Source organism: Crocodylus siamensis, chromosome 10, assembly GCF_052110815.1.
Source record: "Crocodylus siamensis isolate JL-2025a chromosome 10, ASM5211081v1, whole genome shotgun sequence".
NCBI classification, from domain to species: Eukaryota; Metazoa; Chordata; order Crocodylia; family Crocodylidae; genus Crocodylus; species Crocodylus siamensis.
In genome coordinates this window covers 50,123,631-50,226,204 of record NC_143404.1, presented here as the reverse complement: position 1 = coordinate 50,226,204, position 102,574 = coordinate 50,123,631, and the positions used below count along the sequence as shown (strand labels likewise).

The window sequence follows — 102,574 nt, the reverse complement described above, 5'->3', positions numbered from 1 at the left end:
CATCATGCTCCTCTGCCCCCACTCCCAACCTAGTTGTCTCCTTTCCTTAGATGAGGAGTCCCAGCATTTTCAGTCTTTCACAGATTCATAGACTTTTAGGGCTGGAAGGGACCTTGGAAGATCGAGTCCAGCCCCTTACCCCAGGGGTAGAAAGTCAGTTGGGGTCACAGTATCCCAGCAAGATGAATGTCTAATTGACTCTTAAACGAGTCCAGAGTAGGTGCATGCACCACCTCTGGCGGCAGTTTGTTTCAGGCCTTGGGGGCTCAGACTGTAAAGAAGCTCTTCCTTATGTCCAGCCTGAAATGGTCTTGGAGAAGTTTGTGATTGTTTGACCTTGTCATCATCCCATGGGAGCTATGGTGAACAGGTGTTCCCCCAGATCCTGATGTACACCTCTTATATACTTACAGGCAACCACCAGGTCCCCCCATAGCCTGTACTTTTCCTGGCTGAAGAGTCCCATAGTTCTTAGCCTCTCATCATAAGGCCTGTTTTCTTGCCCTCTGATCATGCACATAGCTCTCCTCTGGACTCTTTCCTTACCTAGAAGGCATTCCATACCCCCTGATCATCTTTGTCTGCAGTTTTTCTAGTTGCAGTATGTCCTTGAGATGGGGTGAATCACATACAGTATTCAAGATACCTAGGTTTCATATAATGGCAGAAAGTTTTCAGTTCCTTTCCTAATGATTCCTAAAACATTGCTGGTCTTTTTAACTAGGACAGCGTGCTGAACTAACCTTTGTTTTTAAGAATGCTTTGCAATGACTCCAAGATCACTTTCTTGAGTGGTGACAGTTAATACAGAGCCTATCACTGGCTGTGTTTAGTTTAGAGAGAATTTTTCCTCATGTGCTTAACTTTGCACTCACCTGTGTTAAATTTCAGTTGCCACTTTATTGCCTATTTGCATAGCTTTGAGAGATCAGTTTTGGGTTTTACTACCTGGAATAAATTTGTATCGTCTGCAAACTTTGTTACTTTATTAATATTATTATTTTTTCTCCTCTTTTCCCTTATCATTTATGAACATGTTGAACAACACAGGCCCAAACGCAGATCCCTGAGGCATCCCACTATTTAATTTCTTCCATTGTGCAAAATTACCATTTAGCCTTACCCTTTGTTTTGTACCTTTTTAATCAGTTTTCAGTCTCTGAGTGTACCTTTTTGTCTGATCTCGTAACACCTTTGGGTGCATTCTGACAAGCATGCATGTGTGGTTTGTGGCACCTCAAACCTGTTTGAGGCACTGTAAACTGCATGTGCTACATGTGCACCTGTTTGCTGCACTGTTAATTTGCAGTGCATTTTTGACACCAGGAGATCCCAGTGTCAAAAAATACACCACTAAACAAAGTGGTGTGGTGCATGTGGCAGTAGTGTGCACCACCAGAAATAAGTCTGGCTGGCCAGGCTCTAAGTGGTTGGCTTAACACCACTGCTGTCCTAGGAGGCAGGACCCTAGGTAAGGCTATTAGGGCCAGCACAAGTGCTGACCCCAGCCTCCCCTACCCCACACAGGTTGCATGCTGGAGCGTGTGTGCAGGGGTGTGCTAGGGGACAAATGGCTGTGGCACAAATACTCCTGGTTTTCCCCAAGGGTGCCCTGGTGAACAGTTGTTGATGAAGCCCTTGGTGTATACTCCTGACATAACGGTTAGGCTACTACCAAGACCCCTCTCAGCCTTCTCTTTTTCAGGCTGAAGAGGCCCAAGTCCCTCACCCTTTCCTCATATGGCTTGCCTTGCAAATCTCTTATCATATGGGTGGCCCTCCTCTGGACTCTTATCAAGCTTTTCCATGTCCTTGTTGAACTGTGGCACCCAGAACTGGACTCAGTACTCCAGCTGTGGTCTCACCAATGCTGAGTAAGGTGGAAGAATCACTTCCTTGGTTTTGCTTGAGATGCATTAGTTGATGCATGTCGGAATATTGTTTGCCCGGCTGGCTACAGCATCGCTCTGATGGCTCATGTGCATACTATGGCCTATTATTACCCCTAGGTCTCTTTTAGTTGTGGTGCTAGCAGTCAGTTTGATACCATTCAACCTGTAAGTATGTTGGGGATTGTTTGTCCCCAGATGGAGAACTTTACACTTCTCAATGTTGAACTTCATCTGGTTCCAATCCGCCCAACTTGCCAGCCTGTCTAGGTCTGCTTGTATCTGCAGCCTATTTTCAAGTGTGACCATGCTGTCCCATAACTTGGTGTCATCTGTGAACTTGGCCAGTGAGCTCTTTACCTCCACATCCAAATAATTGATAAAGATGTTTAAAAGCATTGGACCAAGCATGGACCCCTGAGGGACACCACTGGCCACCTCTCGCCAGGATGACACAGATCCGTTCATTAGGACTCTCTGGGTCCTATCCTGCATCCAGCTTTGTACTCACCTAACTGTCGAGCAGTTAAGCCTGCAATCCTCCAATTTTCCTGTGAGAACATCATGGGATACCAGATCAAAGACCTTTTGGAAGTTTAGGTATACAATGCCGACCTCCTCTCTCTGATCCAGGTGGCGAGTTACCTGGCCATAGAAGAAACTGAGATTGGTAAAACAAGACCTGCTCATGATGAAGCCATGTTGGCTGTTGTTCAGAATCCTACCTTCTGCAAGTGTATTGCACATAGACTCCTTGATTAATTTTTCCAGGATTTTCCCTGGCATAGAAGTTAGGCTAATTGGCCTATAGTTGCCCGGGTCCTTTCTCCTCCCCTTCTTGAAGATGAGCACAACATTGGTCCTCTTCCAGTCTTCAAGGACCTCCCCCGAGCACCATGAGTTTGGAAGAGTTTTGCCAGAAGTCCTGCGATGACTTTAGCCAGCTCCATCAGCACTTTTGGATGAAGTTCATCCAGTCCTGCTGACTTATAAATGTCTACCTTTTCTAACTGATCACACACCAGCTCAACATCAACAGTAGGAAGGTGGTCATTCCCACCATGCCCTTCTGAATCTTATCTAGCATGATTTTTCCCTTATCTGTTAAAATACTGAAGCAAAGTAGTCATCCAGGAGTTCAGTTTTCTCCTGAGTGTTGGTAACCAACTATCCTGAGCTGTTAAGTTAAGCAATGTCTCCATGCTTCCATTTGTTTTCCTCCTGTCCCCTACATACCTAAAGAAGGACTTCTGATTGTCCTTGATTTCTATTGCTAGTTTAAATTCCATCACTGCCTTAGCCTTTCTAATCTGCTCCTTACAAGTGTGGGCCGTTGTTGTATAGTCCTCCTTGGGGACTGTCTCAAGCTTCTATTGTTTGTATGCCTCTTTCTTCTTTTTCAAGAGGACCATGATATCCCTATTAAGCCAAGAGGGCTTACCAGTCCTTCTGCTACCTTTCCTCCACTTGGGAATAAACTTCTTTTGTGCTTTGAGGATCATGTGCTTGAGGAAGGACCACTCTTCTTGCACTCATTTCACCTTTGGTCCCTGGTCCCTCATCACTTCCCCTACTATTGCCCTGAGCCTGTTGATATTTACTTTTTTTAAAGTCTAAAACTTCAACCCAACTAGCTGATTTGCCTGCCTTGTGATGGACGGTGAATGTGATGGTTCCCCCATGCGGGGTCTGCTCCCTACTGGGGTCTCTGGCGCGTCAGCTGGAGGAGCTCCAGGCCACAGTCCAGAGACTGCGTGCCATCAGGGACTGCGAGCAGGAGATAGACTCCTACTGCCAGGCCCTTCTCTCCCAGGAGCCGCAGGGTAGAGCACCGTCTCCCTCCAGGACTAAGGAGGACTCTGGGACCTCCCGCTCTGCCCAGTCAGGAGCATGGACCAAGGTGGTCAAGGGCCCTAAGGCCCACCGCACCAAGGCCCCTGCCCCGCCGGAGCTTAGCAACAGCTTCGCACCTCTTGCAGCCCCGGCAGAGCCTGCTCAGTTGCCGGCTCCCGCAGGCAACCCAGGCTCAACCACAGCTACTGCCCCCGCTCTCCCCAAGACAAAGCGAAAGGTGTTTGTTGTGGGAGACTCCATCCTGCAGGGGACCGAGGGGGCAATCTGCCACCCCGACCCCTTAGCCCGGGAAGTCTGCTGCTTCCCCGGGGCCCGCATCTGAGACATTGCGGAGAGGATCCCGCAGCTCCTCTGGCCCACAGACCACTACCCCATGCTCCTTATTCACGTGGGCACCAATGACACGGCTTGGAGCACCCCCAGCCAGGTCATGAGGCGCTACAGGGATTTGGGAGTGGGGCTTAGGGGTCTGGGAGCTCAGGTGGTGTTTTCGTCGATCCTCCCAGTCTCGAGCTATGGGCTGAGGAGGCAGAGGAGGATCCACGCAGTCAACCAAAGACTGCGGCGCTGGTGTCATCGGGAAGGCTTTGGCTTCCATGACCACAGCCCGCTTTGGTGAGAGAGGCAGCGAGCTGCTGCGAAGAGATGGCCTCCACCTCTCTCCCCTGGGGAGGAGGCTCTTCTCAGCCAGGCTGGCTGACCTGCTCCACCAGGCTTTAAACTAAGCCCGCTGGGGGATGGAGGGACTACTGCCACCCCTGGCCCGCTAAGCGACCCTTGCAAAGCCAGCAGAGCAAGGCACTTAAGGGAGCCCAACCCTGCCCCAGCTCTGGCACAATCTGTGGGCAAGGCAAGAGCCCCCAAGGGGACATTTGCCTGCCTGTACACTAATGCCAGGAGCCTGGGCAACAAGCAGGACGAGCTCGTCCTCCTGCTCAGTGCAAAGAAATATGATGTCATTGGGATAACGGAGACCTGGTGGGACTCCACCCATGACTGGACCACGGGTATAGAGGGCTATACCCTGTACAGGAGGGATCGTGTTGACAAAAAGGGGCGGGGGTGTAGCTCTCTATGTGAAGGAAAGCTACATGTCCCTGCAAGCTGACGTTGGCGACCAGCATGGACAGCTAGAGACCCTCTGGGTAAAAATTCATGGGGAATATGGCACAGGGGACACAACGGTGGGAGTCTACTACAGACCTCCCACTCAAAGTCCTGAGCTTGACCAGGAGTTCGCCCAGGAACTGACTGAAGCCGCTTGCTCCAGGACCTTGGTTGTCATGGGTGACTTCAATTACCCGGACATCTCCTGGGAAGATCACTCAGCTAAATCTGAGCGGGCGCAAAGCTTTCTCTCGTGTGTGGATGACCTCTACCTGACTCAAGAAGTCTATGGGCCAACGAGAGGCAAATCGCTGCTCGACCTGGTACTGGCTACGGGGGACGACCTAATTGGTGACCTAGTGATCGATGGGAAGCTGGGTGACAGCGACCATGAGCTGATCACCTTCACCATCCGCCATAAAGCTGGCAAGTCAGTCAGCAACACAGAAGTCCTTGACTTCAGAAAAGCCGACTTTGACAAGCTCAAGAGGCTTGTCAGTCAGGCCCTCAGGGACCATGACCCCAGGGAGATGGGAGTTCAAGAAGAGTGGTTGCTTCTCAAGGGAGCAATCCTCAATGCACAAGCTAAATCTATTCCAACACGGAAGAAAGGCAGCAAGAAGGCACAGCAGCCCTCCTGGCTCTCTAGGGACCTAGCGGACCTCCTGCGGCTAAAAAGGAAAGCCTACAAAGGATGGAGGATGGGATTCACCTCCAAGGAGGATTATTCTGCGCTGGTCCGGTCCTACAGGGAGCAAACCAGGAAAGCCAAGGCTGCAACTAAACTCCAACTAGCTTCCAGCATCAAGGACAACAAAAAGTCCTTTTTCAGATATGTGGGGAGCCGGAGGAAAAGCAAGGGCAATGTTGGACCCCTGCTAAACCAGATGGGGCAACTGACAACTGACGCCCAGGAAAAAGCCAACCTATTAAATAGGTACTTTGCGTCAGTCTTTCATCAGTCCCATGGGACGCCCATGCCTGCTATGGGACAGGGAAATCTGGGTGAGGGGGATCCCCTACCCTCCATCAATGCTGACCTCGTGAAGTAACACCTTGAGAAGCTGGATACCTTCAAGTCAGCCGCCCCTGACAATCTGCACCCCAGGGTACTCAAGGAGCTGGCGAGCGTCGTAGCCCAGCCCCTGGCACGGATCTTTGAAAACTCCTGGCGCTCTGGTGTAGTGCCCGAAGACTGGAAGAAGGCCAATGTGGTGCCGATCTTCAAGAAAGGGAGGAGAGTGGATCCGGCTAACTACAGGCCCATTAGCCTGACTTCTATCCTGGGGAAGATCTTAGAAAAGTTTATTAAGGAGGCCATCCTTGATGGACTGGCCCAGGCTAACATTCTAAGGGACAGCCAGCATGGGTTTGTTGCGGGTAGGTCTTGTTTGACCAATCTCATTTCCTTCTATGACCAGGTGACCTATCACCTAGACAAGGGAGAAGAGATTGATGTCATATATCTTGACTTCAAAAAAGCTTTTGATCTGGTATCCCATGATCACCTCTTGGCCAAACTGCCCAGTTGTGGCCTTGGCTCCACCACGATCCACTGGCTGGGATATTGGCTCTGTGGTCGGACCCAGAGGGTTGTGATTGATGGCAGTCACTCATCGTGGTGCCCTGTGACCAGTGGGGTCCCTCAAGGCTCTGTCCTGGGACCCATCCTGTTCAACATCTTCATTAACGATGTGGACATTGGAGTCAGGAGTGGACTGGCCAAGTTCGCCGATGACACCAAACTGTGGGGCAAAGTGTCCACGCCAAAAGACAGGCGGGTGATCTAGGCTGACCTGGACAAGCTCAGCAAATGGGAAGACGAGAACCTGATGGTGTTTAACACCGAAAAATGCAAGGTTCTCCACTTTGGGAGGAAAAACCTGCAGCTTCCTTATAGACTCGGCAGTGCTACGTTGGATAGCACTACAGAAGAAAGAGACTTGGGGGTCTTCATTGACCACAAGATGAACATGAGCCTGCAATGCGATGCTGTGGCTAGTAAAGCGACCAAAACGCTGGCTTGCATCCATACATGCTTCTCGAGCAAATCCCGGGACGTCATTCTCCCCTTGTACTCGGCCTTGGTGAGGCCGCTGCTGGAGTACTGCGTCCAGTTTTGGGCTCCACAATTCAAAAAGGATGTGAAGAAGCTTGAGAGAGTCCAGAGGAGGGCCACGCACATGATCAGAGGTCAGGAAAACAGATCTTATGATGACAGGCTGAGAGCCATGGGACTCTTTAGCCTAGAAAAGAGCAGGCTCAGGGGTGATCTGATGGCCACCTATAGGTTTATCAGGGGTGACCACCAGGATCTGGGGGAACGTCTGTTCACCAGAGTGCCCCAAGGGATGATGAGGTCGAACGGTCACAAACTCCTGCAAGACCGTTTCAGGCTGGACATAAGGAAGAATTTCTTTACTGTCCGAGTCCCCAAGGTCTGGAACAGTCTGCCAGTGGAGGTGGTTCAAGCACCTACATTGAACACCTTCAAGAGTAAATTGGATGCTTATCTTGCTGGGATCCTATGACCCCAGCTGACTTCCTGCCCTTTGGGCAGGGGGCTGGACTCGATGATCTCCCGAGGTCCCTTCCAGCCCTAATGTCTATGAAATCTATGAAATCACCCAGGCTACCCTCAATATTCAAGTCATTCACCGGATCGTCTCCTTTGGCCAAGACCTCTGGTTGGCCTGTACACTTTCTGAGTCAGGTAGAGCACTTCGATACAGGTCAGAAGGCAATGCAACTTATCTGACTTAGCAGAGTCTTCCTCCCAAGAGATGTCTGGGTGATTGAAGTCACCCATGACGCCCATGTCTTGTGCGCGCATGGCCTCTGCCAGTTCTCAAGAAATGGGTCCCTCGGTGCCCTGCAGGAAGGAGCGTCCCCCTTTGTCTCATCTTGGAGGTGGCAGTTCACTGACTACCCACCTCCTCTGGTGTCTCCATTGGAGCCTCCTCATGCACGGTGCACATTGCGGCAAGGGGTGCAGCCTCCACTGGGCTGCTTGTGTCGCTGGCGCTCCTTGCCACTCATGTGCAGCCCCCACACTCACACAGCATGGGAGGGAAGCCCCATGTGCTGGAGCCTGCTGCCTTCCCTGTTGGGGCTGCACTTCAGGGTGGGGGAAGCCCTAGATGCCTTCCCATGGGGGTGGGGGAGGCAGCTAACTCCGGCGTGTGGGTCTTCTCTCTGGTGCTGCACAGGTGGCCCAGTGGAGGCTGTGGCCCTTACACAATGTGGAGCGCTGGCCGGAGTTGTGTCCTGCTTGCTGCTTCTGCCACTGCCTGCTGGGGCTGTGTGGTATGGGGAGTGTGGAGGGGTCCCCACATCTCCCACCCTCCCTCACACCCACTCTGCCCAGCCAGCCTCCGTGCTGCCACCGCCCCCCTGGACATGGACTCCATGCTGCTACCAGCCTCAGCCCCAGCCCCAAGCTCTGCGCTCTGGCCCAGCTGCAGCCCCCCCCGCCGCTTCCCTCCCTGTTGCCCAGAGCCAACAGGAGAACAGGGAAGCGGAGCAGGTCCTTGGAGGCTTAGCAGCTGCAGCAGCAGCCCGGTGGGGAAGCTGCACTCTGGCTGGGCAGGCCCGTCTGTCCACGAGGGTGGGAGCGAGGCAATAGGGTATGTTTGGTGAGGGTGGGTGTCCATGTGGGTGCCTCGCTCCCACCCTTGCTGGCAGAAGAGCTGGGTGGGGCACAATTTGTTGGTGGACTCCATGGGCCAGATAAAAGTGCTTGGCAGGCCAGCTCTGGCCCACAGGCTGTACTTTGCCTGCTCCTGCCTTAGGAAGATGTTAACTTAGGTAAGTGTGTTAGCAAAGGAAGAAAATGGAAGGGGTTGTTTAATATGATGGAGGAAGTTTGGGATCAACCTGGCTCTGTGAGTCAAAATGCAGGAGGGGGAACAAAAAAGCATGGCTTGTGGATTGTGGCAGCAGAAAGGGCTATGGAGGAGAAGAGAATAATGCTCTACCTGTGTTTGGCTGGAAGAAGAGATGTGACTGACTTGGAACTTGGAGCAGAGAGGGAAATGGAGAGGTTGGAACTGAGATAATGGAGACTGAGGATAAGTCATTTTTGTTCAGTGTGGATGCCTGATACTTGAAGAATCACCCCAATCTGTTACTAAACATCTGCTGAGCCCACAAATTCCAGTGCTCAGCCCCTGTGAAGGTTCTGGTATCTTAAGCATGTGCTCACCTTGGTACATCCACATTTTTTATAATGTTGGCCTTGCCCTTTGCTTGCAGCTCACAGCAGGAACATTAGATCCATTTCTGTAATGCTGCAAGATCCTCCAGTGAAAGGTGTACTAGCAAGGGCAGTACAGTTTGTTGTGGTAGCACAAGCTGGAGCATGGACCTATGTGAGTCTGAGATTACTTTTCACTGCTCTAAAGCAGTGGTGCTTAACCTTTTGGCCTCATAAGGCAACTGAGTAGCATGGGGCCAATCTGGGGGCTGGATAGTACCTGCAAACCTGGATCCAAACCACACCACCTCTACCAGGCTCTGTGAGCTGGGCTTGGGGCCAAGCATGCAGGACAATGGCCCAGAGGGCTCCCCAGGTGATATGCAGACCCCGCCATGCAGGCCAGGTAACAAGGTGTCAGGGCCTGGATTTGGCGCACAGGCTGGGGACTGAGCATCCTTGCTCTAAAGCAAACAAGAAAAGTGGAACAGTCTCTATTTTTCTCTTGTACTGTAATACCAGATTGAGAGGCAGTATAAATACAAAAGGCAGTTAATATGGAATCCAGCATTCATGCTCTGTATAGCATTCAGTTAGTGCTTGAGTATTGCAAACAAGAAGACACTGACAAAGCTGAACCAATGCAAAGCAGAGTTAAAGCGAGAATAAAGGCCTTTTCAGGTCCTGAGAACCAAGTTGTGGGCAGCATGAATTGATGCTGAGGCTTATTTCCATGATGTCCCCAGCCCTGATTGGCTCTCTGTTCCATCTCCCAGCCCTCCCACCCTTGCAAATGGGAGTGAGGCTGAGACTGTGGGCCAATCAAGCAAACGTTCTTCAAACTAAGTCAACTTGGGACATGACCTATAGCTTTGTCTCTGCAAAGCAGCAGATGGCTGGATGGAAGGGGAGCAAGCATGATTATTTTTCCCATCCAACTTGGCAGTCATCACAAGAAAAGAATAAATGTTTTCCTGGCCCCACCCCACAGCCCTTCACTAAGCATCAAGGTTGGTATGTGGAAGTTGGCAGAGATACGACTTTTAGCCCTGCTGGAAAGTCAAGTGTAAAATCAATTAACCCTTCCACGGTGGCACTTTCCAGGAAGCATTAAAGGGAACAGCAAAGGCCTATCTGCAAATGCATAGTAATGAGCTGTTTGGAAGAGCAACTTTGCCAGACATGTTTTAATGAAGAATAATAATACCAAGTGGACCTCAGCTAGAGATGTTGTTCTCAAGCATGGTGAAGCTCTGTCTAAAGCAGTGGTTCCCAACTTTGTTAGACTGGGGTCACCCCTTGACAAATGCCAGCTCTTAGCCCCATCCCGCCCCCTTTTTTGACTATGTACAGATAATAGAGTAGTTCTTCTATTGCAAAGAACTTGGAAAGATTACAAGGCATAACAGTTTTAAAACTATTAATTCCTCTTTGAATTTATCTTGTGAATCATGTTGGTGTACCTACTAGCACCATGTTGTACCCTGTGGCACCCATGAAAGGATCTTAAGACACCCGAGGGTGCTACAGAACCCTGGTTGAGAATCACTGGTTTCAAGCAATTAAATGATTGTAAAGAGTTCACTTAGTATAAGACTACTGAAGTGAATGTTTCTTCAGCAGGGGTGAATTTGGCCAGTGTCTGTTTATCCTTGTCTACATTTATGGGGCCAATAAAGCAAACTGCCTTGGTTCAGGTTGGAAGGTAGCTGGGAGCAGGGAGCCTTGTCAATGTGTAAATTCTCCATTCTTCCCACTTGGAGTCCAGAGCTGGCACCTCTGCTGGGTAAGTTCCAAGGCTTTCCCCTTCTGTCCTTGCACAGCCTCCAAGCTCACTTTACTGGCGAAGTGTGCAAAGGCTCTAATGCTTAGCTTTGGTGCTTCTGTTTGTCTGTATTCATGTAGTGCAGTAATATTGAAACAATGCACCTAGTCCATTTCAGAATGCTAGGGAATGTCTGAGGCACCCATGGGCCACACCATGGTGATTTGGAGATCAGTGGATAACCCAAAAGGACGGAAACTGGAGAAATGGAGCCCACACTGTTACTTGCTTTGAGTACCTCTGCAGTTGTTTAAAGATCAAACCACTTGTTCATGGCACCCAGGGACATCTACCAGCTTTTTCTCATCCTTCTGGTAGAGTTTAACCTGCTTATACTCTGAATCTCCCAGGCAAAGTATAATTTGGGTGAAGCAGTTAAGAGGCAAGAAGTTATGATGTGAAGGCAGCCCTTGGCTAGAGGGGAGGAAGGAAGGTGGGCATGGCGTCTGTGCCTCTGGGAAGATTGGGGGAATTTGTGTGGATTCCTTGAAATAATATAGGAGGGTTTCACAGAGAGATCTGAAGGCAATGAAAGACTGCAAATAACCCTGGTGTGCTGTGAGCTTGGTCAGCAGAAGCTGTGAGGTGAGAGATCCTCTAATTAGCAATTTAGTTCTTACTGTCTGGAATGCCTATTGCAACCTCTGGTTGCTGAACAGTATGAACTAAACTCTGAAACTAGTTGAACAGCAGGAGATTTGCGTCATAAACAATACTGAGTTTGCTGTCTTAGTGTCTCATTGGAGCATCTTGCAGCAACATACAAACAAGGCAAGCAGCATTAGCTACCCCATATTAGGATGGGAAAATTTAGGCATGGGTTGCTTATATGATCTCAGTCATACAGTTGAGAATCTGACTCAGTGTGTGTCCAAAAGTGAATGGAGCGGGACAAATGCTGGAGAGAAGAGGGCAAATAATGTTTGGCGGGGGGGTTGTTTTGTTTTTTTAACGAGCAAAATATTGACAAGGAAAATTGTTTGACTTAAACCAAAGCGCAACTTTAGCTTTTCGCCCTTCCCTGCACTGCCCCAGGAGAAAGAGAGGTCCAAAACAGTCCACCTTTTTTAAAGGTTTTGTTCAACCTAAAGCAAAATTATTTTCTATTTTGGGGTTATTTAACCTTTTTTCTCTTACTTGAGGTAAAATTTTAAACGGAGTATCATCTCAAAACTAGACATTGAAAAGTTTCATTTTGATTGAATTCTGGAAAATGTAAAAAAAAAATACTTTGTCATTTGAAAATGTTTTCTTCTTCCATGCACACTCTTTTCACCCCACCTTCCCTCTTCCCAGCTCAACCTGTTCACCAAATTCTGTCTGAATTTGTCAACAGTTTGTGTTGTCCTAAAATTCCTTTTTTTACTATTTGTTGAAATTTTTGCTCAGGTTTAATCTTGGATTAAACATGTTACTGTAATATAAAATAAACATGTTACTGTATTTAAAATCACCCCCATGTGGCAGGTAGTCATATTATGTAAGTTAACTTATTTTGGAGGCAGGGGACTAGAGTATATAGAATACAGGCCAGTGGCTCAAGACTCATATTAAGAAGTTATCTCACAGGGTCCCAGAGCCCGCGAGAGACAGGCCCTATGTAGGAGATAGCACTAGCTGCCTTCCCATTTCATACTCTGCTTATACCTGCTTCTGCTTCCCGTCAGCTAGCACCTATTCAAAAGCTGCCCTGAGCTCAGTGCTGGCAGGAGTACATTTTGCACCACGCTTAACGGAAGCTAAACCTGGTTGTGCTAGGGATGGTTGGCTTGTTGTCACACTCCAAAAACAGAGTACTAAAATTGTTCTTTCTACAGAAAGTGCCACTCTTGCCAACTCCATCTCCTTTTCAGTGGATGTGAACAAGCTGTCCTAGCACCAAGTGACTGAAGGAAGACAGCCCCCAACTTTGGAAGGAAAGGAAATTGAACAGTTCATTTGTGCTGGTGGTGCAGCATTCCCTTGATAGATGGCTTTCCAATTTGCAACTGGTGTGGGAAAGTAAACCCATTGCACAAATGGTTGGTGCTAAAGCCAAGAACCAAAGAAGAAGAGTTGCCTCCTGAATGCAGAAAGCGCTTCTAGTTGTGACGTTTCTCTGGTTTATAGCATTATCTTTGTGACCGAGGAATCTTAATAGGTTACTAGGGCTACAGTACTGCTAATATGTGGGTGGATCTCTTTCATGCATTTTTAAGTGAATTGCTGGCTCTATGGAACTTTATTTGCTTCATGCTCTCCTATTCCATATTTTGTTCTATCTCCTGCAGACTGTATCCAAGTGATTTTATCCTCTGGAAACTAAGTCTAGTAGGGAAGACAGTGAGGTCTTTGATTTCTGGATACCTATTTAAATAAGCAGGCTTATAGTTTCATAGTTTCTAGGGTCGGAAGGGACCCTAGCAGATCATTGGGTCTGACCCCCTGCCATGGCAGGAAAGAGTACTAGGGTCAAACGACCCCAGCAAGGTGTACATCTAGCCTCCTCTTAAAGACCCCCAGGGTAGGAGCCTGCACCACTTCTCTTGGAAGTTGGTTCCAGATCCTAGCCGCCCTGACCATGAAGAAGGGCCTCCTGATATCTAGCCTAAATCTACCCTCTGCCAGCTTGTGACCGTTATTCCTGGATACTCCTGGTAGTGCTTGGGGGAACAGGGACTTCCCCTGTGCCTGCTCGTCCCCTCTGACTAGTTTGTAACAGGCCACTAGATGCCCCCTCAGCCTTCTCTTGTGGAGGCTGAACAGGTTCAGGTCCTGTAGCCTCTCCTCATAAAGCCTGCCCTGCTGTCCCCTGATCATGCGAGTGGCCCTCCTCTGGATCCTCTCCATGTTGTCCACATCCCTCTTGAAGTGTGGCACCCAGAACTGGATGCAGTACTCCAGCTGTGGCCTGACCAGTGCTGCACAGAGGGGGAGTATCACCTCCTTGGACCTGGTTGAGATGCATCTATGGATGCATGACAAGGTACGGTTGGCCTTCCTGACTGCATCCCCACACTGCCGGCCCATGTTCATCTTGGCATCAATGATGACGCCAAGATCCTTTTCTGCCTCTGTACTGACAAGAAGGGAGTTCCCCAGCCTGTAGGTATCGTGCTGGTTGTTCCTCCCCAGGTGCATCACTTTGCACTTGTTGGTGTTGAATCCCATCCTATTCTCATCTGCCCACCCCTGTAACCTGTCTAGGTCCAATTGCAGCCTATTCCTCCCTTCTAGCCTGCCCACATCCTCCCACATCTTAGTGTCATCAGCAGATTTGAACAGGGTGCTTTTTACCCCCTCGTCCAAGTCACTGATGAAGATGTTGAACAGTGCGGGCCTGAGGACCGAGCCCTGCAGGATCCCACTGCCCATATCCCTCCAGGTCAAAAATGACCCATCCACTACCACTCTCTGGGTGCAGCCCTCCAGCCAGTTGGCGACCCAGTTGACTGTGTAGGTGTCGACACCACAGTCCCCCATCTGGTCCATCTGCCCTGCACCTCGTGGATATTGGGGGCCAGCAGGGGAGATCATGCTTAGGGGCAACCAGCACGGGTTCATTAGTGGCAGGTCCTGTCAGACCAACCTGGTGGACTTCTATGATCAGATCACCAAATCATTAGATGCAGGGGTAGCAGTGGACATAGTCTTCCTGGACTTGGTGGTACCTGTGTATGTTACAGAATATCACCTTGAAAATTTGCCCATTGGCCTGAGATTTATAACAGCTAATGCTTCCAGAGTAGAGGCCAGGTCAACAGCTAATCTGAGGAGAGGCCTGTACTATGGAACATTGCTTCCTTCCCCATCCCTTAAAGAGACACAAGAGACAGTTAGCAGAAATCTGTTTCTGTAGAGGTAGCCTCAGTCAGTTAAAAATGTGTTCTAAGTGTTGCCAAATCTATTTTGTATTTAGCTTTGCTGTTTTCTCCTGAGTGGAGGTGAGTGCAGGAGGGGAATGGATGCTTTAATGCATCGAAGGCATGCAAAGATTGAGAAGATGACAGCCATTATGACAGCCAGTGCATGGTGCTCTGGAACATAAAGCACAGGTCGCAGGCTCTGTAGGTCTGTAGGTCTTAAAGGCCTTGGCTCCCTTACTCCTAAAGACCTTGGCACTGTCAGGGTGGGCAATTATTTGGGCTGAAGGGCCACTTAGAGAGCTTTGGTAAGGTGTCATCACCATCTCCCATCCTCCACCCTCACAACAGCTCACCAAAACTCTCTAAGTGGTACATTACTAGACAGATCCAGGGGCGCCAGATGGAGAAGGTGGTGTCTCCATGGAGACTGGCTCAGCAACCCCCGGGGCAGGGCATGCTTCACTGGGAGAATGGGATGGGGTCATGCATGAGTGGGGAGCAACATCCAGGAACAAGACAGGTGGCCAGGGCCAGGATCCTGGGGTGGTGAGAGTGCAGGGCTGGGGCCCAGGACAGAGCCATGGTCTGCTCCCTGCATGGCCCTGCACTGTCACCACTTCATGACCCTGATCCCAGTGCTGGGCCTGCCTGCCCATCCTGCTGCCCACCTGCCTGCAGCCCCATTCCATCTGCCTGGCCGAGCACACCCTGCCTTCAGGGGTCCCAGGCTGGTGTCCATGGAGACCTTGCCACCTGTCTGCTCTGTCCAGTGGGTGACAGTGGCTGGTGCAGGGCAGATGGACCAGAATGCTTGGGCATCTGGGCTTGGTTCAGCAGCAGTGGCAACACTGTTAGTGGCAGACAGAAGGAGGAGCTAAGAAGTTGAGTTTGGCTGCTGTGCCGTATGGCCTCAGCCCTGATGGGAGCCCAGAGGTGGCAGGACTACCCACATGCATTGCAGCCCAGGCTGCCCCCCATGCCTGGGCAGGGTGGGGCTGAGGGACACATCACAGGCTAGATGGAATTCCTTGGTGGGCTGGACCCGGCCGGTGGGCTGTATTTTTCCCACCCCGCACTATGTGATGAAAATGGCTTCCTCCTGCATCTCTGTGTCCCTGCTCGTAACAGTGCCATTGACAACAGCCTGTTTAATATGGAATCAAAGTTTCATAGATTTCATAGACATTAAGGCTGGAAGGGACCTCGGGAGATCATCGAGTCCAGCCCCCTGCCCAAAGGGCAGGAAGTCAGCTGGGGTCATAGGATCCCAGCAAGATAAGCATCCAATTTACTTTTAAATGTGTTCAATGTAGGTACTTGAACCACCTCCGCTGGCAGACTGTTCCAGACCTTGGGGACTCGGACAGTAAAGAATTTCTTCCTTATGTCCAGCCTGAAACGGTCTTGCAGGAGTTTGTGACCGTTTGACCTCATCATCCCTTGGGGCGCTCTGGTGAACAAACGTTCCCCCAGATCCTGGTGGTCACCCTTGATAAATTTATAGGTGGCCATCAGATCACCCCTGAGCCTACGTTTTTCTAGGCTAAAGAGTCCCATGGCTCTCAGCCTGTCATCATAAGATCTGTTTTCCTGACCTCTGATCATGTGCGTGGCTCTCCTCTGGACTCTCTCAAGCTTCTCCACATCCTTTTTGAATTGTGGAGCCCAAAACTGGACGCAGTACTCCAGCAGCGGCCTCACCAAGGCCGAGTACAAGGGGAGAATGACGTCCCGGGATTTGCTCGAGAAGCATCTGTGGATGCAAGCCAGCGTTTTGGTCACTTTACTAGCCGCAGCATCACATTGCAGGCTCATGTTCATCTTGTGGTCAATGATGACCCCCAAGTCTCTTTCTTCTGTAGTGCTAAACAACACTGCCGAGCCTATAAGGGTGCTGCTGGTTTTTCCTCCCAAGGTGGAGAACCTGGCATTTTTTGGTGTTAAACACCACGAGGTTCTCATCTGCCCATTTGCTGAGCTTGTCCAGGTCAGCCTGGATCACCCGCCTGTCCTCTGGTGTGGATGCTTTGCCCCAAAGTTTGGTGTCATCGGTGAACTTGGCCAGTCCACTCCTGACTCCAATGTCCACATCGTTAATGAAGATGTTGAACAGGATGGGTCCCAGGACAGAGCCTTGAGGGACCCCACTGGTCACAGGGCACCACAATGAGTGACTGCCATCAATCACAACCCTCTGGGTCCGACCACGGAGCCAATTTCCCAGCCAGCGGATCATGGTGGAGCCAAAGCCACAACTGGGCAGTTTGGCCAAGAGGTGATCATGGGATACCAGATCAAAAGCTTTTTTGAAGTCAAGATATCTGACATCAACCTCTTCTCCCTTGTCCAGGTGATAGGTCACCTGGTCATAGAAGGAAATGAGATTGGTCAAACAAGACCTACCCGCAACAAACCCATGCTGGCTGTCCCTTAGAATGTTAGCCTGGGCCAGTCCATCAAGGATGGCCTCGTTAATAAATTTTCTAGGATCTTCCCCAGGATAGAAGTCAGCTAATGGGCCTGTAGTTAGCCGGATCCACTCTCCTCCCTTTCTTGAAGATCGGCACCACATTGGCCTTCTTCCAGTCTTCGGGCACTACACCAGAACGCCAGGAGTTTTCAAAGATCCGTGCCAGGGGCTGGGCTATGACGCTTGCCAGCTCCTTGAGTACCCTGGGGTGAAGGTTGTCAGGGCCAGATGACTTGAAGGTATCCAGCTTCTCAAGGTGTTACTTCACGAGGTCAGCATTGATGGAGGGTAGGGGATCCCCAACACCCGGATCTCCGTGTCCCATAGCAGGCATGGGCGTCCCGTGTGACTGACGAAAGACTGACGCAAAGTACCTATTTAATAGGTTGGCTTTTTCCTGGGCGTCAGTTGTCAGTTGTCCCATCTGGTTTAGCAGGGGTCCAACATTGCCCTTGCTTTTCCTCCAGCTCCCCACATATCTGAAAAAAGGACTTTTTGTTGTCCTTGATGCTTGAAGCTAGTTGGAGTTCAGTTGCAGCCTTGGCTTTCCTGGTTTGCTCCCTGCAGGACCGGACCAGCGCGGAGTAATCCTCCTTGGAGGTGAATCCCATCCTCCATCCTTTGTAGGCTTTCCTTTTTAGCCGCAGGAGGTCTGCTAGGTCCCTAGAGAGCTAGGAGGGCTGCTGTGCCTTCTTGCTGCCTTTCCTCCGTGTTGGGATAGATTTAGCTTGTGCATTGAGGATCGCTTCCTTGAGAAGCAACCACTCTTCTTGAACTCCCATCTCCCTGGGGTCATGGTCCCTGAAGGCCTGACTGACAAGCCTCTTGAGCTTGTCAAAGTCGGCTTTTCTGAAGTCAAGGACTTCTGTGTTGCTGACTGACTTGCCAGCTTTACGGCGGATGGTGAAGGTGACCAGCTCATGGTCACTGTCACCCAGCTTCCCATCGATCACTAGGTCACCAATTAGGTCATCCCCAGTAGCCAGTACCAGGTCGAGCAGCGATTTGCCTCTCGTTGGCCCATAGACTTCTTGAGTCAGGTAGAGGTCATCCACGCACGAGAGAAAGCTTTGCGACCGCTCGGATTTTGCTGAGTGATCTTCCCAGGAGATGTCCGGGTAATTGAAGTCACCCATGACAACCAAGGTCCTGGAGCAAGCGGCTTCAGTCAGTTCCTGGGCGAACTCCTGGTCAAGCTCAGGACTTTGAGTGGGAAGTCTGTAGTAGACTCCCACCGTTGTGTCCCCTGTGTTGTATTCCCCACGAATTTTTACCCAGAGGGTCTCTAGCTGTCCATGCCGGTCACCAACATCAGCTTGCAGGGACATGTAGCTTTCCTTCACATAGAGAGCTACACCCCCGCCCCTTTTGTCAACACGATCCCTCCTGTATAGGGTATAGCCCTCTATACCCGTGGTCCAGTCATGGGTGGAGTCCCACCAGGTCTCCGTTATCCCAATGACATCATATTTCTTTGCACTGAGCAGGAGGACGAGCTCGTCCTGCTTGTTGCTCAGGCTCCTGGCATTAGTGTACAGGCAGGCAAGTGTGCCCTTGGGGGCTCTTGCCTTGCCCACAGATTGTGCCAGAGCTGGGGCAGGGTTGGGCTCCCTTAAGTGCCTTGGTCCGCTGGCTTTGCAAGGGTCGCTTAGCGGGCCAGCAGTGGCAGGAGTCCCTCCATCGCCCAGCGGGCTTAGTTTAAAGCCCGGTGGAGCAGGTCAGCCAGCCTGGCTGAGAAGAGCCTCCTCCCCAGGGGAGAAAGGTGGAGGCCATCTCTTCCCCGCAGCTCGCTGCCTCTCTCGCCGAAGAGCGGGCTGTGGTCATGGAAGCCAAAGCCTTCCCGATGACACCAGCACCGCAGTCTTTGGTTGACTGTGTGGATCCTCCTCTCCCTCCTCAGCCCATAGCCCGAGACTGGGAGGATGGATGAAAACACCACCTATGTTCCCAGACCCCTAAGCCCCGCTCCCAACTCCCTGTAGCACCTCATGACCTGGCTGGGGGTGCTCCGAGCCATGTCATTGGTGCCCACGTGAATGAGGAGCATGGGGTAGTGGTCTGTGGGCCGGAGGAGCTGCAGGATCCTCTCCACAATGTCTCGGATGCGGGCCCCCGGGAAGCAGCAGACTTCCCGGGCTAAGGGGTCGGGGTGGCAGATTGCCCCCTCGGTCCCCTGCAGGATGGAGTCTCCCACAACAAACACCTTTCGCTTTGTCTTGGGGAGAGCGGGGGCAGTAGCTGTGGTTGAGCCTGGGTTGCCTGCGGGAGCCGGCAACTGAGCAGGCTCTGCCGGGGCTGCAAGAGGTGCGAAGCTGTTGCTAAGCTCCGGCGGGGCAGGGGCCTTGGTGTGGTGGGCCTTAGGGCCCTTGACCACCTTGGTCCATGCCCCTGACTGGGCAGAGCGGGAGGTCCCAGAGTCCTCCTTAGTCCTGGAGGGAGACGGTGCTCTACCCTGCGGCTCCCAGGGGAGAAGGGCCTGGCAGTAGGAGTCTATCTCCTGCTCGCAGTCCCTGATGGCACGCAGTCTCTGGACTGTGGCCTGGAGCTCCTCCAGCTGGTGCACCAGAGACCCCAGTGGGGAGCAGACCCCGCAAGAGTAGGTGGCCATGCTCCCGGGCCCCAGAGCCTGAAAAAGGGACAGGCAGCCCCCACAGCCAAGAGCCAGGGGCTCTGTCTGCATGGAGCCTGGAACCATGGGCTCCGTCTGGGTGGCTGTCTCTGAGGTGCCCAATGTGGGGGCCGCAGATCCTGAGGGGACCCTCGGGGTGTGGTGCATGCCCATCCGTGTCATGCCTCTGGTAGGCTGGCTACGGCAGGGGCTGGCTATGGCTGGGGGGGGTCGCAGGCAGGGTCTCGTGCTCTCCCGCGCCCTCTCCCACGCGAACTCCGTGCTAACTCGGGCGCCTGTTTGCGCAGCTCCGGTCGCGCGGCTCCCTGGGGGGCTGGGCCAAGTAGGGTCCTTGGCAGGGGCCTGACTGGGCTGAGCGGGAGGTCCCAGAGTCCTCCTTAGTCCTGGAGGGAGACGGTGGGAGGGGAGTGGGGGGGCCTTGGTGCAGTGGGCCTTAGGGCCCTTGACCACCTTGGTCCATGCCCCTGACTGCAGGTTCTGGAGGAGGTAGAAGGGTTGCAACCTGGTGCACTCAACTTAGGTATGTTGCCAGGGTCTCCCTCTGTTGGAAAAAAAGTTCAAGTGTTTGCATGACACAGGACTTTTAACATGTCAAAGGGAATTGTGGGCCTAGGTTCACCAAGTAAACAATAAGCCCCTTTGGTAATGATGGCCACTAATGACATGTTACTGATTCCTTGGGACAAATAATAATGAAAAAGGGGACAGGAGTGATGGTCAAATATTAAGCACTAGTGCACCAGGGGGGACACCAAGTAGAGCACACTGGACAGTACCCACTGGCACTCAAACAAGTCCAAGGAGCCAGTAGATGCTGGCCAGTGATACACTGCCTAGTGATACACTGGTTGAAGACAGGATTGAACCAGGGACAGGAAAGATGTCCTGAAGTCCCTGGGGGGCCTCCTGGCCAGAGTCTCCTTTCTGGTGAGATATTCCTTTCCAAGGCCAGGAGAAGGTTGACCAGGAGGGTCCTGGGACTTGGTGCAACCTCTGATGGGGAGTGCATAAATAAACAGGTGAGGGAAATAGAGCAACCAGAACCTCAGCAGAAGGTTCTGGAGGAGGTGGAAGAGGGGTTGCAACCTGGTGCACTCGAGGTAGGCGTGTGCCACGGTCTCCCTGTACCAGCAAAAGGGGCAGGTGTCTGTATGATACAAGCCTATTTGTTGCCTAGAGACCCTGGGTCAGCGCCCACAAGGAAACACTATAAGCTTCCCTTAGAAAGGGAGGCCATTAGGTAGGCAATAACTGATTGCTTGGGACAAATAAAGACAACAGGGATGGGAGTGATAGAGGCTTAAAATTAGTGTGCGGGGGGGGAGGGGGTTGGGAGGGAGGCACTGAGCGGAGCATACTGGACAGCACCTACTGGTCCTCAAATGAGTCAATGACCAATGATACTCTGCCAGGAGATGGGATTGAACCAGGGAAAGAAAAGTGGCCCTGCATTCCCCAGGGGTCCTCTTGGCCAGAGCCTCCTCCCTGGTAAGATATATAGCCAGCTCAGCCAGGGCCAGGAGGAGATCCTGGGACTCGGTGCGGCCACAGACAGGGAGTGCATAAATAAACAGGTGAGGGGAGAAGTGCAGCCAGAACCTCAAGAAGAGGTTCTGGAGGAGGCGGAAGAGGAGTTGCAACCGGGTGCACTCCAGATACGTGCGCGCCAGGGTCCCCCTCTGTTGGCAAAAGGAGCAGGTGTCCACATGACACAGGGCTAGACCCACTACATAAACTAAGGGAGGCTACTAAAAAAGCAACATCTGGTTACTGGGACAAATGATAAGGAAACAGGGATGGGAGTGAAGGTCAAAAATTAATAAGTAGTGTGCCGGGAGGGGGGAGGGGCACCGAGCTGAGCACCTTGGACAGCGCCCACTGCCCCTCAAGCCAATCCAAGGACCAGTGGACACTGCCCAGTGATGCTCTGCCCGGACACGGGAAAGAAAAGGGGCTCTGCAGTCTGTGGGGGCCCTTGCAGCCCGAGCCTCCTTTCTTAGCCAGGGCCAGAAGGAGGTTGACCAGGAGGTCCTGGGACTCGGTGGGGCCACGGACAAGAAGTGCATGAATGAAGAGGTGAGGGGAATAGAGCCAGGTTCCCGAGGAGGTGGTGCAGGGGCTCCAGCCTGGCCCACACCAGGTACACCCGCTCCACGGAGGGGGCTCGGCTGGCAACAAGGACAGGCGTCTGCATGACAGGATGCTGGGCAAGACGGACCTAAGGTCTGAACGAGTAAGTGGCAGCTCTTATATTCGGGGGCTTCACCGAGTGACAGAAGTCCTGCGAGGAAACAGACGCTTCGTTTCGGCTGGCGGCTCCCGGCCGGCGCAGCGGCGCTCCCCGCCCCGGCGGCAGGTGCCCAGGGCCCGGTGCCGGCTCCCCCCGGCCGCTCGAGGCGGCCGAGTCACGGGCCCTGGCCGCGCGGGGCCGCAGCGGGGCGGCTCCGGCCCCCTGGAGCGTCAGCGCCCGCGCGGCCGCCCCGCGCGCCGGGACCCCTGCCGCATCCGCGCCTCACGGAGCCGCCCCCGGGCCGGAGCTCGGCGGAGGGGAGGGCGGGGAGGACGACCCCGGGCGGGGCACGGCGGGCTCTGCCGGCAAAGCCCCGGGGCTCCGGGGGGGCGCAGAGGCGGGTCCCGGCACCTGCCGTCCCGGGGGTGGGCCCCGCTCGCCCCCCCGCCGGCGCCGGCTCAGTCACTTCCGGAGCGGAGCGGAGCGGAGCCGGGCCGAGCCGGGCCGGGCCGGCAGCAGCAGCGCGATGGCGGCGGCGGCGGCGGCCGAGAAGGAGGCGAGCCAGCAGAGCACGCTGGGCGCCTACTCGCCCGTGGACTACATGAGCATCACCAGCTTCCCGCGCCTGCCCGAGGAGGAGCCGGGCGGCGCCGCGGCCGAGAGCTGCCTGCGCGCCAGGAAGGAGGAGGACGCGTTCCTGGGCGAGCAGGACACCGGTGAGCGGAGCGGGGCGCCCGGCCCCGGCCCCGGCCCCGTTCCCGCACCGCCGCGCCCAGCCGGCCCCGGCCCCGGCCCCGGCCCCGGCCCTGCTGCCCCCGTGGCTCTTCCCCCCTCTCGCCCGTGCGCCTCCCTCCTCCCGGTCCTCGCCCCGTCTGTCCCCGCTGGCAGCCTCCAGCCAGGGGTCTCTGCCCTGCACCCGCTCACTGCTGCCCCCCTCGGGCCCTTTCTCGGCTCCCTTCATGCCCTCTGGTTGCTGCCTCCATGCATCCGTCCTCCCTGCCCCATTTCTTTCCACCCCCCAGACACTGTGTTGCTGCCTCCTCTGCCCCCGGGCTCGGCTCCTGTCACAACGAATCCAAATTCCCCAGTCACTGTGAACCGGCTTCCCTGCTCCATCCTGGCCCATCACAGCTCTCCCTTGAGGAGGACTTGGTGCTCCTCCTGATGCTGGGGTAGCCGGGCACCATCACTGATCTTCAGAGGCTGCCAGGGGACTTCTGCCTCCTTCCCCACAACCCACACAAGGCTTAAAAGCCTTGGGGCACCTTTCATGCCTGATCAATTCATGGGGCAGGGCCTATCTGGCATCCTGCCCTGTCTGGGCAGGGCCTGTGTGGGTCCCACCCTCTCAGGGGTGGCATTTCTATGGGCACTGGGGATTTCATTCATCAGGAGAAGGAACCACTCAGAGCACAGGCAAACCGTATCTACTGGGGGCAGAGCTTCTACAGCCCTTGCCTATAAAAGGCAGGTCCCCTCTAACTTGTGCGGGGCCAACCTGGAGCCTGTTTGCCACAACTGGCATGGGTAGCCTCCGTGTGTGGCAAGGAGCAGACCAAGGGGAGGGGAAACAGCACAGTGGCAGATAGGGCAGGGACCAGAAAACAGAGAAGCAGACTGGGCAGGGAGCACAGGGCAGGAAACATCAGAGCAGCCAATCGGGCAGGGGAAGAGGATCAGAGTGGCACTTGGGGAGGATGCAGAGATTTTTGGCACATCTTCCAAAAAGGTTGCCTCCCATTGCTCTATCCCCAACCTGTGTTTGAAAGAACTTGGCTAGATACAGCCCAGACACACCCACCCCAGTGATCCCTCCCTTGGTGTAAGGGTGACTCCCTAGGAAAGGTAAGGGATGGCTGGGACTTCTTGTGTAGACAAGGCTTAGCCCTACCTTGAATTGGGCCAAATCCTGGGGAATGATTTGGAGTCAGTCAAGATACAGTTATGTTCTATTTGTTTTCCAAAAGTATCCTAGACCAGATCTAGCTGAGTCTACTTTCCTTTCTCATTATCTTCTAAACCAAGGCTGCACAACTTTTAAGCAATCTAGGGCCACATGTCATGGGGCTGCACCTGTGTGGGACATGGGTCCTGGGTGCACCCCATATGGATGCCCCTACCCTGCTGTACTATGCCTGTGTAGGCACTCCCTATACACCCCTGCCTTTGCAGTTACCCCTCTCCCCCACTGCTATGCTGCACACTTGCATGGCCTCAGCTTCACCCTCAACTCCCAGCACTGCACTGCACCACCTCGTCCCTTGGGGGAGATGCAGAAGGTAGAAGCTGGAGGTGGAAAATGGAGATTCTGGTTCCTGTTACAGCTTGATCAATGGGGGGGAGCAGCAGCTGGACTGGAGCCGAGGGGCCTCAGCAAAACACTTCCTGGGCTGCATGTGGCCCATGGGTCACTAGTTGGACTGCTTGGTTTTGAATATATATAAGACAGTGAACCTGGGATCTAAGCGGCTGTCAGGAAATGTCCTTTCTCAATTTGGTACTGTCCCTCTTTTTCTCCCATGACTCTCCACAGCCTCCTAGGTTTCCCCTCCATTATTCATCAATCCATGTGGCCTCCCATCTCTCCTTGTCCCTTGCACTGATTGACTGGAATGCTACATTTTTTTTTTAATTCATAGTTATCTCTGGTGTTTTGTAAGGCTGAAATCTCATGTCCTCATCTTGATTGTCCTCTGCCTAGTTTCTCATTTCAATTTGTCAGACTCTCCCTGTAATCACAAACAGTAAATCGGTTCTGGAAATGCAGTACCAGCTGCAAAGGCAGATAGATATTTGCAGAAAGCTGTGGATTGTTCCTATCAAATGCTTGGTTTTAATGAAATTATCTGCTGTTCTTTTTATTTTTGACAAAGCCCTTTACAGCTTTTTAAATGACTAGTTTCTTCCTGGACAATCAAAGTTGTATATTTTTCCTGCAATCCCAAACTAAATTTCTCCATCCTAACTGAGCCCTCTCAACAGCTAAAGAAGAAAAAAGAAAAAATTCCTAGCAGCAAATCCCTACCTGCAACCTAGTGGTATAGAGACAAGGACCACAGGGCAGGCTCTTCCGTAGTGAATTGCTATTGACTTCAGTGGACTTACGTCAGGAATTAGTTTGGCTCAGTACAGTGGTTCATGTGACCAGCTCTCATTCCCAACAAATGAAGTAGTGAGATGTTCAATTTGGTGTATCAGGCAGGCTTTCTCAAAGCACGGACTGTTATTTAATATTCCTAGTCAGGTCTACTGACTCTGAAGGCTGAAAGCCAGCTTGCAATTGCAGTTTACATTTTTTCATCCCTTTGATTATATTCTAACAAGTAAATAAGCTTTCATGACCTATTTTCTTTTAATTCTATTCTAGTTCCCCTTTACTTTCAGGTTTAAGAGAGCAATGCCTCCTTAATTACTTCACTTTGAAATCTATGGGTAAGATGAAGGGGAAAGAATTCCACACAGTTAGCCATAACTTTGTGTGCGCAAAATGCAAGTGCAATTTCATGCCTCATTTATGTGTTCAGTTATCCTGATTGTGCATGCCAATTTCCAGTTCTGGTTATTTGCATACACAATTACTGGACTACTCTGCAATGCTGCTGTAATTTCATGTAGACCTATGTTATGCAATTGCATATGTAACATATTATAATGTTTTTTGTATTCTCACATCTATGCCATTGTATTAATTAAAGATCAAGATATTTTAATAGCTTGTAAAAATCCACTTGTGCACCAAGTGCTAGCATTGTTTGTCAAAATGAGTGGGATGGGAACCTACATTTCAATTTTTGCCAAATCTGTGCTTCTGTTCCAAAAAAGTATAGTCCTAGGGTTTTGAAGAAAATTTTCCAGTGAGACTCCAGTGCCATTTTTCTGAGTCTTTCACCAGGCAACTCCCATGCTCCTTTTGCTTTCTCTTCTCACCAGCCCCTACAAGTTCGGTGTAGGTGGCCCTGGAATCTTGAAGTGCAGGTTCACGAAAGAAACCAATGTATGTCTGGCTACTAAATGGTGTTTGGTAGCTTGTCTTTCCAGAGAAAGGAATGTTCTCATGGGGAAGACAAAGAGCAGGATGGTGCTCTTGGAGATTTCTGCCTCATTATCCTCTTCGGATCTAATGGTCTATAATATTTTTATTCTTACCAGGGCTCTGAGAAGTTGATTGGGAAAAATGAGGCATACGAATGAGAAATGACTTGCTCCAAGTCACATAAGTTGAACCCAGGTTTCTCAAACAGTAAACTAATACTCCAACCCCCTGGACCATCTTTCTTCTCAGGAGTCTCTTTTTGGCTCTGCCATGGATTCCTATGTGACCTTGGGAAAGTCACATGTCCTCTCCATGCCTTTGTTTCCCCATTTATGAAATGGAAATATTAACACATCTTTGGGACTTTGTGAGGCTGAATTTATTTCCTGTTTTGAAGGCACTGTAGATATGCTATCATGCTTTCATTGCTTTCATGTTGAGCTTGTACTGTATGGTGATTAAGGTCACTGGGTAATACACATGGTTTAAAGCTCTCAGTAGTACAGGAAGAGCCGAATACAGTGTGTGCTACAGGGACATGTGCATAAAGGCCTATCCTTTGGTGTACTGTTTTATTACCAGTTTCTCTCTACAAATACCTCTAACCTCCCTTAAAGGCTGCCTTGCTGTGAACCTTTCATAGAAACTTGCCAGTCCTGCTTTTTCATACTGACTGATGAGAGCTGCCAGTGCCCCCACCAGCTTCTGAAATAGCCCTCTACTTCTCCCTTCCTGACAATGTTTAGATCCCTCCAACTGCAAGGCTATCCTGTCAGATGCTTCTAGCTGCCTGATCCTTTGCCCTGTTCCAGCATGTCTACTACCTGGTGGTCAGAGTTTGCCTGGGACCCCAAGAACCATCTGTCCCATCCTGATGAAACTGCTGTGAGAGCCAATATAGGAGTAGTTCTTGCAGGGATGGTAGGGAGTGTGTGAGTGGGCAGAGAAGAAGAACTGAGGCAGATGTGCTGGGATTTTGCTTGCAAAGGAATTGGGCATATGATGGAAGAATGGGCAGGTCAGCAAGGACATATACCAGGAAATAGTCAGAACCTGCAGGGACAAAATCAGGAAGGCAAAGATAAAGAATGAGTTGCACCTGGCAAAGGAAATTAAAAACAACAAGAAGAGGTTCTATAAGTATGTTGGCCAGAAAAGTAGGACCAAGAAAACTGTGGGTCCTGTTAACAAGGCAGGGGCAACTCTTAAGAGAAGATGCAAAGAAGGCAGAGTTACTCAGTAGCTACTTTGCCTCAGATTTCACAAAAAAATTAAGCTGCAGCCAGATACCTAATATGGATTATTTGGATACAGAAGGGGGCAGGCTGAGGGATGAGATAACAAAATTCATGGTCAGAGAGCTTTTGATGGGTCTGAATGGATTTAAGTCAGCAAGGCCAGATGAACTTCATGTCTTGAAGGAACTGGCAGAGGAGATCTCAGAGCCCTTGGCAACGATCTTCAAGAAGTTGTGGGAGACAGGCCAGGTACCGAAGGACTAGAAAAGGGCCAACATAGTGTCCCTCTTTAAAAAAAGGAGAAATAGGGGAACTACAGATTCGTTAGCCTTACCTCAATACCTGGGAAGTTATTAGTGCATATCCTAAGGAAAGCTCTTTGCAAGCATCTGGAGGAGAAAAAGCTGATTGCAAGCAGCCAGCATGGATTTATGAAAAACAGATAATGTCAAACATCCCTTCCAGCCACTAACATCTATGAACTATGAAACCTGAACTCCTATTTTGACAAAGTAACTACTTGGGTGGATGACGGGAATGCTGTGGATATATATCTGGACTTCAGCCAGGCTTTTGACAAGGTCCCACATGACCTTCTCATAAACAAATTGAAGAAACGTGGACTGGACAAAACTACTGTAGGTGAATAGGTAACTAGCTCAAGAGCTACAAGCAAAGGGTAATTATTAATGGATCCACATAAGAATTGCAGAAGGTTTTGTGTGGAGTCCCACAGGGGTCTGTCCTGGGCCCTGTGCTGTTCCATATGTTTGTTAATGATTCGGATGCTGGCATAGAAAGCTTCTTGAGCAGGTTTGTGGCTGGCACAAAACTGGGAAGGATTGTGAACACACTGAAGTGCAATTCAGAAGGATCTTGACAGATTGGAAAGCTGGGCTAGAGCTAATAGGATGAAGTTCAATGTGGGCAAATGCAAGGTGCTACACCTTGGGAGGAATAATCAAAAGCACAAATATAAAATGGCGGAAACCTGGTTGGATGGCAGCACTATAAAAAAGGATCTGGGAGTCTTGAAAGATCGCAGATTCAATATGAGTCTGCAGTGTGATGCAGCCTCACACAAGATGAATACAATTTTGGGATGCATCAATAGAAGCATTAGGTGCGAGACATGGGAGTTATAGTATTATTGTGGACAAATTGGAGAGAGTTCAGCGGAGGGCAACAAAAATGGTTTGGGGGCTGGAGCACGTGACTTCTGAGGAGAGGTTGAGGGAACTGGACTAGTTTAGTTTAGAGAAGAAAAGACTGAGAGGGGATTTAATAGCAGCCTTCAACTACCTGAAAGGTGATTCCAAAGAGGATAGAGCTGGACTGTTCTCAGTGGTGGCAGATGACAGAACAAGGAGCAATGGTCTCAAGTTGTATCAAGGGAATTTTAGGTTGGATATTAGGAAGAACTTTCTCACTAGGAGGGTAGTAAAACACTGTAACATGTTACCCAGAGAGGTTGTGGAATCTCCATTCTTGGAGGTTTTAAGACCCAACTCAACAAAGGCTTGGCTGGGATGATCTAGTTGGGGATGGTCCTGCTTTGAGCAGAGGGTTGGACTAGATGACCTCCTGAGGTCCCTAATTTTCTATGATTCTATGATAGTACCTCTCTACTTGGAGCTGGTTAGGCCTCATTTGGAGTATTGTGTGCAGTTCTGAGCTCCACATTTTAAGAAGCATGTGAAGTTAGAGAGGGTCCAGAGGCAGGCAGTAAAGATGATAAAGGGCTTGGAAAGTAAGTCATACAAGGAGAGGCTGAAGGAGCAAGGCACGTTCAGCTTGCGGAAAAGGCACTTAAGAGTGGACATGATAGCAGTCTGCAAATATTTTAAGCACTCCAATAAATAAGAGGAAAAGCACCTTTTCTTTATTGCTGCAGAGAGTTGGATGTGAACCAACAGCTTGAATTTGCAGCAAGGTACATTTAGATTGCATATCAGGAAAGACTTCTTCACTGTTAGAATAGCAAGGCAGTGGAATAGACTGCCTAGGGAAGTTGTGGACTCTCCATCACTGGAGGTGTTCAAGAAGAGGTTGGATAGCATTGATCAAGGATAACCTAAGGATAGCTATGCTAAGGTATTTCCCATGCTCTGGGCTTTGCTGGTTGCCTATGTTACATGCCAGGGTGTTTTTAAGCCTCCCTCGGAGGCATTAGGTGATGGCTACAGCCAAGGCTGGGGACTTTGCCGTCCTCTGTGGTAGAGGGTGCAGCCCTCTACCTGAGATTTCTTGAACATATATTGACAGCCTGTTATAGAAGCAGGACATTGGCTGCAATGGTTCCCCTGCTTTACCTGTGGAGGGTTAGGGTGTTAGTTCTGTGTTATGTCAGGTTTGATGGCAGTCTTATGTAGTGTTTAGATTATGGTTTATATGGACTGGTTAGGACAGACAGGCAGGGCATTGGTCTAGATGACCTCTGGAGGTCCCTTTCAGTCCTATTTCTCTGTGATTCTATGAGTTATTTATTTCCCCATCTTGACATGGCCGATCTTTGATTTCTAGTTCTTCAGCCTCTGTTTTGTGAGCTCTTAAGTAGCACAGGGAGTGAGTATATGAGCATTTAGCTCTGGGTTTCTCAGGTTTTTATACAGAGGTTCCTGCTGCTTTACTTTTCTAAGTAGGAAAGTATCAGTATTTGTCATTTGTTTTTTCCTGCTGTAGGCAAACATGTTGCTCGTGGAATGAAGAGGGTGCATGCTGGATGGAGGAAGGGACTGTGCCCCTCCTAGCTCTACAACAAAAGTCAAGATCAAAGGTCCACCCAAGCCTGGTAGCCCACACGGGGGGGCATGACTAAGGTATGCCCATTTCTGTAGTCAGCAGCACACAAGGGAGTAACGTGGCTAGCGTCACCTTTGGCCACCCTTGTGTCTTCAGCCTAAATGATTAGATACCCATTCACAGCTGGATACACTGGGACATGAGACCACAGTAAGTCTCTGGAGCTATAATAAGAAGTCTTAACCATTTTACCCCCATACCCTAACTCTGGGAGACACTTCAGTATTGAACTCCCTCCTAGTCCAGTTGTAGATCTTTGTATACAGTTTAGTTTATGTAGGTCACTCTTACTTTTGTAGCTCTGGGCCTATATATTGTTCTGCCAGAGTGTTCCAATCTTGATCTGCACTACCCTTGCTAGTCTAGTTTTGGGGCTTCTTCCATAGCCTGAACCCAAGACTATGCACAGTCCTGCCAGGGTTTCTCAGCCATGACCTGTAGTTTCTGGCCTGATGTTCTTTTAAGAAGAGGGACCCAACGGTGCACTGGTGACTAGGATGAGAACATCAAGCATGATTCCATTTGTGACCTGATGTAGGATTTCCATCCTAAGATCTTGAAGTGAAAAGCAGGAGGGTGCTGAAAGAGCTACTTCCTCAACTTAATGCTCTGCACAAGTAGTTTCTTGTTTTAAGATTGTACGTATGCTTAGAGCTCAGGTAATAAAGTCCCAGGGGATTTACTCCTGATTTTATGCAGCATAACAACTAAAGTTAGAACTACCTGCAGTTCCAGGGGAGTTGCACCTGCTTACACTAGGTCTGAATTTGGTTCATTGTCTTTAAAGTGTAATGAATGAGACAGGGCCTAGATACTGAGTGGTTATTCAATATCCAGGTTACTGAGTGGTTGCCAGTGCAATTGGAAAGAGGCTTGTAGAGGCATTAAGAGGGTTAATTAGAACTGAGATCTTTCACTTCCATTTGTTCAGCTTCATTTTTAGTGAGTAAGCCAAGCTATCAGCAGGGACAGCTGCATGAGATTTTGCAACAGGATGAGCCCTCAACTGAACAAAGAGGAACTAGCACCTCTTGTGGTCTGGAGGTGCTGGCCTTCCAGGTAGAGGTGAATGTAGGCTAGGGACCAGGCTAGAGATGTAAAATTTCCAGAAATTTTGAAGTCATGGGAAAAAAAAACATTTTCCCCTCCATTTTGGGGGGGGAGGGGGGAATGGAAATTTTGGGAAAATTTGAAATATATGCAATACTTATTTTCTTAGCACCCTTTACAGATCTAAATTCACTTTGCTACTTTAAGAACATAAAATGAATTATGTATAACTTGGCTTGCTCATAAAATTATCATGTTTAGTACATTTATTAAATTTAAAAGTATAGTTTATTCAGACAATAATCACCAATTTACTAATTTAATTTACTTTAAAATGTTTTTTGCTACAAATGGAGCTACAAGCTGCTGAACTCTAAGGAACCTAGCATCTCTTAGTTTTTTCCAGTTTATGAGAAGCAGGCAAAAATTAAAGTTGAAAATAGAAGAAACGATCAACATTATAGTAAAACAAAGGAAGTTATATATTCTGGACTTATATATTTTAGTTATATATTCTAGTTATATATTCTAGTCTCCTACACAGTGTCAAGCAGATACAGAAAACACTTGTTTTTAGAAAAAGAGCTGAGAAAAAAAGGAACCCCACCTAAGACTCATTGATTTTGCTTCATGAAATTTTGTCTAATAAGTCTCATTTTCTGAACTGGCACTATCAGCAGTTAGTGCTTTTCTGATCCTTCATTTTTATCATCTTCATGGGCTTCTGAAAACTGAAAGTTTGCCTGGATTGAGACACATTTCTCTACTCTTTCACATGTTAACTTATTTCTTGATTTGGTGTGAGTATTTCCAAACGTAGACCAGTTTCTTTCACATGCCACAGAAGAGGGAGGAATCTGAAGCAGGTGAAAAGCAAGAAGAATCAAAGTCTGTGTTGTGTGAAGGCCTTGCACCCATATTGCAGGACGCATATGCTTGCCAGAGTCCCAGACTGCATTCCTGGACCAAATACCTGAAGATGTTCTGTACTCTGCAACATTTGAAAGTACCTTTCCAACATCCAGTCCAAAGTGTGTTGCTTGTTTTGTAGTCCAGTCAAATGCAGTAACGGTGCTATCATCACTAACATTTCTGCCTTTGAATCTTGGATCCAAGAGATTTGCAGCAGCATGAATTGATTGGCAACAGAATTCTTCCCATCTGTTAATAAAGTCTTTCATTTTTCTTTCTTCTGTACTTGTAAGTGGAGATACACTTAGATTCTCAAAAACAGTTGATTTAATCTGGGCCATTTGCTAAGGAATGTCTGACAAAAGCACATTGTCTGATTTAGATGCAGTGATTGCTGAAGAAATTGGCTTTAGAATCTTCAGGGAGTTCTGCAGCTGAACCCGGAAGACATCCTCATCAAGTACAGTGTCATTTACACTTCTGGGTACTTTAAGTTCCTCAATTATTACTGTTTGTTGAAGAGCTTCTTTGTTTTTTAGTAAACTTTCAAATGAGATCATCACTCCACCCCATCTAGTTTTACTACAGAGTTTGAGTGTCTCTATTTTATTCTTTGCATTCTTTTCTTCCTGCTTCTTCTTAAAGACTGCAGCTACAATATGAATAACTTTTACATGTTTTATAACTTCTTTTGCTCTTCTATAGATCTTTTGCAAAGTGTCCAACTGATTGATATAATTAAAAAGCAAGCTGAGCCCATGGGATGCATATCCTATTGCAGTAATATGTGGATATTTATCCATTATGATCTCCTATGCTGCTTTCATGTTACTTGCATTCTCAGTCAGCAAAGCGAATACTTTACCACTCCCAAACTTCTGTAGGACCTCACATATTTTACTACTGATATACTCTACAGTATGTCTGTGCTCTCCTGTTTCAATGCTTCTGTAAAAATCTGGTTGAAGTGTTGTTATCACAAAGTTTACGATTCCTTCTCCCTGCACATTTGTCCATCCATCTGTAAGTGCTGCAAGACACAGTGCTTTGTTGATTTTTTCCTTGCACAGATTGCATTACACATTCATATTCTGACTCTAAAAGAGGCTTGCTCAAAGAATGTCTGCAGGGCAAACGGTATGATAGTCTTAGTAATTTAAAGGCTTTCTGCCAGTATGCATTTTCAGTTATTGACAATGGTGTCCCAGAAGAATCTACTGCACTTGCAAGATCTTGGTCAATTTTTTCCTGCTCTTCTGGTGTCATCTTGTCTACAAATGAAGCTATTGAGAGTCTTTTGCATACAGTTGGTTGCAATATTTGGTTACTTAAGGATGTTGATTGGGCAACCCTTTGTGATGGTGATGTTATAAAAAAAGAAGCAGCAGCAGCAGTAGGAGGACTTCTGGATCAAGAACGTTGGAAAGAGCTATTTGCATTTTCTTCATTGTCAAAGGACAGGGTCCTGTGGGATGGTCCTGATCTTCCGAAGGCCCCCTTACCATGCCAAGTTGGCCCAATGGGCACCCTCGATTCTTGCCCGCCACATCTTTGATGGTAAATATATAATAGGGAGGCTGCCTTTATGTCATCCTGGACATGGTTTTGCTGTACTCTCTGACCCCATGGGCTCCTGGACCCCTTGTGGGTCCTGTTCTGCAATGGGTGTTTTGGGGCACCCTAGTCTTATGCACTATGCGTGGCTCCAACCATCCCTTTACCACGCCCCAAGCCTTGCAGCCGGAATTTACATTGTTCGGTCTGGACCTTGTTATAATTTGGCCCCCAGGTCCTCCCTGGGCTCCCCAGAGCCCTGTCGCGCCCCACACCCTCCTGGTGCTCGGGCTCCCTGCTGCCCTGTCTCGCACTGTGCCTCCACAGCCCTGCAAAGTGCTGTGCCCTTTCTGGTGCTGGGGTCAGTGCACCCCCAAATGCTGCACCCTCTGTGGTGCCAGGGTCCCTATGAGGCCTCCTCCATCCCCTAATAGCCTCACCCAAACCACCAGTGTCAAACAGCAAACAAAACACAAGCCCCTGGGCTATAACATAAATTCAAGCCGCCTGGCTATAACATCATTCAAGCCACACGAGGGGTGCTCCATCCCTCACCACCATCAGAGGCTGTACCTGCAGGCAGGCCTCTCCCCTTTTGCTTGCTCTGGGAGACCTCCTTCCCCCTTGGCTGCTGGCAGGGAACTGCCATCCTGGCCTCAGTCCTGGGGTTTATATGTGATCCAGGTCCTGCCCCTTCCAGTCAGCTGACCGGTTGCCCTCGTAACCAGCTGCTGGGGCTCCCCACTCACTGCTAGGGCTCTTCCCCTAGCAGTTTCCACTCTTCAAAGGAGCAGGGCACCTAAGTGCTCTGTAAGAATCATCATGATCTACCTTCTCCTCACTTATACCTATGAAGGATTTTTTAATGTCTGCAGGACACTTCTTAAATAGAAGGATGTGTTTGGTCAATCTAGTAGCATTTGGAAATGCATATTTCATTTGACAGTATTTGCAAATCACGTTTTTTTTTCAGAATAACTAGCAGTGTGGAAATGCTTCCATATGCTAGAAGTTGGTTTCACCATTTTGCTGCAGGAGAAAAAAGAAAAATGTAATTTAGTGGCTAGCTTGCATATATAAACACTAAGTTACAGCATATACCCATTTAGTAATGGATGGAGGAGAGGCCCCTCAAAGTTAACTGTGAACAACTTCCCTGCGCTGCAGGCCTCACCTCACTACCAGGGTTGGGTGATTTGTCACAAAACGTCAGATAAGTAGGAATTCAATTATGAATTACATAGGTTATGAAAATATACTAATGCAGCTAAAACAGCTTAATATACTGAATTCAGAAAAATGTAAACTCTTACCTTTCAATAAAGAAATATACTTTCTTTCAGTTCCTTTGTGCTGCTTTTGTACTGCTGTGGATCTCAAGGGCCAGAAGGAGGCAGGTTCCTTCCAACTCCAAAATCTTTAGACTTGCTCTGTAGGGCTGTGCGAAGCTTGGGGTGCTGATTCGATTTGGATGAGATTCAGCCCGATTCGATGGCCAAATCTCTGAATCTGAATTGAATCAGGAGACCAATTAAAAGGTTTGAATCGATTTGAAGCTCTCCGAATTGATTCAGAGAGCTTTGGTGATTCAGGCAGTCCCTGCCTGCTGTAGCATGGAGCTAGACCCGGACTCTGAGCTGGTAAGTAGGGGCCGGGGATGGGAGGAGGGAACCATGGGAGGATCTCTGCCAGGCCCCTGCCTATTCTCCCAGCCTCTCCCAACCTCCGCCCACTGCCCCAGCACCACCCCCCATGGCTACCTGGCCCAGCCCCAGCTCCCAGCCCTTTAAAAAAAAGCCTCTACTCACCAGGTCCTGTCTAGTGGGAGGGTGTTCTGTGCTGCCCCCCATTGCCCCATGCCACATGGGGGGCTCTGCGATGAGCTCCTCGACCCCCCACCTGCTCCCCCAGCCCCTCCCAGGAATGCCCCACCAGCCCCAGCTCCCAGCCCTTTAAGAAACAAACTAACTCCTCCACCCCAGACTCACTGGCTTCTGCAGCCTCGGGGCTTCGGGGGTCTTGTCCAGAGGCCTGCCCCTCCCCCAATGTGGCAGTAGCCGGTGAGCCAGGACTTTTTTCTTCCAAAGAGCCAGAAGCTGGGGCAGGCGGGGCAGCCATTGAGAGCAGGTGGAGGATGGGGCCTGTGTGATTTGGAGATTCGGCTGACTTGGCAGCAGCCAAATCTCCAAATCAGATTCAGCCAAATCAATTCGGGACAGTGATTTGAATCACCAGATTGAATCACTGTCCCCCAAATCGGCCAAATCTCAATCCAAGGTGAATACTAGCTGCTTCGCACAGGCCTATTGCTCTTGTCTCCTCTCCTGAGGCTTTTGAGCAAGCAGGGCAATAAGCTCCTTGTTTCTAATCACTACAGGAACAAATGGATGCTGCTGCCAGTGTCCACTCCCAGTCCTGTGAGGCCTAGTCAGGAGGACAGGGGCAGCTCTACCAACCTCTAGATCAAAAGTCGACAATAGAGGAAGTCCACAAGCAAAGAAGGCACTGAATCCTTCTTCCTTCTCTTGTGAAAATGGCAGTGCCCCCTGGGGGCAAAAATGCATCTTCCTCTTGCATTTGAGAGATGTCCTGTACTGCTTGTCCTTGGTGTATGGGAATTGTAATGATTTCACAGATTTCATAGACATTAGGGCTGGAAGAGACCTTGGAAGATCATCGAGTCCAGCCCCCTCCCCAGGGGCAGGAAGTAAGCAGGGGTCATAAGATCCCAGCAAGATAAACATGCAAATGTTTCTTGAAGGAATTCAAAGTAGGTGCTTGAACCACCTCCAGAGGCAGTCTATTCCAGACCTTGGGGGCTTGGACAGTAAAGAAGTTCTTCCTTATGTCCAGCCTGAAACGGTCATGGAGGAGTTTGTGACTGTTTGATTTTGTCATCCCTTGGGGCGCTCTGGTGATCAAACGTTCCCCCAGATCCTGATGTATACCCCGATAAACTTATAGGCGGCAACCAGATCACCCCTGAGCCTGCGCTTTTCCACGCTGAAGAGTCCCATAGCTCTCAGTCTCTCATCATAAGGTCTGTTGTCCTGACCTCTGATCACGCACGTGGCTCTCCTCTGCACCCTCTCAAGCTTCTCCACATCCTTTTTGAATTGTGGAGCCCAAAACTGGACGCAGTACTCCAGCTGTGGCCTCACCAAGGCTGAGTACAATGGGAGAATGACATCTTGGGATTTGCTTGAGAAGCATCTACGGATGCAAGCCAGCGCTTTGCTCACTCTACTAGCTGCAGCATCACATTGAAGGCTCATGTTCATTTTGTGGTCAATCATGACCCCCAAGTCCCTTTTGTCCATAGTGCTAGCCAGTGTAGCACTGCCTAGCCTATAAGCATGTTGCAGGTTTTTCCTCCCAAGGTGGAGAACCTTGCATTTTTCAGTGTTAAACACCATCAGGTTCTCGTCCGCCCATTTCCTGAGCCTATCAAGGTCAGCCTGGATCACCCTCCTGTCTTCAGGTGTGAATGCTTTACCCCAAAGTTTGGTGTTGTTGGCGAACTTGGCCAGTCTGCTTCTGATACCAATGTCCACATCACTAACAAAGATGTTGAATAGTATAGGCCCAAGGACAGAGCCTTGAGGGACCCCACTGGTCACAGCACACCACGACAATTGACTACCATCAACCACCACCCTCTGGGTCCTACCATGGCTCCAATTCCCCAGCCAGCGGATTGTGGTGAGGCCAAGGCCGCAGTTAGCCAGCTTTGCTAAGAGGTGATCATGGGATACCAGATTGAAGGCTTTTTTAAAGTCAACATATATGACATCAATCTCTTCTCCCTTGTCCAGGTGGTAGGTCACCTGGTCAGAGAAGGAAATGAGATTGGTCAAGCAAGACCTACCCGCAACAAACCCATGCTTGCTATCCCTCAGGATGATGCCATTGGCCAGTCTGTTAAGAACGGCCTCAATAATCTTTTAAGATTATTCCCTGGGATAGAGGTCAGGCTGATGGGCCTGTAGTTTGCTGGATCCACTTTCCTCCCTTCCTTGAAGATAGGCACCACGTTGGCATTCTTCCAGTCTTCAGGCACTATACCAGAGTGCCACGAGTCCTCAAAGATCCATGCCAGGGGCTGGGCTATGATGCTTGCCAGCTCCTTGAGTACCCTGGGGTGTAAACTGTCAGGGCCAGCTGACCTGAAGGTGTCCAGCCTCTCAAGGTGTTCCTTCATGAGGTCAGCATTGATGGAGGGTAAGAAATCTCCTTCACCCAGGCCTTCCCATTCTGTAATGGGCAGAAGGGACATCCCATGGGACTGGTGGAAAACTGACACAAAGTACCCATTTAGCAGGATGGCTTTTTCCTGGGCATCACTTGTCAGTTGTCCTATCTGGTTTAGCAGAGGTCCAATGTTGCCCTTGCTTATGAGATGTCTGGGTAGTTGAAGTCTCCCATGACAACCATGTACCGGGAACATGTGTCCTCAGCCAATTCCCTGGTGAACTCCTGGTCAAGCTCTTGATCCAAGTATGATCTGATACTGTAGATAGTCTTACATAAAAGTCTTCCTCTTACATAGTTATTAGAAAAAATTTGGGGGGAGTAAGTGGTAGCAATAGATGAACATTTTGTCTTAAACATTTTATTATCATTCTAAAATAAAATATTTCATAAGAGGTTTTTAATTTTTCCAAAAAATTTAAGTTTTTTGGAAAAAAAATAAAGAAGTCCTCAGAAAAAAAAAGAAAAAAAAAGTTTTTCTGATTTTTTTCTGGTTCTGTACCACTTTTTTCCAGGCCTTCACATCTCTGGGACAGGCAGTAGAAAGTCCTTGCTTTTGCCTGAGGGATTTAGTCACTGACTAAAGTTAAAGCAGGGGTGGGCAAAATACATCCTGTGGGCCAGATCCAGCCTTGTAGGCAATTTCATCCTACCTATGGGTGCCCAACTAATTGTACCCTGCCCAGCACTCATGCCTTGCTCCCACCCTTGTGGGTGGAACAGCCCAGCCCAGCTAGCACACAACTTCTGAGTGGGGCTGCTGCTGTTGCTACTGCTGCAGCTGGGGGACCTGCTTGACTTCCCTGGCATCACACTTGCTCTGGGCACCAGGTAGAGAAACAGTGGGGACAGGGATGGGTATAGCAGGGAGCTGCAGCAGGGCAGCAGTGCGGAGCCCATGCCAATGGGACAGAGGGAGTGTGGAGCTCAGATGGGCAGGGTATGAGTGTGAGGCAGAGTGGAGGGTGTAGGAACCCCCCCTTCATACACACACTCCTTGCCATGGCACACAGCCCCTGCTGCCAGTGGCAGCAGCAGCAGCAGCAGGTGGGAGGCGCTGAGGGTGCTCATTGCCCTTGCAGGTGCTGCCACCTCGTGGCGCACAGCTCCAGCCAGCACTGCACATGATGGCAAGGAGCGCAGCCAGGCTGGCCCACCTCTATTGCCTGGGGCTCTGTGTGGTGCATGTGTAGCTCCTGGCCCTTCCACACCAGTGAGGGAAGCCCCACACAATGGAGCCGGCTGCCTTCGCTGCTCCCTGACATTCAGATCCTGGGATTCTGCTGGGAAGCAGGAGGCAGGGCTCCCCTCCACTTTGGGGGAGTCCCAGGGCCTGCATGGCAAGGAGTGGGGAAGGCAGCTGACTCCATTGCATGGGGCTTCCCCTGGTGTTGGGAGCTGTGCCTGGAACCCTGTGCAATAGAGGCTGGCCAGCCTGGCTGCACTCCTTGCTGTCCTGTGCAGCGCTTCCTGGAGTCATGTGCCACTAGGCGGCAGCACCTGCATGGGACATGAGTACCCACTGCCTACTGCTGCTGCTGCCACCACTGCCAGTAGGGAGCGTGTCATGGGGGGGGGGGCCCACACTTCCAACCTCCCTTACACTCCACAAACCCCACATACCTTCCCCCTGCCCCCCACAACCCCACACATATACACCATAACATACCCTGTCAGCCCCTCACAACCTCTCAACAGCCCACCATACACTCCCCCTACAACTGCATCCGTCACACACAATTCATAGATTCATAGATGCTAGGGTCGGAAGGGACCTCAATAGATCATCGAGTCCGACCCCCTGCATAAGCAGGAAAGAGTGCTGGGCCTACATTACCCCAGCTAGATACACATCTAGCCTTCGCTTGAAGACCCCCAGGGTAGGGGAGAGCACCACCTCCCTTGGGAGCCCGTTCCAGACCTTGGCCACTCGAACTGTGAAGAAGTTCCTCCTAATATCCAATCTAAATCTGCTCTCTTCTAGCTTGTGGCCATTATTTCTTGTAACCCCCGGGGGGGCCTTGGTGAATAAATATTCACCAATTCCCTTCTGTGCCCCCCTGATGAACTTATAGGCAGCCACCAGGTCGCCTCTCAACCTTCTCTTGCGGAGGCTGAAAAGGTCCAGTTTCTCTAGTCTCTCCTTGTAGGGCTTGGCCTGCAGGCCCTTAACCATACGAGTGGCCCTTCTCTGGACCCTCTCCAGATTATCCGCATCCTTCATGAAGTGCGGCGCCCAGAATTGCATGCAGTACTCCAGCTGCGGTCTGACCAGCGCCCGATAGAGGGGAAGTATCACCTCCTTGGACCTATTTGTCATCCATCTGCTGATGCACGATAAAGTGCCATTGGCTTTTCTGATGGTTTCGTCACACTGCCGACTCATGTTCATCTTGGAGTCCACTAGGACTCCAAGATCCCTTTCCACTTCCGTGCCACCCAGCAGGTCATTTCCTAGGCTGTAGGTGTGCTGGACATTTTTCCTCCCTAGATGCAGCACTTTGCATTTCTCCTTGTTGAACTGCATTCTGTTGTTTTCTGCCCACTTGTCTAACCTGTCCAGGTCTGCTTGCAGCTGCTCCCTGCCCTCCGGCGTGTCCACTTCGCCCCATAGCTTAGTGTCATCTGCAAACTTGGACAGAGTACATTTCACTCCCTCATCCAAGTCGCTGATGAAGACATTAAAGAGTATCGGTCCAAGGACCGAGCCCTGCGGGACCCCACTGCCCACACCCTTCCAGGTCGAAACCGACCCCTCCACCACAACTCTCTGGGTGCGACCCTCCAGCCAATTCTCCACCCACCGGACTGTGCAGTCATCCAAGTCACAGCCCCTTAACTTGTTCACCAGTATGGGGTGGGATACCGTATCAAAGGCCTTCCTGAAGTCCAAGTATACGACATCCACCCCTCCTCCTGCGTCGAGGTGTTTTGTAACCTGGTCATAAAAAGAGACTAGATTGGTCAGGCACGATCTGCCTGCCACGAACCCATGCTGGTTTCCCCTCAGCATAACTTGCCCTGCCGGGCTCTCACAAATGTGAGCCTTGATAATTTTTTCAAAGACTTTGCCAAGGATGGAGGTGAGACTAACAGGCCTATAGTTGCCCGGGTCCTCCTTCCTCCCCTTCTTGAAAATGGGAACCACATTGGCCCTTTTCCAGTCCTCCGGGACTTGACCCGTGCGCCACGAGCGTTCAAATATTCCCGCCAGTGGCTCTGCAATGATGTCGGCCAGTGCCTTCAGTACCCTCGGATGGAGCTCATCCGGGCCTGCCGACTTAAAGGCATCCAGTTCTTCCAAGTGACCCTGCACCACCTCAGGGTCCACACATGGAAGTCTGGTGCCTTGCTGCTGCCTCCCTACACTCCCAGTGAGAGACTTGTCATGCCTCTCGCTTAGGAACACTGAGGCGAAGAACTCGTTGAGAAGTTCAGCCTTGTCCCCTCTGTCCGTCACCAATTGTTTCTGCCCATTTAGCAGAGGTCCTATTCCTCCCTGGGCCTTCCTTTTACTCCCTATATATCTAAAAAACAATTTCTTATTGTCTTTTACTTGGGTTGCCATCCTCAGCTCCATGGTAGCTTTGGCCTGTCTAACTGCCTCCCTACAAGCACGAGCAGAAGAGGTATATTCCTCTTTGGTGATCTCTCCCTGTTTCCACTTTTTATGTGCTCCCCTTTTGGCCCTTAATCTGCCCTGGATTTCTCTGGTCAGCCAGGGAAGCCTCCTGGCCCCTTTCCCTCTTTTACCTCTCACGGGGATCGTCTCGCTTTGTGCTCGAAGGATAGTTTCCTTAAGGCACAGCCACCCTTCTTGGGCTCCCATCATTTCAAAACTACTACTCTGTAGTGCGTCCTTCACTAATCGCCTGAGTTCACTGAAATCAGCTTTCCTAAAGTCCAGCACGTTCACCCTACTAGTTACCTTACCCACTCGACGCCTTATGTTGAATTGTATTTTTAGGTGATCACTGTCCCCCAGATGGCTACTGATCTGTAGGTCCCCTACTATGTCATCCCCCGTTGCCAATACCAGATCCAGTAAGGCATTCCCCCTAGTGGGACCATGTACCTCCTGCGTCAGGTGGAGGTCCTGTACACAGGTTAGAAACCTGCGTGAGCGGTGGGACTTTGCTGTCTGTGTCTCCCAACAGATGTCCGGGTAGTTTAGGTCCCCCATGACCACCGCCTCTTTAGCTTTTATGGTCTCTGAGAGTTGCCTCAGGAGCCCCAAATCTATTTCTTCCCCTTGATGTGGGGGTCTGTAGCAGACCCCTACCACCAAATCCTTTTCTCCTTGCCCCCCATTTAGCCTAACCCACAGTCCTTCTACTTCCTCATCCTTTGATTCTGTCTTGATGAGGGTTGATGTATATTGCTCCTTAACATAGAGCGCAACCCCTCCCCCCTTTTTCCCCACCCTGTCCTTTCTGTACAATCTATAGCCCTCGATATGTACCGCCCAGTCATGGGATGGATCTCACCAGGTTTCCGTCAGCCCCACTAAGTCATAGGCGTTTAGTGCAACCAGGAGCGCTAGTTCATCCTGCTTGTTCCCCATGCTCCTAGCATTAGTATATAGGCACTTGAGCCCTGCGACTGGTGCCTTTGCTGCCCCCCCGCTCCAAGTCCCAAAGGGCTCTTTGTCTCTTACCTTCTCGTTCCTTACCTGTGCCGTATTGCTGTCCACCCCCTGTCTTTCATGTTCCCAAAGCTCTCTTTCTTCAGGCTGGGCTGTCCTTGTTGGTGCCACCTGGTTTGGTGGTCCACAGCTTCCCCCACCCTCATCTTCCCCTCCCCCCAACGAGCCTAGTTTAAAGCCCGCTGGAGGAGATCCGCCAACCTGTAAGAAAACACATGCTTACCTTTGGGGGACAAGTGAAGCCCATCCCAGCTGAGCATGTCCCTCATTGTAATGTGTGGGTCATTGTCCAGGAAGCCGAAGCCTGCCTCGAGACACCACTGCCGAAGCCGCCAGTTGGTCTCTCGGATGCAGTTCTCATGCCGTCTGCCGCGTCCGTTCACTGGTAGGATGGAAGAGAATACCACCTGTGCACCGAATTCCCTCAGCACGCCGCCCAGAGCCTGGTAGTCCGCCATCAGGTGATCGGGGGTTCTCCTGGCCGCATCATTAGTACCCACATGGACAAGGACCATGGGGTAGTAATCGGTGGGCTTGATCCTGGCCTGGATTACCTCCGTCACATCCCGAATCTTAGCTCCAGGCAGGCAGTAGACCTCTCATGCTGAAGGGTCCTGGCGACAAATGGGCCCTTCCTTACCTCTCAGGATGGAATCGCCTATGACGAGCATGCGTCTCCTCCTCTTCTGGGTCCTCTCGGATCTCTTGATCTGTTTGGAGTGTGAAGAATGTGGCGTTTCTTCCTGCCCAAGGGTTTCCTCCTCCCTTTCCATCTCCTGCGGAGTCGCCAAGGCCTCGTACCTGTTCTCCAGTCCGACTGGAGAAGCTGGTACCTGCTCGCTGCGAGCAGGTACCAATATACAAGACTAAGGCTTTATTTCTGAGTTATTATGCAATTATCTCTATATACATGATGCAAACACAAATCATGATGTTGGTGTCACTGGGCATAACCCTAGGTAACTCAGAGGGATGGAAGACCACGAGTGTCGATGAAGCTCCTCTGCTCTAGGCCCAGGCGACCCAGGGCCCCCCGCCCCGAACTTTTTGTAACCTCCTGTAACACTGGAAAACAGGATGGGTAGCAAGCAAGCTGAAACTCCCTAAAAACTGTTATCTGTGGAATGCAAGGACACCGCTCAGAGAGAGAAGGGAGGAGGGAAAGTGGGGGTGGGAGCCAGCTAGTGGAAAAATACTGCTGGAAGTGGCCAGGGTATAAATATACACTGTTGCAGGGCTAGGGGTGCAGGATTTGAGAGCATACAGTCTCCCTGCGCCTTTTACTTGAGCTCAAATAAACTCTGTCTACTTCTCCCCCCAGTGTGTTTATTGGCGCGACACACACCGGGCAACGAACCCAATTGTTGCCTCTCTCGTGCACCTTGTGCCGGCAACAATGACAAAAATATTTTTGTAATAAAATTAAAATATTTTATAGTAGGTGTTTGACTTTTAGTGAATGGTTTGTCTTTTTTCTGGTTCCAAGGTGGTAACCTTCCCCTTTCAAAAGGAGTATTCCTGGGGTGGGGGGTGGGGGATAAGGGGAGGGACTTCTGGTGCCAAAGGTCAGGGGTTAGGGGTGGGACCTTATACTATCCCATGGCTCTTTCTCATCTGTCAGCCAGCCTTACTCAGGACAGGGCTAGCTGCTCCTTAATGCTCCTCAGCTCTGATAGGGACAGACAATCCTGTTCCAGCGCTGTCCAACTGCATGTAGCTTTGTGCCTCTCTTCTCTGAGCAGGTGCATGGACTGTTCCTGCTTTTGAGTTGCCGTTCAAAAGGCCACTAGCTGGAGATAGTACCTCTGGCAGCAGAAGACCTGCCAGGGTGAAAGGTCCAAACTAAATGCCAGTCTTTCCTACCCATGAGCCACAAATCTAGTTCACACATGGCCTTTCTGACAACCTGTTGAGGAATAGCCAGCCATTTCACTTGTGCAGCTCTGGGGTCTCAAACTGGTTTCCTGCTGAGTTCTGGGGCCTAGCCTCTTCCCCAGGAACATTTGGGTTTGCTACACAATGCCCCTTCAAAGAAGCCTGACACTCCTTTGTGTTATGCCAGTATAAGGCAGGAGTGATACCAGTAAGGTCCATGGCATTACTTACCCTCGAGATCACCTGAGTTCTGACAGTGCAGCTCCAGTGGAGATTTGCTTCAGAGAAGCATAGGGAAGATGACTGTGAGAGCTCAAGTAACTATTGCCCCAAAATAACCCAGAGTGGGTGGGAAGTAGGTGGAGATTCAGCAAAAAGGCCTGCTGCTTCAATGACCAAAGACAATCAAGTTGGGCGTGATAGGTTCTTGTCATATGTCCCAGCCAATGACTGGCTGGTCCCCAGTGAAAAATAACCAGCCAATGATGACTAAGCAGTAAACACTGGAAGCAACCTCAGAACTGTGTAAAATTTTCTTTGGTTGTATGATGTTGTCTGAGCCAACTGGGGTGTATTTGACCACAGAAGGATGGTAACAATTGGTGTGATTATAAATTTCTTTGTATTATATAAAGTAGGATATAAGCTGCAGCTGATTTGGGTTCATAACCCAGGTGGCCATTAATGGCAATTAACGTTCTTTCTGCAAACCCTTCTCATAATCCAAAACTGCATTAAAAAGTCAGCTGAAGCAAGTATAGACTTGGAGACCATTTAATACTGAATACGCGTTAAAGTCACTTAGACCTGAAGTGCACTTTGTTTTCTGTTGTGGCTTTTTCCTCCCCGTTAAAACCTGGGAAATCAGAAATTCATTGTGTTGCATTTAGCACTTCTGGCATTGTAGGTCTGTTGAGTTACCTGCTTTTGAAGCTGTTCTTATCAAGCTAAAGCGGACGTGTCAAACTCATCCATGCAGTGCAAGTCTCAGACAGAGGCTGGCACATGTTGCAGACAGCACATGGGACTGGACCCAGTGTATGCTGCATGCAAAGCCTGTGCTGGCCAGCCCTGCACGCTGGCTTCAGTGTGCAGTGGCAGTCTGTGGGCCACATTCAGCCTCAGAGCAAGTATACAGGGCCAGTTTGCCATGGGCACCACATAAAATACACAAGGCTGAGGCCAGTGCATGCTGCATGGGGTTGTTTTAAGACCCATGCGTCAGATCATAGAGATCCACAGACTGGACATGGCCTGCAGGTCATATGTCTGACAACTCTGGTCTAAAGCAATAGTTCTCAACCTTTTTAGACTCCAGGCAGACTTTATTATACTTAAGGCATCCCTTGGAAAATTCTAACTATTAGCTTTAATTTTTTTTTGACTTTGGAAAAACAAAATAATTATTCTGTTGCAGAGAACTCAGAAAGACCACAAAAGGTCAGAATGTTTTTGACACTGTGGATTCCTTTATTGAAATCCTTGAGTTTCTTGTGAATCGTGTGGGTGTGTCCACATCTCTCAGTGCTAATATTACGTGACACATCAAGGCTCCCTTAAAGGGATCACACAACCCTCCCAGGATGCTGTGGCACCCTGATTGAGAGTCGCTGTTCTAAAGACTTACATGGTGAGATAGTGAAGAAGTCTTCATGTCTGCTGAATTATTTTAGGTTTAGTTGAGTGTTGTGAATTGCTAATGTGTATAGATGTTTCCTACTCCCTCTACTGCCTCTCTTCCAGTTTTTATTCCTGGTAATTCTTGTGTTAGTGCCTAATATTTTGATTTGGGTCTATTTTCTGAGTTGATTTCTCCTAAGCGCAGCTCCCTAATCATGGACAATGGACTTTGGGCTGAACTGTGATGTCTCTAGTTTCTGAGACCTGTCTGCAAATAGATTCTGTGTAATCCAACCAAGATAGCTATCATGGGTTTGCTGTTGGAGATTTTGGTGCCCTGGGTTTGCCCATCCATCTGCAATATCAAGCAAAATTCATACAAGTTACTAGTCAGCCTTTTGGACTTTCTCCTAGAGCAGTGGTTCTCAACTTTTTAAAATTCAAGGCACCCCTTGTCAGACTCAAGACACACCTCCATAACTGTTATGAATTGAGTGGCACCTCATTTTTAGAATCTAATTTATTACAGTGCTTAACTTCTTGCAGAGGGGATGGGTAATGAGGGTTGGGGAGCAGCCAGGCAGAGAGAGGCTGAATCTGCCCTTATTTGCTTTTCTTCTCACACCTGGAGCCTGCAGCAGATAAGACAGATAAGCCTCATCTGCTTATCTTCTCACACTTCCCTTGGCATCTGTCAAAGGTTCTCATGGCATTGGTTGAGAATCACTGCCCTAGAGAATAACAAGGGTTAAAGAAAGGTAGGAGTAAAATGACTCTCAGCAGTATTTAAGCCAAAAAAATCTACTGAAAGCTTAGGAAACTGAATAGCTTTGTTGGAACTGGGACAGATATAATTATAGTGCAGTGTGTGCATTGGAATAAAAGCCCAAGTTTGTTTAATATGTAACACTTGTTCCCTCTCCCTCCTGCCCATGAAGATCCAGACTCCTTCCTGAAATCAGCTCGCCTTCAGCGCCTGCCTTCGTCTTCATCAGAAATGGGCAGTCAGGATGTCTCCCCTCTTCGAGAAACTAGCAAGGACCCATTCTCAGGGGACTGCAGCTGCCGTCAAGATGGGCTGACTGTTATCATCACTGCCTGCTTGACTTTTGCTACAGGGGTCACGGTGGCCCTAATCATGCAAATCTATTTCGGGGACCCTCAGGTATGATGAGGTGTTTGATTATTTTTTTAAATTATGACAGTCTGGAAAAGGGAAGAATTCCCTGCTGAAAACTACAGCCCCCTCACCCCCTTCATCCTTAACTGTTAATAAAGCATCCAAGTGATGGTGAGGTCCAAAAAGCAGCTAGAAAATTAACATGAAAAAGCTCCATCCTGATTCTCACTCAGTTGTTCCACTGGCACAAGCTAATGTTTCTAACAGCCAGTGTCATACCCACCCTGTGAGCTCTCGGAGTCCACATGGGTTCGCTCTACTTCTGCATCATGCCTGGGGACAGAATGCTTTGCAACCAGAAGTAGCTGAGAAGCTGTGTTGATGAGAGAGAACAGAATCCAGCTCATTCTTCCCTACATAGACTGGTGGTCCTAGCAGAGGTAAACAGCAGAACTTTGACACAGGCAGAAAGCAGCTCAGCTATTAAGTGAGAAGGTGCCTTTGTTAAATGGACAGACAAGGTTCTTTAGGTAAATCTGATATCTTTTATTTGTTAAATGGACTCTTTTCTGATAAGCACAATATGAAATGAATAGATGTTGCTGATCTGTATATTTTGTGCCCATTATTTGTGCAGAATATTCTTAGACCCATGGAATTTCTTGCTATTCCTTCTAAGTTCTCACAGATTTCACACTGCACACTGAATCTGCGGTCTCTTGTTAATTATTTGCAAAGGTTTGACAACAGAGGGAGCACTGTAGGGAGGTCTCGTCCCACTAAAACTTTGTACTTTTGACAAAATATATTTCAAAACATCTACTCACATCTATTTAGGTGTTGGAATGTAGTGTAAATGGAGGGGGATGAGCAGAGGGTAGAAGGGGCTTAAGCCAGTTTCCACAGGTTGTGACCATCCTGCCTTTTTTGTTATTGGCAACAGGGAAAGAAAGTCAGGGTAAGTGTCAGGAGGATCCTGGGATAGGTCCTAGAATTGGAAAAAAGCATCTTTTCTTCTTCAATGATTTGTCCTCTTGTCAATGTCAAAAATGCATTAATTTACAACAGGTATCTACCTGACTGTATAATTATACAGTCCCTAGATGCTGAACAGAGTACAAACAAAGCCTTTTCCTTGTCATTCTTGAGGAATGGCACAGCCCTGCTGCCACAGGGTAGCTGTACATGTGAGGGAGCAGTAAGGGCTCTATTCCCAAGGTTGCACTTAAAGTGACTCGGATGATTAGGAACCAAGTTGATGGGGCTGCTTGTGGCATCAACTTTTGTTCTGCCTTATAAAGGCCTTCAAGGGATTTTGCAAATGTGGAATATGGGCATGAAGGGAGCAGAGACAGCTGGTCTGAGTCCTGTGCTGATAACAATTGTGACCAGGCTGTGATGTCTTACGGCTGCAGCATGGCTTTAGCAGCTGTTGCAGCACCAGGTATGCGCCAGGGGCACTTCACCAGCACTAGTGACTGGAGGCATTCTGTCTGAGAGGAACACCAGCCAAGCACAGTCTCTGCTCCGGCATGAGGAGCCGGGCAGCCAAGAATCCATCTGCTTAGCAACACATAAATCAAACCCGACACCTTGAATGGCACACAGAGACGAACTGTCTGCCAGTACCCTGGTTCACAGTGGACCCCAGATCAGGGCCTCCCCTGTGCTTGACTGTGAGCGTGGGAAACCCTCCTTCTTTCAGCAGATGGAAACTGACTCTTTCTCTTAACTCCTTGCTTTTCCTAGATATTCCACCAGGGTGCTGTGGTCACTGATGCTGTTCCCTGCACAACTCTGGGGATTGAAGTGCTCAACAAGCAGGGGTCCTCGGTAGATGCAGCTATTGCTTCAGCTCTGTGTGCAGGGATAATCAACCCCCACACGTCAGGTATTGGCGGGTAGGTGCAAACTGGTTGTTGTCCTGTCAGCTTGCAGGGTCTGCCCATCTTTACAGGGCTGCTAGTCAGGGTGCTGGGTGAGAGAGTATTACAGGTTGTGTTCAGCAGCCATTCCAGCTCCCAGGTTGCTGGCTGTTGGATCCTATAATGGGGCCAGTCTGGATACAATTCCTGCTCTGGGCTTAGTATAGGTCCCCTCTCCTCAGCATCAGCATGTCCGCTTCAGCTCTGTGAGCCCACTGACCCATATGGGGACTGTCTGCTAGTTGTGGAGGGTCATAAGGGGTCACATCCTTGTGGAACAGTTGCACAGGGAAGGCACTGGGTCTGGGGCACGGGCAGAATGTTAGGCCCAAGACTGCAGTGCAGCAGGCCTGGACCTTAGACTAGGAGGCTGGCCTGGTTTGTGGCACAGAGCTCTGCAGTTTGACTGAAGTTTCTCTGTATGCGTTACCCTGGGCTCATTGCCTTTCCCTGGGAGGGGTAGGGGAGACACTGCCTTGGTTTGTGATCAGTCAGCTTGCCTTCGAACAAAACCTGCTCACAGTCTTGCTCTTGGCTGTCCTTCAACACAAGGCCTGAGCAAGACTGAGGGTGACATTAGCCTCCCATGCCCCCATCCCTACTCTGCACCTCCCTACCAGAGGCAGTTTGAATGATTATGCTGAGGACTGGTGATCAGGCAGCTGTGGCCCCCAAATCATTATCAGAATTGTAGTTCTCCACTTCTATGGCTGCTTTCCACCAGGCTGGTTGCAGACAAAGGTTTACCAGGAGAGGGCTGCCCTGTAGAGTTCTGATACCAAGAGAACAGTCCTTATCTTGCTGCTCTAGCTTACATCAGGGTTAACATGGCCCCTGGATACGAGAAGCAAACAGTGAAAATCTAATTATTCCTCTGTCCCAAATGTGCTGAGTGATCTCAGATGCACCTCAGGATTTGGCCTAGTGTTTTAAAGTGTTGAGTAAGATTTTTTTACCTGTAAATTACATCCCCTTATGTAACAGCAGTAGCAGCTTTAATATGTGCAATCTCAGCTCACAGTGGGCCAAAATTAGCTCTTAGCATGCCTTAGGGACCCCCAAATGGTCAACATGAGAAGAATTCTACTTACACTCTCCTGGACCCCCAGAAATCCCTTCTTACTTTCTCCTTCACCTGGAGCTGCTGCCTCTTTGAGGTGTTTGTTTTGAAAAATGTTATGCAAGTGAAACCTGAACTTTCAGCCCAACGGGGTGCCAGGAAATCCCAGGTAACATTACATAAAAGCTGTCACTTGATAATGTCTCATCAAGGCAGTTTGGAGAAGCTGTAAGTGGAAACCTGTTTGATTGCAAAGCCTGTTAATACATCCATGCTGCAAAACAAGAAACTAAAGAGAAATGACTTGCACATGGACAGGCTAGCTGGGAAGGGATTTAAGAACTGTATTATCTACTCAAGTTTTCTGAGGCACAGAGCTCTTCAAGTCCAATCAGGGATTAAAATATCAGGTGAACAATTGCATTTTAAGCAGACGAGCATACCCTGGGTCTGATTCTTCTTTACACTGAGGGCTCCCTAATGATGCCCTGGAACCTGAAGTTCTTCAAGTTGGGAGAATTAGCTCCCTAAGAATGACTCCTCCTGAGGAGAAAGCTGTTTCTGGGAGTTGAGAAGTGACATGGGGTCTCTGCCAAGGCTGCTCTCAGCTCCCAGGGTTCACCAGAGCGCCCCATGGGATGACGAGGTCGAACGGTCACAAACTCCTGCAAGACCGTTTCAGGCTGGACATAAGGAAGAATTTCTTTACTGTCCGAGCCCCCAAGGTCTGGAACAGTCTGCCAGCGGAGGTGGTTCAAGCACCTACATTGAACACCTTCAAGAGTAAATTGGATGCTTAACTTGCTGGGATCCTATGACCCCAGCTGACTTCCTGCCCTTTGGGCAGGGGGCTGGACTCGATGATCTCCCGAGGTCCCTTCCATCCCTAATGTCTATGAAATCTATGAAATCTATGAAAGGCAAAGTGACAGCATGTTAGAGGAATGGTAGGTTTACAGTACGCCGTAGTTACTGTCTGCTTCCCAGAGTCCATAGGCAACTATGGGAAGTACAACAGCCCTGAAGATATACCTGGAATATGAATGGTAAGGATGGGGGCTGCTTGCAGACGTGGAAAAAAAACCCCAAATCGTGCTTTACATTAAATTCAATGCGCTCCCTCACTGAGCCCAACACATGCCAACAGACAGCACCTTAGCTGCACCCAGCTTTCCTAGTGCCTGTAGAGATTGGGCACTTTAGTAGGGCTTTTCTGGTGCTTTTATCTAAACCTGATTGAATCCACTTTAGCTAAAAGTGCCAAAAAGGCCCACTGAAGTGCCTGATCTATACAGATGCTATGGAGCTGGGTTGAAGTAATGTGCTGCTTTTTCTGGTAGAGCACATGGAAGTTTTGTTTGTTTGTTTTTTCTATGTCTGTCAGTGCCCAGGGACAGCCACCTTACCCTTGCCCTGTCCATCTCTGCCCCATGCTCATGAATGAGGTAATTGATAGTCATACCCTAAATACCTGCTGGTAGTTTAAGTCTGTCCCAACTTCTGTACTGCTCCTTTATTTTCCTGAACTGTGCTAGAGTTATGCTTAATCTTCTCTGGTGGCCCTATAAATAAAGATTTATTTATTTTGGTACTTTACAGTGTATGCCTCCTCCTCTGTGGTAGGTGTTGCAGCTCAAGGTTATCTAGCTCAGGCTGTAGGTTATATAATCATGAAAATGCCCTCATTGTTTGTTGTTTTGGGACATGGAGGAGGAGGAGCACTTGGAGGGAGCTGCACCAGCCTTATTAACAGCATCAGCATGGAACAGAAGAGTCATGAAAGGATAGACATGTAGCACTTTGAAGTACAGGGTCTGCCCTTGCTCCTGTTGAAATCAGCCAGAGTTTTTCTATTGCCTGTAGTAAAACTAGTGTAGGGTCTTAATATAGGTTAATTATGGACTAGTTCGATATCAGTTGTTATGTTCTTTAGAGATGAATCTGCCCTGGGATCCTCATTCCCAATCCCTTTGGAGCACAACTGCTGGTATAAAAGAGAGCTGTCTCAAGGCTGTTCTAATTTATGTCCTGGTTCCCATGGCTGCTGACAGTCTCTGGGAGACAGAGTGTAACTGTACTGCACTGTAACCCAGCCAGTGACGTGCCCCCAATCCACCTCTCTTCTGGGGATTTTTAGATTTGAACCAGGGATCTCGGATTACAACCCCCTGCCTGGAAACAAATTATTGTGGTTTGTCAGCTCTTGTCTGTTCTTCTCTTAAATTAGGACCCTGTTCCACTACTCCAATTATGCTGTAGTACTGTGTAACAACTCGGTTGATCCACTGTGTTCATGAGACTTTTTTGTGATTAAGTATCATCAACATTCAGGTTGCAGAGAGAAGGCCTTAGTTTGTGAGCTCTTTGGAACAGGTAATGTACATGAGTTGCGTCACAAGGCATAAAGCAATCAGTTACTGGAAGCTGAAACTATACAAGTACAAATCGGTAACAAGGGCCCATTGTTAACTGGGAGTATAAGGAACTATTGGAGCAAAGTGCCAAGGGGTGTGCTAGGTTCTCCATCACTTGAAGTCTTTTCAAACAGTACACACAAACTTACCCACAAGCCCCATGGTTTGATGGGAGTGTAATAGCAGAATGGTTAAGTGGTCTTGATATAGTTCCAGAGGCATGATTTTAAGTTGACTCAGCTATAATTGAGTACTTGGGGAGTGTGTAGTAGCAACATATCCTAACAGACATTCTACAGTATATTAGAAAGTGTTGCAATAAAAGATGTTATCCAGAAATTCTTCCAGAGGCAACCACCTCCCTCCATTTTGTTCCATTGGCTACAGAAACAGGCATGCCTTAATCAGGCTGGTCCACTTTGGCCCTTGATCTTGTTGGGACTTGGTGCAAGACTTGCTTTGTGGAATTTATAGCCTGTATTATGCAGGACACCAACCAGGTTGGACCTGCTACATAGTCACAACCAGCCTTTCTGGCCTTAAAATTTCTATACATATGAATCACCAGTAACAAGTAACTTCTTTTTAAAGTGGAAATTCTTCAACCTTTTTTACACCAAAAAACATTTTTTCTAGTGCAGTTGCTCCCAAGTTCACTGCCTTCCTCACCAATATATCACACCTCCCCCTTTGATTCCCTGGATGAGTTTATGCATTATGCTTTTGGATGAGCATTTTCTATTGTAATGCACTGTAATGCATCCTAGAAAGTCCTTTAGAAGGCATGGGCCTTCTAAACACTTGTGCAAGAGCAAGAGAGTAGTAATTATTAAATGATTTGTATGATAGCTGCTTTGAACACTCAGAAGCAATAATTTACCTACAATAGCATAAAACTATTCTTGAACAAATGTTTATTTAATAAACAAATGTTTATTTTGGAGCCTGGACACGGTAGAGTTCTGAGTAAATAATTTTTTGCTGGACCTGCCATGCACACGTCACAAACAGTTATGAAACATATATTATAAAGGGAGGGTACAACCAAAGAATCCTGGTAAAATCCATTGTCAGAGAAGTTCCTGTGAGAACTCTGCTCTCAAGAGGAGTTGCCTCATTATTTGTACTGCCATAGAGTCCAAAGACTCCTGTTGTGTTAGATGGTATATACACAGATATGGGAGGAGAAAGGAGAGGCAAAGGAGCAAGAAAAGAAGTATTTTCCCCATTTTATAGGCACAGGGAGATCTGGTGGTATATCCAGTGTTGCGCTAGAAATCAGTGACTTAGCTAGGAACTGAGTGGAGGTTTTGGCAATCCTAGACCAGAGTCTGAACCCCAAACTGCCCTTCTGCCTGGTGCTCTGAAGAAGACACTGTAGACTTACTTGGTTGTTCTGTTACACTCTTGAAGCGGGATGGCTAGCTGTGGCTTTGTGTGGTGGAGAACTGACTACATAGGAGTACACCACTGGAAACAAACAAGATTCATCATAATTCATACAGATTCCAGAACAAGTTAGAAACAGGCTCAAACAGCAGTGTTTAAGTCTGAGTTTGAAACAGTCTATTGTTCAAGTCAAGGTGTCTGGCTCTTGCTCATTTTAAATACTGGGGCATTTGTAACATTTGGGCCATGCTGTAGATTCAAATACCCCTATTCCCAAAAGATCTTGGAGGTTTGGCTGCAAGGCTTTGGCTTGTGTTCTCTCATAGATCAACTGAGCTCAGTTTACAAATCCCAGGTTGATTTTTTCCCTTTCTGTTTCATGGCATCTGACACTTTGACCAAACTCCTTGTACTTCTTACACTATTGCTGATAGTACAGACTCAGCCATTGGCATCAGCTGACAGTTTAGGTTATGTTGGATGCATCTACCTGAACAGACTCCAGGTCACTTTCCCCTGACTTTATTGGTTTCATAGTTGGTGGGGTTGGAAGGGACCTAAGTAGATCATCAAGTCCAACCCCCTGCCATGGGGAGGAAAGGATGCTGGGGTTAAATGACCCCGGCTAGGTGATTATCCAGCCTCCTTCTGAAGACCCCCAAGGTAGGAGCGAGCACCACTTCTCTTGGAAGTTGGTTCCAGATCCTAGCCACCCTGACTGTGAAGTAGTGCCTCTTGATATCTAGCCTGAATCTACTCTCAGTCAGCTTCTCTTGTGGAAGCTGAACAGGTTCAGGTACTATAGCCTCTCCTCATAGGGCCTGCCCTGCTGCTCCCTGACCATGTGAGTGGCCCTCCTCTGGACCCTCTCCATGTTGTCCACATCCCTCTTGAAGGGCGGCGCCCAGAACTGGATGCAGTACTCCAACTGCGGCCTGACCAATGTCATATAGAGGGGGAGTATCACCTCCTTGGACCTGCTTGAAATGCATCTGTGGATGCATGACAAGGTACGGTTGGCCTTCCTGACTGCGTCCCCACATTGGCGGCCCATGTTCATTTTGGAATCAGTAATGACTCCAAGATGCTTTTCAGCCTCTGTGCTGACAAGAAGGGAGTTTCCCAGCCTGTAGGTATGCTGCTGGTTCTTCCTCCCCAGGTGCAGTACCTTACACTTGTGAGTATTGAAATCCATTCTGTTCTCATCCGCCCACCTCTGTAACCTGTCCAGATCTAGTTGCAGCCTGTCCCTTTCCTCCAGCGTGCCCACTTCTCCCCACATCTTAGTGTCATCCGTGAATTTGAACAAGGTGCTTTTCACCCTTGCCCAAGTTGCTGATGAAGTTGTTGAACGGTGCAAGCCCGAGGACCGAGCCCTGGGGGACCGCACTGCTTACATCCCTCCAGGTCGAAAAAGACCCATTCACCACCACCCTCTGGGTGCGGCCCTCCAGCCAATTTGTGACCCATCTGACCACGTAGGCATCGATGCCACAGTTGCCTAATTTCTTAAGGAGAATGGGGTGAGAGTCAGTGTTGAAGGCCTTCCTAAAGTCCAGAAAGACTACGTCCACCGCATCATCTGCATCCAAGGATTTTGTGACCTGGTTGCAGAAGGCCACCAGGTTGGTCTGACAGGACCAGCCTTGAATGAACCCATGTTGGTTGCCCCTAAGCATGATCCCCCCTGCTGGCTCCTCGCAGATGTGCTCCTGGATAATTTTCTCAAAGAGCTTCCCCAGGTCTGAGGTGAGACTAATGGGCCTGTAGTTTCCTGGGTCCTCCTTCCTCCTTTTTTTGAAAATGGGGACCACATTGGCCCTTTTCCAGTCCTCCGGCACCTCTCCAGAGCACCACAAGTACTTGTAAAGCTGTGCCAGGGGTCCCGCAATGACCTCAGCTAATTCCCTCAGCACTCTGGGGTGGAGATCGTCAGGACCTGCTGATTTGAACACATCTAGTCCCACCAGAAGTTTCCTGACTAGGTCCTCTCTGACCCTGGGCCTGGCTGTGCCTCCTCTGGGTCTGTTGGGGTTCCCTGTAGGGGGGGATGACCCGGTCCCTGTTCAAAAAAATGGAGGCAAAGAAATCATTAAAGAGGTTAGCTTTGTCATCTGGTATAACCACCAGATTTCCTAAAGTGTCCTGCAGAGGGCCTACATTACCCGGTACCTTCTTTTTACCCCCTATATATTTAAAAAAGGACTTGTTATCCTTGATCTGGGTTGCTTGTCCCAGTTCCATCTCCGCCTTGGCCTTCCTAACAGCCCCCCTACCGTCTTGAGGAAAGGAGGTATAGTCCTCCTTGGTGATGGTCCCTCCCTTCCATTGGGTGTACGCCTCATTTCAAGGGCTTGATAAGAGTAAACATTTGACTGTGGCCGGAGAATCAGCAGTTAGGTCAGAGAGACTTCCTGAGAGAAGGACTGTGGTATAGAAGGATTCCATTTTTCAAGCACCAGGGTACAGAACCTTTGAGGGCTGTGAAGCCTTGCACAGGTGACCAAAAATGGCGATGGAATGGAGATAGGGCTGATTGATCCATAGCTATGGCCCTCAACTAGCCTCGGGGCCATGGGACCTAATGATGACTGCAGTGTGGCCTGTAAAGTGACAAAGATCTCTGTGGACAGCAAAGTGCTCCGCACGCTGCTCAGATGGTGAGAATTTCAGTCACTACAGACCTGAGCCAGAGAAGAAATGCCCAATATGCAGTGCACGCATCATGTTCTTCTTGCAGTGGGGGAGTGATGCTGGTTCATGACATCCGAAAGAACGAGAGCCAGGTGATTGATTTCCGAGAGACGGCACCCTTTGAGATCCAGGAGGAGGTCCTTCGCAAGGCCTCAGAGGCAAAGGTGAGACAGAGCTTTATATTGCAGGTTTTTTATTTGTGTGTTCATTGGTCTCAGTTTCTTCTCTTTCCTTTTCCTCCTCACTCTGATTGTCTGAAATCACATGTACTGTGAGCAGCAAGGATGCCTCATATTCTAGCTCTGGTCAAGGTGCTGGCTGTTCAGTCCTGGAGCCTTAAGCTACCAATCACTTCCTCAAAGAACACGAACAAAGACAGGGCAGGCTTCCTCAGCCTCAGACTGGCTCTTCAGTCCTGCAGTGGAGTGATCCTGGGCAGAGTGGGGCATGCAGTCTGAGTGGCCTAGTAGGGCCTTCACCTCTCTGCTGAGATTGCCAACAAAGGAGGGTGATTTATGACCAGAGATCCAGATCTTCCATTTGCTGCAGAAAAACGTGAATTTTTTCCCTCAAAGGAGAAAACCACAGGAAACCATGGGTTTCCAGCCTGCAAGGAGCTGCTTAGGGTTAGGGGCCTAGGGGGTGGGTTGTGTGGGGCATATGTATATGTGTGTGGCAGGGGTGTGTGGAGGGGATGGGGCAGGTGTCTGCTGACACAGAGGGAAGGTGTGTGTGTGCTGGGCCTATGGCGGCGTAGAGGGGCTGAAGCAGTGCTCAGTGTCACTGGTGAGCCCAGCTTCGTGCTGTTGCCAGCAGGAGCTGCCCAGAGGCACTTGCCCATCCAGCAGGGGAAGGGGATGGGGAGTGGTCCTTCAAGGGTGGTGGGGAGGTGCTTGGCTGGGCCAGTGACTGGGGCTGGTGCCTGTGCTCTGAGGAGCAGGGGCAGGCTGGCCAGGAGATGCTGCCAGGGGGCTGAGAGGGTGGGGCTGTGGCCAGAGTGGAGCAGGAGAAGGGGTCATGCCAAAGGCATGTCCTCTTCCTTCCTCCAGCCCATGCTGGGGCTGGATTCTCTCTGCTGCCTCCTGTGTGAGCCAAAGCTGCTGCAGCCACTGCTCTACAGCCTGGGCAGGACGGAGATTGCCTGGAGCTCCTTGCCCTCCTCTTGCTGCCTGCAGCATAGCCTGGGACAGAGCTGCACTCTGCTTCGTGCTGCTGATGTGGACCATGGCACTGGTCCTCCCTGCTGTGCTGTAGCCCCAGCCCCAGCCCCAGCCCCAGCCTCAGCCTCAGCCCCAGCCTCAGCCCCAGTCCGAGCCAGTGGTGCGGGGCAACGTGTGGAGCCCCAGCCGCTGCCTGTTTCCACATGAGGTGCGCTGTAAGTATCTCATGCTGGAGCCCATCCCTACGTTGTTGCTGCAGACCACCATCCAGTGAGCCTGTGCAGGGCTGGGTGGGTGGGAGGCAGCTGGAGCCCCCCTCTGGCAGGGCTGGGGTGGGCAGGGGGCTCTGGGTCAGGAGTAAGGGGCCCCAGCAGGGCCAGCGGGCTGCGGGTTGGGAGTGAGGGCCACGGGGGTGGGGAAGGCAGGGGACTATGGGCTGGGAGTGAGTGGCACTAGCATGGCTGGGGAGTGCAGGGGACTGTGAGTCAGGAGTGAGGGGCACCAGCAGTACTGGGCAGGTTGTGGGTTGGAGTGAAGGGCAACAGCATGGGCAAGGCACCAGCATATCTGGACTGCTCAGCATCACAAAGCAGAAGGGCAGGGCAGCCACAGCTGGACCCATGTCCTGGTGAGTGATGGGAGCAGAGGGAGCTCTGATTTTCTATGATAAAAAAACCAAAATAAAATGCCAAAATAGGTATTTAGAATTTATTCTGGTAGGTTTCCAGATTGCTTTAAAATTGTAAGTATATCAATAAAACATTGTGTTCAACTGATACCTATATATATAATGGCATTTAATTTTAATCATGGAAGAACGTGGATTTGGGGGTTTTTAATCAGAAAATTAGTGATTTTTTATTGGAGAATTTGGGATTTTTAAACAGAGAAAAACGGGATCCCTGTATAGCTTTTTTGTCCACAAGGAGCTGAGTGGAAATGTACTCACTTATTTTATATAGGCGACAGGACACTGCTCATGTGGTGAGAATTTCAGTCACTAGCAACCTGAGCCAGAGGAGAAAAGGTCCAGTGCAGCTTAGGAATCCGTTGGGCCACTAAGTCTTACTAGAAACAAATAAACTGAGTCATATTTGGGGATAAGGGAATATGGGAGGATAGAAGCAATAGATAAATGGCAAAAGCTAGGTGTCATTGGGCTGTATGACTTTATTAGAGTTACTACAGGATTAAATTTTTCCCATTTCCCCACCAAAGGCTTTTCCTCCTCAGTTTAGTCTGTCACCAGCAACCTTTATATCTACCTCACTCCTAATATCTTCAGCCTCTTTCCCTTCCCATGGAAAACATGCTGTATGAAAATGAATGGAATCTTTTTATGGTGGTTGTTTTGATTCCAAGTTGGAAAATATGTCCATAGGGATATTTTCTTTCTTCACCTTTCTTTTGTGCAGGTGGGTCTGTTGGTGGGGGTGCCAGGAATGATACAAGGGATGCATAAGGCCCACCAGTTATATGGGAGGTAAGACTATTTAATACATATTGCTACTTTATGGAGTGTATTCCACTGAAAGGTGCTGCAGGTTAAATGCTGTTTAATCCCATTCATCAGTGACTTGCACTCTACTACATGAGTCATTGGCAGATTTGATGTCAGTAAAGGTCCAATGGGAAGAGGATCTTGTTGTTGGCAAAGTGACTTCAAATGCTGTCCCAAGTCTCTCTCATTAGTCTTGGATGTGCCATCCGTTCACTTTCCCTTGGAATATGATATTCAGGTCACTTTTTTCAGTATTCAGCACTGTTCTGAATGCATGTTACAGCCAGTGGTTGGGGTTTCCAGTATTGCACACATTCAGTTACATGGTTAATTTATATGGGCAGTTGTTATGATTGTGTGCAGTTGTATGATTATAGCCTAATTTGCAGAGGTGAAGAACACTTATTATTCTGGTGGTTGTGAGTACTCAGGCTGTCTGAGAAGCAGACCAGAAAACTAATTACAAGTCAAACTTAATAAGAACAAGTTGAAAAAAAATATCAGAAATTTCCTTTTTTTTTATTTGAACAAAAAAATTCATTTTGCTTAGCAATTTTTGAGATGTTAACAAAGCAATGAAAAAAGAAAGATTAAAAAGTATGAGGTTGCCTCCATTTCTCTCTTGTTCCTAGAGGAGGATCCAGGGGGGTGCAGTGGTGCAGTTGCACCCTCTTTTTGATTCCCCTTCCACTCAAACTTTAAAACCAACTGACTAGGAGAGGTAGCAGCATTTCTTGTCAAGCAGTCCTGCAGGAGTCAATTGATTTCATGGCTCAACATAACCAATTTGATCCCTGCTAATGTCTTCACTCCATGGGTATTAACAACCCTCTCTCCTTTTTAATAAATAGCCTTTATGTTCCATAAATTATCCTTTCTTCTGCAATTTTGCCATCTGTTAGCTATTCCTGCTAATGTCTCTTCAGTTTTACAGCCTTACAAACTGTTTTTAGTTCTAGCGAAAACCCTTAACCCAGGTGTGGTAATGTTAATACCAGCACTGTCAAACAATTAAAAAAATTTGATTGTGATTAGTTGCACCATTAAAAAAATTAGTTGCAATTAATCACAATTTTAATTTTGCAGATAAAAACTAAAAAATTAGGCACAGAAAACCTCAAAATTATGCAAAAATGTTCAGGTACTTTGTATGATTGGGGGGTTGGGGGATGTGTGCGTGGGGGAAATTTGTGAAGGTGTGGGGTTCTGTGGGTGTGTGGCGGGGTTTGGAGCTGGGTGGGGATTGCCTGCAGGGGGATCTGGAGTCGGGGGAGAGGGGAGGTCCGCATGCCCTGGCAGGATGCCCAATCTGATTGGGGTCTTGTCAGAGCTGCCTTAGGCCTGGGGCATGCCTGGTGTCCGAGCACAGTCCCGGTAGTGGTGGCCTCATTCTGCCCTCGCCCCAGCAGCAGCAGCCATAGGCAGCCTGGGCTGGGGGCAGCTACTCAGGCCCCAGCTCTGGCCCTGGCTTGAACTTCCCCACTTATTTGCTTAGTGGGTCCCAGGCCCAAGGATGCCAAACAGCCTTGTCATGGCTCCTGCTGCCTTCCCCGAAACCCTGGTGCTGCCAGCCTGGCTGCTTGGGGCCCTGGATGGGGGTTATGGGTGTGTCCCCCACCCCTTCCTGCTGCAGCCGCCCAGATCCCATGCCCAGGCTGCCCTATGGCTCTGCACTGCCACCGCTTCTTGCTGGGTGCCCGGGGGTGGTGATAATGGCAGCAGGGCAGGGCAGCCCAGGCACAGGCTCCAAAACCACGTGTGCTATTAATGCATTAAAAAAATTAAATGATTGATGGTAAAGTGTTAGAAGCACCATCAAGATGCATAAGAAGGCTAGGTTTTGTTTTGTGAATCTGAATAAGATGTACATTTAACTATAATGACTACAGGTGTAGTAAAACAGTGTCTTTGAACTATTTTTGCTTAGTTTGTTATGTTTTTTAAAATGTAATATATAAGCTAGAAAATTAGTATGTATTCCAGTAAAGTCATATTTGTTTTTGCTTTGATCTTAAACTGAATAATATAGTACTGGGCCCCTAGCATATTAGTAAAGCTTGTAGTTTCTCTTTAACTGGAGAAAAATATGTGTTGTGTTTATATACAATGATGCACTGCACCCCCTTTTCAAAATCCTAGATCTGCCCATGTTTGTCCTCCTTCCTTTCTTGATTTTTGTCTTGCAAGAATAGGAGAATATGTTCATGGATATGAAACAGAAACATTTCATTTTACAAAATGGGTTCTGATTCCTGCTTCTCCCTCCCTCCCCACCAAAAAAAAAATTCTTCAAAAAAATTAAAACAAAACAAACGCATACTGATGGAAGTGTGCAGCATTTCCAATCAGCTCTGCTACTTCACAACCCCCTTGTGCAGTAGATGGGAATTATTACTCCAGTGGTATAGGGGGAACTCTGGTGGAGATGGGTTAAATGATTGGTCCGCAGCTGCAGATGCAGTTGATGTCCAACGTAAAATTGAACTCAGGACTTTCTGCTCCTAGTTCTATTTTCTGATTGTCACAAAAGAAATTTCCAATAAAGCAGTTTCTGACTTTACCCCTGTGGTAGCCCCAGTAGAGCTGCCCCAAGGACAGTTCTACATTTATTTTGCTACATTTTGAATGCAGATTTCTCCTTGTTTTCTTCTTTGCCAGACTCTCTTGGTCAGAACTGCTGGGACTTGCTGCAGGCATTGCCCAGAATGGATTCAATGTCACACATGATTTAGGTAACTGCTATAATGCTGCAGTGGGCTTTTACATACATCAAAGGAGAAGGGGACTACATTTGTGTATTTGGAAGGGGGAAGTGGGTTAATTTACTGGAACTTAATGTTCTTCAACCTGGGAAATGCATTGGTTTAGAAAACAAATGAGGCCTGAACAGAAGAGAGTGAAAGCAGAGCTGCTAGTGGATGGACAGCAGGGGAATCCTCTACAGTCAGTCTGCCCCCAGGGCACTGACATGTAAAATGGACCTCCTCATGCTTGTCAGTGTGCATGTAGGTCTCTTGTTTTGTGTCCCATAAGGAGATTTCCACAGTTGCATTTGCCTTTATGCTTATGCACCAAAGACTCTGTACAATGTGCAGCGCACACAAAATACACACAAAAATGTGGATCTGTGTGTCTTTGTTAAGGCCATTCAATAAATCTGTTGAAGATCCAGCACTGTAATCCTGACCCCCAGTCTGAGTCCCATGAATTCAGGGGTTGGTGATGTTTTTGGGCAGAGTGCCAAAAACACCTGTAACCTCCACTTGTAAGATGTTGGTGTGCCAGGGGTGGACAGGGAGGGAGCCTCAAGGGGCCTAATTCTTGCAGTAGCAGTGCAGCCCCAGCCCCTTTCCCAAAGTCTGAGTGCCAAGCAAAATACTTTCATGTCCCATGCTCTGGCACACGTGCCAGGGGTTCCCTACCCCTGCTATAGCTATGAGATTAATCATACTGTGGTCCTGTTGCTCCAGCGATCTCTGACTGGCTTGTTATTTTTCAAATGGGGCAATGGATAATAATTACACATACCAAGAAACCAAAAAACAGAATTTCATGGGTTGCAACTGGACTTCTCAATGCCCATTCTTGAAAGTTGAATGTCCTTTGTGGTTTCCTCTTGTCATACTACTGTCACCATTCTTGCCTACAGCCAAAGCTGTTACTGAACTGAAGGAGCTGAACTACTCTGACAGGTTCAGGGAGACTTTCCTCCCAGAGGGTCAGCCTTTGTTGGCTGGGATGTTAATGAAGCGACCAGACCTGGCAAACACTTTGGACCTGGTTGGAACAGAAGGAGCATCGGCTTTCTACAGTGGAAACCTGACACAGGAGATCATTTCTGAGGTGAGCTGTGTCTGTGCTGGTCTGCCCTTGGATTGTTGCGTGTTTCATCTCAGACCAAGTAATCGTGCCATCTAGCTGCAACTTGTTTTAAATGTGCTAGCCAGCTGGAGCTAAATAGCTAGTTTTGACTTTAAGTGATAAATATTTGGAGGCCAATTTTTCACCTATTTACACCTATGTAACTGCTTTAACTTCAGTCTCATAATCCTAATTTAAACCAGCGCAAGTAATAAAGAAGTCAGTTCCCATATGAGCTGTAGACTACAATATATATGATTCAATAGGTTTGGCTTCTCAAATACAACAAAGAGACAACAAAAAGGATCTCATTTTCTATTATAGCATAAAACATAGTATCCTATTATAGGCTATTAGAGTCACTTCTATAGGACATCATTGGTTTCATCTCTAATATATTTATAGGTCCTGTCCCTAAAGATTGAATAGTTATTTTAAATTTAGAGTGGATTTAGATGCTGGAAAGCCTAGATAAACAGTCCTTCACCGGCCCCAGAATGACTATAATGCAGGCAATGACAGTGTCTGTTTAGCCAATGTGTCTTGTTGCTGACTGCCCAGAGTACTCTAGGTGCCTTGCGCCTGAAAATAGAAACGGCTCAAGAGAGACCCCTAGCGGTGAGAAGGGGGAGGCACAGCTGCTAGTCACCAGGGCAGCACAGGTGCTGGTTGCTGAGGCAACCAGCGAAACCTGCTGACATGAAGGGGCAGGGCTTAGCCCTTCTTAAGCCCAGCCAGGAGGACAGGAGGACAGGTCCCTTCTGGCAGCCAAGGAGGGGGGAGATCGGCCAGTGTGGAGAGAGGGGTGAAGATTGACTGCATGAGCATCCCCTGGTTTGCTGCCATGGGCTGGAGTATTTTTTCCGGTAGGGATCGAATGTTCTTTTGACCAAATGGTTTATTTTTACATTATAGCCCAGGGGCGTTGTGCTTTCTGTTTGACTGGAGGACCGGGTGAGACTATTAAGGGTTGGAAGAGGCCTCATAAGGACTCCACGGTAGCATGGGGGTCCTGGCACCAGAGAGGGTGCAGCATTTTGGGGGTGCATTGGCCCCAGCCCCAGAGTGAGGGGGGGCAGCGAGGAGCCCCAGCAAGGTAAAGGAGAGGGCTGAATTACAGCAAGGCCCAAGTCAAGATCCTGGCGGTACCGTCTGCGAGGCTTGGGCTGCAGTGTAGGGGAGGAAAGGAGCCGCAGATAGTGCCCCCTGACACCGGGGCATATAAAGTGGGCAGCCTCCCACTAATTACATCATTCAATGAATTAAGATCAAGGTGTGGCAGGCGAGTAAGCAGGTGGGTGGCCCATAACAGGAGGGCGGAGTCACCACTAGAACGACTCCAGCAGCGATACTCTTGTCACAATGGTGCGTTGGCCAGGAAAGGTTTATACGGCAGTATGCATTATAAGACGCTGGTTTGCTGGTATGAAGAAGAGAACCCTTGGTCCATGTGGAGAGAAAAACGAGAACAGACGCTAACCCCCAGCCCAGAGTTGGGGAAACAAGATTTGGGTCATCCACACCAAGCAGTACAAGGCCCACAGGATCAAGCAGCAGGACAACAAACCCTGCAAGCCTGTGTGATTGGAAGCACCTGACCTGGCCCAACGGTGCAGGTAGGAATGTGTGGCTATGTAGCCCGAGTTGGCCATGAGGCAGAAGATGAGCTGCCCGCACCGGTGGTAGAAGTAACCATAGAGGAAAAAGAGTAGTAGCTATGCTGGACTGGGCATCAGTGCAGACAGTGGTGCGGAGCGATGTGTTACCAGCAAGGGAGATAAGAGTGGATCGTGTGAGGGTGCAGTGTTGGTGTGGGGACCGCCTCGATTTTGACAGGGTGAGCATCACCCTACGAGTAGGCAATAAGACCTGCCGGATGCTAGTGGGGGTCGCAGAACATTTACCCTACCCAGTGGTACTGGGCTGTGACTGGCCCAAGTTGTTAGAAGAAATAGTTGGTGTGAGGCATAAAGAGACCGCGGAGGGTTTCATGGGTGAAACTGAGCAACGCCCCCCGAAGAGGAAGGGGGACAGAGGGTGGATATTGCCCAGTTGGGGGAAGATGAATACTTTCAACTAGAGCCAAGTCAAGAGACAGACTTTTGGTGGGCGCTGCAGGAACACCTTGCTCAAAGAAATGATGAGGTATTAAGGCCGGAACTGATGAGAACAACCCCGAGGTTCGAAGTAAGGAATGGCCTCCTATACCGGATCAAGCAAGGGAAGCCAGAAGGAGAGGAGGTTGCTCAGCTGTTGGTCCTGCGGTGGTATTGACGGGCTTTGTTGAAGGTGGCTTATGAGCTCCCCATGGGCAGGCATCTAGGCTGGGACAAGACACAAGCACACATTCGAGCAAGGTTTTATTGGCCCAGTATGATGGGGGAAGTCGTGAGATATTGCGCTTTGTGTCCCGTCTGCCAAAAAGCAAACCCAAGGCCGCCTGCAAAAGCTCTTTTAGTTCTGATGCCTCTGGTAGAGGTTCCCTTTGAGAGGGTGGCAGTAGACATCATTGGGCCACTCCCCCGAAGTAGCACGCAAAACCAGTACATATTAGTTTTACTGGATTATGCGATGCGGTACCTGGAAGCTGTGCCAATGCGGACAGTGTCTGCGCCAAAGGTGATGAATGAGCTTTTGAAGATATTCTCCTGGGTAGGACTCCCTAAAGAACTACTAACTGATCAGGGAACGAATTTTACATCACATGTGTTTGAGGCAGTGAGTAAAGCCTTGGGGATTAAACACCTGAAGACAGCCGTGTATCATCCCCAAACAGACGTGGGCTTGTGGAACGTTTTAATCAGATGTTGAAATAGATGCTAAAAAAGTTCGTGGTTCAGAGCCCTTAAAATTGGGACAGGATGATACCTCCTTTGTTGTTCGCAGTAAGAGAGGCACCCCAGGCCTCCACCGGGTTCTCACCTTTTGAATTATTATATGGCCGGCAACCAAGGGGAATCCTGGACCTGATTAGAGAGAGGTGGGAAGAACAACAGAGTAACAACCAGAACATTATCCAATATGTGATCCAACTTCGGGAACGCCTTGAAGCGGCTCGGAACATGGTCTTAGGAAACCTCAGAGAAGGCCAGCAACGGCAAGTAAGGCACTACAATCGAGGCGCCCGGGAAAGGAAGTTTGAGGTGGGGGACCGCGTGTTGGTCCTATTGCCGGACAGCGAGAGTAAGTTACTTGTCCAGTGGCAGGGACCCTATGAAATCATATGCCGAGTGGGGCCCATAGACTACGAGGTATACCAGATAGATAAACAAAAAAAGAAGCAAGTGTACCACGTCAATATGTTAAAGAAGTGAGAGGACTGGGAATGTATGTACTTAGCCCCTCATCCTGAGGAATTAGAGTTGGGACCCACGTTAATGGAAGAAAGTAGACCGGGTGACGTAGAACTGGCCCCGCGCCTGTCAGAAGAACAGAGGAGACAGGCTGCCGAGCTAGTCAAGGAATTTGAAGATGTATTCTGGGGAACCCTGGGGGAAGCCCAGGGTGTGGTACACCGGATAAAAACTCCTCCGAGCCAGGTGATATGTGAGAATTGGAGACGGATCCCCAGTGACTCCAGGGCCAGATGAAAACAGAGCTGGCAATGATGCTGGAGCAAGGTATAATATGTGACTCCCACAGCGACTGGCGGAGCCCTATCGTAGCGGTACCTAAGTCCGATGGAAAAATCTGTTTCTGCATTGATTATCGGAAGGTGAACGCAGTGGCCAAGTTTGACGCTTACCCAATGACCAGAGTGGACAAACTGGTGGAAAATATTGGGCAGGCTCACTACATTTCCAGTTTAGACCTGACAAAGGGTTACTGGCAGGTCCCAGTGGCACCCAAAGATCAGGAAAAAACAGCATTTGCCACCCTGTGGGGACTCTTCCAGTTCTGATGCATGCTGTTTGGGTTGCGTGGAGCTGTGGCTACTTTCCAGCGGTTAATGGACAGAGTGTTGTCCCCCCATGGGGGTTATGCTGTGGCGTATACTGATGATATTATTATATATACGGAGAGCTGGGATGAACACCTCGCCGCACTGAGAGCAGTAGTGCAAGACTTGAGGAGAGCGGGACTGACAGCCAATCCCAGGAAATGTACAATAGGAAAGGAGGAAATGCAATATCTGGGGTTCCTAGTAGGAAGCAGGAAGGTGAGACCTCTGCTGAGCAAAGTGGAGGCACTGCGGAGGTATCAGGCACCCCGTACCAAAAGACAAGTTCTTCTTGGGGCTGGCCAGTTATTATAGGAAATTTGTACCTCACTTTGCAGATGTCATTGTACCATTAACGGAGATGATAAAGGCAGGGGCTCCCACCAAAGTAAGATGGACACCGGAGGCAGAAAAGACGTTCCGAGCGGTGAAGGATGTGCTATGCTTACAACCACTTTTATATACACCCGATTTTAACAAACCTTTCCTGGTGCAGACTGATGTGTCAAACGTGGTTATCGGTGCAGTATTGGTTCAGAGGGAAGGAGAAGACGAGCACCCTAGAGCCTACGTAAGTAGGAAGCTACACCCGCCGGAGCGGAGTTATGCCACGGTTGAGAAGGAGTGTCTAGCAATTAAATGGGCCATTGAAACACTCCGATATTATTTATTAGGGTGGAAGTTCACGTTGATCACCGATCATGCGCTCCTGCGCTGGTTGCAGAGTATGAAGACAGACAACGCAAGACTCATGAGGTGGGCCCTTAGCCTTCAACTGTATTGTTTTAAGGTGGAACACTGCCCAGGAACCCAGAATAGAAATGCTGACTTTCTTTCAAGACAGTACAAGGAGGAAGAGGGGCCAGGAGGAGCAGAAGGACCTCCGACAAGAGAGAAGAGAAGGGGGCGTATATTTAGAGGCCCTAACCTTGCTGCTAGGAGGCAGAGTGACCCCTCCAATTCTGGGATCTCCCAGGGGGGCCAGCCAGTCGGGCAACCGGAGAAGGAAAGTCAAGACCTGGAGAAGGATGACTGGAGCAGGACAGGGAGGCAACAGGGAGACGGAAGCCCAACAGCAATAATAATGTGCCTGCCGCCTCCATCAGAAGAACACGCCCTGCTCAGGGCCACCCTCATGAATGTTTAAAACAGGGAGAGAAGACTGGCCTAAGCAGCACCCTACCAAAGTTGACTAGTGTGGGGGGACTACCTGTGGTGGGTAACTCCCAATAAATCCCACACAGTGCGCCTTGGGTAAAAGGCGAGTAGGAGGCACCTAAAAACCTCCTCCTCCTATACCTAAATGGCTGGGTGCTGGAGAAACGGCTGAGAGGAGAACCCCCTGTGGATGGGGCACCTGGTGAAAGAAAAAAAGACTTGGCTTGGTGAGTTTGGAGTTAAAGGGGGGGAGGTGTGTCGTAGAGCACTTAGGCATCCTGCGCCTAAAAACAGAAACGATTCAAGAGAGAACCCTAGTGGTGAGAAGGGGGAGGCACAGCTGCTAGTCACCAGGGCAGCACAGGTGCTGCTTGCTGAGGCAACCAGTGAAACCTGCTGACACGAAGGGGCAGGGCTTAGCTCTTCTTAAGCCCAGGCAGGAGGCCAGGAGGGCAGTTCCCCTCTGGCAGCCAAGGAGGCGGGAGCTTGGCTAGTGCAGAGAGAGGGGCGAAGATTGACTGCATGAGCATCCCCTGGTTTGCTGCCATGGGCTGGAGTATTTTTCCCAGTAGGGATTGAACGTTGTTTTGACCAGACGGTTTAGTTTTACGTTATAGCCCAGGGGCTTTGTGCTTTGTGTTTACTGTTTGACCGGAGGACTGGGTGAGGCTATTAGGGGTTGGAGGAGGCCTCATAGGGACTCCACGGTAGCATGGGGGTCCTGGCACCAGAGAGGGCGTGGCATCTTGGGGGTGCATTGGCCCCAGCCCCAGAGTAAGAGGGGGCAGCGAGGAGCCCCGAGTGAGAGGGGGCAGCGAGGAGCCCCAGTGAGGTAAAGGAGAGGGCTGAATTACAGCAAGGCCCAAGTCAAGATCCTGGCGGTACCATCTGCGAGGCTTGGGCTGCAGTGCAAGGGAGGAAAGGAGCCGCAGATAGTGCCCCCTGACACCAGGGCATATAAAGTGGGCAGCCTCCCGCTAATTACATCATTCAATCAATTAAGATCAAGGCATGGCAGGCGAATAAGCAGGCGACTGGCCCATAACAAGAGGGCGCAGTCACCACTAGAATGACTCCAGCAGTGATACTCCTGTCACACTGACCTGTTGGGATAGTTTCAAGCAGAACAAGTATCATTCAGTCCCTGTCCCACTCCGTTCTTGGCTTTTGTAATGGCACATGCAACTTGTGTCAGCTGTGGTCAAGGTTTATTTTATCTCAGTTAAGAACTGCAATGAGGCTACTAAATTTCTGGCCTTTGGGCATCAAGAGGCTATCAGATGGTAATGCTGTTCAGTCAATATCACCCTTGGGTGTGTTTGAATGGGGAGCTTGAGCTGAAAGTTTATTACTAACATCTTCATGAAGGACACATTCTTTACCTTTTCAGATCATCTGAATAAGGTTCACAATCATTGTTAACAGCCAAAATACCCATGGGACACACTAGCATGGTTTTGCATAACTTATTGGTCAAGGGGATGTCAGTGCTATCTAGACCTTTACCTACCCTCTAGTTCATTATTCAACTGCCCTGATTACTTTTGACATGTTAGTAATCTCTAATGACAGGAAACTTCTACAGTCCTTGACTGACAGAAAGGAGCATTATATTGTGGTTAGGATGCTGAACTGGGAATCAGAGGTTCTGGGTTTTCTCCTGGGCTTTACCACTGTCTCGTTGTGTGATCTTGGCAATTCATTTATGCTCAAACTATCAACATGATTGCTAACTTGGGGTGCTAGCTTTGCATAATCCAGGCCAGATTTATAGAGAGCACCTATGTCCTCAGCTAAAGTCTGTATTAAAAGCAAGCAGGTTTTAATTTGGGCACCCAAAATTAATAAACCAATTTGGCAGTTAATCTCTCCATAACTCAGTTTCTCTGTCTGTGAAAAGATGATGATTCACTTACTAACTCTCAGGGCAGTGTGGAATAGGCACTGTGGAAGCAGCAAAGTCATAGCATTTGCTGTGCTGACAGATGAGTGATCAGGACAGAGTGAAGTCTTAGCTTAGTCAACACTGGAAAGAGTCTTTGTATGACTCTTTCAGTTAGGAATGCAAATTCTTTTGTATACATAAATAATTATCCTGATAAAAGTCCTTGTATGGATACTGTGATACCAGTACAGAGATGATTTTTACTGATGTCCTTATTCCCCTTCCTCTATAGGAATCAGATGTATTCATATAAGCAACTTTTTAACTGTAGTCATGCTTTGGGGCTGGCAGCACCTTAGACCAACCCATGCTCATTCAGCTATCCAGGTTTTATCTCAGATTGCTGGAAGCTTTCCTGCTGCACATTTGGCAACTACCCCAGCACCCTTTTTGGCTCATCAGAGCTGGAAGGAAGATCTGAAGAAAGGGAATAAAAGATGAAAAGATTCAGTTTCTCAGCACCATCATACTTAGAAGAACTACAGCCTGTCCTTACCTTCCCTCTGACTGTAAAGGCCTTTCTACAGTTACATTTATATTGTTAGTGTTCCCCAAATGCCATGGGGTCCAGGGAGCTGTTTGTAGAGCAGTTACACAGTCCTATGAATGTAACAAGTTCTTGGGCCTTTCTCCGTACCTCCTTGGGAGAAACTGCAAGCTTGCACTCACATCCCCCAACACTATGATTCTCTGGAAATGCAGACAAGCAGCGCAGGGAAAGATGAGTAACCAAAGCACTACAACACAAAAAAATATGCCAAGCTCTAGAGCTAAGTGCTTAATTACAGCCTGCACTGCACAGAACAGCAAAGTGCTGCACTCACAGATTACGTAAATTGTTTATTGTTCCAGTTGAACAAATGACATTATAGATGTACAATTGTGTAACTCTTCCAAACACCTGATTTCCACCCCTATCAGGCAGAAGGGCACATGTGGGAAGAGTGTTGCTCTGGGAATACGATCTGGCCCTAGTGCATTTGCTTATTCCTGCTCCTTTTCACATACCAGTCTACACGTGTATTAAATGCACCCATTCTAATGCACATTAAATTTAGTACCTCCAACGTGAGGTACTAAATTAATGCACATTGCACTGTGCTAGGCGCAATAGCTCATTTGCACACTTTTTTTAGTGATGCTTCATGTGTAGTGGACTATTTTACTGTGTATTAGCATGTCACAGGTTTTTATGTGACAGTTCAATACAGAGTAAAATAGTCTACTATGCATTAAAGCGCACATGTAGATTCATTCACGGATTCCAAGCAGCTTTACTCCAGTCTTACACTGGTGCAGCTGCATTGGGCCAGAACCTCAGCTAGTGTAAGTTAGCAGTTCATTGACTTCAGTGAAGCTACTGGAGTAATAGAGTTCAGTCAAGCCTTTAGGTTTTGAGATGTTTCTATTGTCTTGTGCAGAGTAAGGGTTAGAGCCATGTGGCAGGTTTTCAAAGGGTTGTCTAACAGATGTGATTTGGTACATCTCAGGCAGATAACCTGGCTTCCTACCTATGTGTAAGCTGCATGTGCACTTAATTGTGTACCTTAATGATATGGCTCTGTTATGTACATGTCCTGAGAGTAGATATATGCTTGGGGGTAGAGCTCCACGGTATGTCTTGGCAGACTTATTGCTGAACATGGCCTTCTTCCTACACACACTCCTGCTTGCACTCTCCAAACTTGGAAATACTCCAGTGAAGCTCCTCCAGGGTTGTGGCCAGCTGCAGCTCTCCAGCATACCATAGAGTGAGGTCCTGAGAGTGACTACAGGGGGCTGCCTTAAAAACACAATTCTGAATTTGGAGTGTGTGAGCAAGAGCTGATGTGTGGAGCACAGTTGGAACAAACCTGTTAGGACACCCTGGTCCCATGCTGTAGACCAGTGGTCCTCAACTTTTTTAGGCTCAAGGATGCTGCTCTAAATTGTCAGAATGTGGCAGCACCCCATTTAAAAAACTAATATAAAGTTAATAATCTAATAGTCATACTATACTGGTTTTATTAATGCTATTACTACAATATGATATAAAATATAAGTATAATATTCACATCTTCAAGCCAGCAGGAGGCAGCATTCTCTTCACTGTGCCCAACTTCACACACATTTGTTAAAAGGAACTTTCTTTCTTTGAGGGTAGGATAGCAAGCATAGGATCAGGCTGCCTAGAGAAGTTGTGGACCCTCTATCCTTGGAAATTTTCAAGAGCAGGTTAGACAGATAAGTTGGCTGGGATGGTTTAGTCAGGGATGATCCTGTTAAAGAGAAGGCTGGACTAGATGATCTTATGAGTCCCTTCTAGCTACTATCCTATGATCCCAGTGTGACACCTAGCCTTCCTACATGTAGGTCCAAGTCACTCCTGGGGACTGGGGACCAGCAGGCCAATTTCTTTTCTTAGTTATCCCAGGGCAGTCCACCACCAGACTCCAGCCTAGGACCAAAATCAACAGAGCCCACCTGGCAGGGATGAGGTGCCAGGCTGCACATACGGCATGTGGGGGGCTGCTGAGGCGGTCAGAGGGGTAGGGGTGTGAGCAACAGAACAGATGAATCCAGTCTATACCTGAGGGGGTAAGTGCACCCCTCACCACTGTAGCTGCTCCCCCAGGGACTTGCATGCTGGGGAATAGGGCCACCTGCCCCTACAATCCCTCCTGCTTGACCTGGGAATGTGCAAGAGCTAAGGGATGAGCTGGGCTGAAAGCATGGCTCTGCATCTGCCCACCTTTGACAGCACACTGCTCAGAGTGGCCAATTCAGGGCTGCTAGGAAATGGGAGGGAGCAGCCACAGGTGCTCATTGCCTACAGGACTTGAGCATGGGCAGGGGAGGAGTGAATGGCACACTTACCTCCTTGTGTCAATCAAGTTTCACTTTCTATGCAACACAGTCCAGAGAATCTCCTACAATCTTTCTGGAACTAACAAGACATTCTCTTCCCTATTCTGCTGGTGATCCCTGTTCACATTTACTTGCTTAGGGCCCCTCTTCCAGAAAAGCTCCCAGTTCTGATTTAATGATTCTAAGTGAAGGAGAATCTGCCACAGCATAGATTAATAGATTGTAAGGCTGAAAGGGACCTCGGAAGATCCATCAGGTCAAGCCCCCTGTACCAAGCAGGAAAGATAACTGGGGGTCAGGTGACCCCAGCAAGGTTACTGTTTAGTCTCCTCTTGAAGATTTCCAGGGTAGGTGATTGCACCACCTCTGGACGGAGCTTATTCCACAGTCTGGACACTCTTACTGAAGAAGTTTTTCCTAATGTTGAGCCTGAATCAATCTTCCAGGAGTTTGTGGTCATTACTCCTGGTTTTCCCCAAGGGTGTCCTGGTGAACAGTTGCTCACCAAGCCCTTGATGTACTCCCCTAGTGTAGCAGTAAGCTGCTACCAGGTCCCCTCTTCAGCCTCTCGTTTCCTTAGGCTGAAGAGTCCCAGATCCCTCAGCCTTTCCTCATATGGCTTGCCTTTTAAGACTCTGATCATATGGGTGGCTCTTCTTTGGACTCTCTCAAGCTTGTCCACATCCTTGTTAAAGTGTAGTGCCCAGAACTGGATGTAGTACTCCAGCTGCCGTCTCACCACTGCTGAGTAAAGCGGAAGAATCAGCTCCTTGGTTTTGCTGGAGATGCATCAATTGGTGCATGCCAGAGTATTATTTGCCCTACTGGCTACAGCATCGCACTGCCGGCTCACGTTCATACTGTGGTTTATTATTACCCCCAGATCCCTTTCATTTGTGGTGCTAGTCAGTTTGGTGCTGCCAAGTCTGTAGGCATGTTGGGGGTTGCTGGTCCCATGGTAGAGCACTTTTCATTTCTCAGTGTTGAACTTTATCAAATTCTGATTTGCCCAACTTGCTAGTCTGTCTAGGTCCACCTGTATCTGCAGCTTATCTTCAAGTGTGACCACGCTTCCCTATAACTTGGTGTTGACTGCAAACTTTGCCAGTGAGCTCTTCACCCCTACATCCAAATCGTTAATAAATATGTTGAAAAGTACTGGACCGAGCACCAACCCCTGTAGGACACTGCTGCCTACTTCTTGCCAGGATGACACAGATCCATTCACTACAACTCTCTGGGTCCTATCTTGCAGCCAGTTTCTCATCTACCTGATTGTCTCGGAGTTAAGCTCGCAATTCTTCAATATGCTCGTGAGGACATCATGGGATACTAAATCAAAGGCCTTTTGGAAGTCTAGGTATACAATGTCAACCTGGTCTCTCATGTCCAGGTGGCAAGTTACTTGGTCATAGAAGGAGTTGAGGTTGGTAAGGCAAGACCTGCCTGCAATGAAGCCATGCTGGCTGTCATTCAGAATCATATCTTCTGGAAGCTTATCGCAGATAGACTCATTAATGAGCTTTTCTAGGATTTTTCCTAGGATGGAAGTTAGGCTGATTGGCCTATAGTTACCTGGGTCCTCCCTCCAGCCTTTCTTGTGGATGGGCACAACACTGGCCCTCTTCTAGTCCTCAGGGACTTCTCCAGAGCACCACGAGCTGTGGAAGAGTTTTGCCAGGGGTTCCAGAATGACTTTGGCCAGCTCCTTCAGCACTCTTGGATGAAGATCATCCAGTCCTGCTGACTCGTTGTAACAGGGGAGCCTCTTCGAGGTCTGTCTATTGGCAACCTCGCCCACCTGTTATGGGCCAACCGCCCACCTTCTCTCCTGCCATGCCTTGTTGGTAATTAGTTGAATGATGTAATTAAGCAGGAGGTTGCCCATTTCCTGCCCTGATGCCAGGGGGTGCTATGTGTGGCTCCATTCCTCCCCTACACTGCAGCCCAAGCCTTGCAGATGGTATTTTTAGATTCCTCTATGTTGGGGTGTAGGCCGTTGTGGGCCTACCCCTTTTTTCTCTCTCTAGCTCAGCCTGTCAGTCAAAAAAAACAATCTACTAATCAGGGTTTGATTCCCATGCTCTAGCTCCCAAAAGAACACCCTCACTTAGGCTCCTGCCCCTCTGTGGCGCTGGGGTCTACTCACCCCTGAATACTTCACCATCTCTGGTGCTGGGGTCACTGCACCCTAAAATGCTGCACCCTCTTGGGTGCTGGGGTTCCCACACTGCAGTGGGCCCCCAATGGGGCCTTGTCCTTCCCCAGATAGCCTCACCCAAACCACCAGGTGTTAAACATTAAACAAGGGAGGCAACATGCCTGCTTACTTTAGATGATCGTGAGGATGGCTCCGGGCATGGTGTAGTCTTCTGACAGAGACTGCAGCTGCAGCACCATAGTCATTGGGAGCCCGCCTCCCTGCTGCTCCTCTGGCCTTCTCCACTCACCATTTGTAGGGTCTTGGCCTTCCTCTTCCTGTCACCTGACCAGCTGGCAGGGCTTGAGCCTTAACCCTTACTTGACCGGCTGGCCATGACTGGAAGGTTCTGGACTTAAAGGGGCGACCTTGTCTCTTAGTAACAGGGTTAGGGTTCCCTGTTACACTTGTATATGTCTAATTTTATTAATTGGTCATACACCAATTCTATGGCAATAGTATGGCAGTAGTGGTGATTATTCCTACTATGCTCATCCTGTACTTTACCTGGCATGATTTTCCCCTTGGTCTGGCTAGGGGGTTTGGATGGCAGATGGGTCCCTTAGTGCCCTGCAGGAGAGAGTCCCCTACCCCCACCACCATGTGCCTCCTCTTGGAGGTGGCAGCAAGCTGCTTACCTTCGTCCTCTCTTGGTGTCACCATCAGAGCCTCCTCATGTGTGGGGAGGGGAGCATACCTGTTGTGCAGGGCCAGGGGAGGAGCAATCTGGCCCTGTGTTTCCTGGAGTGTGAGGTGACTATCTTCCAGGTTGCTCCGGGTCGGTCTTCTTGGTTAGCCGTCATGTTGGCTACCATCTATGTCTCTTCTTCCTTCTTCTGGAGAAGGGTATGGCAGTAGCCATCAATGAAGTCTTTGTGGGCCCTGATGGTCCACAGCTGACATAATTTCTCCTTGAGCTCCTGCACCTGGCCCTCCAGAGACTCTACCAGGGAGCACACCCCACAAGCGGGGGTGCCCCCATTCCCAGTTGCCAGCAGCTGCTCCAGGCAGCTTCTGCTGTCCAGGGCCTCAGGCTCTGCCTGGGTGAAGGCCTCAGTGATGCCAGGATGCCTGCAGGTGTGACGAGTCACTGTCATGGCTGAGAGCAATTGTGTGGTAATAGGCTATGCTACTACCCACGAACTGGCTTGCAAACTGCCTGCAAACTGGTTCCCCTTGTTTGAAATGCATGAGACTTCCTGTTACTGTATTATCTGAACACTTAACAGCCTTTAATGGATTACCCCTCTCAGCATCCACATAAGATGAGGAAGTACTGTTGTTCCCATTTCCAGATGGGGAAATGAACCCAGTGAGTCTAAATGACTCTGGAGTTACAGGGATTTTTAACCTACCTGTATCGGGTTGCAGAATTGCTTGCTCAAAAAGTATTTCAGTGTTCATTTACAGTCTTTTGCTACTGTCTTTATTCCTCTGAGACAAACATCATCCTGGTAGGAGTCAACATAACCAAACTCAGTCCATAAATAAAGCACTTAAACAGCACATGGTCTTCTCACAGACCCAAAGAGAATCCTCAGGCATGAGCTTGCCATCACTCGCCCACTGTCTCCCTTGTCCCTCCAATCCCTTCAGCCACAGAAAGGGCTCAATCACAGTCTCTCTGCTGCATTCATGGTCCTCTGAGAGAGGGACACTCCTGGAGTGGTCCTCAGGCTTTACCATAAGCTGTCCCACTGGCTCTCTCCCTCTCTACTCTGGCTTTCAGCTCTCAGCTTCCAGTTCTCCGTTCTCTGGGAGCTCTCTCTCTCAGCCTTACCTTGGCTCTCAACACTTCCTAGCTCCCTTCCTTGGGAGCCTTTAGCTTCCTGTGGCCTGCTAATTGTCTCCTTCAGCTGGCCCAGTCATCCTAGGCAGACTGTAATATTTCAGTTTTCTTTCTCCTCCTTATCTTGGTTGAAAGATAGCCCTTCAACTCTACTTCTGGGTCCCCTGGAGCTAGCTGTGCTTTTTTTGTGCTTTGGCTCAAGCTTCGATCGTTTTTGGGCCACAGCCCCCCCTGCTTGTCTCTTGCCTAGGGCAAAGCTGCTCTCCAGCTGATTCTGCAGTTCCCTGGCCCTAATTTTTCCCTTTCTGGGCTTTGGCCCAAGTTTTGACAGCTTCAGGGCTGCAACTTTCCTGTGCATTCTTGCCCAGGGTGAAGCTGCTCTACTCAGTTTGTTCTGAGCCCATCCCCTGCCAGGACTCAAACCACACATGCCCCTCATGGGCTATCTTTTTGCCTGCCCCTCTGGTGCTATGGGACCACCCTCCACCCCTATAGTCCTACCCAAACCACTGGTAATATAACATAAACATTGACTCCCCATACAAACAAGATATTCAGTTATACACAAAACATAAGCCCAGTGGCTAGCTTGAATAAATTCAAATGCTTCCACTCAGGGATCTACCCCCTGCCCACCTGCAGAGGTTCCCATCAGGGTCTGTGGCTTGCTCCAGGGTAGTGCTCAATTACTGCCCTGCTGGCCTTGACAAGACCCTCTTCCATACTTCCAATCTTGGACTGCCCACTCCCTGCAGCCTGCCCAGAAAGGGCATGGTTTCCCGCCCCCCCGGGATCTCCTTTCTTCTTTCTGGGACTGCCTCCTACCCATACCGACCACAGTCTTTTCAGCTTCGCCATAGGCCAGCCTTTGCTCGTAGGTCCCTACTTCTGTGGAGGATAGAGGCTGGTTCTCTGCTGGGGCTATATCCAACTCTGAAGTTCTATCGACCCCTGGGTGGCTGTGTTGCTGTCTGGTACTCTTCATATAGAGCAGTCTCTTAGTCTGTTTTTACCGCCGTGGGTCTGCCACACAACATCTGTCCATTCAGCCTTATCATCGCAAGTGTAGCATCCCTGGGGTGGGCAAATGTAACCATCTCCATAAAGTGCCTCTGCCCAGCTTTGTTCCATCAAACAGCTGCATACCTCACCACTCCTGCTTTCTGAAACACCCGTCTGAGCCTCCTGCAGTTGACCCTGAAGTTGAGGTTCCTCCCAAACACAGGAGACCCCAAGGGACCAGCCCTCCAGTCTGGTTCACCCCTGGGACAGATATTGGGATCTTTCTTCCTGGCTGCAGCCAGTGTTGTTGCTGTTCTCTCATCTGACTCATAGTTGCTGGTGGGGATGCCATCTGTCTTCCCCAGAGACAACTGCTGCTTGGGTCCACTGGTCCCCGTCATGACCTGCGGGATCTTTTCTGCACACTGTAGTTTCCCCACTTCCTTGGCTGCCCAGTGAGGTTCTCTCCCTCTTTTTAAACCCTGGGATCCCTCTTGGGTTGTGGTCCTCTCCCCACTTTTTCTCCATGTTTCTTTGTGGGAACTGTTCACTCCTAGCCATGGCTTCAGACAGCTTTATCTCTAGGCTGGTGAGCTTCTCCTTCTCTGCAAGTGCCCACTGATTTTTCTTTAACTTGTTTTCCATCTCCTCCACCTGCTGTTCCAAGGCTCACTTAGTCTTCTTCAACTCATGCACATTCTTGTCAGCTGCACCGTTAGAACCCCTTAGGTTCTCCATTTTAGTACAGAGTTGTGTACTGAGTTGTTCCAGCTTGGTTTTCCACTCCAGGACTTCTTCCAAAGCTTGAGCAAGTGCCTTAATCTCCTTCTCTCTAGCTTTGACCTCTGCTCAGTTTCACTCTTCTGCATATCGGGCAGAAAGATTCTTCTCTTCTGTCAGCATCTGAGTAAACTCTGTTTTTTTTCCTCCAGGTTGGAACCAATCCAGTGCTGTCTATCTATGTCAACCATAAAATTCTCAAGCTCCTGTTGCAGACTACTCTTTGTTTCTTCCAAGCTATTATTTTCTCCTCAAAACATTGCCTCAGAGCTTTGAAGTCTTTCTGCAGCTTCTTCCTGACTTCCTCCACTGCCTTTAGGCAGTCCTGACCATCATCTGTCTTCTTCCTCAGGTCTGCTATCCACTTCTGGAGAGCCTGCAGCTTTGTTTGGCCCCTTTCAGCTTCTGCTACAATTAGCTACTCAAACACTTACTTTTCTGCCTCTGCAGCCAACAGGTGTCTCCACTCATTATTCCTTCTCTCCATTCCTTGTGGTCATCTGCTGTCTTAAGGAAGCTACTGCAGACTCAGCCTGCTTGCAGCTTTGGTGTTCACTCTAGCTGTAGTTGAAGGTGTGCTGCCTCCTTGGCGATCCCATCAGATAACAGCTGAGCATCTAGCAGTTCATATCTCAGCTCTTTTAGGGTTCCGGGATTAGTACTCACCTTTGCTTCCCCCTTGATGCCCTTCACTTCCCATATTAGGGCAGAGGACACCTCTTGCCCCTTTAACAGGGCTTTTGTCTTTATGCTGAACAACCCTTGAAGCTACTGCGGTTCACTTCAAACTGCTTTAGGTCCCTTTAAACTGCTACAGTTCCCAAAGTGTAGGGATTCACTTCACAATGGTACAGTTCCCTTTAACTCCTGCACTGAACTTCGTTGGTTCAGTTCCCTTTAGCTGCTGCAGGGTCCTTTAGATTTCTGTAGGGCCCTCTATATTGCCTGCATTCTCCACCATGTGTAGCGGGTTGCAGAACTGCTCACTCAGACAAACTTTGTTTCAGTGTTTGTTTATAGTCTTTTGCCACTGTCTTTATTCCTCTGGGCCAAACCCTCTCCTGGCAGGAGTTAACATAACCAAACCCAATCTGTAAATAAAACACTTAAAAAGCACAGGATCTCCTCCCAGACCCAAGGAGAGTCCTCAGTCATGGTTTTGCTGCCACTTGTCTGCTCTCTCCCTTGTTCCTCTAGTCCTTTCAGCCACAGAAAAGGCTCACTCACAGTCTCTCCACTGCACTTGTGGTCCTTTGAGAGAGAGGCACTCCTGGTGTCCTTAAGCTCCACCATGAGCTGACCCACTGGCTTTCTCCCTCTCAGCTGTCCACTCTCTGCTTTTGCTTTCAGCTCTCAGTGTGCCCAGAGGGGGGAAAACTCTTTCTCAGCCCTACCTCAACTCTCAACACCCAGTATTTCTGTTACTCTGTAGCTCCCTTCCCTGGAAGCTTTTAGCATCCTGTGGCCAGCTAAATTATCTCCCTCAGCTGGCCCAGTCCTCCTAGACAGCCTGTAATCACCCCTGACTGCCTGCAGCTAGGCTGTAGCCCTGCAAGCCTGCAGACTGCCCCCAGGCTCATTGAGCTAACAGACTGCACCTAGGCCTGTTGAGCTAGTAGGCTGCTACACTGCTATATTACCCAATCAAGATATTCAGTAAATATCCTCATTTGCAGGAGCCCTCTGTGATAAACTATGGGAGCAGAAAAATGAATGTATTAACATGCAGGACATGTACATATAGGGCTAAATTGTCAAAACACCAGTAGGTTGATTCATAGATTCATAGATTCATAGATGCTAGGGTCGGAAGGGACCTCAATAGATCATCGAGTCCGACCCATAATCAGATTGCCCCAGTGCCAGCCCCAATGCCAGCCCACTTCTACCCTCTTCTCTCTCACTGGGAGGCCTCAATCTTCTCCCCTCATGCCCCTTCCCCCCACAACAGTCTCATCAGCAAGACACTGCTCTCCAAGCTGCTGGGCTGGTCGCATTCATGCTGCAGCTGCACACATGCATGCAGCATTTATCAGTGACATTATCAGCCCCATCATCCAAAACTTTAAAGAGTATTTATAACAGAATATCGACTTGTAACTCGCCTGTTGGCACCCCTTTTCTTGGGCGCCCGGGGGGTTGCCCCACTCACCCCTCCCTTGCTATGGTACTGTAAAGCTCCCCCACTGCAACTTGGAGTGTGGGATGCTGAATACATGAGACGTCTCAAGCGCTTTCATTAGAGCGGCTCCTGAGCTCTAATTAAAGCATCTTCCTCCCCTCCACCCTCCCCAGAGGTCATGTAAGAACAGTCCAAGTGATTTATGCAGCAAGATGTTTGTGGCAGGAGTTAAAGATAAAAAAGGATCCCTGTGTCCATCTGCCACTGGAAATAAATAGGAAAAAGACCAAGGAAGAAGGAAAGGGAACCTTCTGGGCTCCCTATGGCATGTACAATGCAACAGAAAAGGTCTCTCTCAAAGGATAAGCATGTTCCAGAAAAAAACTGAGTAGGGCAAATATAAATACAGTGGGCCAAATTTATCCCTAGGACCAACCCCTGTCCTATAAGCATGGCAGGCAGGGAGATGCAGAGCTGTTTCATAATGCCCATCACTTGGGCAAACTACTGAGATGAGCTACAGAGCTTCACAGTAAGCCGACACCTAGGCATGGGATCCCAGAGGCTTCTGTTCATGAAGTCTGGGTTTTTCAAAGGCAATCAAGCACTCCGATTCCACTGAAATTTATATGGGCCACTAACTTCCACCCAAAGTTTATGTAACCAAAATCAGAACCCAGTGTTTGTTCACTGGCTTGAGAACTGCAGTATCCCATCAACTCCTCTTTTTAATTCATGTTCTGCCTTGTTCTTCTATTCAGGTCAAAAATTATGGAGGAGTCTTGACAGAGGTAGACTTCAGTAACTACAGTGCCCTGGTGAAGAATCCAGTCCACACAGTGTATCGAGGTAAAATCTCCTGACTCCCGTGCTGCAGTGCATCAAAGTCTACATCACCTGATGACATGTTCTAACACCAATTAGAAACTGCAAATCTGACCTGTCTCACCAGTATAGGGGAGAAGTGAATGCAGAAAATAACGCAGCACGGAACTATTTAACACTGTCTGCAGTAGCACAAATCTGTGCAGGGCAGTAACACTGTTCCTGTTACCTTCCTGTTGCAAACTAGTGATTGTGGCATTATCTAACTGAGTCCCTGCTGAGAAACAATCCCACTGTACTCAACCCTACTCTGTATGTATTCAAGCCTGGCAATTAGACAAACTAGATGCTTTCAGATTTTGAGTGTGTGCGTTCAATGGGCTTTCCTAAGGCAGCCTGAGAGTGGTACTGGGGCGCACGCTTAGAGTCTCTGAGCTGCCTGTCTTGCTGGGCCAATATGTAAGATTCATGTTGTCCTTGAAAGCAACTGGTGGCATTTTGATCATACTGATGCAATATTCTAATGTATGCTGCATTGTATCACAGTATGTGAATTAGCACTGCTTGCAAGTAGCTCTCGCATGTGATCTGCAAAGAGAAAAACGTGGGCTTATACCCCCTTTAGTCTCTTTATAAAGGATACTGAGGGGCTGGAAGGTTTTAAGTTTTTGATGGAGTTATTTTGCTTTACACAGTCTTGGAGTCTGGTTCAAAACTTTTAAACTTACTGAATAGAAATCTTTTATCTATCACTCAGTGATTTGTTTGCTTCCTCATAGTCAGTGATGTCATAACCCAAGGATGGCTGGTCTGCAGCACAGGTGCCACAAGTGGCATGGGCAGCCTGTGTGTGTGGCATGCAGCCAATTGGGGAAGGGACAAGCAGCACAAAGGCAGATAAGGCAGAAAGCAGAGCATCAGATCAGAGAGGTAGCACAGGCAAGGAAGCAGAAAGAAAAGCAACAACTTGGTCAGGGAGCACAGAACAGAAAATAGAGCAGCAGATTGGGTAAGAAAAAGGGATTAGAGTGGCATTTGGGGCGGGGAAGGGTGCAGGGCTAATCTGTAGCATACCTACTGAAAAAGTTGGCCCCCACTACCCATTATTTGTTCAGTCATTCATGTTTGAGATAAGATCTGAGTTTCTGCTATTAAGCACAACAGCATTTCATATAGGAGAAAAAACCTCATGGCTTAAGAGATTCTCTCACACTTTTCCTGGATTTTGTAAGATTTTTCTTCCTTTCCTTTGCCAGTAGTGCACTTGAAAGCTTTCCAGACAGAAGAGACCTGTACAGTCTTGACAAAGCAGTTACACTCTTCTCCTCTCACCCTGACAGGTCACCTCATTCTTAGCCCTCCACCTCCCCATGCAGGCCCTGCATTGATTGCAGCTCTGAATATCCTGGAAGGCTTAAATATCACAAGCCAGATATCCAGGGAAAATACCTTCCATTGGATAGCAGAGGTAAGCCAAAGACAGCTAGTTAGCCATATGTTGATATAAAAGGACTTTATTTGTTCATTGATTGTGCTAAAACTATTTATGACAAAACAGGTTGCTAAGGGTTAAATCTGGGCTTTGACATTGTCTCACAAATGTGCAGTAACTTAGGGTATCCTGGGGTCTCTCTACTGTCTGAATACTTGAATAATGCTCTCTCTTCCTAAACAATACCTGCATTGCCATGTATTTCCTGTATTTAATTTGACAGGGTGAGAAGTCCACCCTGTCATGAGACCCTGAAAACACAAAGAACAAAAGAGTACTTACCATGCTGGTGAGCCCAGCCTCGGGCAAAGCCCGGGCTGAGAGCCCTGGATAGTAATTAGCCTGATCAGCTTGGAAAGCTGGCTAGGCAGTGAATAGGAGGCTGCAGCCATCCTCACAGCTGATCGGCATGAGGAATTAAAAGGGGAGCCAAGCAGGCAGTCAGCATTGGCTAGGGAGAGAAGTGGGCCCAGGAAGAAACCCAAGGGAATGTAGGGAGATGGTAACAACAGGCTGACTAAGGGGACTCAGGAGAAAGAATCTTGAAGACTGACTTACCTTGGAGGCAGGGAGACAAGGTGGCTACAACATCCAAGCCAGTGAGTCCAAGTCTGGTTGGGCATGGGCAGCCATACCATGGACCTGGAGGAAAGAAGAGGCGGGACCAAGAGTTTGGGTGAGTTTGAGGTGTTGGGCTCCTGTGACTCTTCACTGAAGGATAAGGGCAAAGACGAACTGCAGGACAGTTGGCTTGGGACCCGAGCAGGGAAGAACGGGGCAAGCGACTGAGAACAAGAAACCAGCCACCTAAAGGCTGATCAAGGCAGTCTGGGGGCTGAGACTCCCACAAAGGAGAAATGATACATGGAGCCCTGTGAAGTGGAGCCAGCCTTCTAAGTTATGGAACTAACATCAACCTTCTCATAGGACTGTTGTGACAGAACAGCCTTTGGGATGTCTGTCACTTTAAGGACTGGAACAGGGAGCTGCCAGGTGGCTTATGAGAGTGGCCATTTTGGAGAGCAGCCATTTTGGGAGAGCTCTGTTATAGGAGCAGAGCATTTTGAGATCAGCCAGTGGGGAGTAACATTGCCTGATGGAGCTCGTGCTCCAGGAATAACTCGGAGGTAAGGGTGTAGTTATGGGAAGGAGGAGGCCTCATTGGTCTTGGGCACCCTGCCGGGATAGGGTGGCCTGGTGGTCCTGCCTCTGGCAGGTCAGGGCCACTTAAATACCAGGACTAAGAACCTCCCTGGTGCAAAGTTTGGGTGGGTTACTAGAGAGTTGAGTGGGGGACAGGTAACCTTATTGAGAAGTGCCTGAGTGCTATGGGGTGTTGGACCCCAGAGGTGGGCCAGGGATGCTGAATGAGCACCACCTGAACCCAAAGTGGGTAAGACCCTGGGCCCTGAGAGTTGCAGGACGGAGTTGTGGGGCCAGTTAAGCTCAGAGAGGAGTGGCTGAATCCTAAAGGGTGGAAGACCCCCCGGCCCTAATGTAAGGGGTAGAGTTGTGGCCCGAGAGGAGTGTAACGGTCTGGTGAAGGGCCAGGGATGAAGTAGGCCTGTAGTTGACCAATTGCTCAGTGCTGCTTGGGTGAGGGTCACAGGAGAGGCCCAGAAGTCCAGGACTGACTGAGGGATGAAGAGAAAAGCCTGAGGATCTCCTAGGAGTAGGGCAGAGTAAGTGTGGCCTGAATAGGCAGTATGCAAGAGACTGGATGAGAGCTGGTGGAGTGCAAGAGGCCCCAGTGAGAGAGGGGTGGTGTGTGTGTGTGGCCCCAAAGTGGGCAGTATGATAAAGATACAACTGTGTGCTCAGTTTGGCCCAGCCTTGAGCTGGAGTATCATCGCACAGTGAGACATCAGCAAGGCATGGGACAAGTGTAGGGTTGGTAGGACCCATGGTCATTTGGGTGCACGAAGGGCAGCCTCCCACCTATTTGACATCATAATCATTTATCAACAAGGCATGGCAAGTGAACAAGGCAGGTGGCTTGCCCAGAGACAAGGGCATGGTCATAATAGTACCAGGTCTGGAAGGTGCCTTTGTCACAACTGTATTCATCTTTGGTCCCTTCCTTTTCCATCTAAGTCATGGCGGGTGAGTTCAAGGAGACTATCTGGTCCAGCATGAAAGAGTCAGCAGTTTTACTTTAGGAGGACACAGCTAATCTTCCACAGTAATCATCCACAGAACGATTCAGCAGCAGTGAAAGACAGCCCTGTCCATTTCCTCATTGCTTAGATCCATCTAATATGCCACCCACTTACTTGACTGTCAGAAAGACCTTTTACAACAAGGTGCTGACAGCCTGTAGACATCTGTTTCCTATTTGTGACTGGGATTTGGAACAATTAAAGAAAGGACTGCCTCCACTGGGATGCTTCCCAGGTTTTACAATGAGCCTAACTGCCTGCTGGACAGGATTTGGGAGATTCCTCAGCTAGAGCATGGGTGGGCAATTATTTGGGCCTGGGGTATGGGCCTGGTCCAGGAGTGAGATGGCTGGGATCCTGCCCTTACCTGCCCATCCTGCTCCCTTTACAACTCACCAAAACTCCCTATGTGGAATGGGGCCATGGGTGGGCTGGGAGCATTGTTTGGGAGCGGGATCAGCAGGTGAGGCCAGGATCTCACCCGTCTCACACCTGGACTAGGCCCGTCTTGTAGTCCCAACCCCAGAAGCAGTTCCCTGCCCACCCAGCCACGTGCCCTGCCCATGCAACTCTTGGCTGGTCTCCATGAAGACCCCAAGATCACAGAGTGGGGATAGTGTGGGGCCAGAGCTGGATGACCAGGGACATATGGGGCCAGGGCCCACGCAGAGCTGTGATGTGCTCCCTGCATGCCTCTTCCTGCCTGGGTGCTAGGTGCTGGGAGTTGGCTGGGGGTGAGGGGAGGGAGGCAGGGGCTACATGTAGCAGAACTTGCCTGGATGTTGCAGCCTGTGGCTACCTCCGCAGCAGTCCTCAGGGGCTGAGCTCTGCCTGTTCCTGCCAGGGGCAGCCTGCACCATGCTCCTGCCCAGGGTTGTCGTCCCTGGACCCGGCCAGCATGAACAGCTTATTGGAGGGGGGGGCTGCTCCTGGTGTGGCTGCAGCCACCCAGGTGCTGCTCATCTCCCCTCACCTCCAGCAGCAGCTCCTTTTGCTCCTGCCTCTACTGCACTGCTCTGGGTAGGGAGGAAGTTTCAGCTAGGTGGCTCCTGCCCAGTGCATACAGGCTCTGGCTCCAGCTCCTGGCTCCTTTCTACCGTGCTGGGTCAGACCCTCAACTTTTTAAAGGATGTTTTAGTCTTTGCGATTATGGAGAAAAGCCTGGAAATATGACCCCAGTGCACCCTAAAGGATCATTATGCCGATAATACACAACAATATCCAATATTTATTATTTTTTTTAAATCTCATGAATGTTATGATAATCTCATGTTTTTTGCATGCTGGAGGTTGCATATTATACACCTATAGATAATTGCAGGTTCTTATGTCCCTGTTACTGTGGGTGCTGTTCTGTTGCTAGATAGCTAGTAGACTTTCAGCAGGGTTTTAATGATCAAGCCTTTAATGCAAGTTATGTTGCTGAGTTGTTGAGTTAAATTCTGTGTTGTGCTTTAAGGGACATAACCCAGAAATGCGTAGCTCAGAGTCAGCAGAAGCAAAGCATCTTTAAACTGGAGCTTGTAGGGTGCATCTGTGTTGCCCCATGCTGTCTGTTCTGATGGAACTCTTCTGTGGCCACCCAAGGGGCTCTAACAGCCCCATTCACTGCAGCCAGCAGTAATCCCTTACACAGGATTCTGACTAGCGGCAAATAGTTGTCCCACAAGTTAATAATCTTTTATTGCACATCAGAAGATAAATTATGACCCCGAAGGGAAATCTGTGTGTACCGCATATGACAAAAGTTAATATGAATCTGGGCTATAAATCAAAAGGTTTAAGCACTGACTTAAAACTACAACGATAGCTACACCAACTGGAAACTGAAATAGTCTAATAAATCATCTCAGTCCCATGGCAATGTACTGAAAAGCATACTTGTTCTTGTAACTTTTGCTTTTGGTGATCTATTATGAAGCTGTCCTGATCTTAAGAAGCTGTCAATCAAATCACAACAGTTTTGGAAGGGAACAGGATGTGCATATCCAGGAGGTTTGGGCAGGGTTCCAATACTTCTCCCTCCTTCTGCAGCTAATCAAAATCAGCTTTTCAACCTCAAACCGGTGGGCCAATTCTTAGATCAGGGGCAGATAGGTGTTCTGGGTGGTATGTCGTTTTTGTCCATGGTTTTTGAAACGTGATTCACCCTGGTAAGACTGTGTATTTATGAGATGCTCTATCTGCAGTATGCTTTATAAATGCTGGCTCTTTGAATGTCCTGGGATTAACATTTTCCATTCAAGCCATTTGGATGTATTCTAATTAGAAACATGGAATTCAGGAGCTTTAGTTAGAGTGGTTAATGAGCATTCTGCTCTGGGACTGCTGGTGGAACTATGTACTATAAGCATGTGCCTATACAGCAGAAGAGTCCCCTGGGAATCCAGCATGATTTTTATCATTGCAATGAATGCATAGGAAAGTAGTAATTATTAACTGGCAATTAAATGGGAAGTAATAGTCTGATGGTTGCATTTTTAGAAGTATAGTAACACATCAGCTGAACAACTATGCACTTGCATGTTTCACGTCAGCCACTTGGTATATGAATATCGCAGGGTACACTCTGGTCTCCTGTAATACTTCCTGTATAAACAAAGCTGGTATCCTTGTTTGTCCTGTCCACACACTTTACTCCTCCTTACTGAGGTACTGTATATACAGAACCAAGTTTCCAGAAATGTTAGCTTCAAGAAGAGGTAGCTTATATGTGAGAAGGATAGGTACCTTTCTTTATCTGGACAGTGGAAGGTGAGATTTCTTGGGTCACATAAATATTGTTCTTTCTTTCTCTGTGTTCAATTTAGACATTAAAAATAGCACTGACTCTTGCTAGCAGCTTGGGAGACCCCTCCTATGATGCATCTGTAGAAGCATCTGTAGAAGACATGGTGAGGTAGGTCTGCATACACTGAGTACTTTGAAGAACTGTATTGAATCTTGTTAGTTTTACTGTCCTGTCTTAATCCTTCACATGGCACAAAAAGCCTCTATACTTCTTCTATGTATCTTCTTCATTTTGCTGATGAAAATGTAGTTTTTCCAACAGCCTCCCTATGGCACAAGCTGTGCTACATTCAGCAGTTAGCAGCATACCCAGCTGAGCAAAAATAAATTTGGTCTAGAAAGGTTGCGAGGCTTGCCAATGGGCTTTCCTTGTCTGGATTCTTCTGGTGACAGGCTTCCCACCCTCTTTAAAAAAAACAAAAAACAAAAAAACCCAGAACAACCCTATTTAGAGGCTCCCATCTACCATGTGAGCCTGTCCAGTGTTCCCTGGCTGTTGTTCCTCCCTCAGCACTCTGATCAGTGTTTTATGCCCTCATAGCATGTCTACCATGTGGCATGAGGGACCATGTTGGGGTTTCAAACTCAATCTCTCATACTGCAGATCAGGGCTTAGTTATTGGTAATGAAATGATGCTGAATGTAGTTTGCCTTTTTTCTGGGCTCTGATTGACACTAGTTAGCTATATCAGAATCAGCACTAGTCAGCTGTAACTGTTACTAATGCCTGTGTCAACAACAGGTAACTTTGTTAATTTAGGCAAGGCCTTTTATATACCATATGTTTTTGTATGCATTTGTTTTCTAAAAACCGACTGCTGGCTACTTAAGCACACATTATATGCAAGAAATGGTAAGCACGGTTTCTGCTGGTCCTCATCAAAAGTGAAAGTAAAATTTTTACATGATTTACAGGGAGTGGAACAAGAAGTAGGCTCCACCCCCTAGCTCCTGCTACTCAGTTACTTACTACAAGGAAAGCTAGTTTTTCTTTCATTTTGCCTTCAAAAACAAGGTACATATTTTATTCCAGGGAACGTTGTATACAAGAAAATATGGTATGCGGAAGGCCATGTCTCTCTAGTCCCTTCTACACAGTAGAAGAGGCATGCTAAAGCCTAGTCCCTGCTGGAAAGTATTGCTACAGCCCTTTCCTGAGCAGTGGCAACGTACAGTAACAGCACTGGGAATTGCATTTAAACCCTGTTGTGTAGACATAAACTGTTAAACTGTGTTATAACCTACTTAAAGTCAGACCTAAGGGCCCAGCCATGCTGCCAGTATGACTGGGTGTTTGCAATCAGTATAGGATCTGAATCCTATCACTAGGTCTTCCCCAGAAGGATGTCTGCATACTGTGGGAATGCCAGGCTCACCTCTAGTCTGGAATGAACAATAACGTTTTACTCAAACCTTCTCCCCAGAGCTGGATGGTCCTAGAATTTTTCTTCCAAAAAAATCGCTCAGCTCACACCCTAGGTTCTGCTTTACTCTCTAGAGAGTACTTTTCCCATTTCATTTGTAGCTAGGCTGAGTGATGAAGATGGTAATGTCTGCCACACTGAGCCAAAAAAATACAAGTTAAACCTTTCCTGCCATGACCTGGTATGAGGGTGGGCTGTCTGAGGGACACAATACCAGCCTGCTATACTGATTACAAAAAACAGAGTTGAGTTGTGTTAACACAGCAGCTGTTTTTCACACTGTCACTATGTTTTGGACACCTGTTCCAACCACATCCATGACAGAGCCTTGAGCCAGCCCTCAGTATCATAGTATTTGGCAGTCTCACAGTATGATCCCTTTTTGTTCTGTAAAATATTAGTAATACTTTGCCTGCCTGCTTCCATTGAACCTCTCTGAACTCCCAGGTGTTCAGTGCCTTCTCTCAGATATAAGACCAGAAATTGCTCATTATCTTTCATTTCCAAAATCAGAAGAACGCTCCTGCCACAGTCCAGCCCCTCCCAGGCAAATGCAAGAGCCAGCAGTTAGTAGTGGCTAGTAGATTTATCCTATATAGAAGATGTTCTGCTTTTTATGCTCACTGGGTTTTTGTTTTTTTTCCCTCCCCCTCATCCTTTCTTATCACTGCAGCAAATCAAAGGCTGGTGTCCTGCGTCAGCTGATTAATGACTCCCAGTCCTTCCCTTCTGGTCTCCATATTCCACCATTTTCCATGGAGAGTGGACCCTCTGCTAGCCAGGTCCTTGTTATGGGACCTGATGACTACATTGTTGCTGTTGTGAGGTAAAAGTTTTATTTTTTCAGTGTGGATGGTTACAGAAAAAAAAGAGCATAGAAAAAAGGTTAATTCAGTGTGGAGGGTGTAGGAAGGAGTCTAATAATGATGGGATCCAAAGCCCGTCATCTTTAACTCACTAATTTGGTTTGGATCACTCCTGGATGCAAGTCATTACCATCTGGTGGCTGTCCAGTTGCCCATATAAAATACATTGGTGGTCCCAGTCTAGCCTCTGATAGAGGGATGTTCACAAATTTTTTCCCTCTAGTTTCTGTTCTTAACAGAGTCCTAGGATTGACTAGGATATAGATTGAAATGCCCTATCACCTCCAAGTGATTTCATCAGCACTTGGCAGGGCAGAGTAGAAGTTTGCATCACTGCTACCCACACTGTACCTGTTCCACAAAGTACAGAAAGCTTCCTTCTCCAAGGTTATTAGAGGGAATCTTTCACCAACATTAAAAATCTACTGAAAATCCTTTACCAAACCAAGGTGAACAGGGGAATCTGGGCTAGGACTGTGACAGTTGGAGGCCTGCAGCGACAAGAATCACTGGAAAGGCAGTTACAAGATTTCTTCATATTTTTCAGTTCCCTGAACCGTCCATTTGGGAGTGGAATAATAACCCCTTCTGGAATCCTACTGAACAGTCAGATGTTGGACTTTTCCTGGCTGAATAAGACATCCAATCACTCCTCTCTCAGCCCGGTAATAAATTACTCAAAGAAGTCTTGGTCTGAATTCTTTTGGTTTTAACTACTTTAATTCTGAAATTACTTCCGTAAGGAGGCTGTTTATGTCTTATGAATAACCCAAACTGAACACCCTGGTTGCTACTTATCATTCCATTCCATGTACTATAGAAATAGGATATACAGTTGAGGAAGTTATTTGCATGTGTGATCTGTCCACAAATAATTTGTCCTCTTACTACAAGGAGACCCTAGAGTCTAGCATAGCTGCACTGGGGAAAGTGTGCTTTTCCTAAAGACTGGTCATAAACTGAATGACCATACTTGTCTGTTGAATGAAATTAAAGTTTGTGTTTGCAAATTATTACTCTGTAGAATGAAATAGTAGCAGACAGTGGGAGAAAAAACCTGAAGTCTCAGACAGAGAGCCTTATTGGCCACTGCTGGTCATTTCTGTGCTAAATTGCATTTTTGCCACACATTTTTAAACAGTTGACACTGTCCACTCCAGAAATAGCTGCATCGTATTAGTGAGTGCTGTAACTTCTGTATACAGTTTATAAAAGGTTTTGGATGACGTGAATAAAAGGTATTAGATAATGCCAAATACTGGGTGCATCTACATGTGCAATTAATGTGAAGCAATAAATTCTGGAGTGGTTTGAGGTGGAGTAAACTGCTCCCAGTTGCAACCTCTACACATGTGCTGGGGATAGCAGCAATTTGAGCTGGGGTGGAGCAGGCTCCTGGCTGGCTGGGCTGACTAGGTGGAATTTATGTCCATGGTTGGTGTTTTGGTGCAGAAAATTATTCCGCTGGAAGATAGTACTGCCTGGGACAGTACTGTCTCACAGTGTAGTTAATTAGTTTATTGCGCTGTAATATTGGTGCAAGTGTAGACAGTGATGCTTTCCTACAGAGCTAATTAATCCACTCCACAATAAAGTGCACGTGTAGATGCACCCACTATTACTATAGCACTGTGAATAGTGTAATAATGAGCCAGCAGTATTAGGATGTCTTACTCAAATGAAAAGAGAAGCAATTTAGGGCTCTGGCAAATCTTTGTTCTGAACTCTGTGATAGTTTAGGCGTGTGTTTTAATTTACCCACAGCGGAATCTTATTCAGCCAGGGAAAAGACCTCTATCCTTTCTACTGCCCACTGTTGTTCGACCAGCAGAAGGGATGTGTGGGACTTATCTCTGCGTGGGAGCTAACAGTGGAGACAAAGCCTTGAGCAGCATCACTCAGGTATGTTTTGAGCACTACTTTTCAGCACATTTTGAACTACTTGGCACTAGGCATGACTAAGCTGGCCTTCCCTTGTGTCTGCATGCTGGTCTTTATATTCACTTTCCTGGAGGTTTCTCATACCAACGTGCCTCATTGCAGAAGAAATGTGAAATAAGTGATTCCTGGTTTGGGGATGAAGGATTAAAAATCTAAATGTGCAACAGCCCACAAAAAATGAAGTGCTGCAGTAAAACATAGGCAGTGGTGTAAGGTAGAAGGTGAGTTTCACTTCCAATGACAGCCCTAGTTAAGTTGTGTTTGAGCTAAAAGAGCAGGTCTGTTAAACTAAAGGAAGCAGCAGGCTCATAAACCTCAGATGATCTAGCCACTGGAAGGCAATAAAAACCTGTATTGTATTAATACAAGTAACATAAAACTTCCCTGCCCTGTTGTGTCAAAATGCCTTACAATCTGACTTGGAAGACCAATTCCTAGGGTAGATAAGAAATCTGTTACCCCCATTCTATCCTCATCCTCAGTCCTTAGCCTTTCTGCTCTAGCTGCCAACAAAAATGCCAACCAGTGTCATCAGCACAGTAAAAACTTTCATGTGCTGCCAGACAGGCTGGATCCAATCTGTGGTCCAGAGATTATCAGATCAGTCTCTTGAACCACCCAGTTCTATACAACTGGATATATAAAGTTAAAGATATATTTGCTGCAGTTTCTTCATTCTGTTAACCTCACCTACTCTGGCAGCGCCTATAAATGTGGGGAGGCAGAAACTTAGCAAACTTCATAAATCTTTTGTGCCCTTCCACAATGTATTCATAGCTCATCTTCTTAAAGACTGTGAGAAAAATAGGACCTTTGTATTCTGAGGACTGTGGGAACACTGTAGCTGAATGTTGGCTGTTATGCCTAACAGTACATTTTAACACAGGGGTGCCCAACCTCTAGCCCATGGGCCAAATGTGGCCCACAGAGCCATCGTATCTGGCCTGCAGGGCTTACAATAAGCCTGGAAATTTGGTGGCAGGGGAGCAGTGGCCATTAATATGGCCATGCTTCCTGCCCCACCAAATTCACAAACCATAAACCACACATGGCTGGTTAGAACCAGGTGTGCTGTGCCCTCTTCCTCTCTCCTCCCCCTCCATAAGGCTGGGTTGGGGCCAAGTTGCACCGCCTCCCTCCCAACTCTGGTTCATGGTGGAGCCATGCCACCCTCTCCTCTGGGGTGGGTTGGGGCTGGGCTATGCCCCCTTCCCCCGCACAAGGCCAAGTTGGGGCCAGACCATGTCCCCTTCCCCCCACTTCTTCCTGCAGAACTGGGTCAAGCTCCTTTCCCCTGCAGGCAGTGGCAGATTTACCATGAAATAAACCATGCAGTGGCACGGGGCCCCAATGACAGGGGGCACCAAAATGCAGGACAAATCTGACAAATTATTGAATTTAATAAGCATTGCAAGTTGTGAAGCAGTCCCAGCTTTCTGCATTCTGCAAACTTCTTCTGCAAACTGCTCCAAACATAGTTTTTTGAAGTAGTCTAGGAAAGAATTTGCATTGCAATTTTTTCTCTGTCTCCAATGTTCTTTTTCTTGGCTGGGTCCTGGGGCGGGGGTGAAAATGAAGCTGCGCACAGGGCCCGACTAACTCTAAAGCCAACACTACCTGCAGGGCCACGGTAGGGCCAGCCTGTCTCAAGCCCCTTCCCCACATGGCTGGATGATGCCCTCTGTGCACACCAGATTGGGATCACTGGCCAGATCCAATCCATGGACAGACCAGGCACTGCCCATCTGGCTTACTGGGGAAAAAGGTTGAGCATCATTGTTTTAGCACATTCCTTTTTGAAATCCTCCACATCTGAGCTTTCTCAAATAGCACCTTGCAATTTATAATCTGTAATGAGATGGAGTCCTTGTCAATGGTGTGATTGTATATGCAGCAGGATAGGATTATTAAAAAGAGGCATAACTACATTTAGTTTTGAGTTACTTTACCTCACTAAAGGCATTAGTCAGAGGAAAATTAAAGGTGCCCAGTTGCCCCTATTTTTGCTTTATTTGATTTAATGGGAACTATAAAGACCTATTTGATTCTGAAAATTGCTCCGTTATGGTTCTCTTTATGAAGAGCCTCTGAAAATATTCATGTAATGAGAAGTCAGTCATTCTTAACCTTTTTAGATTCAAGGAGTTATATACTCAAGGCCTCCCCCTCAAAGTTTAGTTCTTTCCTTTCACTTGTTTGTTGACTAGGGAAAAGTAATAGAGCATTTGTTCTGTTGCAGAGAATTCAGTAACATTGTAGGTCAGAATGTTTGTTTTTTACACTATAGATTCCTCTTTGAAATCTCTGGGTTTATCTGGAAAATCTCATGTAAATGTTGGTGCAGATAAAGGTGCTACTATTGTGTACCACCCCTTAGCACCCTTAAAAAGATCTCGCAACACCCCAAGGTGCCACAGAACCCTTGCTGAGAATCACTACAATAAGTGCTCCTATCTGCAAGTGTAAAAATGAACAGTTACCCATTTTGCATGAACAAATGCAAATTGGTGTTTGTCTGTGTGAGGTATTACATTTTGAAAATGTTAGTGTCACAAATGAGTAACTTGCTTTAGAACTGTATTCCTTAGAGCTTTAACCAAGTTATTAATATCTGTGTCTCTCCTGGTGTAGGTTTTAGTGAATGTTTTAACATTTAACAAGAATTTGAGCGAGAGTTTGTCACTGGGTCGCTTGTACCCACAACTTCAGTCCAACATCTTGCAAGTTGACAGTAAGTATGGGAAACAACATTTATGTTGGTTGACTCCATGTCTACCTTATCAAAAAAGAGAGCATTTTCAAAGGGGGATAGCAGGCTACTCTAGTCCTCTCAGATATACCTGTTCATCCTCATCAGTTCCTCTCCATTTTCACATGACCAAACTATAGGTCTTCTGTTTTTTTCAGTCATGACTCATAAACTATCAAGTCCTCAATAACTGTCTTGTTCTTTTTTAGAAATATATCCAGTGTAGTGATAGCCTGCATCTTGGGGTTCCAAATGAATGTGGCAAGACTTTGATTATGTCTGGAATCTGACTATTGTTTAAGGCAGCCTGTGCCTTCTTATTTTGCAGTGCTTCCCTTTCCTAGAACTAGATATATGCTGCACACCCCCCACCGACACTTTCTCTTTCACTTCGCTTTCCCTGGCCTCTCTGTATCTCCACCCAGCTGGAAAACACACAACAGTATCTTTTTTATTCTAAAATGTCTCAATCCTTGTGCTAGCTTAAAAGCAGTGTGTTCAAATCATACTTTTTACTGAGTTTCTTGTTGTTTTATTTTTTTTCCTTGAAACTGTACTCCTAAAACCATATTTATTACACAATAATATTAGTTCTTGTTAAAGAAAATGTTAGTCCTCAGGATTTAATACAGGGGAGAGCAAAATATGGCCTGTGGGTCGGATCTGGCCCACAGAGGGACTTTGTCTGGCCTCCGGTGGGTCCCTTGGTCCTGCCTGGCCCAGGCACCATCCGACAATGGCACATCCTGCTGCCTCTTGGGCACACAGTGGGACTGGGGAGGCTCTGTGGTAGGACTGCCTTTCTAGGTAGCTCAGGCAGTGGCACCTCCTTTCAGCTGCCGCTGCTGCTGGCCCCAGCCCCATAGTACCAGTGGGGACCTGTGCACACAGCCCCAACCCAGCCTGTCCCGCACCTGTTCTGGACTTGCCAACCTAGGTTGAGCAACAGCAGCAGCAGTGGTGGCCAGGCAGAAACAGTTGCTCAGCATGTGGGAAAAGCGGCTCCTTCCTCCTGCTGCTGCAGCTGGCCGGGGCCCCCGCTGGGCTGCTCTGCATTTGTTCTGCGCTGCCACTGCTGCCCCACTGGGCCTCCTGGAGGTGGCAGTGATGGCAGCGGAGACACAGGCCAGGCTGCCCTGGGCTCCAAGCAGCTGCAGCAGAAAGGGCCTGGCAGTGGTGAGGGGGAAGGGCCACTTTTCCCCCATGCTGAGCAACAGTTTCTGCCCAGCTGCTGCTGCTGCTGCTGCTCAGCTTGGGCAGGCGAGTCCAAAGCAGGCGCAGGGCGGATTGAGGTGGGCTGGGTCAGGGCAGTGTGTGTGTGGGTCCTCCCTGGTACCACAGGGCAGAGGCCTGTGATGGCAGCAGCCAGAAGGAGCCACTGCCACCTGGGCTGCCTAGAAGGGCAGTCGAGCCACAGAGCCTCTCCAGCCCCACTCTGTGCCCAGGGGGGCAACAGGAAGCAACGTGGGTGGGTGGTGCAAAGCAGGCGTGGGGTGGGCTGGGATCGGGGCTGTGCACTTAGGTTCTGGCTGGTCTGCTCTTGCTGGGGTGAGTCTGGAGCAGGTGTGGGGCAGGGCTAGGATTGCATGTTGTTAGCAATGGTGGGGGGCTCTGCAGGGTGTGCAGCCTCCAGGCTGTAGTGGGGGTGGGGGTGGGTGGTGACTGGGTCAAGGGGCTGCACATGGGGGGGGGGGGCTCCCATACCCACAAACCCCACAACCACACCTTCCCTCACACACACCCCACAAACATCACCCCCCCTCACCTCTCCCCACATTTACCCCCGACACACGCATATGTCTGTGCACCTCTGGGGGGGAGCCCCATTCCCTGCTATGTGCTCACACCCCACCACACACATGCACCCCACCCTCATCCCCCACATACACATTCCCAGCCACCTTCCCTTTCCCCAGCAGTATACAAGAATAAGACTTCATTTTGAGCTGTTATGCAACCACCTCTATCTACATGATGCAAACACACACAAATCAGGACAAAAATATTTTTATTAATAACATTTAAAATTCATCATTATGGATGTTTGATTTTTAGTGTATAATGGTTTTTTTTCTGGTTCCAAGATGGCAACCCCCTTTCCCAAAAGAAGTACTTCTGGCAGGAAGGGGAGGGACTTCCAGTGGCAAAAGTCAGGAGTTAGGGGGTGGGACTTCTGGTCCCAAGATGGTGACCGGGAGTGGGGCACTGCTCAAGGGGCGGGGCTACCCTTGTGACCCTCAACAGCTCGCCAAAACTCATTAAGTGGCCTTCCAGACGAAATAACTGCCTGCCTCAATTTAATAGAATAGCTTGAAAATATAACCCAAAGGGTCAGAAACCAGAAGGCAAAATACCCCCACATCTCATTACTTTTTAGGTCTTGAACAGTGATTTTTTGGCACTCCTGGTTTTGATAATACTGTATACCTTTACCTGCAAAACTCTCATACTCGCTCTTACACTTGCATTGTAATTACCATAGCATTTTTTACTTCTCTGTTTAGTTTGTCATGTCATGGACCAGATTGCAGCCCCCTTTTTTTCTTTGAGATACTTTACACAAAAATAGTAAAACACACGAAAGGCCAAATAACAAAAAACAAAAAAACCCATCGGGAGAAAAACTGGCCATGTTGATATTGAGAGGAAATGATGTTAAGTGGAAGATACAAAGATATTTTACTGCAACATACAGCATCAGTAGTTTGAGCAAGCTGTTTTATTAATATTTGCCTGCCTTGAATATCAGTGCTGTATGTGTAAGTATCTGTCTCTGCTCTACAAACAGATTAAATAAATAAACACCAATTATTTATATCCCTGCCTTTCCTCCACATCTTTTAAATGATCTTTAAAAATCCCTCTTTTCCCTACCTCCCAACTCAATGCTGCTTCTTAAGTATGGGACACTTGCAGGCAATTTTATTGGTACAGCAGATGCCAAAAGATTTAAGGGAAAATTTTGTAATGAATGAAATCATAGTGTCAATTAAAATAAGCGCATCTTAAATCCTTACAGGTGAATTTCCTCAAGAAGATATTGAGTTCCTTGAAGCCAGGGGTCATCATGTAGATAAAGTCAAAGTGGTCTCTCTGGTTCATGGAGCCAGGAGAACCAATAATTTCATCATTGGAGTGAAAGACCCAAGAAGTGTGGATGCTGCAGGAGCCACGATATTATAGTGACTTCCAGATGGTGTGTTCATGAACACGGCTTTAAACAAACAAACAAGTTATTTGCATGTTCTGAAATGGCCCCTTTTTCTTCCTCCAGTGTGGAACAAGCAGTATTTTCTGTGGGTTTCTGCATTGCTGAAGAGACTGTCCTCGTTCCCTACCCCAAACAATGCAAGAGGCTGGTAAAGCCTCAAGATAGCCCTTTGACATTTTTAACCAAACACTTTGAGTTGCAGTAACCTGGATGGCAGCCAAAGGAATGCAGGGAATATACATTTCTTTTGGCAGCACCCTATTAATGATTTCAGCCGTTGCAAATTCCAACCTTAAACATTTTAATTTAACTGGCAGAAATATTAGCAAAAGACATGATGAGACCAAAATATTTTGTGCCAAACATATGGTTGCTGCTGATACATCAGTCTTCAGTATAGCACATCAGTCGTCAGTGGATATAATACAAACTGATATACTGGTTTTAGGCAGTCATACCTGGATCTCCTTAGGGATTTCTTTAATATTCCACATGGATCAGCTGATTTTTACCAGCATATGTATTCCTATATAGTTTCTATTCATGCTTTTCCTGTATGATTCTTCTGCCACAAATGTTTGGAATCCATTCACTGAAAAAATTCCAAACTTTGTTGAGTTGGACTGCATTTTCACTGGCAGCATGGGGCTAGGTATTCACTACCAATGTCCCCACAACAGCTACATGAGGGGTAGTCACAGGGCAAGTTGTTATGTAGAAAGAATTTTGGTACCTTCAGGTTTTTTTTAATACTGCCTCATTAAAGCCTGCTCTGAAAACATTAAGGAATCCCGTGCTTCCATGCACATCAGATTCTTAGAAATATTTCAAATTAGTGCTTTGATACTATTATGAGGGATATATTAGAAAAACATGCAATATATAGAGAAAACTTAAAGCAAGAACACTTTAGATATTTTTAAAGTCCCAAATGTTCAATGCAGAGCAAAGGAAGAATTCTGCATTTATTATTTCAAATAAAAATGGAAAATCAATAAAAAGCATGATCACTGCACAGTGTCATTCTGATCAGCATTTGTATATCTCCTTTTCTTTTCACCAGTAAATTATATACAGAAATCCAGCACTTTACCATTTTAGAGGGTTATTTTAAATTATTTTTTCATTGTTACACAACCTAAATTGTATTGGTTTCCTTTCTGATGTTAATGTATCTATGAGCCACTGTACATATTATATATGTATGTCTGCTTATGATTGTCTTGGAATTTTATTTGATGCTTATGAAGAGAATTCCAGTTTTTGTCCTGTCTGAGGGACCAAGGATCTGGAGTCTTGTGAATAGTGATGTGTTTCTAATGTACCTTTTATAGCTCAAATGCAACTTGACGTGGAAAGCATGTAGTATCCTCCTAAGGGGTTCAATGAACTAACGCAGATTATGAAATGAATATTTTTTGCACTTATTTAGCATTTTTTAGCTGAGGATCTCAAAACATTTCACAAATTTTAACCGTTGAAGTCAAACATTGTACACTGAGGTAGGGAAAGGATATTACAGAGTTCATTTTTATACACCACTGTAAAGCAGCTACGTGTAAGGTGGCTTTGTAGCAGACATGAGAAACTGGATATGTATTAGGTCTTAACTGACTCAGTAGTTCAGTTGTTATGCTTGTTCATCCAGGAAAAAAGGGAAGTGCTATAGTAGGGGCAGCGTATGTTACTTGTGGAAGTCCACTGGGGGCAGAGGTGCACTTTATGTCAAAGGCAAAATCCCTGGGGTGTGGGGAAAGAACATCCATTTTACTTCTTCTAATGCAAACATTAGTTTGGATTAATGCCAAAAGTTAGAACATGCTCATAAAACTATAGATGTTTTGGAGCACCAGGCAAGGTAGGGAGGCACTTGTGTGTATTGAACCTCACCACTTAAAATTTGGGATTTTTCTAGTATAAAAACAGCAATGTTCTGTCCTCCTGTGTATGGAGGTTTAGTGACCAACTGTGAAATAAATCTAGTGATTGTTTATAGTCCCAAAGTGAGATTTCAGTGAGATTTTTTTTCTCATGTTTTGAAGGTTAAGCATGTGCTTAAGTGCTCTCCTGGATCAAGGCCTGTATTGGGAAAGAGAAAAAATGAAAAGAAACAGAGAGATGGCAGTTACATCAGGAATAACCTTAATCAGCTTTTGATCTTGAATGCCCAATCAATTAATCAGTGATTTCCTAAAGAGATTCAATACAGCTAATGAGCAATGTGTGAATGGCTTTAAATGCAGCAGTTTGTTTGAAATCTTGCTTGTGTCAAGCATAGACTGTTCTGTTTAAAACTCTAAAAATACAAAAGTGAATGACAGCAAGATAATTCTGGATTTGTAATAATGATTTTGTTTAATCCTGCATTCCCTCCTCTGTTCTGGGAGGTCAGTTTGCCTTCCTCTTTCCCATCATTACAAACAGTGAATGGATGTAATTATAATCTCACATTAGTATAAAACATTAATAAGTTCACTGACTTGTAGTAAATTATAATAAATTTAAAGGAGACCAGACCACACTCAGTAGTTTTTCAATGTGGCTGCCAACACCTATTTAGTGAACTACAAATTGTTGGACTGACATGAAGAAATCAGAAGCAAGCCTCATTTTCTGTATTAAAGAATAAAGCTTTTAGTTTCCTTCTTGGAAATGGGATTCTACAAATTTCTGATAGTTCTTTTTAACAGAGTTCCCCTGAAAAGACTTGATCCCAAGGATTACCCAGAACTGAAGAAAAATTATCAGCTTGCCTTTCATCTGTATCAGTAATATGCAAATATAACTCCATTGACTTCAGTAGAATTTACATTAATTTAAGAGGAGGAGGATTGATTGAGTTTTTTAAGCATAACTATATAAAACCCATATCCCCATTATGGCTGATAAAATTATATCACAAAGCTGAAATAGTGAGGGCTTTTTTTTTTAAATACCATAAGTAGGAGATGGTGTTGTAATGGGTAAATATTTGCTTTATAAGAAAGTTTTTCCATACTTCAGCGAAGTGTTTTGAAAGTTATAAGCTAGAAAAAAAAGAGAATCCTGGCAAAGAAGGACAATTTTCAGAAGGGTTAGCCATATTTAATGGTCCTTCAGGAAAAAAAAGTAAATCTGTGTATGGAACAGATGAGATGGTTTCAATAGTTCTCCAACAATGAGATGGCCAAAGAAGAGCCATCCAGTGTTCAGAGCTTGTGAAAAGGAGATGGTCCCCACAAGGGTGAACCTACTTTGGAGGGAAAAAGTTCCTGAAGGCAATAGCTTCTTGAGGGCAGTAGCTCTTCAAGTTAACTAGAGACAATCCAACAGGTACACCTCCCCTAAGAAGGGATCACATCCGCCAGCTGAAAGAAAACTGTAGAAGGACAATCACTACATATGTAATTTAAACAGTGCCTACCGTTCTGGTATCTAAATTCTTGTCCTCTCCTTCCTTACCACATTCCTTCTGTTATGAAATCCTAGAAAAAAGTATGAGAGGATTATAAGGAAAGATCATTAAAATCTCATCAAAATAAGTCTTCCCCATTTCCTTCCCCACATATGATAAAGTGAACATGTAGAGATTATAGAGTAGGAATCACTTAGTTCATTTTAAGAGGGGCAGGGAGAAATTAAGTTCTGATAATGGAATTCTTATATAGTATTTAATTTTGGAAAATCTAAAATTGGTCACGTGTATGAGTGTAAAAGTACCACATTTCCTATATAGCATCATTTTTATTTGGAAATACAGACATAAGAAAATGCATTGTAATCATAACTGTGACTGTCTTGAAATCAATTGTAGCTGTGCATTTTTTCACATAAAGTGAAAAAGGCTGAAATACAGTTTTTTTTTCTATTACCAGCTTGTGAGGTACCAGTTTCATTCTTTACATTATTTTTTTTTGACAGACTCCATTGTCTTGTTAAATATTATTCGTATTACAGTAGTTTCTGGAAGTCCAAAACAGGCCCAGGACCCAGTTGTACCTGAGCTGTAGATACAGGCTGTATGAGACAATTCCTGTCTTAAAGACTTTATATTTCAGTACACTTTATAAAATGGGCCTTCAAGGAAGCCTCTGATCCAAACACCCCCAGTTCAGATGACATTTAAATTCTTATTTTGTTGCTCAGTTAAACCAAACAAGTTTGTTGGAAAGGTTAATGTATGTGCATTTCTCAGCCTCTCATATCT

The 102,574-nt window shown here is 48.0% G+C and overlaps 1 protein-coding gene across 2 annotated transcripts; it reads left to right on the top strand.

Annotated features, from left to right (window-relative positions):
* The first annotated feature begins 21,979 nt into the window (after positions 1–21,979).
* Positions 21,980–102,226, top strand: GGT7 (gamma-glutamyltransferase 7). 2 transcript variants are annotated; one of them, XM_090020437.1, is made up of 15 exons: positions 21,980–22,047; positions 46,963–47,189; positions 48,894–49,045; positions 56,673–56,790; positions 59,202–59,269; positions 61,946–62,019; positions 62,937–63,130; positions 81,693–81,780; positions 83,097–83,224; positions 88,218–88,306; positions 90,295–90,447; positions 91,035–91,152; positions 92,252–92,389; positions 95,060–95,159; positions 98,197–102,226. In XM_090020437.1, exons 2-15 carry the CDS (start codon positions 47,022–47,024, stop codon positions 98,358–98,360), a joined length of 1,752 nt encoding a protein of 583 aa, XP_089876563.1. In that variant the 5' UTR covers positions 21,980–22,047; positions 46,963–47,021; the 3' UTR covers positions 98,361–102,226. The 2 variants fall into 2 exon arrangements, with proteins under 2 accessions (XP_089876563.1, XP_089876562.1); XM_090020436.1 differs by lacking the exon at positions 21,980–22,047 and adding an exon at positions 22,527–22,760.
* Positions 102,227–102,574: the final 348 nt, after the last annotated feature.

What these genes read in the sequence shown, in the direction of transcription:
- GGT7 (XM_090020436.1), top strand. Translation starts at nt 22,571, where the DNA reads ATGGCGGCGGCGGCGGCGGCCGAGAAGGAGGCGAGCCAGCAGAGCACG. An exon ending in CAATGTCACACATGATTTAG is followed by an intron (nt 62,020 to 62,936) that starts GTAACTGCTATA and finishes TCTTGCCTACAG; the next exon opens with CCAAAGCTGTTACTGAACTG. An exon ending in TACATTGTTGCTGTTGTGAG is followed by an intron (nt 90,448 to 91,034) that starts GTAAAAGTTTTA and finishes CATATTTTTCAG; the next exon opens with TTCCCTGAACCGTCCATTTG.